Raw genomic sequence first — 144,179 nt, 5'->3', positions numbered from 1 at the left:
AATTTGTGCACCCGCTACACATTCTGCCCACAAAAAGTGGCCGACAAAATGCTCTTCCTCTTTGGTGCGACTTGTAAGTTTTGCAGCCATCTTCACCATAGGGTGATAACTCTTATACTAAACTGCAAGGGCAGCCGGCTTGCCAGACAGAACTAGTCATGTGACACTCTCAGACACAACCAATTACTACTCCTCCCGCCTTCACCATTTCCAACGAAAATATAAAAGTGTGGAAACTTTATGAACGTCCCTCGTATCTATTTATGTACTTGTGTGTATATATATATATATATATATATATATATATATATATATATATATATATATATATATATATATATATATATATATATATGGAAGAGAAGGTCTGTGATACGGTTTGCATATTTGCAGCTGGAGATCCACAAAGGGAGAAAAATGAATCATGTATCATAAAGTTGTTTTTATTCCTGAGCTTTCAACCCCTACCAGGGGTCTTCATCAGAGGATAATGCTTAGACTTACAAGAATCAAAGGCAATATATAGCAACACATTAAGTGGTGGGTGGGGGGGGGGGGGGGTGACTAAGTCGGTATGATCAAGAGGGGGGTTTGTATAGTTTATTTATTATGTACATGTTCTTAAGTTAGCATATGCTGGATTTATGTCCAAGTGTCTGTTGATGGTGTTTTCCTTTGATAGCCAAGACTCGGCCAACTCTCTAGCACTTTTAGTACTGGCCTTAAATTTTACTTTTACATTGTCCCAGTTGAATGTATGTCCTGTCGATTTAGTATGTGCATAGATCAAAGATAGTGAGTCCTTTCTTCTGACGGCGTTGCGATGTTCTTGTACACGTGTTGAGATTCTTTTTGACGTTTGTCCTATGCATACCGCTGAGCAAGAATTGCATGGGATACTATAAACTGCGTTTCGTGTTTCTGCTGTCGATTTCTTGTTTTTGGCATTAAAGAGGAGTGTGCGCCGATTGTTCGTGGGTTTGTGTGCTCTTCTTACACAGGAGACGCCACAAAACTCAGCAAACAATCGACTTAAATCAGAACCCCCACCCCACCTGGCACTCACTCCCTTATCACCACAAGGTGTCAGAAGGTACAGCGTGCATCCTGACCAAGTGGGGCGTCAGAATAGCACACAAACCCACGAACAATCTGCGCACCGTCCTGTTTAATGCCAAAAACAAGAAATCGACAGCAGAAACACGAAACACAGTTTATAGTATCCCATGCAATTCTTGCTCAGCGGTATACATAGGACAAACTTCAAAAAGAATCTCAACACATGTACAGGAACATCGCAACGCCGTCAGAAGAAAGGACGCACTCTCATTGATCTATGCACATGCTAAATCGACAGGACATACATTCAACTGGGACAATGTAAAAGTAAAATTTAAGGCCAGTACTAAAAGTGCCAGAGAGTTGGCCGAGTCTTGGCTATCAAATGAAAACACCATCAACAGACACTTGGACATAAATCCAGCATATGCTAACTTAAGAAGAACATGTACATAATAAATAAACTATACAAACCCCCCTCTTGATCATACCGACTTAGTCACCCCCCCCCCCCCCACCCACCACTTAATGTGTTGCTATATATTGCCTTTGATTCTTGTAAGTCTAAGCATTATCCTCTGATGAAGACCCCTGGTAGGGGTTGAAAGCTCAGGAATAAAAACTACTTTATGATACGTGATTCATTTTTCTCCCTTTGTGGATCTCCAGCTGCAAATATATGTATGTACAGTATATGCAGCAACTCCAAATCATACTCGGTAGTTTGTATGTGCTTGTATGCATGCCTGACAACATCTTGGGAATGCAGGCATTATCCTTATGAGACAATGTATGGTGTCCTGGGGGATCTCCTCCCAGATCTGGACCAGGGCATCACTGAGCTCCTAGACAGTTTGAGGTGCAACCTGGCAGCGTCGGATGGACCGAAACATAATGTCCCAGAGGTGTTCTATCGCTTGAGTGTGGCATATGCTGGAGACTAGTCCAGAAACTGGACATATTGGTTAGGTGAGGATAAACTTCAACAGGCATGTTGTTCACTAGTATTGAGAATTCAGGATAGTTGTATTTGTAGTTTTCAGCTTGTATGTTGACCTACACCATAAATCACAATGGCTAGAAACTTCTAAATTCATATTTTTTAGTAGAAGGGAATTCATTTTTGTACACTTACAAAGTCAACACCATAGAATACGCCTTTCAGGTCTGGCCTTTGGATGTCATAAATGGCTTTCTTAATCTCAACAACTTTACCAAACATCTGTGAACATCTAAGTAATGAACATGGGAAGGTAGGTGTGAGACTCTGGTCACGTGACAAACGTTGATTAATTTAATGTTTGGTTCTGATTTAGATACCTAGAACATTTAGTTTAAAAAACACTTTGCCCTACTTTAAAGCTGCTTGGAATTTCAGAAGGCCTACCTCTGGAGCTTTTTCCGCTACTTGCTAGCCCACAGGCTGCCTGGTTCTCTGCTGACCTTGTAACGTATCAAATAACACAGGCGCCCTTTGTCTTTCATGTGAGCAATCCTGTAACTGAGGTGGGGAAGTTGTGGAGACAGGAGAAGTGTGCTGACCTACTTTCAGTCTTGGAGAAGTTAATCAGTTTTTTTTTTATTTTCAGTGGGTGTACTTGCACTTTGTTGCATCACCCACCTCACCTTTCCTTGACAGTACAGACATTTCCACACTCTTAAGATTTAGTACAGGTGACACTGTGCCTGTGATGTTCTCGTTAATTTGTCCATCTATTTGCTAAATCAGTTAACCATCAGATCCTCCTTACCACCCACTCTGACTTTGGCAACACCGAGTCGTCTTTTAGATGATCTGAATCCTACCTCTCAGGCAGATCCGAGCGGATGTCCTGGAGAGAAGAGATGTTAAAGATGCATTAGAAAAGTACAGGTGTGTTCCAAAGATCAATGCTTGCTCTTTTCTGATTCTGCATGTACCCTATCTCAATAGACCCTCTTATCCAGACCCAAAAATTCTCATATTACTGCTATGGCTGTTGTTCCCTTCAGAGACCCATGTACTATCAGCTAGAATCTCACTGATATCTCAACCTGGATGAAGGAACACCATCTTCAGCTCAACCTAGCAAAGATGGATTTCCATTTTGTCTCAGACAGCCTGTCTATTCGACACCTTTTCTCTGTTCTGCTTGGCTCATTATTGCTAACACCCACCAAGTCAGTACGTGACCGTAGGGTGATGATCAATGACCAGCTATACTTCACTGACAACATTGCAGCCATCTCTCGTTCACACAGATTCACTCTCTTTAACATCCACAGGATCAGACCATATCTGACAGAATAAGTACTACAACCTTTGGTGCAAGCGGTGGTCTTCTCACGTCTGGATTACTGCAACTCTCCTGGTATGGGTACCTGAATGTGCTACCAAGCAACTGCAGGTGATTCAAAATGCATTGGCATGTCTTGTGTTTTGTGAATTTCTGACTAACTGATTATGGCTTTGTTTGGGTTTTGTAACCTTGGAATTGTAACTCACTTGTATTCTGGGCTGAGCTCTTCACGTGTGACGCTCAATTTTGTCACCTTCTCCTGTAACACTTGTTCCCAAACAGTCTCCAGATTGATGCTTACTCCCTTATGTTGACCTCTTATGCAAGTCGCTTTGGAAAAACGTCCGCTAAGAAAATAAATGGGAATGTAAATAAAGCTCATTCTCTGACCATTAGCACCCCCCAGTTGGCCATAAAATGTATAACACTCTGTGAAAGTGGCTATAGCATAAGAGCATAGAAAAGTTCGAAAATAAGAGAAGACCACTCTTGACAGCCCCCCAGCCTTGACTCTCTAAGAAGACAAGGAAAAACTCCCAAAAAAAACCTTGGGAAAGGCAGTTCAAAGAGAGACCCCTTTCCAGGTAGGCTGGGCGTGCAGTGGGTGTCAAAAGAAGGGGGTCAATACAATACAATGCAGTACACAGAACAGAACAATTTCTCAATATAGTAAGAAATAAAAAATATAAATTTTAGAAGTACAGAGCAGAATTTAACAGTAGATGATATATCCCATAATAAGATTTGGATTTGTGTAGAGTCCTGGAGACCTCATCCTTCAAGCTGCCTCCCCCATTTGGCCATTCCATGGCTGAAACAGTGCTGGGCCAGCCAATCCGATGAAAGGACCCCTCTTTCCCACGATTCCTGCAATCCTCCATCAGAGATGACTTTTCCTTAGGCAGGCAAAACAACTTGGCAGGTGGGCCATGGCACCAAGTGCCACATTTGAGTACCGAGAAGAAAAACAGAATAAGTGAGGGTTAGTATCCAATTCTAACTATCATGTTACTTATGTTTAAGTGCTAATGACTAACAACAGAGATGCAGTCTGTACAGTTAATCAGCAGCTCTAGTCAGGATATGCTAAACTGAAGTAGTGAGTCTTCAGCCGGGATTTAAAAGCTGAGACCGAAGGGGCATCTCTTATAGTAGCAGGCAGACCATTCCACAGTTTAGGGGCCCTGTAACTAAAAGCTCGACCTCCCATTGTTATTTTATTAATCCTTGGAATCATAAGCAGACCGGCATCTTGAGATCTTAATGTGCGCTCTGGTTTGTAAGTCATGATAAGTTCAGACAAGTAAGCCGGACCTCGACCATTTAATGCTTTATATGTTAAAAGAAAGATTTTGAAATCTGCCCTAAACTTAACCGGGAGCCAGTGTAAGGATTTAAGAACTGGAGTTATGTGTTCGTATTTTCTTGTTCTTGTAATAATTCTTGCAGCCGCATTTTGGATTAACTGGAGGCTGTATAGAGAACAGTTTGAACATCCAGTGAACACCGCATTGCAGTAGTCAATCCTACTAGAGATAAATGCATGAATTAGTTTCTCAGAATCCTGTTTATTTAAAAAGCGCCTTAATTTCCTAACATTTTTAAGATGGAAGAAACATGTCTTGGACAACTTTGTAATATGCGCTTTAAATGACATGCTAGAGTCAAAGATAACTCCTAGATTGCGGGCTGATTCAGTAAAATTGACTGGGATTCCCACTGAGTTAAATGATGACAAAATATCGTTGTGATCAGCATCATTCCCTCCAACAATCAACATCTCTGTTTTATCTGTATTTAAAGACAAGTAGTTCTTATTCATCCACTCCTTTAATTCACTAACACAACTAATTAAAGACAACATTGGAGAAACTTCATTTGATTTAAATGAAAGGTATAACTGGGTGTCATCTGCATACGAGTGAAAATTAACATTATGTTTCCTAATGAGAGATCCCAGTGGAAGCATGTACAGTGAAAACAGTAAAGGTCCCAATACTGAGCCCTGCGGGACACCATATTGAATTTCTGTGTATAATGATGGGAGTACTGTCAGCACATTTCTGTACATATTGGAATCGATTTGATAAGTAAGAACTAAACCAAGCGAGAACGGTGCCTGTAAGCCCAACATCATTTTCTAGCCTGTGCAGTAAAATAGAATGATCGAAGGTGTCAAATGCTGCACTTAAGTCCAACAACATAATTACAGTGGAGTTTCCTTCATCAGAGGATATCAGAATGTCATTTACAACCCGTGTTAGTGCCGTTTCTTTACTATGACCAGTGCGAAAACCAGACTGGAATTTCTCAAATAAATTGTAATGCGTAAGGTGTGTCTGAAGCTGACTGGCGACTACTTTTTCTAGTATTTTAGAGAGAAACGGTAAATTTGAAATAGGCCTATAATTATTTAGTATATGTGGGTCAAGGTCTGACTTTTTAAGTAATGGTTTAATGACGGACACTTTTAGTGCATCAGGTACTGTGCCATGCAATAATGAACTATTGATAATGTTTAGAATAGGCGCTGCAAGAACATCCATTGCACTTTTTACTAGTTTTGTTGGCACTGGATCTAGGGAACAAGTAGTGGGCTTCATTTTAGAAATTAAAGTTAAGACTTCCTGCTCAGTTACAGGATTAAAATTACTAAAGTGCTGAATGCAATGTGAGACAGGGTCTGCTAAGCTAGTATTTGGTTTGTACTGTGATGCAGAGATCTGGGATCTTATATTTTTAAATTTCTCATTGAAGAAGTTCATAAAGTCTGTACTGCTAATGTCTGTTGGTATTTTGCACTGTTGATCTGAATTTCCATTTGTTAATTTAGCCACTGTTCTAAACAGTACCCGAGGATTTTTATTATTGCTATCTATTAATGTAGAATAATATTCTGACCGAGCTTTAAAGAGGGCTTTTTTATATTTATTAACACTCTCTGTCCATGCAATTTGAAAGACATGTAGCTTTGTTGTTCTCCATCTGCGCTCCAGTTTTCGACACTCTAATTTAAGAGCTCGAGTGTTTTCATTAAACCAGGGAGAGTTTCTATGTGCTTTGATCACTTTTGTTTTAAGGGGAGCCAGTGTGTCCAGAGCATCTCTCAAGGTCACATTATAATGTGATGTTAGCTCATCTAAATTGTTTTCCGTGTTTACATTTGATGTTAACTGATCTAAATGGTTTTCCACAATTACACTCGACTTACTCAAAGTATCTATAAATTTTGAAGGAGAATTACAATCTAGATGTTGCACTGTCCATGTTTTAATCTGGGAGTGTGTTGGCAAGGGCAGGACTAAATCAAATGTAATTAAGTAGTGATCAGAAATAACTTCATTTAATGGAGTAATAATTAAATTTTGAATTTCAACTTTGTAAGTTATAATTAAATCTAATGTGTGGTTATGATTATGAGTTGGACCTTTGACATTCTGACAAAATCCTACTGAATTTAACAAATAAGTAAAACATTTGCTAAAAGTGTCAGTTTCCACATCAATGTGTACATTAAAATCTCCCATCAGTACTACGTGATCATAATTTATAGCCAAGTCAGATAAAAGGTTGCTAAATTTAGACATGAACAATGAATACGACCCTGGTGGTCTGTAGACTAGCACTATAATTGTGTTGGAATCTGTTTTAATATTTAAAATGAATGCTTCAAAGGATGTAAAGTTGCCTAAATTTTTAGAAGTGATTTGCATTTTGTTACAATGAATTATTCCAAGGCCCCCTCCTCGACCAGAATCTCTAGACTTATGAAGGAACGAGTAGCCATCTGGTGACGCCTCAGCTAGGGGGACAGTGTCACATTTACTAAGCCAGGTTTCGGTGAGAAGACACAGATCAGATTTTGTACTTAATATAATATCATTTACCAAAACAGCTTTAGTGCCAAGAGAGCGAATGTTCAATAAGCAGCATTTAAAACTGCATGGTTCTTTCTGAACTGGTGATATACTTTTTGTTTTAATTTGAAGTAAATTTCTATTACAGATGCCCCTGGTGGAGGGTCTGGCTTTATCCCTTGGTCTAATTATACACCTTATTTTTTGGTTATCAATTAATTTAAGGTTTGTATCAAGACTAAATTTACTGGATGCCCCATGACAAGGGTTATGGGTAACAGCTTCAGGAAAGTAACAGGTGGGATAAACAACAGCCTGTGATTTAAGATCACATGACTGCGGCCTGGATGGTGCTCTAATCAGTCAACCAGGCAGTTTTGCTGCCATATTTTGGGATAATACATAAGATCCCCTCCAGTTAGGATGAAGACCATCTCTTCTGAAAAATCCAGGCCTTTCCCAAAAATCATCCCAATTGTTCACAAACGCTATGCTTTTGTTTGCACACCAGGTTTCTAGCCAGCAGTGAAGGGAATGCAATCTGCTATCCTCACAGGTGGCGCAATGGTAGTGCTTCTGCTTTGCAATAAGGTGACTGTGGAAGATTGTGGGTTCGCTTCCCGGTTCCTCCCTGTGTGGATAGCGCTTTGAGTACTAAGAAAAGCGCTATATAAATGTAATGAATTATTATTATTATTATTATTATTATAAATCACATCCCCTCTATATAATCTTGGTAAGGGGCCAGATACAACTAAATTCTGACATCATGCCTGCGACAATACACTGGTATAATGTCTCACTGTGACAAAGCTTCTTAAACCTCTTACTTGGCTGAAGCTACCTCTTTGAAGTAATTCTTGTGTGGATTTGAGGGGGATTGTTCTTGTTTATTATAATATTTCTAGATTATTGAGCTTTTGGAGGAGCTAAATTTCCTCTTCTGACAGACGAAGTACACATTGTAAAATTTAATGCAATATCATTTCTGTATAAAATATGACTAGTAGTTTCATGTCGTCCTTTATAGCATATGGAATAGGACAAAATTTGGAAGCAGTCAGACAGGTTCTGTTGCTTCAGTGATGTTTGGAGCTTCATATGTTATCACTCACATGGTGGTAATGGGCATTTGTTACAAACTTTGACGCAGTGTGCTACATGAAAGTGCCACAGGCTTTGATACCTCAGTGTCAAACGTCTCATCTCTAGCAAGGACTGCGCAGGGCTTAGAATTTCTACTGTGACTGAAGAAGCTGCCTAATTGTACCACAGACATCAAGGACTGAGATGAATGCAGCTGGTGCCTTGCTTTAGAGCTGCTAAAGACCATGTCACATTATCACGTGACATGACTTTTCCTGTAATTTTCAGTCGTAGCCTTCATTTACATAATCTTAGCTGGTCGGTGGCACATTCAAGGGCAGTCGTCTAGTTGGACATATCCAGCGGCTCACTCCAGCTAGTCCATGACTTAACCTGACAACATTAATCAGCTTTGACTTTGCCTTTAGTTGTAGCGTACCGTGTGTGCATAAGGGCCAACAACCAAAGAATGAGCACCAGAAAGTACAACGCACAGAATGCAGCAACAAGGAATAAGGTAGGGCAGAATGAAAAAAGTGGAGGTCTTCAGGTAGACCCTTCTCTGGTTACCATTGTTTTCTTCTCATTATTTTACTGGATTTCACATGAAATTTCTCAGTTTGTCCCAGAACATGTAAATAGTGTTGTGCTCTTTTAGAGTTGGGGCAGGTTGACATTTTTTAAGAAAACGTCCGATTTAATTTAGTGCAGCATGAGCTTGCAAGTACAGAAGATGGAAGATAAACCACAACATGTTTATTGTAGTTTGTCCAGATGACAGTATGTATCACACCCTTGACATTTCTATTCATTAGAAGCAGGACAAAGCTGGAAGAGGTGGCTGTCATGTGATGTATTAATCCATGCCAAGAAAATACACAAAAAACAAAGAACTTTTAGTGAGCAAAAAAACAGCACCATGGTGAAGTCTTTCATTCCCTCCTCCCCGGCGAGTAAGTCTGTATACATCCTTCACCGAACATTTACATATGTGTATTTCTCCTGAGTTCGTTCCTTCTTGTAATGAAGGAACATCTGGAATTAGGCCATTTGCCACTTTGTTTTTCCTAGTTTAGTGAAAATTAAATATTTGTGTATAAAAACTTCAGTTTTGAGAGACAGTGCAAAGTTCTATATTTAAAAAAATATTACATCTTAATTCTTGGCTATCTTTCCCAGAGACAAAGCAGCACATTGTACGCTGTGATAGTATAATTATCATTTGATGATATTTGGTTATTGACCTCATTTCTGCATCCGCTTAATCCACTTTTAAGGTTGTGAGAGAAAGGAGCCTGTACCAGCAGCACTGACCCAAGGCAGGAATCACCTCACAACGGCAACATGGGAGTGTTCATCATCCTGGTTTGTGGGTACAATCTAATACCTATTGGTGTTTGTTCATGTATTTAAAGGAATCTCTTGTTTTTAACCATTTTCTGCCCTTTCGCTTCGCTCACCAACCCCTGGTCGTGGGTAAGCCGAAATGCATTTGAAAGAGATTATTGTCATTCTTGGTAATTGTTACATATGTATCATGCGCCCTCCGTACTATCTCGGGTTTGAGTATGCGGTGTTTTGTGGACGTTTGGGGACCTCATACTCTCTATGGTTTGAGTGTGGGGCGGGATGCCGAAGCCTCTTGTTTGTTTTTTCTGTGAGTACATATGTATGTCTGTGAGTACTTATTGTATTACTGGAATGTGATTCACATATGCTGTGGAGTCCGGGTCTGTGGGGCTTCTGCACCATCTCGGGTTTTTGCCTGCGGTGTGTTAGACGCACGTTGTAGGCGCCTGCACCTTCCGTACTATGTCGGGTTTGATTATGCTGTGTAGTGTGTCGTTGTAGGTGCATGCGCCCTCCGTACTATGTCGGGTGTGACTATGCTGTGTGTTTTGGACGTTTGGGGACTCCGTACTCTCTCCGGTTTGAATGTGGGGCAGGATGCCGATGCCTCCTGTGTTTGTTGTTTCTGTGAGTACGTATAATGTATTACTGTAATGTGATTCACATATGCTGTGGAGTCCGGGTCTGTGGGGCTTCTGCACCATCTCGGGGTGTTACCTGCGGTGTTTTAGACGCGCGTTGTAGGCGCCTGCAGCTTCTGTACTATGTCGGGTTTGACTCTGCTGTGTGTTGTGGACGTCTAGGGTTCCGTATTCTCTGGGCTTGTTGCTTTATTTCTTATTTCTGTTAGTTGAGCTCTTTCGTTGTAGGCGGTGTATAGCGCGTTGTAGGCAGCTGCGCTTTTCGTACTATCTCGGGTTTGATTATGCTGTGTGTCGTGGACTTTCGTGGACTCTGTAGTCTGTCCTGTTTCACTCTGTACGTTAGGTGAGCTCTTTCGTTTTTGAGCTGTGTCTCCTTCGTTCTCGGAGGATCGCGCTGTAGCCGCCTGCGCACCATGTCTCCTGCGTGCATGGGTATCTTGGGTTTGACTATGCTGTGTTTTGTGGACATGTGGGGCCTCCGTACTCTCTCCGGTTTGACTGTGGAGCGAGATGCGGACGCTTGTTGTGTTTGTTGTTTCTGTGAGTACTTATAATATTGTATTACTGTAATGTGATTCACATATGCTGTGGAGTCCGGGTCTGTGGGGCTTCTGCACCATCTCGGGGTTTTGCCTGCGGTGTTTTAGACGCGCGATGTAGGCGCCTGCACCTTCCGTACTATGTTGGGTTTGCCTCTGCTGTGTGGTGTGGACGTTTAGGGTTCCGTATTCTCTGGGCTTGTTGCTTTATTTCTTATTTCTCTTAGTTGAGCTCTTTCGTTGTTGGCGGTGTATAGCACGTTGTAGGCGCCTGTGCTTTCCGTACTATCTCGGGTTTGATTATGCAGTGTGTTGTGGACTTTTATGGACTCTGTAGTCTGTCCCATTTTACTCTGGGGCAGGGGGGCTGTATCCTCTTTTTTGTGTGGCTGTGTCGTTACCGCTTTACGTACTCTCTCGGGTTTGATTTGTGAACCTTTGTGGACTCCGTAGTCTGTCCCGTTTCACTCTGGGGCGGGGGGCTGATTCCTCGTTTTTTGTGTGGCGCCTGCGCATGATGTCTCCTGCGTCCGTGGGCATGTACCTGCGTCCATATCTGGTTAACCATTCTCGGTTAGTAATATGGATCTGCTGATTTGGCTTTGGCTCTATTCACTATTTTTGGTTTCTCACATCTAACTGTGGTTCTCTATTTATTACAATTTTTGTCTCACGGGTTGGGCTGTGCTACTAAATATTGTTTTTGAGCTTGACTAGTTTTGTTATGTTTTTTTTTTCTTTCATGATCCATCTCCTGATTCCATCCATACTCAAAATGACTGCTGCTCTGTGCCATCAGTACACCCATAATCCCCAACACTGCACACACTAATCCCTAATAGCTGCATGTCATATCCATCGAGCGCTGATGCCCTGCAATGGACTAATGCCTCATTCAGGGTTGATTCCTGCCTTGGGTCAGTTCTGCTGGTACAGGCTCCGGCATCTCACAATCCTAGAACTGGATTAAGCAGGAGCAGAAATAGGGTAAATAACCACATACAGTCAAATGATAACAATGTCATCACAGTGTACAATGTGCTGCTTTGTCTTTGAGAAGGATGGCCCAGATATAAGAGGTGATAATTCTTTAAGACTGGAACTTCACAGCGGGTCTCAGAACTGAAATATTTATTTTCATTAACACTAGGAAACAAAAAGAGGTAAATGGGCTAATTGCAGATGTTCTTCATTATTAGAAGGAACAAACTCAGAAGAAATCCATGTACATAAATCAAACATTCGTAAAGGAAATACAGTATGCGAATTTACTCAGGAAGGAAGGAATGAAAGACATTACCTCAGTGCGGTTTTTTTTTTTTTTTTGTTCATTGTAAGCTTTTCTTTGTTTTTTTCTTGGCATGGATTTATATAGCATGTCATCCATCTCTTCCAGCTTTGACTTGCTTCTGATGAATGGAAGCGTTAAAGTTGTGATAAATACTGTCATCAGGACAAACCACAATAAAACAAGAGACAAGAGAGCAACAATATTTACATGTTCTGAGGGAGACTGAGAAATTTCACAGGACTGTGACTTTAAAATGGTAACTTCCAGTGGAACAAGTTGGAGAAAACACAGAAGGGTCTATCTGAAGACCTCCGGAGAAAATGGCAGTAACCAGAGGAGGGTCTAACTACCTACTAAATAGATGAGCACACCCCATCTACCCCTCTCCCATCATCCCTTGTAGTCAGGCATCCTCCGGATAAAACAAACTTAGGGGCTGGAGTGGAGATGAGATTGGCACCCTCACTACTGCATATGAAATAGAAGAGTGGATGCCCTTTTGATTGCATATGAAATGACGAATGCCCAAACCCCCACCCCACAACCGAGGATCAGTGTAAATCGACATGTTGACAAAGCTACCTCATGATTATATATGTAATCATTGAGTCCTGGGGGGATCTGTGCAAACTTCAGAACTGTGGCGTGGGTGGGGGTTGGTTGTTTTGGGTTTAAGGAGAGTTTTGCCATCTAGGCTTGGGGGATTTGAGAGTCTCATTGGGCAGATGACCTATAAAACATAATGGCAGTTTTTTTTTTTTAATTAACATTGCACACTCTTAAAAATAAAAATGGCAGAGCAGTTCTTCAGAGTGATGCCATAGGGGAACCATTGCTGCTTTCAAAAATACCCATCCACATGAAGGACTTTTTCTCTCTGTAATCAGCTTTTTATTGATTACTAGGGGGCTTCACTCACCATCTACTTTGTCATCTACTCTTTGTCTTTTATTTCTGACCCCGGACTTGGTTAAATCTCTTGGTACAAGGTCTCACGTGAGACAAGGTATCTCTCTGAAATGGTCACGTCTCATCCCAGGCTAAAAAGTCTCATCTCGTCCCAGGATTTTTTTGTTATAATAGAGAATATCTAATTTTTGGGCTATTGTGGAAGATGAATGTTCTCTTCGTTCCCTTGTACTAATCCTTGTCTAAGGAGTTAAGCAGAAGTAAGCTTAAAAAACATGCTTTGCTGAGCAAACAGAAAATATTTGTTCAAAGGACTCAAGGTCTAAGCATTCCACACTGAGACTGCCTTATCACGTTTTCCCTTAGTTTACATCTGAACGCCATAACAAAGGGGCCAAGAAATCAAGTTGCACAAGGGGCATTGAAGGGGCTCAAGGATTGTGTATAATAAAGTGTTGACTGTTGCATTTTCATAATGAATATTAAATCACGCATGCTAGGGGTATAAAAACTTTGCTCCACCCAACAGACAGGGTTCAGAAGAGCCCTGACGCTGTCATGTAATATTGATTGCCTGCTTTTCTGAAACCTGCTCACTGTGACGATGGAAAATAAAGCTGCTATATGACCATACCTGCTGTCTTGTCTAAGTGATCGTCCACAATATATAAGATCAAAACTAAAACACCCTCTCACCACCACCCTCCTGAGACAGCTAAATAAACCCAAGAGTCTTTCATTAGATTCATAACAGGCTCCATACAGTAAATAAACAGTGAAATCCCAATGGCTCATGATTTTCAAAGGACTCTCGCTGCATACAGTGACAAAGGTTAAGTTCAGGTTTTCTTAATCTGTTAATGCCCTGCTGCCAACCATACAGTAAAGATTTCAGTTTTTGCACATATTAGGAATTTTTTCAAAGTAAATAAGAACCAATGTCATATAAAAAGAACTTATCCTAGAATGAAACAGTGCTTGTCAAGCAACAGTTCAATGAGGAACCGCACAACCCATAAAGAACCATAATAAGACATTTAATTTATATAGCGCCTTTCCTATGCTCAACATGTTTCACAGAATCTCAGCAAAAACAGCAGGGTATGTGTAGCACTGGATAGAAATATTTTCTGAATATTATACTAAAACAGATAAATAGAGGATATAGCATTAAAATAAAATAAGACATTAAAGCATTAAATAGAATAAAAGACAATAAACCAGAGTAAAAAGAACACATTCAATACTAGAAAAGCCTGAACAAATACCAATTTGTGATACAACAAAGACACAAATTATCCTGAGCATCTGGACATACATAGGTGAACAGAAAGAAGGGGCAGAATGTTAGGTCAACTTAAATGCCTTCCGGAACAGATGAGTTTGAAGTTATTTTTTCAAAGAATGAATGGAGTCAGCTGATCTCATTGACTTTGGGAGGTCATTACAAAGTCTGAGTGCTATATAGCCATAGGTTCTGTCACCCATGAAGTGCAACTTAGTGGGAGGCACAACAAAATGGCCAGAATCAGAGGACCTTAGTGGGCGAACAGGAGTAGAGTGAAGGAGGAGGTCTCTGATGTTGTCCGGTGCAAGGACGTTTAGAGCTTTACAGGCTATTAATAGAATTTTATATTCAATCCTGTAAGACACAGGGAGCCAATGAAGGCGAAGCAGAATGGGTGTGATGTGCTCACTGTTGCTGGTTTGAGTAAGGACTCTTGTAGCAGAGTTTTAAATCAACTGGAGCTGTGATATGAGATTAGAAGGGGCACCTGCCAGTAGGGAGTTAAAATAATCGATGTGGGATGTGTTAAAAGCAGGGTCAAGTTTCTCAGCAACAGAAAAGGAGGAGAATGCCATTAAATAACTTATTTTTAAGAATGTACTGCTACATTTTTACATTATATCCCAAGTAACATATCATAAATTGTTTGTAATAAAAAGTTACAATATATCCTAATTCTCCCAATAACACATTTAAAACTTTGAAATTATTAAAAGAAGTGCACAAGTTCCATTAATGAAATTGACATTTTTTGTTTATTATACTTATGGTGAAATAACAAGTTTCCTATTTTTAAACAATAGTCTCGTCCGTTGTGAGAGATGGACGTCTGAAGCGGAGCTCCGTTAGCAGCGGTGTTATTTTTTTTATATTATTTCCTTATTATCCTGAGGTATCCTGTATTTATCCAACCCGAGGGTTCTACTATAGCATATATAAACATGGTCGGCAAGAAAGGGGCTCAGAAAGAAATGGAAAAGAAAACTAAAGCTACACCCCAGCCCAGACCGACAAGCCCAAATTCAAGCTCAAGGTACAGCCTTTCAGAGACTGACCTGAAACAGATGAGCGAAAGCCCAAACTCTTCGGGACCACGGTCTGCAGCATCGTCTCCAGTTGAGAGCGAAATGGGGAGCGAATGTGTGAGTGACGCGGGTCACGATAGCTCACCAACTGGAGAAGATCATTTGAAACTCTACCCAACTTTCAGTTTTATTACTGGGCAGCAAACATTCAAGCTATAAAAACCTGGACACAAAAAGATGAACATACACAGGCCTGGTCCACAATAGAAATAAAATCCTGCAGTACTTCTTTATATTCCCTGCTTTGTGCCCCAATAAATGCAAGTTATCGCCAATATACTAATAACCCAATTGTGCTTCACTCACTCAGAATATGGAACCAATGTAGAAAGCATTTTAAGATGGAGAAGCTTTTATCTGTGGCAACTCTGCAAGAGAACCACCTCTTTCAACCCTCGCAAACATATGCAGTTTTTAATATCTGGAAAAAAATTTGGATTAAATTGCTCAGAGATCTTTATATAGACAACGTCTTTGCATCCTACAAACAATTACATTCTAAATTTAACTTTCCAGCTACACATTTCTTTCACTATCTTCAAATTAGGAACATTGTTAAACAGAACCTGCCCAATTTCCCTCATCTTGCATCCTCGTCCATGCTGGAAAAAATATTGCTCAACTTCAAGGACTTAGATACCATTTCTGCAATATATAAAATCTTTTGAGTGTCCCTCCCTTTCAAAAATGCGAGAGGACAATAGGAAAAAGATCTCTTAATTAATATAACAGAAAGGGAGTGGTAAGTAGCAATGCAGAGAATTCACTCGAGCTCCATATGTGCAAAGCATGCAATTATTTAACTCAAAATTATACATCGAGCACATCTGTCTCGTCTAAAACTGTCCAAAATGTTTCCAGGGCAAGATCCAATCTGCGAACGCTGCAATCAAGTACCAGCCTCACTGGGTCACATGTTCTGGGCCTGCACCAAATTAACATCATTTTGGACCAAACTTTTTAAGTGCCTTTCAGACAGCCTTGGTGTCACAGTCCCTCCTAACCCACTAACAGCTGTGTTTGGTGTTCTTCCAGATGGGCTTAAAGTGGAGAAGGACAAACAAACTGTGATTGCATTCACTACACTTTTGGCACGCAGACTGATTTTGCTAAACTGGAAGAATCCTAACTCTCCTCTTTTAGGTCAGTGGGTAACCGATGTTTTATACTATTTGAAATTGGAAAAAATCAAATATTCAGTTAGAGGATCTGTACAGAATTTTTTTTTTTTTTTAAAACCTGGCAGGATATAATCAATAAAATTTTAGAATAAGCTCTTAAAGCACCGAGGAAGTAATTATCTCCGCATTTCTTTTTCCTCTCCATTCATCTCTACTGGCCTATTAAACTCATCAATTTAAGTTTTACCCCGTTGGCCATGCTCTCTCTCTCAGGGGTGGGGGTCGACTTGTTTTTCAATCTTATTTTTTGTAAAAATTGATCTATTTGAATGAATGATTGCAATAAAATTAATAAAATAAAAAAAAAAAAACCAAGTTATGAAATCCATGCATGGCATCATATTCAGTGTTCTAAGCTTTTGAGACACATACAGGTATGGTGGGTCGGTGATGCTAAATTGGCCCCTTGTGCACACATGTTCGCTCTACGATGGACTGGCATCCTGCTGAGTCAGGTGCCAGTTTCCCAACATTCCTTGCCCTTTGGGTTGCCAGACATCCTGATATGAGTGGGACTGGCCCGAGTTCAACAGACAAATCCTGACAGAACATATAATTGTATGTAGAAAAAAAAAAAATCTTAATTCAATTTTTATATTGCATGTCTAGTTAAAGAAATTTGCTAAATTTTTGTAGACAGCCTGGCCTACCACCTCTCATGAATAAAATTTGTAACTGTCAGCTGAATCCAAGTGTTTGAATCGTGTGTGTCGTGTACTCATGTCATCGTACGTTTCTCAACAACAACAACATTTATTTATATAGCACATTTTCATACAAAAAGTAGCTCAAAGTGCTTTACATAATGAAGAAAAATAAAACACAAAATAAGAAATTAAAATAAGACAACATTAGTTAACATTAGAAAAGGAGTAAGGTCCGATGGTTTCTTGTGTTCATCATGGCAGCCTGTGCTTGTGTGCAATTTGTCTTGAAAGTGATGATTATTCTGTGACTATTTTACGTATGTTCTCTTCTGTATATATACTTATTTGCATATACTTGTATGTTTAGAGTATACATATTTATATATATATCTATAATTATAATTCAATCAAAATGATCTATATTTTGTCTTCCTTAATTTTTTTTTTTTTGATCACTCGAAATGGTGGCTGTCCTGATCTGTGACTGGAAATCTGGCAACCCTGCTTGCACTGGATAAGTGGGTTTAGAAAATGGATAGATTGATGGAAAGTTGGGGTTTTTTAATTTTTTATTTACTTCATCAAAGTGGTGCATGTGACGCGTGGTTGAGGTTTGCTCAAACCACTGCACAGCTGCTCATCAAGACAGCACATACAAGTTTAATACGCAGACACATATGAACAACTTGGCGATCATTTAAATGGCGGCTGTCTACACATAAAAGAGGAAAATACTGTGCAGCATCTACAAGCTAGAGAGACTTCCCTCAGGCTAAATTTGAAACAGTAAACTAATCCATAATTCATGTCATATGAAACATTTCTCCTTTTTAAAGGCATGTGACGTACAAGAAGGAGATGCTTACATAAGAAAAATAACATTTCTGTATTTGCTGATTATTAACGTCGTTAGAGGCAATCTTAGAAAGCTAATGTTTAATGTTAAATTCATATAGTGTTTGCTTACTTTCTGTAGAATGTCAGATTCTCATAGTTACTAGGGTATGGTGTAGCCTTTACCCCCTGCAGGTAACGTGAAATAGAAGCTTCTTGGCTCTACCTGTAATACAGAGTGTTAATTAAGCCAGTTATGAAATAGTCTTAGTGTCAGCATGGAATATTAGATAGGTTTGCAAATCAGAGATGGCATACAGTTTTCTGAACGTACTTACATGATTAACTTGCTTAACGTGCCTCAAGTACAACTGTATGACCAAACTTAGAAATCTTATTTCATTTCTCTAAATCTTAAACAGAACTTTTATTTTCTTTGATATATCAATTTTTAATTGTTTTGCTTTGAAATTTTCCTAAACTTTTTAAAAGAAAGATACTTGTCTGTGGAATTATTTGATCACGTGTCACACTGGTGCTTGACTTTATTAAAATGCAAACTAAAAGCTGCAGAACTTTGGTAACTTTGGATAAAACACAGCTACACACGTGTTTACATTATCTGGGGGTCTTTAAAAAAACTTTTAAAGGAAAGAAAAAAAGACCTTATTGGAGATTTGTTTTTGTAAGATGCGGACCTGTTGGGGGAGACCAGCCCATCAAACTCCACCTTTGCCCCTAGACCCCAATGCCTACAGCCAGCCCTGGTTGTTCCTTAAGCACTGATGGAAAAAATCTTAATCTTTCACATTGCCTCACAGCAAAAAAAAAACCTCTCATTAAACAGTTGTCACATAATTATAAATCAGTGGTGAATTATAATTTATTTAAAAAAGTTATGGTGTCATAACAACACATACCATCTTTAGGCCAACATATTTAAACATCATTTTATTGTAGAAGTTAGTGTACATTTATTGCAGAATGCTAGTGACAACAGAGTTATAATTAAAATCAAAACAAGCACACAGCACATTCACAAGCTTTTAGTGCAACTGCCTGATTGAAGCAGCGCAGTCAACACGGGTCTCCCCTAAATTAAGTTGATGGCTGCTATCGTTTCTATATACCACCAGATGTCGCTGTTCTCTTAGCTCCGACCCTTTATGGCAAAAATCACTAAGCCGCCTCCAAATCTTTACCGGACTTAGTCTGCCCATCACTAATTCTCAGTGGAGTCCTAGGCGGGGTTGATGGATGTCCTCCTTCTGAGTTCGGAGCGTGCGTGCCCATTCAATAGCACAAACAGTGCCCTTTTGTGCATATACACGCTTTTTTTTAAATTTTATTGCAAGCATTCCATACAAATAGATAAATTTTTACCAAAAAAAAATAGGATTGAAAACAAATCCACTCTTAAAAATAAAGGTGCCGCAGTGGTTCTTCAGAGTGATGCCATAGTGGAACAATTTTTGGTTCCCAAAAGTCCTATCCAAATAACGGTTCTAGAGAGAGAGTCTTTACTTATTTAAATCCATAACAGGCCCCATACAGTTTAAAAACAACAACAAAAGCACACATGAATAGATGGTAACAGATCTGTGAAACACCAGTGGGTCCTGACTTTAAAAGGACTCTCGCTGCATACAGTAATACAGACTAAGTCCAGGTTTTCTTAATCTGGTAGTGTCCTACTAGGTAGCTGACCATACATTAAAGATTTAAGTTTTGAATTTTTTTTTTTTTGCCTCTACATATTTGAAAGTTTTTCAAAGCACAAAGAACCAACTTCATATGCAAAGAACCCAGAATAAAATGGTGCTTTGTCAAGCAGTGGTTCAACGAGGAACCACACAACCAAGTAAAGAACCACGGTTTTTAAGACTGTGTTTTGGACTTTAAGGGGCATGCACACTTTTACTTTAATAAATGGAACCCAGCAGGTAAAGATTCCCATTCCGTATCATCAAAGGTCAATGGGATCCCACCTCGGTGTGCAGAATGCCCCCTACTTTGTATACATATTGTGAATATTATCATCATATTCCATTTGATATGGTTGAATGGGACTATCCACCACATTGCACAAATCTGGGTTCGGCACAAACATATGTGCATGGATCAAACTACTTCATACTAGTCCAGAAGCCTCAGTTCATATTATTATTTCAGATACCTTCATACTAGAATGTGGTACTCAACATGGATGTCCCTGATAACCTTTGCTGCTTGCACTAGTCATTGAACTGTTGGCTGTATACTTTCAAAACGCATCAGAGATAATAGGAGATTTTCAGAAAATATCACTATATGCAGATGATATGGTACTGTATATATCGGACCCACAAAATTCTGTGTCAGCAGTCCTAAAAGCATTAGCAGATTTTCAAAAGATATCTGGATTTAAAATCAATTTCAATAAGTGTGCACCATTTCCAGTGAATTCTCTATTATGCAATATCGGACTGGACACCTTCCCATTTATCTTTGTATTTTTATTACTGGGCAAATATACAAGCTATAAAGACCTTGACACATACTGATGAATATCCACAAGCCTGGTCTGCAACAGAAACAAAATCTTGCAGTATTTCTTTATATTTCCTGCTCTGTGTCCCAGTTAATACAAACTACCATCATTACACTAAAAACTCCAATTACCCTTCATTCTCTCAGAATATGGAACAAATGAAGGAAGCAATCTCTACATAAGAACCACCTTTTTCCACTCTTTCTTTTTTTTTTTTATATTTTTATTTTATTAATTTTCATTGTAATCATTCCATACAAACAGATCCATTTATAACCCAACAAATTTGAAAACAAATCAAACCCCATCCCTGAGAAGGAGAGCTTAGCTAAAGGAAAATTTCTTTAAGCTTTTTAATAAGGCAACATTAGGCAAAAGAAGGGGAGAAGTAAATATCTATATAAATAAGAGATGGAGAAGGGAGTTAAATGCAATAATAGTTAATTCTCTTATTCTAAAATAATATTGATTAAATCCTGCCAAGTTTTGAAAAAGTTTTGTACAGATCCTCTAACTGAAAATTTGATTTTTTCCAATTTCAAATAATATAAAACATCAGTTTCCCACTGACTTATAAGAGGAGAATTAGGATTCTTCCAATTTAACAAAATAAGTCTGCGTGCCAAGAGTGTAGTGAATGCAATCACCGTTTGTTTGTCCTTCTCCAATTCAAGTCCATCTGGAAGGACACCAAACACAGCTGTTAGTGGGTTAGGAGGGATTTTTCCACTCTTTCAAATATATACACTATTCAATGTCTGGAAAATAGCTGAGATTAAAACATTTAGAAACTTATACATAGATGATGTCTTTGCATCCTACGAAAAATTATTCTTCAAATACAACTTCTCATCAACACAATTCCTCCACTACTTTCAAGCTAGAGACTTTGCTAAACAGAATCTGCCCAATTTTATTCACTTTCCACCTTGCTCTGTTCCAGAAGAATTATTGCTCAGTTAAAAACAAATAAATTAAAGTATCTTCCTTTCACAGACTCCACAGTACATTGGGGAAAGGATCTATCCTCTTTAATAAAATCCCTTTGTGCGTCCAGGTGTCCGTGTGTGTGTGTCTTCTGGTGAAGTGCGCATGCGCAGGGCACGGTGCGATGCGCGATATTACTGTCAGAGAAAGTTAGAGGCGTTTTACGGAAATACAAACCAGTAGCCTATTACTGCGAGAGGAAATTAAAGGTACACAATACAGTGACGCATATTACAGCCACATACAAGCCAGTATTACTGTCAGAGGAGATTAAAGGCATATTACCGTCGTGCACGCCTGTATTACCGTCTGAGAAAATTAAAGGTATATTACGGACGTACAAGCCAGCGGATGTACAAGACAGTATTACTGTCACAGAAAATTAAAGACATGCAATACACGGTGGCGGCCCACGAAGAATGGTCAGCTCAGCAAGTAAACATCAACAAAGAAAGGCTGAAAGAAAGAAAAATACGACCAACAAACAGAATGAGGTCAAGGTCCCTTGCCATTTAATATAGACTGTTCCTATTAATGTTTATGCAGTACTGTTCTAGCGCCCGTTATTGTAACGGGCTAAATGACTAGTAACTCAATATTTCAGAAAAGGAGTGGGAGGCAGCCATGCATAGAATACACTCGAAAGAGAGTGAAAGAATACGTGCAAAGAATTTGGTCATTAAACTTAAAATCTTTAATCAAGCATGTTTATTTCGTACAAATTTTTCCAAAATGTTTCCAGGGCAAGATTCAAGCTGTGAATGTTGCAATCTAGCTCCTGACTCACTGGGCCACATGTTCTAGGTGTGCACCAAATTAACATCATATTGGACAAAAATCTTTGTATGCCTATCAGACAGCCTTGGGGTCCCAATCCCTCCTAATCCGTTACCAGCCCTGTTTGGTGTAACTCCAGATGGGCTTAAAGTGGAGAAGAACAAACAAACTGCAATTGCCTTTACTACACTAGTAGCACGTAGACTTATCTTGCTTAAATAGAAGAATCCAACCCCACCACTCTTAAGTCAATGGGTAAACGATGTTCTATACTGCTTGAAATTGCAGAAAATCTAATTCTCACTTAGAGGATCTGTTCAAAACTTTTTAAAAATATGGCAGGATCTAATCAGTAACATTTAAGAATAAGCTTCCATTTCGGTGCTGGCTCCTCTCTCATTTTCTTGGTTGGGGTTCGAATTTTGCTTAGATTTGTTAATTTTGTCATGACTGTATAGAATGTTATCTGTTTCTAATTTAAAAAAAGGAAGACACAGCAGGAAAAAGTGATTGCAGAACAGTTTACTCGCAACAGTCTCAGAAGAATACATGAATGTAAAACAACACAAACTAAATTGAACTAGAAATATTTACAACTAGCCAACCCGCTGCGTAGCATACACCGCATAATTATTTATTGATGGGTGAACACTTCCTGAAAGACACAGTTGTCCAAATGGGGTTTGAGGATACGACTGTGAGTGAACGAAAAGATGGAACTCTGGAGAGAGCAAAGTACAATTGTCCATGACTGAAAACTGGCTCTGTCTTGTGTCTTGCCTGCCATGGTCGGCCGCCTTAGTGAATTATATATATAGATAATCTATGGACCCATCGTTGTTAATGGTCCTGAGAGATTAAAAAACTTATTTTTAATAAATGTGCAAAAACCTCAACTAAACTTTTTTCATGTTGTCATTATGGGGTGTTGTGTGTAGAATTCTGAGGAAAAAAATGAATTTAATCCATTTTGGAATAAGGCTGTAACATAACAAAATGTGGAAAAAGTGATGCGTTGTGAATACTTTCCGGATGCACTGTATATATAATATGTATATGTACAGTATACATATGTATGTATATATGTATATTCATATGAAAAAGTTTGGGAACCCCTTTTAATTCTTTGTATTTTTGTTTATCATTGGCTGAGCTTTCAAAGTAGCAACTTATTTTTAATATATGACATGCCTTATGGAAACAATAGTATTTCAGTAGTGACATTAAGTTTATTAGATTAACAGAAAATATGCAATATGCATCATAACAAAATTAGACAGGTGCATAAATTTGGGCTCCCCAACAGAGATATGACATCAATACTTAGTTGAGCCTCCTTTTATAAATATAACAGCCTCTAGACGCTGTCCTCCTATAGCCTTTGATGAGTGTCTGGATTCTGGGTGGAGGTATTTTTGGCCATTCTTCCATACAAAATCTCTCCAGTTCAGTTAAATTTGATGGCTGCCGAGCTTGGACAGCCTGCTTCAAATCATCCCATAGATTTTCGGTGATATTCAAGTCAGGGGACTGTGACGGCCATTCCAGAACATTGTACTTCTCCCTCTGCATGAATGCCTTTGTAGATTTCCAACTGTGTTCTGGGTCATTGTCTTGTTGGAATATCCAACCCCTGCGTAACTTCAACTTTGTGACTGATGCTGGAACATTATCCTGAAGAATTTGTTGATATTGGGCTGAATTCATCTGATCCTCAACTTTAACAAGGGCTCCAGTCCCTGAACTAGCCACACAGCATGATGGAACCTCCACCAAATTTGACAGTAGGTAGCAGGTGTTTTTCTTGGAATGTGGTGTTCTTCTTCCGCCATGCAAAGAGCTTTTTGTTATGACCAAATAACTCAATTTTAGTCTCATCAGTCCAAAGCACTTTGTTCCAAAATGAACCTGGCTTGTCTAAATGAGCATTTTCATACAACAAGCGACTCTGTTTGTGGTGTGAGTGCAGAAAGGGCTTCTTTCTCATCACCCTGCCATACAGATGTTCTTTGTGCAAATTGCACTGAATTGTAGAACGATGTACAGATACACCATCTGCAGCAAGATGTTCTTGTAGGTCTTTGGAGGTGATCTGTGGGTTATCTGTAACCATTCTCACAATCCTGCGCATATGCCGCTCCTGTATTTTTCTTGGCCTGCCAGACCTGCTGGGTTTAACAGCAACTGTGCCTGTGGCCTTCCATTTCCTGATTACATTCCTTACAGTTGAAACTGACAGTTTAAACCTCTGAGATAGCTGTTTGTAGCCTTCCCCTAAACCAGGAGACTGAACAATCTTTGTTTTCAGATCTTTTAAGAGTTGCCTTGAGGATCCCATGCTGTCACTCTTCAGAGGAGAGTCAAAGGGAAGCACAACTTGCAATTGACCACCTTAAATACCTTTATATCTCATGATTGGACACACCTATCTATGAAGTTCAAGGCTTAATGAGCTAATCCAACCAATTAGGTGTTGCAAGTAATCAGTACTGAGCAGTGACAGGCATTCAAATCAGCAAAATTACAAGGGGACCCACATTTTTGCACAGCCTGTTTTTCACATTTGATTTAATTTCATACAACTAAATACTGCTTCACTAAAAATCTTTGTTTTGAAAACACCCCAGTACTCAGATGTTCCTAGGAAATGAAAGACACACCCCTGTTATCTTTTTGGTTGAAAGTAGAGTTGAGTTGACTTGAATAGAGTTGAATTATTATGCAGGCTAAGAGGGGATCCCAAACTTTTTCATGTGTTTCTTTTGTTTTTTTTTTTTAATATTTTTATTTTATTAATTTTCATTGTAATCATTCCATACAAACAGATCAATTTATAACCCAACAAATTTGCAGACAAATCAAACCCCACCCCTGAGAAGGAGAGCTTAGCTAAAGGAAAATTTCTTTAAGCTTTTTAATAAGGCAACATTAGACAAAAGAAGGGGAGAAGTAAATATCTATATAAATAAGAGATGGAGAAGGGAGTTAAATGCAATAATAGTTAATTCTCTTATTCTAAAATAATATTGATTAAATCCTGCCATGTTTTGAAAAAATTTTGTACAGATCCTCTAACTGAAAATTTGATTTTTTCCAATTTCAAATAATATAAAACATCGGTTTCCCACTGACTTATAAGAGGAGAATTAGGATTCTTCCAAATTAACAAAATAAGTCTGCGTGCCAAGAGTGTAGTGAATGCAATCACCGTTTGCTTGTCCTTCTCCAATTCAAGTCCATCTGGAAGGACACCAAACACAGCTGTTAGTGGGTTAGGAGGGATTGTGATACTAAGGCTGTCTGAGAGGCACTTAAAAATTTTTGTCCAAAATGATGTTAGTTTGGTGCAGGCCCAGAACATGTAACCCAGTGAGGCAGGAGCTTGGTTGCAGCGCTCGCAGGTTGGATCCTGGCCTGGAAACATTTTGGACAGTTTTAAGCGAGACAGATGAGCTCGATATATAATTTTTAGTTGAATAATTCTATGCTTTGCGCATATAGAACTCGAGTGAATTCTCTGCTTTGCTACCTTCCACTCCTTTTCTGATATATTGATTAAGAGATCTTCTTCCCAATGTCCTCTTGGATCTTTGAAAGGTAGGGACTCTAATAAGATTTTATATATTGCGGAAATAGTGTTTGTTTCCTCAAAATTGAGCAGTATTTTTTCCAGCATTGTGGAGGGTGCAAGGTGGGGGAAATCGGGCAATTTCTGTTTAACAAAATTTCTAATTTGAAGATAGTAAAAGAAATGTGTAGCTGGGAGGTTAAATTTTGAACGTAATTGTTCAAAAGATGTAAATATGTTGTCTATATAAAGATCTCTGAGCATTTTAATCCCAAAACTTTTCCAGGTATTAAAAACTGGATATACTTGCGAAGGTTGAAAGAGGTGGTTCCCTTGCAGAGGTGCCACTGATAAAAGATTTTCCATCTTAAAATGCTTCCTAATTTGGTTCCATATTCTGAGTGAGTAAAGCACAATTGGGTTATTAGTATATTTGCGATAACTTTCATTTATTGTAGAGCAGAGCAGGGAATATAAAGAAGTACTACAGGATTTTACTTCTATTGCAGACCAAGCCTGTGTATGTGCATTTATTTGTGTCCAGGTTTTTATGGCTTGTATGTTTGCTGCCCAGTAATAAAACTGAAAATTAGGTAAAGCCATGCCACCTTCTGCCTGAGGTCTTTGTAGGGTCGCTCTTCGGATACGTGGGTGTTTTGAGTTCCAAATGAATGAGGTTATTATTGAATCTAACTGTTTAAAAAACGATTTATTGATATATATTGAAATATTTTGAAATAAAAAGAGAAGTTTAGGAAGGATATTCATCTTAACAATGTTAATTCTTCCGGCTAGAGTGAGATGAAGGGTTGACCATCTATGCAAGTCTTGCTTAATTTTTTCCATACAGACGCCAAAATTTTGTTGATAAAGAGCTTTATGTTTACTTGTGATATTTACCCCTAGGTATTTAAACTGATCTGCTATGGTAAAAGGTAGGGTGTCTAATTTAATATTATATGCTTGTGAGTTCACTGGAAAGAGTATACTTTTATTCAGATTAATTCTAAGACCAGATATCTTTTGAAATTCTGTTAGTGCTGTTAAAACAGCAGGGACAGTGTTTTCTGGGTCCGATATATATAAGACCATATCATCTGCATATAGAGAAATTTTCTGTTCCAGTCCTTCTCTGACAATCCCCTTTATCTGATAAGAATTTCGGCAGTGAACCGCCAGTGGTTCAATAGCGATTGCAAACAACAGTGGCGACAAGGGACATCCTTGTCTGGTACCACGTTCTAGTTTAAAGTAGTCTGAGCAAATTTTATTAATACAAACTGAAGCTTCTGGACTGGTATACAGTAGTTTAATCCAAGCACAAATATTCGCACCAAACCCAAATTTCTCCAATGCAGTGAAAAGGTAATTCCATTCGATCATGTCAAATGCCTTTTCTGCGTCTAATGATAGTAATATCTCTGGGGTGTTTGATTTTGCTGGTGAATATATAACATTAAACAAGCGTCGGAGATTTGAAGATAGATGTCGGCCTTTAATAAATCCAGTTTGATCTTGTGATATTACCGAGGGCAGCACTTTCTCCATCCTTCTAGCTAGGATTTTTGAGAGTATCTTAACATCATTATTCAGGAGTGAAATTGGTCTATATGATGCACATTGTAACAAGTCCTTATTTTGTTTAGGAAAGACGGTGATTAATGCTTGTCGAAATGTTTGAGGTAGTATTTGGTGGTCTTTAGCTTCTGTAAATGTTACCAATAAGAGTGGAGCTAGCTGAGTGGAGAATTTCTTATAAAACTCTACGGGGTAACCATCAGGGCCTGATGATTTCCCGCTTTGTAGTGACTTTATAGCGTCTAGTAATTCTGTTAGCGTTAGAGGTTTATCTAGTTCCTCAGCACTTAAAGCATCTATTTGTGGTATTTGTGAATTATCCAGAAATGCATTAGATTGCGTGTTGTCTTCTTTGGGCTCAGTGGAATATAAAGACTTATAGTAATCTCTAAATGTGTGCATTATTTTATTATGGTCGATGATTTCTTCTCCATTCTTGTTGGTGATTACTGGTATTGCATTGTGAACTTCTTGTTTATGAATTTGTTGAGCTAAAAGCTTATTAGCTTTTTCTCCGTGTTCATAGTAATGCTGTCTAGACTTATAAATAAGTTGTTCAGTTTCTTTAGTTGTTAAGATGTTAAGTTCTGTATGCAGGGCCTGCCTTTTCCTGTGAAGAGCTTCACTTGGACGCCTGGCTTGTTCTTCATCTATTCTAGTAATTTTATTTCTTAGCTCTGACACTTTCTTGGTTTCTAATTTATTTCTATGGGAAAGATATGAAATAATCTGGCCTCTTAAGAAGGCCTTTAGAGTTTCCCAGAGTGTTCCTGCAGAAACCTCTGTAGACGTGTTTGTCTCTAGGAAGAAGCTGATTTGTTTGGATATAAATTCTGTGCAGTTCTCGTCTGCCAATAAATGATGGTTAAGACGCCATCTGCGAGGTGAGTACGAGGGGCTTATTGATTTTAGCTCCAAGACTAGAGGGGCATGGTCAGAGATAACAATTGTGTCATATTTGCATGATTTAATTGTAGGCAGGAAATTATTATCTATAAAAAAATAATCAATTCTTGAGTAGCTATAATGCACTGGTGAGTAGAACGAATATGTTCTTGAGTTTGGGTTAAGAAACCTCCAGGGGTCTGATAAGTTGTGATCATTTAAAAACTGTGTAATTATCTTTGCAGTATTAGATGTCGTCCCCCCTGTCACAGGAGTCCTATCTAAGAGTGGATTTAAAACACAATTAAAGTCCCCAGCCATTATAATTTTATGAGTGTTCACATTGGGAATGGATGCAAATAGATTTTGCATGAATTCCTTATCATCAACATTGGGTGCATAAACATTTATCAAAATCATTTTACTGTTATATAAGTTGCCCATGACCATCACATATCTCCCTTCAGGGTCCGACACTACCTCTGATGCTACAAATGGAACTGTTCTATGTATGAGAATTCCCACCCCTCTAGTTTTCTTTATAAAGCTAGAATGGAACATTTGGCCAGTCCAGTCTTTTTGTAATCTGAACTGATCCTTGGTTAGTAAGTGGGTCTCCTGTAGAAATACTATTTTAGCGTTTAAGCCTGTTAGGTGAGAGCATACTGTATGCTCTTTTTCATGTGTTTCAAGTGTTTCCTGGACACCTGTGTGTGCAGACAATAAAAGAGGTGTTTCATGCCATTGCAGGTAGGCAACACACAGCCAAAAACACCCACAGTTCCATGAAGAATCTCACAATCAGCCTAACATTCTCATTACCCAGGATTTCCAAATGTGATTGGGGCACTGGATTGTACGCAGATCCAAATAATCCGACACAGTGTCTTCATCAAATATTTGACCTTCGTCAATATCTCGTTGGTCAGACACAGGTTCTAGGGATATGACATTCCCTGCAACTGACCCAACACAAAAAGAGGTCTATATGGAACATGTATATCGCACACATTGAGGACAAATATATGCAATGACCATCCTTTACCTGAAATGAAGTGACCACTGCATCCTGCCACTGGTTCTGAGGAGGAGCTTCCCCCTGGAATGCCCTCAGAAACAGGGCGATGGGCATTTTGCTGGAGAGCCAACTCTTCTGCAGTGGTTAACTTTGGAGCGCGTGGCCCTCCACCTGTTTTTTGCTTGTCTGCCTTCTTATTAGCTTTAGAATTAATGTTCTTTATATTATATATGATTCTTTATGTCAATTCTTTAAATAGTTATATACCAATATTTACCAGTTTGAAGTATATTCTTGTACTTCACTTTAACCTGTTCCCATGTACTCCTTGTGCTCACGTTTGATCTGGAATTATGACATATTAAATAATAATTAATCTGACACATAGGAAATGAAACGCTGCATTCAGTAAGTACAATGCACACTGCTTATGTGTTGAATTTGTTGGCCACTTTTTGCCAGCTGTCTTTTCTGGTTTGGGCTGCTTTTGCAGTGTTACCCGTTGTGCATATTAAATCTTGACATTCTTCATATCCTTCGAATAAAAGGTCTTGCTCCGCTTGTGTGAAAGAATGTGCCCGTTCTTTCGTCATTTTGCTGCAGCCTATCAAAGACTTGCTGATCATGTTTTCTAGACTCAATATATATGGGCTTTTCAATCAGCACGGGCGCGCGGCATTCATCTCGGATGATTAGATCCAGCTCGACTAATCTACTACACGGCTGCGTTTGAAAAACTGACTTATCTGGATGAGTTTCACCGGCATTAACTCATCCAAGATGAGGCATCTGATCTCGGATAATTTAAGCGACGTACGGAAAATACCCCCCCTGTGTGACTCTGCAGGGCTGTGCTTTGTCTCCTATCCTGTTTATGATTTTCATGGACAGGATATCAAGGCGCAGCTGGGGAGGGCATCTGGTTTTGTTGCCTTAGAATAGTGTCAACTGCTGTTTACAGATGAAATGGTCCTGTTGGCTTCATCAGGCCATGAACTCCAGCACGCACCAGGATGGTTTGTGACCGAGTGTGAAATGGCAGGGATGAGGATCAGCACCTCCAAATCTGAGGCCATGGTCCTCAGTAGGAAAAAAGGGGGACTATCCTGTCTGCATGGGAGGTAAGTTACTGCCTGGAGTGGAGGAGTTTATGTACCTTGGGGTCTTGTCAGGGCCGGATTAAGAGCTTTGGGGGCCCGTAGCACATTTCAAATTTGGGGGCCCTTTTGGTCTGCATCATCTGAAGTTAAGATTCTGAAAAGTTCAAACCGGACTAAATAATTATTTTACTCTCGATTATAATAAGAATCTTATAATATTTATGTGAATTTTATGTGTTGGGCCTCTAAAGTTTTGTTGTGTAAGAAATTTACAGTTTAAAAACATAAAGATAATATTTTTAAAGACCAGTTTTTCAATGTTACACTTTTTCATTAAATATTGGGTCCACCATTTGGGGGCCCCCGAAATTGCGGGGCCCATAGCATATGCTACATGTGTCTATTGGTTAATCCGGCACTGGGTCTTGTTCAAGAGTGAGGGGAAAAGTGATAGTGAGATTGACAGACGGATTGGGGGAATGGAACCAGAGAGGCTAGCCTTCCGTCCCCATGATCATCAGCGAACCTTGGGTGCTCATGACCCTGTTGCCAGTTCACTGGTTGTCCTTCCTTGGGTTAATTTTGGAAACTACTCACCACTGCATACCAGGGACACTACACAAGACCTGCTGTTTTCAAGATGCTCCGACCCAGTCGCGTAGCCATCACAATCTGGCCCTTGTTAAGGTTGCTCAGATCTTTATGCTTGCCCATTTTTTTCCTTCTTTCACCACATCACCTTCAAGAACTGGCTGCTCACTTGGTACCTAATACATCCCACCCCTTAACAGGTGCCACTGTAACAAGATAATCAATGGTATTCTTCACTTCACGTCAGTGGCTGATCAGTGTATATCTTTCATTCACAAGTATATACGGAAGTCAGCACCTGAGGCAAAGCTGAGGTTTGATTCCCCGCAAGGGGAAACAAAGGTGCATACACACCCGATGAGCCCCAATGAGGGCAAAACACATGTCATGTACTCTTTGTATTACTTGACAGGTACTCTATAACATGCCTATGATCTGCTTCTGGCAACCAAGAGAGTGTGGTGGATGTTTTTCAACTGGCGGTCCAACCATAAGTGTTACCTCGTCTGTGACCACTCAAATAATCAGATTGTAATTGAGAGCGAGGGATATAATACTCCAATCTACATCCTATCAAGTAAATGAACCAGAAGCTGTGGCACAATTTTGACACGTCCAAATCGATTCCCACACAGGGAAGCAAAAAGGTGTTCACCTGATGAGCCCCAATTAGGTCAAAACATGTGTCACGTACTCTACTATCTGACAGGTACTGTATTACATACTGTATATGCCCTGTATTTTGATTATTTACAACGTATAACACAGCAGATGAACACACAATATCCGACAATGTGTATAGAATTCTGTAAATATCTGAGAGATGAATGATGGTTAGCAGATGACACAGGCCAAGAGCACTGTTACAAATTCACTGAACTTCTCACCAGTCAGTACCGTGGTCAGCTTTAGGGTGTCATTCCAGGCTTATTGCCGCTTTTGGATCTGGTCGAGATGTGGGATTTTCTGCTAAAGAAAACAGTTTTACTTAAAGCATTTAGATGCCAATGAGTGGCACAACAGTTATTTTTTTTTCATTCACAGAATAAAATATTTAAAACTTTTAAAACCTGCAACTGGAAGACTGGTGATGTTGTTGCTGTATGTAGACTTAGAGGCTTAATCAGGTACATGGACAACATGTAAGAACAGTCACATCTGACCTTTTCTGTAACCCCTCTACAGACACCTGTACGGAACCTCTCTATATTTTCTCATCAGATAACATGAATGTCCATCACAGAGCCCACTCATGCACCTAAATTGGCCAGTTTGCTCTTTTAAGATTGTGGGAGGGAAACTGACACACTTGGAAAACGACCCACGAAGACACAACAGTAAACATACAAACTCCACATGGATAATACAAGTCTGACAATCAAACAATTTCTTTAAGCATAAATGACTACATTTTCTTCTTATATGTAAGTGGGCAAATGCATTTAAATTGTTGTGATGGTTGACCCAGGAATCTCCCATGTTCATGCAATAACGCTCAACACAAATGGAAATAAGATACAAGTATATAAATAAATCCCCAAATGCACCCCCAACCACCATTTGAAAGTCGTCATACTCTACCATTACTGTAGATGTTAACCATTCATTTGTTGAACTCTTTCACTGATCACCTTACCAGGTCAAAGGCCTTCTCCAGCGGTACACGCGGGCAATGAACCGTCTTTACTTGACTTCAACTCTAAAAGGTGATGGCATCCACTGTGCAAAAAAAAATGCTTATCATTTATTAAATAATCTAACTGTTTGTCTGGCACCTTCAAGCTCCACCATTACTTACTTGCTTGGCATGGTTTGCCATTTAGTTCTCACAACAGGATGATGGCACAATTCATTCTGAAAACAATTAAATCTTTACATCACAGACATTTTATAAAATGCTAAATAATTCAATTATCAATCCTTGTGAATAAAAATAAAACAACAAATGTAGTCTGAAAGACAAACCAACAGAAGATAAAGCCTGGTGTATTTTCATCACACCATTCAGAACTCTTTTTTTTTTTTTTTTTTATCCCAGGACAACCAGACTGCCAGCAGAAGCCGCACCTTTATCTTTTTAAAATCTTAGCACTTTATAGCAAACATACACACAGTATATTCAAGAACAGGAATAGCACAGTTGGCATTACAGTAATCCCTCGCTATATCGCGCTTCGCCTTTCGCGGCTTCACTCCATCGCGGATTTTATATGTAAGCATATTTAAATATATATCGTGGAATTTTTGCTGGTTCGCGGATTTCTGCGGACAATGGGTCTTTTAATTTCTGGTACATGCTTCCTCAGTTGGTTTGCCCAGTTGATTTCATACAAGGGACGCTATTGGCAGATGGCTGAGAAGCTATCCAACGTACTTTTCTCTCTCTCTTGCGCTGACTTTCTCTGATCCTGACGTAGGGGGTGTGAGCAGGGGGGCTGTTCGCACACCTAGACGATACGGACGCTCATCTAAAAATGCTGAAAGATTATCTTCACGTTGCTACCTTCTGTGCAGCTGCTTCCTGAAGCGACATGCTGCACGGTGCTTCGCATACTTAAAAGCTCGAAGGGCACGTATTGATTTTCGATTGTTTGTTTTTCTCTGTCTGTCTCTCTCTCTCTCTGCTCCTGACGGAGGGGGTGTGAGCTGCCGCCTTCAACAGCTTTGTGCCGAGGTGCTTCGCATACTTAAAAAGCCAAACAGCCCTATTGATTTGTTTGCTTTTCTCTATCTATGTGACATTCTGTGCTCCTGACACGCACTCCTTTGAAGAGGAAGATATGTTTGCATTCTTTTAATTGTGAGACTGAACTGTCATCTCTGTCTTGTCATGGAGCACAGTTTAAACTTTTGAAAAAGAGACAAATGTTTGTTTGCAGTGTTTGAATAACGTTCCTGTCTCTCTACAACCTCCTGTGTTTCTGTGCAAATCTGTGACCCAAGCATGACAATATAAAAATAACCATATAAACATATGGTTTCTACTTCGCGGATTTTCTTATTTCGCGGGTGGCTCTGGAATGCAACCCCCGCGATGGAGGAGGGATTACTGTAATATTCATCTAAATTAAACGGAATAAAAGCAAAGTAATTTACAAAAAGCTGTTTATTAAAATAATCAACCACATTTAAGGGGAAGCAATTATCTTAAATTAGTAAAGAGACAATTATATACATCTTCAAAACAAAAATATACATTATATATTCAAGAGCACTTTAAAATGTTTCTTCCATGTCTTCGCATAAGAAATACATTTGGTGAAAGCATGGCTTACGATACCCAAACATCAGCCCTTTTCACAAAGGACACGTAAATCTATTTATTGTTACTTAACCAGTAATGGCTCACGTTTATCTCACATCTCAACTTTTATATCCAATAATCTGTTTTTGCAATGTTCAGCCTTACTGAAACGCACTACACAACAAAAGCATCAAAACTGAACAAAAGCTGACATTTTTGTAACTACTTAAGGTAAAAATGTGTTATCTTTCTTCTGCTGGTATGGTAACAATTTCAGCTAACCCACTTTTTTTTTTTATATTCAATGTTCACTTACTCCATTTCGAAACATGTCAGTATATCATAACAGAATAAACAATGTGAATTAGTTGTAATCTTGTAATAACCTTAATTGTTGTGTATTTATTTAGCTACCATTCATCTCTGCATCATTTTCAAAATTTTGTTTTACGTGTTTTGTTGTATGTGCGTTACCAAGTTCCTGACCCGAAATGCTCCAACTTACAGTATTTAAACTTATGGATCATATTGTAAATCAGAAAAAAAGATATATTTAATTGCATTGCAGTTACTGAAGATGTAGACAAGGTGTGACAATTTAATTCCTGAAATTAATCCACAGAAAAAAAATGTGTGCAATATCTCTGTACAATAGCAAGTGCTGTCACCTCCAAAGCAATCTCCTTCCACAGCAATGCATTTAGTTAGATGACGCTGCCATTGCTGTAAACATATCTGGAATTCTGTTGAGTTCCTTTGTCAGGTCACTCTGGATGTTCCAAATGTCTGAAAATCTTCATTCTTTCAAGGCAGTTCCTATTTTTGAGAAGAGTCAGGAATCACAAGGGGCTAACTCAGGTGAATACAGTGGGAGATCCAATTTGAGGATTAATTTCTTAGCATGGTAATTATGAACATCAAGTCCAATATGGCTCAGGGCTTTGTCATGATGGATGATCCACCTCTGACATTGTTGTTCACACCTTTTCACCCCTTCTTGAACCACTTATGTCACTCAAAGACACTTAAATGTTTCATAGCATCCTCCCCTATACGCCACTTTCAACAGCTCCAATGTTTCAGTAACACTCTGTAGCAGGGGACACACAACACTGTCGTTCCAGGATTTAAATTGTCACAGCTCATATACTGACCAGGAGCAGGTACCTTCACATAGTTGTGGTCCACTGAAAAGGGACCTGTGATGCTGTTTTTCATCAGCTTAACTCTAAGATAAGCAGTTGGCCTTTCAAAGTGGACTCTCGTGTCATTAAAACAGCTAAGTTGTCCCCTTTAAAAAAAAAAAGGCACAATGTCAATCTTATGGCAGCACGAAAACTTTTTGCACTAATCAGATTTAAAATGCCAGCTTCAAACATATGTGCTGCCATGGTATATTAAAAAAAAAATCTAACTGCTTGGATCCATTTCCTTTACTGTATTTCATCAGTGGGAAAACTGCTGAAACTCCAGAAAGAAATGTATTGGTTTAGAATTTGGACCCAGAGTGACATGACCTAAGTAAGCCCTTCTTATGTGACTGTATCAATATACAGGATAATATGAAGAGAGTTTACCCTGAGGAAAAATACAAGTGTGAAAAAGGCTAATCATACAAGAAGCTACTCTTCAGTACTATGTAAAACTTAACATTTTTATCCATTTTTATTATTTTTGTACATTTTTCCACTTTAAGCATAAAGTGATTAAGGTGTCATTATTTTTCAAATAATGTCACAGGTATTTCAAAGCCATGTGTTGAATAATGCAGCTCATATTTAGAGTCACAATCTGTCATTTTTAAAATGTACAGTTTGATCATAACGGTTATTTGAAAGTGCAAACATTCAAAATATTCCAGTCTCATAAATGTTTGGTGCAATCTTTTGTTTGGGAGAAAGGAAAAAAGGCAACATTGCAATAATAGACAGGCAGACAAAATTAATGTATATAATAGACCCGAGTCAGAATATACATGGATCTGGATTATTATTACTATTTTTTGAAAATATAAGTGTAATAGTGCCAGTCATGTAAAGAGAATGACATGAAGACACTTAACAGACTGGCAAAGAGTGAACAACAAACAGACGCCTAATACTTAAAAAACCTTCTTGACAGTTTAAATGTGAAAAGAGACACAAGTCCTTCTACTAAGGAAAGCAGGGTACTGAGCGGCTTCGAGAATCGCTGTGCACTGGAACTGGTTTTGGTATCACACAGGAGTTCAATGATGTTCTGGGATTGGGTTATGTGTTGATGGGGTTTATGGGGGATTTCGTGTAGTATGAAGGATTTTGTGTATTGTGATACGTGTTGTTTGGAGTTATTACTGGTGTCAGCCTAATATTTAAAATAAGTCTTCCTGACAAGTTTAACTGTGAAAACAGACACCGGACCTACTATTAAGAAAAACAGAGTATTGCACAGCTTTCAAGAATCCTTGTCTTGGTTTAAATTTTAAATCTACAGTTTACTACACTCTGCTCCAAAGTAATGCTATTCTCAAGTTAAGAATGAAATTTGTGGTTGTCAAAGTTAATTTGTAAGTGCAGTCACCCAAAATTGATAATGGAACTGCTGACACTCTTCATGATCTATATTAATGTGGCCTTTATGCCACTAAAGACTTTCTTTTGAAGAAAATGACAAGTGATTATACTTCTTATCTGAAATGTAAGTTAGGTAGAATGCCCAAAGGGGACTGGGCGGTCTCGTGGCCTGGAACCCCTACAGATTTTATTTTTTTCTCCAGCCTTCTGGAGTTTTTTTTTTGTTTTTTCTGTCCACCCTGGCCATCGGACCTTACTCCTTTCTATGTTAACTAATGTCGTCTTATTTTAATTTCTTATTTTGTCTTTTATTTTTCTTCTCTTCATTATGTAAAGCACTTTGAGCTACTTTTTGTATGAAAATGTGCTATATAAATGTTGTTGTTGTTAAAATAACGTAACCTGATTAGACATTAGATTTTACTTTAATTTTCAAGCTAGTCTACTGAAGAATACAAAAGCCTGAAACAAAACTAAGTGTTTATCATTATGTAAATAAAATAACTCAACTTATGTAAACAAATGTGCTTAAATGTGTTCTTTTTTTTTTTTTTTTTTTTTTTTAACAACTTAATGTTATTAAAAGAAGCTTTCATCCTGATAAACAAAAAGTTTACTTTAAAAAATGACCGGACTTCAATCACACTGCTCCCAAGTCACTAAGTAGGATATACTAAAGTGTCACCTACTGTCCACTACAGGGCTTAACTGCCATAGAACACAATGCACTGTAAAGCATGTACTCCATGTCTAAAAAACATCTTCAATGGCACAAACAGAAGTCCAGAAAAGGTCGATAAACTTCATTTTACAACTAACTGTATACAATGAGCAGTGTTTATGAAGCTCTATGTCTCATCAGTATTCAATATATATTAATAATGTAAAATAACCTCAAATTGTGTGATGATACTGAAGTGTCAGACTTGAGAGGTGGGGTTTCTCTGTACGATATACAATTGACAGAAATGATGTTGTTACTTCATTATTTTATTTTCAACATTTTCTTGTAAAGTGCCTAAAGGATTCGGAAACAGCCCTTTCCAGATTGCAATTTGTGCTGGTGGTGCTCCGACACCAATCTAACTCAGTCAATTTTCACTCCAAGCGACTTGATTGGTAATTAATAAATTGGCTGATCTCAAAAAGTTTTTTTCTTTTTATTAGAATCTACCTTACTAAGGTTTATGGCAACCTAGTCGTAGTACTCCTTTATGGGAAGCATTACAGTACTTTAGGAATCACACATGTTGTTTTGCTGATGGAAATTCCTATAAACGGATATCTGTGAGTGAAGACAGGAAAATTTGCTTTTCCATTAAAGTGCTGTACAGTGTTAGCCATTATGAATGTAGTGAAAAGTCAAGCAAAATGACACCTTACATACATCTTGCCTGAAGAAGGGGTCTGAGTTGCCTCGAAAGCTTGCACATTGTAATCTTTTTAGTTTGCCAATAAAAGGTGTCATTTTGCTTGACTTTTCACTACTCTTCCATTAAAGAATGTGAAGTAATAAACGGAGGTAAAGGGAATCTTAGGAGTCACAGCAGATGGATGTTATCCACCTGTACTTGGATTGGAAGAAAACAGTGACATGTCTTGTTTGATGAGCTCAGACCTTTCCGTTTTGCCCTTCAATTAAAATGAAGGACTCCTTCTCTGAGTGTGAACTGTGAGTTGGCTTGTGTTTAGTACAGCGACTTACATTGTTTATAATGAAAAGAACCAATAAAAAAGAACTTGTACTCACTGCTTAGTAAACAATAAGCCTCTTAGCTTAAAAGACAAAGTTGTGTATTTCACATGTAAATGTGTTAATAGCGTGTTAGCCTTGTGTATTGATAATCATCTTAGGAACATTTTAGTTGAATCATGGCTTGTAATTTATGTTCTTCTATTCCTCATGCACTATTGATGATCCGTATCAGCTCTGATCAGAGCATACCTATTTTGTAGGTTTTTTTTTTTTTTTTCAACTAAAATACAAGTACTTTCAACAACTACATATACACAAGTATAACATTTCTGTAAATGAAAAGCTACCAAGATACCTAGCTGTTCTGGTTTCTGACTTTGAGTTAGATTAAAACAATCTGAAGCAGTTGTAACCTACTCCTTACCAATTATGTCTACAATTAAATACATTATGTACAAAGATCTGTCTAATTCAAAACATGAAACTGATGGCAAAATTTACAGTAAGTGACCAAATTGCCTCTCTCAAGAAGGCCCTTTAAAATGAATAAACTTTATCAATAATAAACCTGTATAACAATAAATTAATGCTAAATCAATTCACACGGTAGCTTAGTAGTTTTAACTGGGAAGAACTCATTCAGATTATGGTATTTCCAAAAAGGAATTGAAGACTCAGGCACAATTTCTGTTCACAGACTAATAAGAAGAGCATCTGAACAACTTCACCTTTGTAGCATTAAGTGCTAAATATTTCCTTTTCTCCCTTCTGATACACCCACAAATGGATAGTCTCTTGCCCTGCGGGATAAGCCTTAACAGTATCTTACTCGAGCTGTGTATGTTTGTAACCCTCCACTATATCATCAAAATTCATCTCTACAAGCACTTGGGGCCTGTCATATCCAAATGATACAATGGGATTTGACTGAATGCTATCTGTTGAAGATCCACTTTCCAGCATTGTTGAAACTGTTCTGATATCTTCATCAGGGTTTGTGAACTCATCACCAGTGTCAACAAACACAACATTGGGATTGTTTTCTGGTTTAACGATTTCCAAAAATGATATTTGTTCTGTTTCTGTTTCAACATTACTGCATCCAATTTTCATTCTGGAGTTTTCCATCGATGCTACACCTTTATCAAACATCTCATCTACTCCCACTTCTTCGTGTAATAGTGTTTGGTTACTTGTTGGCGATTCCGCTGTTCGGACAGAAGAACAAGTCGTTTCTTCTTTCTGTATATAGTTGAAAGGTTTTATTCCTTTCAGGAAGAAAAGCTGAAATAGAGAAAAGTTAACATAAATGTTTGTATTTTACTGTCAATATCAACATTTTGATATATACACAAATCATTATTAAGCACTTGAAATGACAGAATATAAACAGAATGAACGTAGCAATTCTACCCCCAGAGGTTACAAATTATAATCTGTTAACAGTTATATGACAAACCTTTAAACTTTTAAGGCATTCTGACAAGATAAAAATTTATTCATTAATATATGGATGTCTTGTAATCCACCATAGTACAAAAAGAAAAAAGCATCCCAATTTAGCAACACCAATTTACCTAACCTGCATGTCTTTGGACTGTAAGAGGAAGCCCACAAAAACACTGGGAGAGCATGTAATCTCCACACAGGGAAAAAAAGGACGTGAACCCCGATGTCCTTACTGCAGAGTAGGAAAGTTACAACTGCACCACCATACCACCCATTTGTAATGGATCATTTATTTAAATAAACACAATCACAAAACGTTTTTCCTTAAAACAGTTCAAGTCTTAAAATATTTTAGTCAATAGATGAAGCTCTGCTTTGAGTCAATGGCTAGGACTTAGCCTTCATCAAAATTAATCCACCTTAACAACAAGATAAGTGGCACTCTGTGTGCCATTAGTTGTTACATCTGTCATTCCAAAATATGGTACATCACAAACATTTTTAGTAATAAAACTCATTGCACTTGTCATTCCAGTATATGGTACATCTCAAACATTAACACTGCTTTTACGAATCCCATACCAAATTTCATATAACGAGGGACATACACATTGCATTGAGCACTGCAAACATTAAGGCTGTGGTCTATGTTGATTACTTATATTTCAACCCGGCTTAGACGGGTAGCACAGTTAGTAACTTATAAAAATAATATATGGTAAACTTTAGTCATACAGAAAAAAGGCTTACTTACCAAGGATGATGGTAAAATAGTAGTTCTACTCTTCAGTAACTTGTAGACCAATAAAGAAGTTAAAACTGTAACTGCAATAAGAATCAGGATTATTCCTGAAAGAATTATTGCCAGGCTTTTATCTGTTAACAGATGAGAACAAAAGGGAAAAAATACAGATATGTAAAGTGTGTCTTTTTTAAATGTTACCTTTAAAAGCTAAATACAACATATAATTGGGTGTACTGTAATAATGTTTACTAATACAGCTTGTGGCTCAAAATGTTTACTTAATAAAGTATAGCAATAGGAACAAGTAATCTCTTGTATAGTTTAGATGCTGCTCAAAAAAAGAATAAAGTAAATGTTCCTACTAAAGAAATCCCTTAAATGTGAATGTTGTCTAGCAAGTAGACATGTTAGCCAAGTCTTAAAAAACAACAACAACAAAAAAAAGATTATCTATCTATCTGTCTGTCTGTCTATATCTATATCTCACACATGCTTGAAGAAATTTAGTTACTAGCAAAATCTTAAATGGAATAAACTGCTTTTCAGAGGGATGTGAGTGTGACAGATGAAGACAGACCAGCATTTACTACCACATATGATTACGCAACCCCCACCAGGGTCCTTACATATTTTCCTATTTTTATATTTCTCAATACAGCACTAAATAAAAGAATTTAATTTCTTTACTAATTTGTACATTATCAGAGTTTAGTTGCCTTATTGGCATTCTGCCATTGTAATAGACATTCCAGTTTCAATATTTTTCTTTGATTAAACCTTTAAATAAAATAGAACGTGTACATTCAATGAAGAAACAATGTTTTCAAGTAATTTCAAAATAAAAAAAATACTATTATGCTACATAGTTTAAAAAGTACCTTCTTTTGCAGGGTCAGTCAAACAAACATCTTTTGAGGTATTAATTGGCATCTCAAATATTTTCCCTTCAAATGAAAAGCAGTATTCAGCATCTTCTTTTGGTACAAGCACTTTAGCTTTACATCTCTGTTGATTACGAGGACACTAGTTTAAAAAATACAAGAAAAAAAAAGAATTTAACTATCCTGAACATTATATATTTACACACACACCCAACACACAGACATGACAGCATCATAAATTATTAATTATTATTATTAATTATTATAGCAGGAGACAGAGCTGGAGGTAGCAGAGTTAAAGATGTTAAGATTTGCACTGGGTGTGATGAGGATGGATAGGATTAGAAATGAGTACATTAGAGGGTCATCTCAAGCTGGACGGTTCGGAGACAAAGTCAGAGGCGAGATTGTGTTGGTTTGGACATGTGCAGAGGAGAGGTGCTGAGTATATTGGGAGAAGGATGTTAAGGATAGAGCTGTCAGGGAAAAGGAAAAGAGGAAGGTCTAAGTGAAGGTTTATGGATGTGGTGAGAGAGGACATGAAGGTGATGGGTGTGACAGAGCAAGATGCAGAGGACAGGAAGATATGGAAGAAGATGATCCGCTGTGGCAACCCCTAATGGGAGCAGCCGAAAGAAGATTATTAATTAATTATTAACTGATTATTTCCAGACTTTATGTCAAACCACATTGTCATACAAGACCAGAAGGGATGCCTGGACTGGTCAGTGGAGATTTAAGAGTGTTTTGAATTTCATTAACAGGTTTTCCATTTACCTAAGAGGGAGCAAGCAGAGACAATCCTAACAGGGTCCCTACCATTGCATTAAGATAAAGATTTTCTAAATCTAGTGCCAATTCAATTTAAAAGAAAAGACCTGAAGCAGAAAGTAAGAATTGGGATGTTTTCACAAAATGACATTTTAGCCAGTACAAATTCTAAAATAAATGGTTCAGATTTTAAACACAACACGCTCTTCAAACAGCATTTCATTACACATGGGTGAGTTTCAAAAAACATTCCATCTGAACATGAGGTCTACTGAGGTCTGTTACTCATGGGCTCATTAGGAGAACTTGGCAGAGCCAGCACTGGAGGTCACCATAGTAAAAATGAAGCCTGTGGTACATTAGATCAAGCTGTGTCACTTCTTTTGTACATTTTAATACATTATGATTTGGTTTCTACCAGCGCATCTTGTCATCCTGTCAGAGCAACAGAAATTGCTCTATAATCATTTAATAGCTTAATGATTTTTCTGGTAATGAGTATTTTACTCAATGTATAATGCTACTTAAATGAATCCGTATGTTGCCCAGAAGGTAAGGGTGGTAGATTTTTCAGAAAGGGAAAACTATTATTATAATTATGGCAACTGCCAAAAACCCTAAGACTTTATGTAGTTTAGTATTCTTTAGAGATTGGTCTTTAGTTAGGGTGAATACATTTTTGGCCATTCCAAAAGCAGTTAGAATATATACAATTATGCCATAAAGTAGAAATGGAAAAGAAATGTGTTTACATAATGTACCCTGTGTTCAAAAACTTTAGATACAGTTAAGTCATACCACTCAAATACAGTACATACTTATGTTTCATTAAATGTATAAATGTATATGGAAGAAGCTTGCTTTCTCATAAAACAGAAAAGTAAATTCAAAAACAAGTGCACTTACTGTAAAGTGAAGTAAAGTAGATGGTGTTGAAACCTAAAAAAATAAAAAAGAAAGAATAAAAAAAACAGGGTTAACAGTTTCTATTAAATAGCTTCAGGCAAGGTTAATGATCTATATCTATATTCTGTTGTGGTGCAATGCAAGCGATTTAAAACATATTATGAGGATGTGTCAAATACAGTGATTGAATCTCCCTTCATTAACTTTTTTTTTATCTTATGAGCAACTGTAGTCTTTTTTTCAAGGCTACTCAAAGCTTGTACATAAACAAAACAAGTTACTTTGCATAATATGGCACAAAAATAAGGTAACCTTTTATTCCTTATTGTCTCTTGTCCACCTTATTAAGAGGATGCGTCTGTCTCTGTGTGTCTAGCCAGTTGCTATGTCTCTGCTATTCCACAAGATGGCACATCACAAATATTTTTTTTTAAATAAAAATAAATTCTTTGCATTTATATAGCGCTTTTTAGTAATACACTTCATTGCACTTGCCATTCCAACAGGTGGTGCGTCACAAACATTAACACTGCTTTCACAAATCCCTATCAACTGGCATATAATAAAGACAAAAGCACTGCATGGTGCACTGCAAATGTTAACGCTGAGGTCTACTTAGCTTTCAACCTGTCTTAGATGGGCAACACAGTTAGTAATATAATAAAACAAAATCAGAGGCATACCCAGTGTAGATGCGTAATAAATCTTTCAAGCCTGTTGTACACTTGTAGCTAGAAAAATAAAACAATGCCAACACAGAGAATGTGAAAGCTTTTTATCCAAGGACTACAGTAAGGAAATAAATTAGGAACAGGAACTGCATTATCTGCTCCTGTCCATCATTAACTAAGGACTCCCCCGTAACTACATTATACCAACTTATGCTATAAAAGTAGCCCATAACAGCATATTAGGTTTTAGTTTGTTATAGTTTTGCTTTTTTAATTGTACAAGGCACTACAAACCTGAGTTATAAAATGTTTGCAATGTCACAGCAAATTGTTTAGGTCAGTAACATTGTCATCAAACCTGTACGGCTGTATGCTTTAAATATCAAAGCTCTGTAGTGCAGTGACATCTAGTGGCTCTTTAAGGTCCTGCATCTCACTCGGTAAGAAAAGGGGCATGCTGTGTAATTTATATTAAACCCCTGATCTCCCTGATACAAAATTCTTACACAAATGGAAAAAAATTATCCATTTCATATGGATCACGGATTGGATCAGTTTTGATTATTTTAACAGATGTCGAGTTTCTCAGCCATTACCTTTCTACACAGTCAAATCTGTAACCATTAAGATACTTTGGCTTTTTATTTGTGAACATTTAAAACCATCTTATGAGTGACACTATATAGAAAAATGAATGAGCCCTAATGGGAAGGCTCAGATATCACCGAATATTATATGGGTGCATGGCGACAGAAAAGAGCCATTGTGAAGATTTTTCAAATAAACTACTTAAAGATGACTGATTTAACTATCACAGAACTCAAACTGGACTAATGCTTTTTAAACAAAATATATTAAACCATTTAGATAAGTATTTAAACAAGATCTTGTGTTGAAAACTTTAAACTTTGCATCTTTTAAAAAGTAGTATTGCAGGCTGCTAGGCAATAATTTAAACTCTGAATCTGTATTGATTTGAATTGTGTTATCTTTTACAGCATTCTTTTAGAGAGGTCTTCAAAACAGACGGCAAGATATATTTTCTGAAATGTGAAAAATAATAAAACAACCAAGCCTGAAGTAATTATGTTTAGAATGTCAGACTGGGAAAAATTTTGCAATGTAAACATGATAGTGGTTTTAGGTTTATCAATCATTTATGCAATCTCTGTTAACACCATATTAAATCTGGGATGCAGGCTGCACAGAAAAAAACAAGACGACAAAGTAGACTTGCACCCAGGCTTGGAGGTTTTCTACCTCTTAGCTCCTGGAGGCTAGCTTTGACTTTGGGGGGATTGGAGAGAGGGCTTTAAACTGCCTGTGTGGAGTTACCACCTTGTATATTACAGTTTGTGGTTTTTTTTTTTTTTTTTCCCCCCCCAAATACTCTTGTTATAGATAGATAGATAGATAGATAGATAGATAGATAGATAGATAGATAGATAGATAGATAGATAGATAGATAGATAGATAGATAGATAGATAGATAGATAGATAGATAGATAGATAGATACTTTATTAATCCCCAAGGGAAAATTCACATACTCCAGCAGCAGCATACTGATAAAGAAACAATATTAAATTAAAGAGTAATAAAAATGCAGGTAAAAACAGACAATAACTTTGAATAATGTTAACGTTTAACAAATCCACATAAAAGAAAGAAAGAAAGTGATAGGAGTGATCAATTTAGAAACTTTTGCTATGACACAGGTTTATCCCATTCTATTCATCATCATTGAGATGTTTCATCATTGAAATTCACATTCTTCAGCAGCAGCATACTGATACAATAAATAATATTAAATTAAAGAATGATAATAATACAGGTGAAAAAAACAGACAATAACTATGTATAATGTTAAATATTAACGTTTACCCCCCCTGGTGGAATTAAAGAGTCGCATAGTTTGGGGGAGGAACGATCTCCTCAATCTGTCTGTGGAGCAGGACAGTGACAGCAATCTGTCGCTGAAGCTGCTCTTCTGTCTGGAGATGATACTATTAAGTGGATGCAGTGGATTCTCCATAATTGATAGGAGCCTTCTGAGCGCCCTTCGCTCTGCCACAGATGTCAAACTGTCCAGCTCCATGCCAACAATAGAGCCTGCCTTCCTCACCAGTTTGTCCAGGCGTGAGGCGTCTTTCCTCTTAATGCTGCCTCCCCAGCACACCACTGCGTAGAAGAGGGCGCTCGCCACAACTGTTTGATAGAACATCTGCAGCATCTTATTGCAGATGTTGAAGGAAGCCAGCCTTCTAAGGAAGTATAACCGGCTTTGTCCTTTCTTGCACAGCGCATCAGTATTGGCAGTCCAGTCTAATTTATCATCCAGCTGCACTCCCAGATATTTATAGGTCTGCACCATCTGCACACAGTCACCTTTGATGATCACTGGGTCTATGAGGGGTCTGGGCCTCCTAAAATCCACCACCAGCTCCTTGGTTTTGCTGGTGTTCAGGTGTAGGTGGTTTGAGTCGGACCATTTAACAAAGTCATTGATTAGGTCCCTATACTCCTCCTCCAGCCCATTCCTGATACAGCCCACGATAGCAGTGTCATCAGCGAACTTTTGCACATGGCAGGACTCCGAGTTGTATTGGAAGTCCGATGTATATAGGCTGAACAGGACCGGAGAAAGTACAGTCCCTTGTGGCGCTCCTGTGTTGCTGACCACAATGTCAGACGTGCAGTTCCCAAGACGCACATACTGAGGTCTGTCTTTAAGATAGTCCACGATCCATGCCACTAGGTATGAATCTAATCCCATCTCTGTCAGCTTGTCCCTAAGGAGCAGAGGTTGGATTGTGTTGAAGGCGCTAGAGAAGTCTAGAAACATAATTCTTACAGCACCACTGCCTCTGTCCAAGTGAGAGAGGGATCGGTGTAGCATATAGATGATGGCATCTTCTGCTCCCACCTTCTCCTGATATGCAAACTGCAGAGGGTCAAGGGCGTGTTGAACCTGTGGCCTAAGGTGGTGAAGCAGCAGCCTCTCCATGGTCTTCATCACATGTGATGTCAGAGCAACAGGCCGAAAGTCATTCAGCTCACTAGGACGTGATACCTTTGGGACTGGGGTGATACAAGATGTTTTCCAAAGCCTCGGGACTCTCCCCTGTTCCAGGCTCAGGTTGAAGATGCGCTGTAGAGGACCCCCCAGCTCCGATGCACAGACCTTCAGAAGTCGTGGCGATACTCCATCTGGACCTGCTGCTTTGCTGGCACGAAGTCTCCTCAGCTCTCTGCTCACTTGCGCTGTTGTTATTATGGGTGGGGATGTTTTTCCTATGCTGGTATCAGCAGAAGGATGTGTGGAGGGTGCAGTACTCCGAGGTGAGAGTGAGAGTGGGTTAGGGTGGTCAAACCTGTTAAAAAAGTTGTTCATTTGGTTTGCTCTCTTCACGTCTCTCTCAATGGTGGTACCCCGCTTCGAGCTGCAGCCAGTGATGATCTTCATCCCATCCCACACTTCCTTCATGCTGTTATTCTGCAACTTCTGCTCCAGCTTTCTCCTGTGCTGCTCCTTCGCCGCCCTGAGTTGGACTCGGAGTTCCTTCTGCACGCGCTTGAGCTCATGCTGATCACCGTCTTTAAAAGCCCTTTTCTTCTGATTCAAAAGGCCCTTGATGTTACTTGTAATCCATGGCTTGTTGTTAGCATAGCAGCGTACTGTTCTTACAGGAACTACAATGTCCATACAGAAGTTGATGTAGTCAGTAGTTCAGTCAACAACTTCCTCAATGTTCTCATTATGAGATCCCTGCAGGATATCCCAGTCTGTAGTTCCAAAAAAGTTCTCTCAGAGTATTCTCAGCCTCCGGGGTCCACTTCCTGAATGATCGTTTGGTTACAGGTAGGACTCTAACTTTTGGTTTATAGTGAGGCTGAAGCTGAACCAGGTTATGATCTCCTTTCCCAAGCGCAGGCAGCGGGGTGGCGCTGTATGCGTCTTTAACGTTTGCATACAGTAAATCAATAGTCTTATTTCCCCGGGTGTTACAGTCCACATACTGGGAGAATGCAGGTAATGTTTTGTCCAGCGTCACATGGTTAAAGTCTCCAGCGATTAGCACAAGCGCCTCAGGGTGCTGCGTTTGTAACTTAGCAACAGCGGAATGGATGATGTCACTCGCTGACTCCACGTCTGCCCGAGGAGGAATGTATACAATAACAACAATGACATGTCCAAACTCTCTGGGCAAATAGTAGGGACGTAAACTTACGGCCAACAGTTCGATATCCCTGCAGCAAGTGGAGATTTTGACGTTAACATGTCCAGAGTGACACCACCGTGTATTAACATAGAGAGCGAGTCCTCCTCCTTTGTGCTTACCACAGGTACTTGCATCTCTGTCCGCTCTAACTGTGCTAAACCCGGGTAGCTCCACGTTGGCATCTGGGATGGTGTTATTTAGCCACGTTTCGCAAAAACACAACAAACTGCATTCTCTGTAGGTCCTTACATTTTTCACCAGCGCAGCCAGTTCGTCGATCTTATTTGAGATTGAGTTTACATTCCCCAGAATCACAGAAGGCACCGAAGGCTTGAAACGCCACTTTCTCGCAAGCCGCTTCTTTTTTAGCTTAGTGCCGGCTCTGCTGCCACGATACCGCCTTCTTACCTCGTCGGGTAAATATGGAACCACACCGGCACTGGCATTTGTTCTCAGCGCCCGAAGTTGAGTACTTGAATAGGCGAGTCTCGGCGTGTTAAAATCCATGCCCACGTTGTAAAAGTAAGTGTGTCCAGGGAAGGAATCCACATAAAATAAAGTAATAGGAGTGATCAATAAATAAAAATAGAAAAATAAAAGTAGAAAAGTACACATACACATATAGTCCTACACGGAGCTGCTGAAAAGGCTGCCACTCACGGCGGCGCCGGATGCACAATCCCAAAGATATGCATTTAAAATTATATTTTGGAGGCCTCTAAAATGGTCTAGTGTGAGTGGTTGTGTGTGTGTGTGTACATGTATCCTGTGTCTTGATGCAGAATTGGTTCCTAAGTTATTCCCATTATCTGAAACAACGTAAAATTTCATTTGGTCTGAATATCCCTACTATATAAATAACTAGGGGTCTCCACCCCCTGCTCACTTCGCTCACCAACCCCCAGTTTTAGTTAACCCGAAATACATTTTAAAGAGATTTTTTTTTTCTTGGTAATTGTTATATATGCATTATGTTCACTTTTACTTTAAAACTTAAGTAAAACAATATTTGGAATTAACTTTTCTTCAAGATCGTATTGAATTTTTATTCCTTGTTTGGTCTTACATCGTGATAATGCAACATATAACTGTTGTGAGTGGATATCGTTTCTTTCTCTCTTATAAATAAACCGACTTTTCCAAATGTTTGTCCTTGTGATTTGTTAATTACCATTGCAAAAGCTATTCTCACAGGAAACTGTAAATGTTTTAATATGAATGGCATATCAAGATCTCCTTTTGTGTCTAATGTTATTTGTGGAAGATGTACTATATCAACTTTCTTGTCCAGGTTTTCTATTCCACTTGTTCCGGGCTGATTATCACTTTCTTTATTTTCTGAATTTGCACATAATTCTTATTGTTCTTTTTCTGGATTCTTTTCTCTCCCAACGCTTTTGTTTCTCTTCGCCGCGCAGCTCTTTCTTCTTTGCGTAGTCGTTTATGAAGTTGTACTTTGTCTTTTATTTGTAACCCTGTTTGCTCTCTCTTCTCCGCTTATTCGTTTTTGTAGTTCTACTTTGTCTTATTTCTGACCCAGACTCTTTCTTCTTCGCTTAGTAGTTTATGAAGTTCAACTTTCTCTTTTAATAATTGTTTTTTATTTGTGACCCCATTTGGACCTACTCGTTTTTCAAATTTACTTGGTCCGGACTGATTATTACTTCCTTATTTTCCGAATTTGCACATAGATTATTATTTTTCTTTATTGCCTTTTATTGTGCATTTTTTTTCTCTCCATCGCTTTTAGGTGTCTTTTTAACGTGCAGATCTTTCTTCTTCACTAAGTCTTTGCTTTTTTCAGAATTTGCATTCTTTTCTCTCCATCACTTTTGTGTTTCTTCTCGTCGCACCGGTCTTTCTGCTTCGCTTAGTCATGGATGTGTCATCTTTAACTTATTTTTTTTTAAGCTGCTCTTTGTTCTACGCTTATTCATATCATGGGACGTGAAAGTGTCTCTCTTCAAATCTGTCTGACGTGGATGTCAGTATGACGTGACTTGACTGTGTTGTGGAACGTGGAAGTGTCCCTCTCTGAAGATCACGTCTCATCGCCCGAAAGTCTCGTCCCAAGTTTTTTTCATTTTATAATAGAGAGATGTAAACATTTAACACATTTCAAATGCTTCCTTTTTCCCATGAACACATTTCAATCAGAAATAGTCTCAACCAGTGAGAGTATTCCTGTGCTTCCCTTTGCTATGAAAAACAAATATTTAACTAGTGCAATAGCTGAAATGAAAATGAAAATTACAACATTTTCATGCTAAATGAATGTGTCAGCAATGAACTTCAAACATACTTCCTTTTTTTTTCTCCACAGCTACAAAAATAAAGAAATGAGAGTGCAACAGCAAACATGAAGAATTGCATTATGAATTGCTGACAGATCACAAATAATCACAACAAGCAATGAAAATAACTACAAGCAACACAGTGCAACATATATGCCTTTAAATAAAGTGCACAGTCAAGACCCTGAATTTCATTTGTGGCAGTGGTGCTCAGGATGGTGGGATTCTTATCAAAGTAGCAACTAATGGGGGTTATTTCAGTGTAGGATTTATAAAGAATGATATAATCATTACGGACTATCTTGTTTATTTTTCCATTTGCAAATAATTTATTCACAGTTATTTTCTGTTCAGCACATTAAAAAAAAATAGTTTGAATATTAAAAAATAAAAACTTAAACATTATTATATCAGTGCATTAGTGAGTACCAAGAATATTCAGGATATTTTCATATACAGAAACTCTTTAAAGGAAACACTCCACCCAAGAACAATAATTTTGTTTATGTTATTTACTCCATGTATTTTGTTGCAATGGATGAGAAAGTGTTTTAAATATAAAGTTTTCAGTCAGAAAACAATAAAGTTTATGATAGAATGAGTGTCTATGAAGACCAACATGGGACAACAGCAAAAACATTTTGACTTGAAGAATGAAGAACAATGAATAAAGGGCCGAGGTGGATCTTCAGTTCAGAATGCGTCTATCTGTGCTGATTTAACACTATTTTAGCAAACAAATGCATATTGTGAGCATACAAATAGATAACTGACATAAGGATTATGAAACACAATTAGTGTGAAACTGTTTCATGGTAATTTTTCAGATATTATGTGCTATTGCCCAGTGTTGGTCTCCATAAATGCCCTCTGTTCTCAATGAAAACATGAGATTTCAATTTTTTTTTTGTCACTACAAATAAATACAATTTTAGCTTTTGTATGGGGTTCATCTTTAAAGATGTTTTTGTAACAACACATTTTTTAAAATTAGCTTTGCAAAATAATCACTTTGTCAGGTTTGTGGAATATGTGGCAGTACGATTTATGTCTGTACCAGTATGTGAAGGTAACATTAACTGGTTATTAACAATGATAGAAGAATAATAATTACAAGACAAGTAAAATGAATTCAAACTTCAAATGTCACAAGCACTTGATATTTTCATTTACCAAATCTCGGTCTGTTTTTACATTTATTACAAGTTACCTTAATGAACTCAGACTTGTTAATTGAAGATTAATCCTTTATTTCAGAGCTCCTGTATTTGTGTTGTGTTCAAGGTGCCTTGTGTAAGTGATCAGCCTTTGCTAAGACCTATGCATATGTGCAAATACAGAATTAGACACAAAACTGGACTAACAGCAAGAAAAGTAGATACTCCTAACCAGAAACAGCATCCTATTCGCACATGTACCATTGAAATGTGTGTTGTTTGTGCTTTCATTATGTTTGTCACATTTCATTTGTTGTACTAATATACAATACTTAGTCTTCAAAAAATCCAAGAAAATTGTTTTTAATAATGAAGGCTGTTGCTTTAGAGGACTATCTAACTGCAAGTCTCTCTGATTACATTCTTCCATTAATTAACATGCCGTTTTAGAGAATTTTAATTGATGTATGAAAGCATTATCAGCTGGGCCATAGGCATGTATGACAAAAACTATAGTTTTAAAACACTAAACTCAGTACATTTTATTTTAGAATGAATTTATGGTGCGGCCTGGTTTATTATTGCTACACACTAGTCACTGGTACAGATAAGCCACTTAGAAACACTCATTATCTTTAACACTAGAATTACCAGAGCCAACAAAAAAAACTCGTAAATCCGGCCCACCTTAAATCCCTTCGCTCCCCTCTGTCAGCGTCTTTTGTCTTCTAAATGTATCGATAAGCAGCAAGCAGCCTGCTATACCATCCCCCCTACTGCCTCAGAACGGGCAAGAAGTTCTCCCAGTACCTGCCTTGATTGATTATCTGGGAGTGAGCTACCCAGAATTGTAAGGGGAAATAATTTGATGTGTGTTTTGTGTCTACAACAATCTATGTGAACGTTGTTAAAACAGAAATATTTTTCATGGTTTATTAATAAATAACAAAATGTAAACATGAACTGCATAATGTGTGAAGGCTGATGGCCAAATAACAAATAAACACTTTCACAAAAGGTGCAAGTACAATATGACAGCTTCCGTGGCGCTGTGGTTAGAACTGCTGACTTATAATCCAGAGGTCGTAAGTTTGAAACCAGCTCCCCTGCAAATTTACCATTTTGAGTAGTGTGCTGCTCTTATTGTTAATATTATACAATAAAAACATACATTTGATTTGTGTCTGTAACAGCCGCTGTAAATTTATAGTACTTGTAAAAGTTAGCATTTTTTTTCCACTTTTATTCTCTCAGTCACGATCACGATACATTATACACCCCAAAAGGGATCGGACGCTGTTAGTTTTTATTTGAAACTGGGAATAACTGTAGATGTGAGTAGTGTTTTGAGACAATGAAACTGGAATTTCTCTGATCTGAAGGGATAAAGGCCGACACACAAACGCTGGTGAATCTGCCTTCTTCGTATGTCACCGTCACTTGAATTTTTTTATTCAGTTTTATTGAGTGTTCCTGCTCATGCTGAATTAGTATGCGCCTTATGGTCCATGATGTCAAAGCCACACTGACAAAAAACAGAGACATAGGTATATATATTTGGAATAACTAATTTTATGACCTGTATAGTACGTTTCAGAAAACATTGTGGCACTGATGCAACATTATTCATATTCATTCGCACGCCTTCTTGCGCTTGTAATCAGTGACCACATTTTTTTTTTTTTTTTTTTTTCGATCTTGCCAGTGTCCACTTTTGGGTGCATGGGGTGTTTCTTTTGTACTCCAGGACATGCAGAGGAAAGAATAGTACAGAGTGTTCAGTTCTGCGCTATATACAATCATCAGATTCAAATGTTAACAGCTCCCACACACACTGACGGAGAGGAGCGAAGGGATTTAAGGTTTTTTGTAGGCTCTGGTAATTTTAGTGTTAAAGGATGAATGCAAGGCCTCCATTCTTTAATCAGATCTACGTTAAGCCACTTCATCAAAAAATGATTTATGATCTTTTTTAATCTAATTTAAATGCAGCTATTACAACCTACAGCTGATTGTCACATCATTGTGCTCTTAAAGTAAGCAAAAATCATGTACTTTTATTTCTCAACTAATACCACAATTGGATAAAAGTGACAAGGATGAAAGCCTTTTTGCCTTGAAACAGAAGAAGGATTTTCTGATTTTAGTTACTTAAACCATGTGGGATTTTTTTTAAAATAACAGGCGCAAAACTGCAGTCCCTTGCTAAAATTAAAGCCATGGCAGTTAATTATTTTGCTCTTTCTCTTTTGAAATATAAGTAAAATCCTGCAGTTTACTAAACCACTCATTTTCAAAGCATTGTCTCTTTTGTGAGAAGACTAAGATAAGAATGCTGCCATTTCCTCAGGTCCTCTAAAACAGTGGTCCCCAACCTTTTTGACAGCAAGGACCACTTCACTAGAAGCAAATTTTTCCAGGGACCGGTGGGGTGCGTATGGGGTTTGGATGGGGGTGTTGAGGATTTGGGGTGAGTTCATAGGGCAGTTACTATTAAGTTATTAAGCAGTTTGCATACGTTTGCAACCCGAGATTTTTCTTCTTTTTTTGCATATAACAAAGACATATGCATTGCATTTTTCATTCCAACAGATTGCACATCACAAACATTAACACTGTTATTGTTTTTTTGTGTCTGCCGTTTCTATAGGAGGGTGACAATGAGTTAAATTCCAATGGATGTTTATCAAATGTTGACAAGCAATAAGCAAAAGATATCACTGAAAAACACAGAAAACAAAAACAGCAAAAAAAAAAAAACAGTACGAGGAAAGTTCGAAGAAAATTTTTTTTACAATGTTTCTATTTGGGTAACTGCTCTGTGGATGATTCATTCAAGCATTTCAAGGTCACTTCGTTGTAATAAAAGTATCTGCTGAATGTACTTCGTAGTAACGAGATTTCTATAGACTCGTGTCGTATGGGGAAACTGTCGGGACAATAACAATACTTTGTTGTAATACTCTCTCACCTCGGTCTCTCCTCTCTCTGCACCGCTGCAAAGCCCCGCCCACCAAGCGTTCTGAAAAGTCTGAGTGGGTCTCCGTTGCCGCCAGTTCTCTCGCGGCCTGGTAGAGGGCGGCGGACCGGGGATTGGGGACCCCTGCTCTAAAAGCTTTTCGCGCAAGTCCATTAGTCGTCGTCATGTTATTGCAGACGATGACATGTCACTCACAATGTAGCAATACATATTGTTTGGTTGCATACAAAGTCTGGCATTGACAGAGAGCTAGGCCATGTTTATGTAATCTGGAAAGGGCTTTGTTCTTCACCCAAATTTTCATCCAACCGAACACACCATTCATTTTTAACACTTTGTCCTATTGCACCTGCATCTTTTCCAGCCTTAATCAACTTCAATTCCATCTCTATCAGAGACTTTGAATCAATGCTCAAAATATGCTCACAGTATCTGACCGAAAGAAGATTGCATATTCTAACATGCTCATGTACTGCTGACAATTACAATACCGTTACACAATTGGTTAAAAAGTATACACAACAAAAAAACAAGCTTTTTTTTTTTTTTTTTTTTTAAACTGTGGTTGATGCAGCTTTAATATGCATAAAAAATCCATTGTAATGTTAAAATAATTGTAGGAATTAATGAATAGCACCTTATTGTGTAGAATTAGTGAACACGTTAATGACACATTGAAGATTAAAACTATCCAAAGAATGTTTAAATTTAGATGAAAGAAAACTATAGAATAAAACGGGCATTTTGATTGCCTACAAGAAGACTAGGTACACTTATTACAGTAACACAAACATTTATAATATTGTGATTATATGAACATGTTGAATAAAAACTAGGAATTCAGGCTAAAAATTGTAAACATTGAGGGAATACCAGGGGGGTATTTTTCGTACGTGGATTACTCGCTTAGCCGGATGTCATTGTTGACGATTTGGCCTGATCCTGGATCTGTCGGTTTTTTGAAACTCTTGCTGGAAGTGTTGTCATAGCAACACATCCAAATCCGCAAACCTGCTCGGAGCAGGTTTGTTCTGCGTAAACAAGGAATAGTTTACACACGTAATCAGTGACGGTGTGGAAGTCATCCAGTCAGGGCTTCGCCGTTCATGAATGAGCGACCAATTGATATTGGTGTGCAAATTATAGGAAGAGAATTTCATATAAAGAGGGTTTTGCGCGATCGGCAAGATCCTTTATTGCCCCCGGAGGAAATTCTGTACGAAAGATACCGCTTTAGCCGAGGGGGAATATTGTACCTCAAAGATTTATTAGCTCCGTATATTCGAAGTCAAACTCGGCGAAGTCGGGCTCTCACAACCACACAGACAGTAGGCATTGCTTTGAGGTTTCTTGCAAGCGGCACTTTTTTATATACTGTAGGCGATGCGGAACATCTATCGAAAAGTGCAGTTTGCCAGGCAATTCGTAAAGTCTGTTTGGCTCTGAAACATTTCCTTCAGGTTTTCATTGTGTTTCCTGGACACCTGCGTGTGCAGACAATAAAAGAGGCATTTCATGCCATTGCAGGTAGGTAATACACAGGCAAAAACACCCACAGTTCCATAAAGAATCTCACAATCAGCCTAACATGCTCATTACCAGGATTTCCAAATGTGATTGGGACACATGGAACTGATTAGAGTGGAGTTTGATCAAACATTATTTGGAAAGTGTACCTCTCCTCCTGATGAATAATCAGACACAGTGTCTTCATCAAATATTTGACCTTTGTCAATATCTCGTTGGTCAGACACAGGTTCAAGGGATATGACATTCCTTGCAACTGACCCAACAAAAAAGAGGGCTATATGGAACATACCTATAGCACACATGGAGGACAAATATATGCAATGACCATCCTTTACCTGAAATGAAGTGACCACTACTTCCTGCCACTGGTTCTGAGGAGGAGCTTCCCCCTGGAATGCCCTCAGAAACAGGGCAATGGGCATTTTGCTGGAGAGCCAACTCTTCTGCAGGGGTTAGGTCTGGACCGCGTGGACCTCCACCTGTTTTTTGCTTGTCTGCCTCCTTATTAGCTTTAAAATTAATGTTTTTTATATTATATATGATTCTTCATGTCAACAATTCTTTAAATAGTTCTATACCAATATTTACCAGTTTGAAGTATATTCTTGTACTTCACTTTAACCTGTTCCCATGTTCTCCTTGTGCTCACGTTTGATCTGGAATTATGACATATTAAATAATAATTAATCTGACACATAGGAAATGAAACGCTGCATTCACTAAGTACAATGTACACTACTTAGCGTTTAATTTTTTCGGCCACTTTTTGCCAGCCGTCTTTTCTGGTCTGGGCTGCTTTTGCAGTGTTACCCCAAGTGTATATTAAATCTTGAAATTCTTCGTGTCCTTCGAATAAAAGGTCTTGCGCCGCGTGTGAAAAAAAAATGCGCCCGTTCTTTCGTCATTTTGTTACAGCCTATCAAAGACTTGCTGATCATGTTTTCTAGACTCAATATATATGGGCTTTTCACTCAGCGCGGGCGCGCGCATTCATCTCGTATGATTAGATCCAGCTCGACTAATCTGATACACGGCTGCGTTTGAAAAACCGACTTATCTGGATGAGTTTCACTGGCATTAACTCATTCAAGATGAGGCACCTGATCTCGGATGGTTTAAGCGACGTACGAAAAATACCCCCCAGTTCTGAATGTTTTTCAAAAAAATGCATCAAAATACTTAGAGGGGAAAAAAAACTGCACAAGAAAAGCAATGACAGAAAGAGGAAATAATATTTATGGTGTGGAATTTTAGGAAGGTTGCACAAAAGTCATAGTTCCAATTTTGCTGGTATGGTTTCTACACACACAGAATATTTTATATATATATATATATATATATATATATATATATATATAATTATTATTTTTAATATGCTCAATCTACTGTAGCTATTTTCAAAACTGACCCAAAGGACATGTAACACTTTAAAATGGGTAGCAGCTGTACAAAAATATGACATTTGGAAAATGTTCTGCTTTTTGTAAACAGATGTAAACATTGGTTATATAATTTTAAGGCACATACAATGACAGCATATAGTAGCGCCTCACTAAGATGAAGAGTGATTTAATGAGATGACCACTGATTAACTCTGTTACACTTGAATGTTCACTTACAATTATCCATCCATCCATTTTCTAAACCCTCTTATCCAGAGCTTGCCTATGAAACCTTTAGTCCGCCTGTTGCTTTATCCTGAGCACCTTCTGTAATATGCTTGATGCTCAGCAAATATCAGCAGTCTTTTTGTCTCCCATCTTCTTATTATGGAGTTCTTCGTTACATTCGATGATCAATAAACACAATATGTAGACTTGATTATAAACTTTGAACAGAAATGTACTGCATTCTGGGGGAAATTATCAATAGATGGGTATGTGGGCACCATGCTATTATTACAATAAATTAATCTGCCCACCAGAAAAATGGCCACCAGGATGCAGCATCCTCAAATATTCAGAATTTTCAGAGCATATCAGACTATATTCAAGATTACTTCCTATTTGTCTATGTGCGTCATTGTCTTGTCTGTTTATTCTTTCTTGGTCTTTGTCACTTAATTGCCTCCTGCACATGCATTTCTGTGTCTTTGTCATTCTTGCATTCTGCATCCCACACTTGATGCTCAGCAGATGGGGTGGCTCTTCTTCCTCCTATGGTGTTCTTTGTCACATCATCGGCCTCTGCAATTTGCTTGATTCTCGGCAGATGCCACTGGTGTTCTTTTTTTTCTGCCATGTCACTTCATTTGCCAATCACTTTGCCATAAGAAAGCCACGAGCATAGGTCAGTTTGCTGAGGTTGCAGCAACTTCTAACTTTTTGAATTTCCAGAACATATCAAGACAACAAAAAGCTAGACATAAACAACAGTAAGCTCTCTGCTAGCCGTTTAGCATGCAACAACTGTCATGTCCTTCTGGATTCTGAACATATAATTTGACCATCACGTGCAATTCTACATCTTTGTCACTCCAGCATTCTGTATCCCGCACTTGATGTTCAGCAGACCACACTGTCCCTTTTCTTCTTCTCCCTATTATGGTATCTGTCATCACTTCATTGGCCTCTGCAATTTCATGATACTCAGTTGCTAGTGTTTTTTTGTTTCTGCCATGTCACTTCATTTACCAATCACTTTGCTGAAATAAACCCACAAGCAGAGGTTGGCACCTCACATTTTCTGAAGTAACAGTACCTATCAGTTCATAAGCTTTCGAGCAATACCAAGTTCAAGGTTCTAACCTCTGTAGTTCATGAGAAACTGAGTAACAGACAGAGATTTTCAGCATTTCAGACATAGATTTAAAGAGTAATAAATAAGCCCAGGGAGTAATGTGTAGCAGCAAATATGCACTACTGGACAATGTCAGCTTTGCTGCAGGGTTTACTGGAAGGAAGAAATGTAGTGAGGTGCTACGTTTAAAAAATGAACTGTAAGACACCGAAAAGGATCATGATCATCAAAGTTCATTTGCTTTAATGCTTCAACCTCAGTCTGATTGCAAAAACCACCTTGGATTAAACTTTTTCTGGATTTATATTCTTGTCCTTTACTTGCTTGTTCGTGTGATTTTCTCTTGGTTGGATATGTTCTCTCCTGGGGAGTGCTCCCAATCACTTTAAATCTTCAGTAACAGCTGGTACTCGGTAGGACAATACTTTGCATAACATTCAGGAGGCTGTTCACTTGATCATCATCATTTACACCAAGTGGTTTGTTAATTGTTTTTTGCTCTCTTTGTTTGTTTAATATAGTCTTTATTATCAATTCTTTCCTGCCGCTGTGTTACATGTCTCTGGTGGTGCGAGTTGGATCCAGGATGGGTGCATTCCAGGGATTCCCAAAATAACCTAAACAAATTACCATTTTAGGACAGGGTGTACACCGGCACATTCTGTGACTGATACAAGCAACCAGCCTTTTCTGTTATCAAAAATATCTGTAGTGACAAATTCTGTATTTTTATATGTTCACACCAAAGTGTGTGTATATTTATTTTCTTACCTAATTATCTACCTATTTATGAATTTATTTTAAGTGCTTCTGTAAAAATCCAAATTTTCTCCTGGGGAAAAATAAAGTTCTATCTATCTATCTTGGTAATTACTGGTTATTTATCCCTGAAAAACACCCACTCATTGTATGTTATAATTGCAAAAATTTTAAATATCCTATTAATTGAGTATCATGATTTAAATAATGCAGGCAATATACTTGCAATCGAGGCAAATATGGTTTTGTTAAAACGTATCAAGTTCAAAAGCAAACACCTCTGTTAAGACTGCAGAAGTACAACAAGGTAAATGGTAGGAAGTCCTAACAAATGCTTGTGAAACACTGGGGGACCTTGGAGGAATAAAGGTTAAGAATCACTGTGTTGAAGTGTATACAGATGAAAGATATACTAACTGCAACACTTGCCAGGAAAAGGACAGCCACAGGGGGACTTCAGAGAAACATTTAGGTGTTACATATTTGATAAAACATTTATTATTTCATTACACACTTCAGATTATGCTGATATTTAACAACGTTTATAGCATATGGGGGTGGGTGGTCTTTTGGTCTTTGAATCTGGTGGCTTAACTGGAATATTTACTAATAATACTTTTCTTTCTTTTTACTAAAAATAAAAGATGCAAGAATGAATATTTTAGAAACATAGTAAAGGACCTTAAAAGAGAAATTATTCTAAACAATGTAGAAAAGCAGACATAAAACAGCAGGTGATGGGTCAGAGATGACACATGTACCATCTCCTTCAGAGTACATGCCTCCAGTGCTGTAGCAGCACAGCTGCAAACCTCCTGATCAGAACCATCGCTGCTCAGGGGTGAACAACCTCCTATGAACTAATAAACTAATACATTTACTTGCTCCTTGCAGCATGAGCTTATTTTTCCTCCATGCAAGACCGTAGAGAGCAAAAAGATTGATAAGTTCAGGTTTTAAGTTACTCGATGACAAAAGAAAGAGAATGTCAAGGGATAAACTTGAAATGCTTATTTTTGTCATACTCCACCACTAATGCAAGTTCAATTAACATCACTCAGTTTTATTCTGTTGTTAGATATAATGAATCTATTGAAAAATAAAAACAACACTGTACTGTCTTAAAAATATTTAAGTTTCTGGTTATTTGTTAACAGTCTTTAAGGAATTGCTACTTTGTTGTAATTTTAGGACGTAAGTTGGAAAACGTTTTTTTGTTGTGTTTGGGGATGGCTTAGTGAAGCCAACTCTGGTCGTTTAGACTTACGTAAGCAGTTTATTTTCATTTGCTGGTGCATAGTATTGTATGAAAACAAGACTATAAAACAGATTGCAAGATGGAATCATATTCAGTGAATATTAAGTAAATGAAGGATGTATTCTGTAGAAAGTTGCCATAAGTTGCATGAACAAGCAACCTTCAAATCTGCTTGATTCATTTTTAAGGATCTACAGTAAACACAAAATGAAAATTGTTGGTACTCTGTATACCAGAGATCAAGGGCTGACGTTTATTTTGTCTTTTTTCTCCCCCTCATGTTACATGATAACACCCTCAGATTGGAATGCTGTAAAGTAGCAGGTAAAACAAAAAACTAAATAGAATTTAGGTCAGTTAATAAAGGATGTAATTATTCTTTAATGGCATGGTTTCATTTATAAGCTGATAATAACTGCATAACATTTTAATTACTCCAAACGCAGGCTGTTAACAACAGCAAGCATATAATTTTAGTTACAGCAACTAAAACCTAATGCCTGGTTGACAAGCTAGGCAACCACTTTTTAAAAGTTAGTGCTGAGCCTTGATCAGGTGCAAGTCTGGAGTAATCCCTGGACAAGATGCCTGCCCACGTCTAGCTGAACACATATCGGGGGCCAATTTAGCATTGCCAACCACCTAACCTGTATGTCTCTGAACTGTGGAAGGAAACCAGAGCACCCAAAGGAAACCCATACAGGCACGGAGAGCACATGCAAACTCTATGCACCTGGGAGGTGAACCCTAATCGTATCGTATTGCACCACCATATCATCCTCTCACATCCTCTCTCTAAAATGCAATAAAACTATGGCTTAAGGAAGTAGAATTTGAAAAAAAAACATACAAACATTGTCACTATTTGAAGAGAAGCATTAAATACATGACCAAAAAAAAACCCAACAACATTCTGACAAAAGGGAAATACCAGAGTTTCAATAACAAAGCATTTGAGTTTAATTCTCTGTAATGTTCTATTTAAACAGGTCATTTTAGACTGAAAATAAATCTGCTGTGCATTCTAGATACTATACTTGTATGTGGGGAGCTTTATAAAGAGGTGTTATCTTGTTTCAGATTTAAAGCTCATACAGAAAGCAATATGGGATTACGCAACAAAACAAAAAAGGTGTAAATTATTAACTCAACCAACAGTACTATTTAGAGCTGGAACAGGCAGGAAAGAAAAACTTCAGTATCAGAGGAGACACACCCTCTAGACTGTGCACTATGGTATCTTAACTCTATTACTGCCAACTCCTCATGCCAGGCTCCATCAGTCAAATATCAGGACTAAGTCTCCATTTCTTCTTGATTGCTAATCATCTCATTTTAGAGATGAAGCCCACATCTACAATTCCTCTTTGAGTACATCATCTGCTATATAACTGAATATGCATTCAACCATCAAGATTAGTTTTTCCACTCTTACCAATATTTTGTTGGTATAAACAAATAAAATTAAAGAAAAAAAAAACCCAATGTCCTTATCGCGTCTGTCCACAACAAGCAGCTCCCCAAGGACCTATTTAGTTGAAATTTGGTAAACCTCAAGGAAATTTCAATAACTTCCACTTACTGTATAAAGCACCACAGAATTAACAAAATTGTGTACCTGAAATTTACACAAATACTGATGAACTTACTGTTTAAATTTACCTCAAGCGAGACTATTTCATATATATATATATATATATATATATATATATATATATATATATATATATATATATATATATATATATATATATATATATATCTATACTTAGCACATTTTCCCCTTTTTTACATCCAAGGGCTACTCCTGATGACAAAACAGATCCTCAGTACAAGTTACTTAAGTTCCAACAATGCTAGACATGTGGGTGACACTCCTTTGTTACATAAGCTGTTTTTGTGGGTAACTTCCATATCAGCAGCTTGAAGCTGTACCAGGTAAGTCAAACGACCTTACTAACCATAAAGATAATAAATGCCAGAAAGAAAACAAGCAAGTCACCTAACTTATCTAGAAATGATGTGAAGATGAAAAGATCTCCCAAAGAATAACTCTGTAAGCTGCTATGCACACTGTGAATGAGCACATACTCTGTATTTAGGTTACACTAAAAACAACCTCATGGCTGCATTATCTACAGACTATGATGATACCATATACCTCTTTCTAATTCCCTGTATATTGTCAGCTAAGGTTACACAATGCCCATTTACCCATCATGGTCTATTACAACCAGCTTTCGACTTCAACATAGATTTTACCTCTCCATCTGGTACTTCTTTCAAAGATTTATTGTTTAGGAAATAGGAACTACAATTGAGCTTTAACCCTTGAGCAGAGAAAATGCAGTTTTTACATTACTTCAGTTGGATGTCCAATGAAGCTATTTCAGCCACCACAAGCCTATTGTGGGGACATTTTTAACTAAATGATGTTGTAAAATGCTATTAAATAAACATGTTTTTATGTAGTCTACCAAAACATGTAATTACCTGTACATTCTATTATCACTGTTATTTTTGGAAATGACACATTGTTCTGCAAATAATTTATGCACAAAAATGTGATATCTGTCTTTGATGAAATAAACAGAAATGTTCCAGCTTTTAAAACAACTAAATCCCTGAACATAACAGAATGTTAACTTACAATTAATTGCATTTGTTGTACCTTATATTGATCATACTGCATTTCAAATTAGTTTTAGCATCATTTTGTAAAAGATGCCAACTAATTTTCAAAATAGCATTATACAAGAATATCTGAATTTGATAAGCTATGCAGTTTTATTTATAACTGCAATTGTTTCAAGAAACTAGAATTCATAGAGCCAACTAATATTCTTACAAAGATTACTTTTGAAGACAAATTTTAGGAAATCTTTTATTTACTTACTAAATTTTCTGCCGCCTTCTCCCAATATTTAATCATATATACAAATTCATTTTGTTTTCTCAGGAAAGAATGCTTTTTTTTATACATTATATCAGGTCGCTGAAATTCAGCTGTAACTTTTCTTCCATCAGCAGTCATGTTTACTGGAGGAAAATCCAATACACCTATAAAAAAAATAAAACTATATAAAATATGCAGTATTTAAAACACCTATAAGCAACATTTACCACTAGACCTTTTCACACTGTGTTAGTTAAAAAGATTCTGTATAACTAAATGGATATTTGCCTCCATCCAGTCCTTATGAATCACCCCATTGAACAGTGAACTTTAAAAAATATGTGCCATGGGTTTATATTGCACTCATTAACACTCTTAAGCACTGTAGGAGAAGTGCCATCCAGTATCAGTGATTGTTTGATTTCAGCCATTATAGTCGAAGCAACACTTCTCTCTCTGGAACTTCAAAAATCATTAAGTACCTCCTTGGAAGTTCTTGTTACTCTTGTTACTTTGCGGGGTCATCCACTTCTTCATACATATACATTTCAGAAAAATGCTAGCTTAGATAATGTATTATTTCACTGTCTGTACATTTTAATTCATCCTTAGTGTCCCTAATACAATTCACTTCCTCCTTGACCATTCTTTTACTCACAAAATACTGAAAGGTTCTCTTTTAGTCATATTTTACATTTCTGCAAGATTTTTCTTTCATTGTCCTTTGCCTTTATCAATCTTATACACCTTGTAAGAGCCATTTTCCTTGTTCTATAAGATTCATGAATATTTCTTAGATGACAATGCATAAATAACGGGAAGTTCCTATAACCCCCGTAAATAGATTCGCAGTGGTATATTCTTACCATTTCTAACAGCTTGGAGTAAACATTATTCTTCAGTCAGCTAGTGATAGCCTTGCCTTGTATAAGGTGTAGAGGCATACGGTTTTTAACCGTGATCGCACGTGACCGTGCCTGGGCACTTGCCAATGTGCCAACCGGCTTACGAGCCTTTTGAATGTGAGAAACAACAAGTAAAGAAAACTTGTTTACTTAGGTACCGCACCGTATGCTAAGGCGTACAGAAGAAGAAATTAAGAACTTTTAAGTATAGAAATTACTAAAGCTTTTCAAGAAAAGCTAAATTTAAAGAAGATACATTTTTCCTTTTTTTGCCTTTTATTCTACGTGTGTAACTATTTTTTCTTTTATTCTTGTGTAGATTATTTGCTTTTACCTTTCACTAAATACCTTTAAAACGAACCCTTGGACTCTGAGAATTCTTTTGACACGCGTCTTACCCATGCCTGATGACACCGTATATATTTCAGCAGTTACACACCTTATAGAGAGTATTTTTTTTTCTCCATGGAAGCTTCTTTTAAACCTCTTTGGCATTCACACTGAGTGTGACTTGGGCTTGTAATTCTATGTAAATACCGTTATCCCCAAGTCAGATCTGAGGGGACATATAATAATCCACTTTAGTGTGTTAAGCCCAAATAACTCTCTGAACAGTATTGATCTATCATCACTCTGTAAAAAATCATCAATATTTCTAAATACTTTGCCACTCTATGGTAACTCATCAATATTCATTACTGGAGTGGAGCCTTCAACCAAAACACACAATGGCATGTAAAGAAGAAGCTACAAAACCAATTTTAGAACAAGCTGAAACTGAACTATTAGTTGAATCAAGCAATAGTGATTACAATGTTAACTGCTCAACAGACAATGACAAGGAAACTGAAAATAATGCACATGGCCAAGTACAACTGAAGCACTGTGATATGTCCTATGAATTTGGTCACCTGAAAATTCACCTCAGAGCAAGAAGGAGCAATGCAAAAAAGTAACATGATTGAAAGTGTAAGGATTGTTCACAATGCAGCAACTGTTATTCATGTCAGGGGAAACTTGGAAGTCACTAAGCCTTGTATTGTGGTAGCCTACAATAACATAAGGGGCACAACAATCGTGTGGATCAGGAACTGACTTCTACCCTCTCATGTGCAATCAAAAGATAAAATATAAGAAAAGTGCACAAAGAAACATGCTTCTACTGTTCTGATTGTAATATTATGCTGTGCTTTGGCGATTGTCTTAAAATATCACAAGAAGGACATGTACTAGATCTGCGATCTGCAGCAGTGGACACTAGACAAACCTTTGCTACCGTATTTATGTTGACATTGTGGCATTTACATGTTTCTGTTACACATAGTAACATTTTTTCTTGTTGAAGAAAATTCAACAATTTTGGCTAATTTTTCTGGGGGTAAACATAATGTAAAGGAGGCTAATCTCATTATTTACTGACTGCTGAGTTTTCTCTATCTGTTATAACTGACTGTGGACCCACTCTGGGGTTTATTTACTCCAGCAATGCTGATGACTGCAATTTTTGTTTAACATTGCCGCATTATCAACTGGCCATATAACAGTAATTGATTAAAGAATACAGGATGCCCTTCGATCCATCAAGCTCATTTGGAAGGGGTATTCCTGAATATCCAGGGATACTTCTGTTTTACTGTGTATTTATGTATATGTTGCGTGGTTTAATATAATTTACTAATAATGCATTATACTTGTAAAATGTGTCTGAGTGCTCTAAACATTATTCAAGAAAGAGTGCAACAGCATAGTAAATTGAAAAGAATTAGATTTTTTAATATACTTGCTAACAAAATCAGTTTAAACAAAATTTCTTCAAGTTTTGGCATGTGATCTGTATAGGATACTACTTGAAGCCTGACTGAAATATTTTGGCTTACCTTGCTCTGGTAGTGACATCTTAATGAAACTATCACAAGATCTGTTTGTGCCAACAGCAGCAGATACAAATAAAATGTAATAGTCTTCAACATTATTGATCAAAGAAGAAACATCACATTCCATTGAAGTAATATTTATACAGTGTTGGGCATATTTAGAACTTCCAGTTCTGTAAAACACAAAATAAAAATACTACTGAATTAAGAAATCAATTCAGACTATCTTGAATAATTCCTGCCTGCTAAACACACAATGATATTATGCTTTTCAAAATAATATTTATTAAATTATATAATTTTGAAAAATAAGGATATTGTAATTGTAAAGAGACCTTTCCTAAAATGACAATGAAAATTCAAACCAGTGAAATACAATATGAATGTCAATAATGTAAAAAAGTAGAATTTCATGCAAGTGTAGTTGAAAATGTTTTTAGAAAAAATTAAATTACTATTACAAAGAAAAAATAACACCAAATAAATGTCTTCAAACATACACAGTAGAAAAATAAACATGTAACAGAAATGAAGGAGTCCCTAAGCACTGCTTAAATATCTATCAGCTAAATGCAGCTTTCAAGTCTCTAATGGTTATATGGGTAAAAGAGAGCCCAATTCTACAATTAGGCCATGGATGAGAGGTACAACAACAGAAAGGTATAGCAATAACAAAAGATGAATTGACAGATGCATTTTTGTAGCTCTACTTGTACAGTCTCTTTGTGGGTAACCAAATTACACTTACAAACATTTCCAGCTTTAGTGATTGAGTAGATAATGCTTTTTATAAGCCTGTCTGATCTGTTATCAACGGTATGTAAATTGTATCTGCCTTTTCTGTCTATAACCTTAATATTCCCAGTAATGGACCCAATATGCATGGTCATATCACCTCAGCTTAAAATACAATTTATTTAGAAAATTAGATAATAAATTTTAAACCACTGACATGATATAAGAAACCTGTGTGCACTGCATCTAGTGTGAATTTTCAAAGCTTGTTATTTTATATTGAAAACTAGATTAATTAGTGAAGTGCTGGGAGCACTTATTTATAAAGGTTATATTATACACACATATATATATATTTATATATATATAAATTTATATAAAGGTTACTATTGCAAAGCAACTTCAAGTAGACCAAGCTTCATCTACTAACAGTGAACACTACTAATACTACTACAATGCTATCTCAGAAGCTTACCCTGCTATTTCATGGACCCTCTTTTGCAACTTAAATTTAAATCATGCTATGATATTTCTTGCCCTTTCTTACAGATAGTAATGTTAAAAGAATGGTATCTGCCATTCCACTGAGTAGCACCCATAATCACCTTGTTAGTTACACTTTTATCAAGATCAGTTCTAAAATTTATAAAGAACAACAGCCCTTAAATGCACCACTTTTAACATTACCATTTCCAGAAAAGTTTCTTCTCAACATAACCATTTAATTTCTGTATTTGAGACAATATTTCACTATCTACATAGTAAGTTTTGCTGCGTTCACATGCTGTCAGTGTTCTCAGAGCTACAAGTTGTGACATCTTTACCTTCCCACTAGAGTGTGTTCAAATGAATCTCAAGTTGAACTTTCGGAGAAACGTGAGGTAATTGTTGACTTGATTGCTGCTTTTTTTTTTGGAACATATGTGTTTCCTATTTGGTCCGCATCTGATCACCCTCCCTAATGGCAGCCTTTTCCTCTTCGGATACAGCCATCCATTTTCTCTGGTTCCTCTGGGTGTAGCTTGTCAAACCAACCACTCTTACAGTCCCATGGTTTTGCTGAGTAAATGCAACAGTGTTCACTACCACACTGGCCTGCTTTAGAGACTCCAGCTTAGCCTATTTGTGTCGGGGCTTTGTTTCTCGACATGCATGTTGATTTAATATTCAGAAATCGCAGAATTTATGTTTATGAGCTAAATGTACAGTGCTAAACTCGGCAACATGTCCAAGAGCAGTAGAGTAGCATGTTAAACGTAACACGCATTACGTACTCCGATTACTTTTTACAGTAATGAATAACCTCACATAAAGCTTATCTAACTGTAGTAAAAATATCTGGGTTGTAATTATTCCAACAGAACTTGGGGTTAAAGGCAACATGCATACGTACCGGGTCCCTTTCAGAGCTCAATAGAACATTCTCTTGAATGTTCACATTGTGAGGCAACAAACAATGTGCTTAACAATGTATAGGAAAATTTTCAGGTAAATTAAGTTTGTAATAATTTCATCCTTGTATTTGTACAATAAGATGAGCTTTTCTTTATTTATTTAATGTATGTATGTATATGCATGTCTAAGTGCTTTAAATGTAAAGGAAGCAATAAAAATTGTAACAGGATTTCTAGGAGTCATGTTGATTGTGCACTTTAAGAAAGTCTTCAGCAAGAGGGAAGATGTGCATTAATTTCTACACCGTGGTTTTGTCTCACATAAACTTCTTAGGTTACATACATTTTCTTTTCTTAAACAAATGATACAGTTTAAGTACAAGTTTAAGTTTAAGTTTAGGTACAGTTATCCTTGCTCATCCCATATTGGAAAGTGCCCCTGACCGCTACAATTAATTTTAAGCCATATGGTATCACCCCATGGGTGTATTACAAATAGGGCTGGCACGCAAGTATTAAAATGGAGATGATAATAATAATAATAATAATAATAATAAAAACACTAGAATGCCTTAACTTACAACATAACAACACTATTGCCTAGACTGTGACTCAGATTTCATTTTAGAATTTTCACAAGTTCGCATATTGACAAACCCATCAGTGATATTCCTTCACATAATTTAGAATGATAAAAATTGAAAAGGGGTAAAAGAACAGACTTTTCAGGCTTCCTGACTTTGAATAACAATATCAAATATATTAAATAAGTAATGTGGTGCTTAACTGGTGTTGTGAAACATGAATACAGACGGTAAACAGAACAAAGAAAAAGGTTTTACCTCTTAGAATGTCTAATACAAAGAAAAGTGGAACATAGCAATTTTTGGTGACAACACGCAATAACTGGCTAAGTCTAGGAATTGAAACCTGACACTTCTGAGATTTATCATCCAAAATGACACATTTTGTGTGTTTAATATAAAACTTATTAGTTGTAAACTTTAAGCTAACAATTATTCCCTCAAGCTTGTAATTGTTAACCATTATTAAACATTGTTTTTTTGTGTGTTTTTTTTTAAATAAGGGATTTATTCAGATGCAAAAATGAATGGATTCGTTTAAGAGAACATAAAGAATACAATTTTGTTGTATTAACTCATACAATAGTAAATTAAAACACTTACCGGTAATACCTCATCCTCACGCTAAATAATGGCTTTGGAGACAAAGTGTCATATTTCCATGAGAACACAGTGGTAAAGTTACGGCTCCTTACTGTCAAATTCCTGGGTGAAGGAAAACCTTCATTACCTGTTTTTACTGTCAAATTTTTGGGTGAATGAAAATCTTCATTACCTGTGAAAATAAACAATCAGCATAATTAATTACATTTTTACAAAGATAAAAACAATACAGTAATAAAACATTCACTAGTGCAGCATGATACAGATGTATTTTGGATGGGCATTGGTTTTGGTGGTGTTATCAGTCACTATTTTGCACTGGGTTTTCAGCAGGGATATGTACAGTATATGCTGAATCCTTCCACAAACTCTTCCCTATTTTTCAGTGTGGTTTAAGTTATTATGCTTCCCTGAATTAAAGACTAGTGTTAAATTTTGTATCATTCCCACACAGTGTAATCCACTAAAGCAAGACTGCTCAGTGTACATTTTTTGCCATAAACTGGTTTTGGATGTGAAGGGTTAGGCTGAACTTAATCGTTACAAAGCTTATGAGCATTCAGCAAAGGACTGGAAATGAACTGCAGGAATACATACACTTTATGTACACTTTTTTGTCTCTAGTTTAATTGGTACTTGCCTATTACAAGCACGTATTCCAAAATGCGTTAACTGCATATAGGCTTTACCACATACACAGGTTTTTAAGTAGGTGGTATGTGATTCTCCATTTGTCATATTACACAACGTTTAGTCATTGGGTATGTCAGATTTGCTAACTGATGCCATCAGACCTTGTCACATTTATCAAAGGTGTCCCGACTTTCTAGAACAATCGTGCTTGCCCACTTTTGAGACAGCCGACAGCATGCTGCGTGATGGAGCCAGTGCTGTACAAAGGGTTGACAGGTACAGAAAGTTCAGCCCCAATCACTGGCCATTTTTTTCATCTTTCCATTCTGTTGTGGTACATAAAACACAAGAAATCGGACAAACAAGCCTCTATGCCGATTCTGATGTTCAAAACATCCGTATTCCATATTCTTCATCTGTGTATTATATGCATTGTACTTTGGGAACTTGGTTGTCTGCTCTCATGCACACATAGCCCACCTATAGGACTCAAAGTGAGTCAAGTGGGCATGTCACATTACATGACTTGTTTCACAGGAGTGCACAACTGACTGTCTCTGACTAGTTAAGATTATGTAAATGAAAGCTATGACTGGACATTGCTTGCAGTGAAATGTAAATGAGACGTGGCCTTTATGTCTCTGAATACTGTAGGTGTACATTAAAATAAGATGCCTTGCCTGACCTGCATTTTTTAACATCTTCCCACTCACAATTAAGCAGTAATAAAAGAAAATGTTAAAAACACTAGTACAGGTGTTTTCAGAGTTTTGAAGCTGTTTAATGTAGAAACATGCAATGTGCTGCATGCAGGTAAACAAAATTTCAATTTTAAAAATATAATATGAATGCTCAACCCTAAAAAAAGCAACCCCTCAAAAGGACTTAGTTGTTAACACAGATGTTACATTAATCAGAGTAAAGCAATGCACAGATACGAATGTTAGGATTTAGATTCTCCACTGTACATTTCCTAATAGGTCAGAGTCACTAAAGCATTTGTAAAAGGTAATGTAAGATAAGCAAAACATACACAGCCCAAACAGTAAAACAGTTTTAATATTCATCTTTTGAATGCTAATGGCCAGTAGTTACCGGTAAGCAGTCTTCATATCTGTGGCTGGTACTGCAATGCCAATGAAAAGAACTGCTCTGTATCTGATTCTTTTATAGCTAACTTTACCAATTGTGGGCTTAGAGCACTTACATACAGTATTTACAACTATAATACAATAACAGTAAACTACTAAATCATAAATTTACAGAAATATACACATCAAGTTAAATCCATCCATCCATCCATTTTCCAACCCGCTGAATCCGAACACAGGGTCACGGGGGTCTGCTGGAGCCAATCCCAGCCAACACAGGGCACAAGGCAGGAACTAATCCTGGGCAGGGTGCCAACCCATCGCAGATCAAGTTAAATCAATAGCAAAAAAAAATATTAGTGATTACTTTAAACAGTCTTATAGAAACACAAGGTCTGTTTAACATGACAATTCAGATATGGTCAGATTACAACTAACATATATTAAAGAAAAACTTCAGTTGAATGGCTGAAAGCCAACTCACTGCCCTCCCCATCCTTGGTAATGCACAATATCATTCAAATTGTTCAACTGACAGATTTACAGTCATGATGATTCACAAAGGACTAATTTAACCCGGGTTAATTTTTACTGACTTTCTATACATTCAAGAGAAAAGTCACCATAATTTTTACTGAGATGTGAATTCATTCCATTAAAAGTTACTAATAATTGCAGTTTGGATGGGACTAAAATTACACAAGCCCTCCAGTAACAATTACATTACACCACCTCCTAGTGTAAAACTAATCCCATCCAAATAACCTGAAAGTCAACTATATTTTGTTACATTGAAGGCTAAAACCAGGCTGAAGTATATTTTGCACACCAGTAATACAGAAATTTAGGAAACTGATTTTTTTTTTTTGTTTGTTTGTTTTTTTTACTGAATTCGCATTCAGGTTTGTTCTTTTTTTTATATGACAAACCAAAATCTGACAATTCATGTCTGTGTTGAGAAATTTTAAAGAAACACAAAGTTATCACTTCTTTAAAAAGGGGACTTTTTAAACTGAATCTGAAAAGAAAAATCAGTGACACAAACAGATTACAATAGTTACCGTCATTCTCAAACCTGCTTACTCCAAAAAAAAAAAAAAAAGACAAGGAAGCACAAGGAGAACATGCAAACTCTGTACAAACAAACAGGTACTGAATATGAACCTAGTATGATAGATCAGTAATGTGGAAGTGCTAGTCATTCCGCACTACTATGCCACCTAAGCAAACAATGTGTTTATAATATCTCTCTATTATAAAAGAAAATCTTGAGACGAGACAAGACTACTGCCAAAAGATTTTTTCAAGTCCCGTCCTCCTCTCAATTAAAGTTAAAATAGACAAATATAAGTATTTACATGACAGGCTGATAACTTTACCTAATCAGCTTTACCTACTATTTTATAAACTACTGTAAACATACAAATAATAAATTGTGACATTAAAAATGGCTGAATATGTTAAAATCAAAGTTGTTTTAAACTGTAGGATTTTGAACCTCCAACCCAACTTTCACATTCCCAGGAGTCTAAAATCCCCCTGTGTGTTAAATTGAAAAGGGGACTCCTCCCCCCTGATTTTAAAAATGAATTTCAAGCCCTAACTAGAATAGTTTCCAATCCAGGCGAGTTACTTTTACTTTAGTAAATGTTTGTCTAAGAAACAACACTACTACTTGAGTGGGGGTTTTTTTGTACTTTTTCCACCTCTGTTGAAATTCCATTTCTTTGTGGATACCTACTGGATTTAATGCAATATCATGCCAAGATGTCAGATTTTTAACTAAATGGGAATTACTGTTTTTCTTGATGAGCGAGTCAGTCAGTCAACTTTGCATTTCATATATGCATGATAACCTCTCAGCCATCGACATGTGAAGTGAATAATACCATTGATTATCTCATTATATGGCACCTGTGAAGGGATAGGATATACTAGGTAGCAAGTGAACAGTCAGTTCTTGAAGGTGATGTGTCGGAAGCAGGAAAAAACGGTCAAGTGTAAAGATCTGTGTGACTTTGACAAGGACCAGATTGTGATGGCTTCACAACTGAGTGACAGTACGTCCGAGATAGCAGGTCTTGTGTGACCCATGGAGACCCCACTTTACAACTTACAGAACTGAAAGGATCTGCTGCTGATTCTTTGGTGCCAAATACCACATGACAACTTCAGAAGTTGTGATGTCCATGCCTTGAAGGATCAGAACTGTTTTGGCAGCACAAGGGGGACTTACAGAATATTAGACAAGTGGTTTTAATGTTGTAGCTGATCAGTATATAATATTTATGGAAATGCAATAGTACGGTGGCCGAGAAGGGCAAAACAAATTTATAACCATGAAGACAACCTTACAAAGGAATTCAAATTAACATTTCAGAAAACAAATTTACATTAGTGAGAACAATTTACAAATCCCTACACAAATTTACAAGCGGTTAAACAAATTAACAGTTCAGAAAACAACTTTACAAGTGGCCCGAAACAAATTTACAAGCGGCAAATCAAACGGAAAGGGTAGGTACAACACACAGGAAGTGCTTGTTGCTGACCTTTTGTGTCATTCAAACTGTTTTGCGAGGGAACATTGAACGGAGTTTGTGACGGTAAATCAAGCGACAATGTTTTGTCCATTTTGTGGAAACCATTTTAGCCAGTTAGCCCGCTTTTGTTATTCTTGTGGGAAATGTTTAGACTTTTTAAAAGAGGCTCCCCGCACGGAAGACCCAGATGCACAGCCGACGTCTAAACCACCTGGAAATGTTAATCAAAGTACCGGTAAGTGGACACTTAACGCTATCTAGAGCCAGCTATCCTAGGCTTTTATTATTATTATTGTTAAACTTATTATTGCTCAGTTGACGTAGTATGAGTCATTCAAAATTCCGTTCAAATAAACAACTTCTGTGCACGTTGGTATATACAGTATATATGTGTGTTGTACTTAATGCAGTCATTTAAGTTTTTTTAATTACTACCGCAACATACACTGGGACTGTTAACTTTCGTAGTGGTTGTAACCTAATAAAATAAAACATGTTTTGCTCTTGTATTATTTTCAACATTCAGCAATTGCCAACACATTTCAAAGTACAGATATAGCTGCGTCTTTTCGGTTCCAAAGGATGAGCATCAGTTGGCAAGGTAGGATCCAGCATGAGTCAAACACGTACAAAAGCAAATTTCTCAGTCCAATAAAGTTCATTTCAAAAATGTTTAATGAAAATTTGAAAAAGAAAAAATCACAACATTTTAGAAAAGTTATTACACACGCAGAGTAAAAGGCACAAACAGAAAAAATGTGTCTTCTCGGTCTAATTACAGTCTTAGCTTTCTCTGGTTAAAAATTACTTTCTATACTTGTTACGTTTCTATTGCAAACTTGCATAGACTTCACTTTAATATGTCAGTACGGTTTGAATCTGTTTGCCCTCCATGCCTTACCTACTGCAAGGCAGATCATAAAATGAAATAGTGTGTAGTCAGAATGACAAGAAATAAGTAGAATATTCCATTTACAATTTAGCTTGTAGGGCTTATAATAGAAACTCCCATTGACTATGCACTAATATATACACAAACATTTTAACATAACTATCCATCCCTCCATTTTGTAACCCGCTGAATCCGAACACAGAGTCACCTTTTTAGGGGGGGAAATCTGCTGGAGATCCCAGCCAACACAGGGCGCAAGGCAGGAACCAATCCCGGGCAGGGCGCCAACCCACCGCAGGACACACACACACATATAGCCACACACCAAGCACACACTAGGGCCAATTTAGAATCGGCAATGCACCTAACCTTAATGTCTTTAGACTGTGGGAGGAAACCCACACAGAATGGGGAGAACATGCAAACTCCACGCAGGGAGGACCCGGGAAGCGAACCCAGGTCCCCTTACTGTGAGGCAGCAGCGCTACCACTGCACCACCGTGCCACCCCTTAACATAACTAACAAAATACTAATATCAACTTATTATAATCTAACTAACAAATGGCTTTTACAACAGGTAATGGAATGTATTTTCCTAGTGTACTGTATATTTATGCAATTTAGGAGTATTGTGAAGAAAATGTAAAGAAATTCATGATGTATGTGTTTTTTTTTTTTTTTTTGTTAAAAAAAACTTATAGAAGCACACCTTTGTATCTCATCTTTTAACAAGCAGTGTTACCTGCAGTGGTCATAAACTAAAGGTCACATATTACGAGTAATTATACTAAGCAATATTGTGGAAGTAGTTGAACTAAATACACATCAATACATTTTATGGTTCATAAATGATTACAATTATTCTGTCCATAGTGTGTTGATATTCAATTCTGTTCATTCCAGAAGAACAACCGTGCCCATCATATAAACAGTTCATGGACTACAGAAACTTCAAATCAAAAGAAAGACAGTCCTTTAGCTGTGGGTCAAAGAGACGACTAAAACAAGAACAGAGACAAGTTCAGGTTAGATGGCTTAACTGTTTGTGTCATGTATACAAGACAATGGTTACAGGGACGGTTATTGTTTAATGAGTGGACCCATTTGGTGTTTAACTTTCTGTGCAACAAACTTATAAATATATAATTTACACAAAACTCATTCTGTTTATTTTTATTTATCTAGATAAACATAGGATTGATGGTGCCAAATGGAAGTGATTTAAAACCTGTAAGAGGGAAAACACTCCCATTATTTACAGACCCTCTGGTAGCAGCGCCTGATCTGCTGAAACTAGCTGTCCAGAAAATGAGAACATTTAACAAGGACATGGATGAAGGGCCATATATACTTTTGTATCCAGATTGCTCAGAGGTGGTCAATGTGCCTGGGACAGAGAGGCCATTCGTATTGGCAGAATATAAAAAGGAAATAGGAAAGGCATATTGCAGGATCTCATTTTTTATATACCTTGAAAAAGACTTTAGAAGAGGTTAGTGGATCTGATTTAGCACTTTTATATATTTCACAGTGCTATGACATACTGTACATAATAACGTGTTGATTTTGTTTCCTTTAACTGCAGTGGATGTTAGCTCAGAATCAGACTCAGATTCTGAAATTTTTGTTACAAGTAGGAGCACAATTGAATTCAATCAGGCTGACACTGTGGTGAGTTTATTTAGAAAAGAAATATACTGAATGGTTGTATTAATTATCTTAACCAGAGCTGTTCTGTGCATAATGCTTGCCAATATTTTGGTTCAACAGAGGCTAGCTACTTAGTAACATCTGTAATTGAGTTTGAAAATACATTCCTGCATTGTACTTGGACAAACAGTAGGATTTACATTTTAAATGGCATTTGGTGTAACACATGTGAATCATTTTGATTATTGTTCAGCAGGTTTATCTGTCAGAAATACTAACTTGCCATGTTTCAGCAGGCAATATTTCATTGATAAGTATTTATGTAGTAAGAGATGACTAATATAGGCTGTATAAAATTGTTCAGAATTTTATGCTTTTTCCCTCAGGTTTTTGAAGACTGCAACCAAAGTACACCCAAACACAAACTAGAAGATGTAGTGTAAGTACCAATTTGCAAATGTAAGTAATCTGTAAGCTGGTAATGTGATCAAATCACATGTTTGAGACAGACCCTTGAGTTTATGTTGAGACCACAGTTTTTACTCTAAATATATGAAGTTGTAAATAATGTAAGAATATTTTGAAATTTAGCAAAATTATCTAGATTATTATAATTTACCATAATTTTAAATTTCCTTTTTAACTCCATGATACTTTGTTGTACTGAAGTAGTAATTTTAACATGTTTCAGAGATGCATCCAAACAGTCATCAACGATTCAAGCTGGACAGGTAAGTATTGAACCAAATGTTACCTCATAATATTTTTTTCTTTCAGTTTTGTTTTGTGTTGGACATTTAAGTTCCCCATGTCACTTTATTTTTCAGATAGTAATATCTGATACTGAGGATACTCTACCTGAATACAATGTGACTAAGTCCACCTACTACAGGTAAGCAAAAAAAATTGACAAAATGTGACTATTCCCTTGGTAGACATTTTTAGATTAGATAAAAAAATAAACTTGCAAGTTGTTTCTAAAATATCTGTATAATGGTTAACTTACAAAAAATACTTCAGGGATTTACTTAGGTTGGAAATTACTTAAGAAGAATGTTTTAGTGTAAAATGGTGTTTTAGTTTGGGAAAATGGTTCAAAGGTTTTAACAGAAAATAAGCAGGCAAGAATCAGAGAGGAAAGGTCCAATACTTCAATTGTTTACTTGTTCAAATATAATATCAGTTACATACAATATAATAGCAATATACATGCAGATATAGGAATTGTACTATTGACTTACAGTAATATAAAGATATGATTTATACTATTGACTTACAGTAATACAGATATGTGAATTATACTATTGACTTACAGTAATACAGATATGTGAATTATACTATACTTACAGTAATATCAAAAGACCCAGAGCCATCATCCTAGACCAGTAGACTGAGGGAGCCCGCGTGTCAGTCTCGTCAGAGGATCAACTCGTGAGCCTGGTCCAATACCGGGCGGTGTGCACGTTCCCCACGGTTGAGCTTCCAAAGAAACTGAGGGCGGAACCTTCCCTTATATACTAATTGAGTGTCCTTGCCCAAAATGGCTTACGTGTAAGCAGTGTATACAGAAGTGATCAGTTTCTGCACACCTTCTTCCCACGGGACATCTTATTGTTTTTCTTCTACTTGGCCCTCACTGAGATGGTGCCTAGTATCAGAAGACACACAATAACAAGCGTTGCTTGCAATGAAGCCCCTCGACGTGAAAAACAAGTACATGGCCTTGACTGTATTCCCATAACATTCTGAAACTCTTTATGAGAAGCAAGTTTTTGCACATTCTTTCGCTATCATCCCAAACATTCCAATCTTTGTAGCTGGTTTTGCACTGAAGCGACCAATCCCCCCCCCTCTTACTCCTTTATTTCATCCCTTCTCCTGTTACAGAGAAAACCTTTTTATTACAAATGGGTGGAGTTGTCTTTTAACATAGGAATGGTAATTTCTTTACAGTAAATATACACACCTTTATGCACCATGTGTTGAAGAAGAGGATGAAGAGCCAGTTCCTGTAAATTTGGGGAATTTATCAGACACAACCATGTAAGCTGGCAGTTATTGACAATAGCAATAGGTATTCTCTGTGCACTTAATGGTAAAAGATTGAATTACTTCTGTGATATGTGAAAGAAGCCCTTTACTGCACATCAGTGTTGTGCAAAAAATAGAAAACTGTGTACTGTCTGGCATTTCACAAATGTAACTCAGTCTTGTGTAATTCTAGAGAAGAGGTAAACATTACACTACCTGATGTCATTGCAAAGCTGTCACATCATATTGATCATGGAAGAGTTAGCCGGTTCAACATTGCAAGGTCAAATGTCTGGGATGGAGCAGTCCGAGGTTTCAAGCGTGCAACATATTCAGAAACCTGTGATATGCTGGTCAGATTTACTGATGATGCTGGTGTTTTTGAGGATGGAATTGATACAGGTGGTCCAAGACGAGAGTTTCTAACTCTACTGATGAACCATCTTAAAGACCGACCAATTTTTGATGGACCAACAGGACGTTACTTAGTCTACAATGCAAATGGTATGTCTACATAGTGTTAAGATGTGTGACTTGTAATTATATATCACATCACTTATACACTTTGTTACTTGAACTGTTCCAGAGATATTTAACAACAACATGCTTACGGTTGTCTTGATTTTAATGCATCATGAAACATATTTGTATGTTTCCAAAAGTAGTTGCTAAATATGTGTGGAACAGTAGAAATAACATTAAAAGCAATCTGAAATTGTGGTTCGAATTGTAAATCACCCAAAATTCTAAAATATGAATGATTTTCATTCATAGTTCTCCGGGAGGATGAGTACTTCTTGGCAGGAAAGATGATTGCGGTATCAGTTGGACATGGAGGCCCAGGTCCGCATTTCCTCTCGGAAGATCTTGTACTGTATCTTGCAGGCCAGCCTTCATTCAATGCAACAGTGAATGATGTAACTGAAGAAGAAATAAAGAAAGCTTTGCAAGAGGTAGGAAAAGCATAATGCTATAGTAGGGCAAGGTTTATTTATTAGGTTCTTCAATGCTTTGAGAAAATCATTACTTCATTGATAACATATAGAGTAATGCATTTATTGTTCCGTGATTGTACAAGATATAGGGTTAAACTAGATAAGTAACAGAACAGAAATTTATGAGATAACTGTGTATACTGTATATGCCCCTCTTTTTGTGTTTTAGATTGACTGTGCTGCTTCTGTCGAAGCTTTGCGAGAATGTACTTTAAAACATAGCACAATGTTACAGACAGCTGGTTGTCTGAGATATGTGGCTACTCTTGAAGAAAAGAGAACAATTGTGTCAGACTACCTCCGATGGTATATTATCGACCGTAACTCATGTGTAATTGACAGGTACCATCATATCCTAGTCTTACAATTTTTGTAAGTTACATTGCCATGTTAAAAGCAAACATGATGTCAGTCTGCAATTCAGTTGTTAACAAGCAACTTACAACTACTGCATTATTAGTGAAGGACAGTTCCAATAATTTTCAACATATATTATTTCAAAAAGGGTTTCTGGTGATGAGTCAGGGTCACAAATGTTTTAGTCGATAGTGATTTTAGGGAAATGTCCTGGTCCTTTTGCAGTTTCCCATCTCATTTCAACAGTAGTACATAGGGGCAGGCATGCTGTTCAAGCCTTCAAACCATCTAAAATAAGTGATCTAAAACCAGAAACTCAGAAAGGCTTTAAGAACATACCCCATTGACTCATCTTTAAAGGGAAAATGCAAAAGCAACACGAAGTTTCTCTAATATGACCCGATACACTAAAACACATTTTTGACTCTGTCAGCAGCAGAAAAATCTTAAAACCTTAGACGCTGAAAATTATTGGAGTAATCATGTTTTTAATATACTGTCCATACACATACACTATGTGATTAGCACTTTATAGCAGTGTGACAATGTATTTTGTACTTTTTAGATTTAAAAATGGTCTTTCAGCTCTTCAGTTTTTGACTGCACTGCAGCAGCATCCTACTTTGATGATCCCTGTGCTGTGCCACTCAGAAAAGAAGGTCACTGCTCTTGAACTTGAGGGACTTTTCAAACCTGACCTCAGTCCATCAGGGAGCAACAGGAGACTCAAAGAAGGACAAACATTAGGCTACTGGGCTGACTATCTCCTTGATTGTGAAGGTTTGCAAAATAGATTGCATAATTATTTATTTTACAAGTAGTTAAAAATAATACTTAACAATATGCCAAGATGTGCATGAACAATTCTGTTTCCTTACAGAAGGTCAGGCTGCTGTTTGCGTGGAAGATGTTTTCATGTTTGCAACTGGACTAACTTCACTTCCCCCGTCTGGATTGGAACCACTGCCAAGGATTGAGTTCCTGGATGATTCACCGTTCCCAATGGCAAACACGTGTTCAAACACAATGAAATTACCACTGCTGGATTCATACAAGGTGTTTAAATCACATATGGATTTTGGAATTCAGAATTCTCCAGGATTTGGCTGTTTTTAAATCAGGGTCCACTAGATATGGATAAGTGTGTGCCTTAAATCACTGCAGGTAGAGAACCTGCATCCATCTGCACTGGTGGACGCACTTTTTTGCACTATTATTTAATTTTGTAATAAAACTTTGCTGCATTTGTATATTTGAGATTTTGAAGAAACCACATGTTTGATTACTGTTTATTTAAGCAACAACTGAAGATGTTTTAATGTGTTCTTGTTTACAGTATGTTACATTTGGACAGTTTCATCATATCCTGAGATCTGAAAGAGAGATTTCCTGGTAATAAAGCCAAACCAAGACTACTTGAAATTAAATATTTATTTTTGATACTTAAATAATAGTGTAATAAATATTTTATACTTTTGCCTTACTTTTACTCCAGTTTATTTCATTTCATTTCACTTTATTTACAATAATTTAGGACAGATTTGGAAGTTTTTCCAGTAAAATTTAAAATTCACGGACAGCACAAGTTACTCTTCACACGCTTGAGACACTATTCCATTAATGTGTGCATTATTAGATCTGTAGTACACAGAACAAATTATAACTGAGCGATTTCTTTAAGATGTATATACAGTTCTGATGCAGACTCCCAGTTCTCTGGCTTCTGTAGGTGACTGTGCTCCATAACAAAGTCCAAGTACTCCTGCATGTTCATGTCACCACATGAATGCGTTGGCTGATTTGATTCGGGGAAAGTATCCAGTTCTGTACATTCAATCCTAAATCCACAGTCTCTGGAGCCAAATCTGGATTGAGAAATGGATCTGAGTAATAGCATTTATTTACATTTCAGCTACAAAGAAAACAAAAATTTACTGGGAAATGATAATCCATTACCTGTGTGGTAAATAGTACAGTTCATTAGGCACTCCTCCAGGACATGATGCGGTTGTAGAAGGGCGAATCCGGTGACTATTCCACAGAGTCCTGCATTCTATCTATCTATCTATCTATCTATCTATCTTCATCCAGGTCCTTCTGTATGACATCACTGAAGCAAAATCTTAGCAAGCACTGATGTTCACGACTTCCATTAAAGTGTCCTGCATCTCTGAGGTCTGCAAATAACTCCATCCAGAATTGAGACCTATATAGATAACTGGGTTAAACTTCATATTAATTCTGCTATTTGCTTAAACATACCAATTTATTTACACTTGTGGATCATGAGATAATATCAAGATAAAGAAAAAAAATGTTTACAAGTGTTTGGGGAATGTTACTTTTAAAATTAACGTAGTCACATTCCTCATAACTTACAAAAAAAGTACTCATATATGTTATATAGTTTAATGCATTACAAGCTCTGCTTTTCTTTGCACTTTTTTCCTTAAAAAGTAAGAGATACAAAAACCATACTTATAATAAAAATTAATTATTTTTATGAACTCCTTTATTCCTGATCAAGATGTTAACAAACAAAATTCCATTTATTTATAATGCAGCTTTTAGAACTCCTTATTTTTAGTCATAGTCTTTTTATTTCTTAGGATGTCAGTTCTAGCATTGGGTATAGTAGAACATAAACTCCACAAACGCTTATTTTAAATTTAATTGTAGTGGTCAACTACATTTAAATTAAGAAAATATATTGTAATATGTGTTGTGAAGAAAATAACATCCATCCCCTTTTTATATCCCCGACCTGAGCCCCCCAAGATGCATTTGCTTCCTGTCTTTCACCCAGTACTGCTGCAACAATCACTGGCTCCCTGTGACCCTCAACTGGGCCGATTAAATTTACCCTTCAGCACATGCAGGATGTCACCAAACGACCTGAAGAACTGCGGGCACTATGTGACAGCCTCAGAAGGCAACGACTTAGAGAAAAGGGCAGTACTTATAGGAAATAAAGCCGTACTAATCCTAATAATAAAAATAGTAATTATTATTATCATTTTTGAGCAGCTTAAGTAACATTTATATTTTCTCCAACAAAATAAGTCTTACATTAAATTACTCGCTACTTTAAAAATTAGTTTGACAATGTAACGTAACTTTGAACGTTGCCCCAACACTACAGAGCACAGTAATTGGCCAGGGATCCTAAATAACGCATTTAGGGGTGGCGTTTGAAAAGTTAATCCCATAAATTTTTAACGCGTTTATGGCGATTAATCATCAGCCTTAACGTAACTTAATACATTGTTTTTCCTCAACATGCATCACAGCTGTAAAATGTGTAGGCTAAGAGTAATGATAAAGAGCGATAGTTCATTTAGGTCACTTACCTTCCCTTTCTGAATATGGACCACCACGACTCAATACGTTGATTGTTCGTGGATGAGCCATACATGTGGCTAGACACTCCCGAGTAGTAGTCGGCATGCTGGTGACGTAGGGTACATTGAATTGCAGCCATAATGCCATTCTCCGTGCCGCAATCGGTCCTCAGCCTCATGGGCACAACACCAAGGTGTCGCACACAAGTTAGGAAATTGTGAGCGATCACTGATGGATTGTTATTTGTTGGTCCACTTACAAGCCACAGTACTTTACGTGAAAATCCATCAATGCATCCAGAAATAGCAAATCCGAATGGCTTTAGTTTGTCGTAACCATCAGCATGCCACATATAATTCGGCCCCATCGAGTGATAAGTTCTTCTTATAAACCTTCTGCGTGCTCTCTTCTCGCATCCTCGGGGATTTAGCTCCCGGAGTAAAGCCATAACATCATCTCTCTTTACTCGCAAATTGTACTTTTGCCTGAGTACTTGCCACATCGTTCGGTAGCCAAAAAGTTGACCAGGTCCACGAAGCTCCAACGTGATGGCATTCCTGGCAGCGTTTGTGGAGGAATACTCCTTTCTACGATATAGTCCGGCTTCTGTAAGTTTAGTTTTAAGACACCGCAAGCTAATGTTTACACCATGTAAAAAGGACATCATGTCAACGATTACATTGTAGGAGTGGCCTTCATTGAAATAGCCAATACAACAACGTATCACATCTTCCATCTGGGGAGCCTCTTTTAGAAAGTCTAAACATTTCCCACAAGAATAACAAAAGCAAGCTAACTGGCTAAAATGGTTACCACAAAATGGACAAAACATCTTCGCCCGGCAGTGCTAATCGCTACAAACTCTATTCATTTTCGACCTCGCAAAACAGTTTGAATGACACAAAAGGTCAGCAACAAGCACTTCCTGTGTGTTGTACCTACCCTTTCCATTTGATTTGCCGCTTGTAAATTTGTTTCGGGCCACTTGTAAAGTTGTTTTCTGAACTGTTAATTTGTTTAACCGCTTGTAAATTGTTCTCACTAATGTAAATTTGTTTTCTGAAATGTTAATTTGAATTCCTTTGTAAGGTTGTCTTAATGGTTATAAAGTTGTTTTGTGAAATGTAAATTTGTTTTGCCCTTCTCAGCCACCGTACAATAGCACTCAACCATAGTAACTCAGCTCTATTATACAGCAGAAGCTCTTAATATTTATTAAGTACAACTGGTTACTTCTACACAAAAGAACTTAAAATAAAACTAATATATGAAAAACCATAAACCACACAGTCATAATACTACAGTGGTTAAAAGTGCGAAAAGTGACTACAAAGTGCTAGACTGTCATCTGCTGCTAAACAACTTGGTAAAGGTGTTACTTGAATTATATGACTTGTGTGTGTGCCTTGCCCAGGAACAGGGGAAATATTATTAAGGTATGAAAGCCACAAAACATGTGCAACAACTATTAAAACACTTTGGTGTTAGGCCGTGAAAAATGTTTTAAAATCATGCGAAAACAAAAACTTCCACAATAATTCCTTAAAATGCTTTCAGAATGGATTGTATTAGCCATTTCTACTGCACTTGTTATTGTCCATGTTCATTTTCTTTACAACATTTTGGCTTATAGTATTGCAAGGAGAAGCAATTTTCAACTAAGCTGAAGTGTTCTCTTTCAAAATCACAAATGCAATGGAGCAAGCCTACAATGTAACAAAAGCTCCAGTATAAGCACCTCTTTCTAAACAGTGCCTACCCAAGCAGATATCATGTCCACAAACAGACACCTTTTTATTTAAATATTTAAACTTCCGTAATTGTCAGGCTATATTTTGGGAGCTATAAGTCACTGCACAGGAAGGCCATTAAAACTGCTTGGAGAACAAGTGTCAGCTAAAGAAGGCTAGATACGAATAAACTAACAGAGTCATTCAAAAAGGCTTTTCAAAACTAAAATAATTTTAATCCATTGTATTGTTTTCTGTATCCTGCCAAGGAGTCATCCTACCTTTGAATGGTGGTATCTCCATAATTTGACATTTTGGATAATACCAACAGATGTTAGTTCAATACTAAACACATCTGTGTGTGTATGTGCATATATAGTGCTTTTCTAACCAATTCAAAGTACTTTACATAGATTGTGGGGAACCACTTCAAATCAAATACCACCAATGTGTAGCATCCATCTGGATGAAACGACAGTAGCCATTTTTATGCCAGTAAGCTCAGGAGCCAAAATGACAGGCCATGGTAGGCTAGTAATTACCCAAAACATTGAGGTACATCCTACTTTTTTGGAAGGATGTCCAGGGATCTTTTACAACTACAGAAAGTTAGGACCTCATGTATATGTCTCTTCTGAAGGCTGGCACCGTTTATTCAGCACAGTGTCCCAGTCACTGCACGGGAATATTGGGATCCACACACAGACACAGGGTAGGCACCCCCAATGAACTCAACAACACCTGTTCCAGCGGAAACCCAAGCTTCTCATGGATGGTCTCCTACCAAAGTACTGGCCATACCCAATCATGCTTATTTTGAAATGTAAAAATTGAGAGGCAAAGATGTGCGTTTTAAGAATAAGCAAGCAAATAACCTTTTATATTTTCAGTCTATCCAGTAAATTTGATTTCCCCATGTTATTTTCCTTTTATTAAAGGTCAATGTGATAACAAAGGTAAAATAAAAGGCACATCTACAAAACACTTGTTCTGTTTATTTTCATTATAGCAAAAAAAAAAAAAAAACTAACAAATTGAATGCATTAGACAGTTAGGTGAGAGTGTTACCCCTAACCAAGCCATGGCCAGAAAAACTAGTATAAGAAAGCTGATGGATGCATAGACACCAATAATGATAACATGTACCTTCATTATTATAATGAATTTCATTGGAAACAAACTAGTAACAATTTTTGTTTGCTTAATTTAATTGTTAAGAAAGAATACTTATCTATGGTCATTTCAATTCTGTTCTAGCCAAGCACATTCTGAATTATTTTTAATTAAAAAAAAATTAAAACATTATTCATGCTATTTGTTTTAGCGTGAATCTACCCAAACATGCTAAACACATCAGGCTGGGGAAAAACAATCAACTTAATTTGCATAGACTCATTGGCCATTGGAAAAGCTGCATTGCTTTGACCTATTTAGTGTGCCCTACATATGAGACGCAAATGACTAAAAGAAAATTTAAAATTACAGTTATGAGTAAAGCATCTTTGGAAACTTCTAGTTAAATTAATTTTACACATGGATGAATGTAGGTGATCAGTAATAGTTATAGCCTTAGGCAATCAAAATTTAGAATTTACAATGTCAGAATCATTTCGGATGATTCCAAGGAAAAAAAAAATGTTTACATCTCTCCCTGCATGGCATTATACTGTACAGATATTTTAACAAAACTAGTCAAAAACAAATGGCTAGAAAAAAAATGAATGATGTGTGCCACAAATGTATTTAAGAAAAATAAACAAGGAAGGCATGATCAAAGGGAGAACACAAAGTATCAGCTCAAAATAAACACAAAACCTACCCAAGATGGAGAGTTGGCTCTAGGCCATTTAAGAGCATGCTCAATCCCACACCCACACTCACTGATGGAGGCCAATTCAGAGTGATTTATGAAACTAACATGAATATTTTTGGGATGTGAGAGTAAAAACTCCATACAGCACTGGGAGAAGGGTGCAAACACTACTCATACTGAAAACAGACTGAAAGAATCTTTTCCCAGCTGCAGAGAAGCTTTAATGCTTGAAATGGTGGCTTCCGCTGGCCAGTTCTACTGAGAGATTTCAACACTCACAAAAGGCAGTGTTTCTCAAAGTGGGGTCTGTGATACAAGGCAAGGAATTCCACAAAATAACTGGTAAAATTTGATAAGCAATTCTTAAATATCACATGTATACTTGGTGTGTTAATGACCTACATATTCTCTTCTCCATTTCACTTTTTTAAACATTCAAAATAAGGCCCTTTGCTAAACAAACGAAAACAAAAATCAAACAACGTACAAATATTCCAGACAAGAGTGGTTGCATGTGCACAAGGCAGCATTAGCAAAGCCCACAAATACTGTTTTACAATAGCCAAATCAATAACGGACTACCTGTTACCCTGCGCCACTCTGCTTTGCTTGGTACCTCTGAAAGGGGAATACAATAATCTTACAGATTAACTCTTTTCAAGACATGCCGAGTGAGACCCTTGCACCAAGCATGAGCATATGCGTGTAAGCTTACTTTTGTGTCATTCTCTCGAAGCCAATAAAAATGATTGTGAAGCTTCATGTCACTCATTTTGTACAGTATATACTGCTGTCAATCACAAGTTCATCAATCACTCATTACTCTGCTTTGCTCAGTTGCATTGTAAACTAGTCAGCCAGACAGAGAAAAAAAAAATGTAAGTAACAGATCTCTGGGTGAAGCTTCTACATCGTCAAATGAAAATAAAGCAACATCTTTTAAAAATGGACAAATATGATAAGAATTATATAGAGTTTGACTTTTTTATATAGAGTTTTGGCTGTGGATAAAATATAGGGCACACCTGCATGTGGAGAATGATCTCAGAGTCTACCTATCATCCATCACTCCCAGTAATTGAGACAAGTTAGAGACAAGTGCTCCCCTCTCACTAATGTACAAGGTACCCGATCATTAAAAGTAAATGTAAAAGTGTGGTGGTGTGCAATTCTAAATCTAAACAATGTGAAAAAGTGTTTTACTTTCAAGAGTTCTATGCATTTTGTGATAAATTATTTGTTTGGTGTTTCCCTATAGAGGGAGTCTGTCATTTTGCCCACGAACCTTCTAAAGGTTCTATGGTCTAAAAAGTCTGAGAACCCCTGAAATAAGGAATGATAGACACACCTGGAGGAAAGGCCATGCTAATCTAAATCCAAACAACAAACTAATAATGGATTTCTGTGCTGGTTTCCAATTGCTTCTAACAAGACCATACTTGTTTGCTCATGCATGTACCTGTCACCAGAGCACTCTTAGCCAAAGAACAAAGACTAACTTTGCAGTCATATCATCTGATCTGAGTTTGTATGTCCTGGAAACCCTGGCAACCAATCAAGGCTATGGTTTGAGATGACGCAAATGTCCAAATCTTTAACACTACAGAACCAGAAGATGCACATATACTGCAAGTGTCTTTTGGGAACTCCTTTCATATACAGACATGATTAAGGTGCCATACTTCAACTGCCAAACTAAAAAAAAAAATATTGCTTTCTAATAACTGAGTCAATCAATGTGATCAGGTGACTAGTAGGTCTTAACATGCCCATCTTCTTCCCCTCGTATTATCCTGTAGCTGTGCTAGGTGTTGCCACTGCTTTGATTACCTTCTCTGTTAATATGAGACCAAGCAGTGACTGAGAAAACTTTGTAAGCATCATTAGTGAATGACCCGACACTGGACATTCATTGTTTTTTACCAAAAAGTAAGGGACACTGACCTAATATAGTTATTACTCTGAACCACTATCCTCAATTGATGCCACTCACTTTAAATTCTAAATACAAAGAAAAAAAACTCAATGCACTCATTGTCTTTTATAATGTTTTAACAGTTGTCAAAAAGAAATTAAGCTGCATTTATGCTTCATGCAAAGATAAACTTTTGTTGCTATAAATACACAAAATGATACCATCAAGGTACATGAAGGTTTATTTTGCAGTGTCATGCACATGGACTACGTGAACTTAGTGCTGAAGCAACACTGGTACTTGACTGGTCAAAAATTAGCAGAAAGAAGAATACCCTAGCCCCCGAAAAAAACTCAAAAAAAACAAAATACCTGCAAACACCACCACATAAACTTGGAACACTTTGACATAGCACTTGCCTTTGCCTAGACCTGTATATTCTGCTTTCAGGTAATGCAGAAATATGACCTCAATGGCTTCTGAAAGCAAAGTCTGCTTTATTTATATAGAACATTTAATAAAACTACAAGCTTTGCCATAAAAATCCCATATCCAGTTTAAAAAACAAAAAAAAAAAAAACAGCTCACTGAAGCTAAAAGCTAATAAATATATACAGTATACAAATAACTGAAAAGCTATACACAATATTAATACATTTAATTCTTAAATTTTAAGCATAAGCCCTTTACAATGTGCCAAACACCAGTCTATAAAAAATGTTTTTGTGATTTAAAACTAATAATCGAAGCAGCAGCTCTTATATCTTAAGGTAGAGCTTTCCAAAGCTTCGGAGTCACAGCTGCAAAAGCATGGTCACCCATAATGACCGCTTCATACTTCACGCTCAGAACGCATACGCACACATCATGGCTGCCAAGCATTCCCAGCGTTCATTTGACACATCCTCTGAGCACATACTCAGAAACTAACACGCCACATGCATGAGTTGCAGTACTGCCAAAAAATATGGGTGTGCAGTGTGTTAAAGTTGGAAAGTAACGTCAGAATCTCTGCTTACTATCAACATGTGACATCTGCGTGCTTCGATGTCTGATGAATGGTTTGATGTGGTGAAGCAAAATGCCGACACACAAATGTATATGTGGTGTTTTTATATTCAAGCATCGCATATTCCCCATCATAATGACGCAATACAGTTTAAAGGTCTCACATACCATCTTCTGTGCCGTCAGCTTTAATCTCGAAATTTCTACTTTAATCTCATATTTTATCATTAAAGTAGACCGTCGTAAACGTCATCTTAAAACCAACCCGGTTGTTAATTGCTATGTGTTTCTGGGGCTTCCTCCTGAGTTGACAGCAGTGGCAGGCAGCGATTGCCACACAGAACAAATTAGATTTGAGATATTCCAGCACTCTGCACATTTAGAATCCTTAGATTTATATTTGACATCACTTTCATGATGAAATGCATTAAAGTATGTATGTTACATTTTACAGATGAATCATTAACTTTACTTAAATAATGAATACTGTTAATTATACATGTGGAGGCGGCACGGTGGCGTAGCAATAGCATTGCTGCTCGCAGGGAGTCACGTCCCTATTGTTCCCTGCCTGGAGTCTGCATGTTTTCTTGGTGGGTTTCCACAGTGTGCTCTGGTTTCCTTTCAAGGACATGCAGGTTTGGGAATTTGGTGATGCTAAAATGACACCATTAGTGTATGCGTGTGTGCTTGCATTCACCTTGTGATGAACTGATGCCTCATTAAGGGGTTGTTTCTGCCACGTGCCCGATGCTTGCTGGAATGGATGCTTCCCAGGACTGATGGATGTAATCATTAAACATCCATCCTTTTCAGAGATATCGTGGCAAGGTGTTCTGAATTTCAGGCAATTCACAACACAGCAAAGCCAAACATTGTTTTCTCACCATGATGATACCTCACACTGCCACCAGGTGGAATCCTTCAGATTAATGTAAGCACACAAGTATAAAGAGTAAACCTCTTGTGTAGAACCAGTGTCACATGAAGTATAAACCTGGTCTAAGGTTTCAACGTGTCTGTGGAATACATAATAATTCAGCCTCACTACAAACCAAGAGTGAGGGAGCTACCTACAACCACACACTCATTCAGGAAATGGTCCCCTGAGGCAGAGCAGGTTCTGAGAGACTGCTTCTGTATGGACAATGTAGTTCCAGTAAGAACAGTATGCTGCTATGCTAACAATAAGCCATGGATTACAAGTGACATCAAGGGTCTTTTGAACCAGAAGAAAAGGGCTTTTAAAGGTGGTGATCAGCATGAGCTCAAGCGCATGCAGAAGGAACTCCGAGTCCAGCTCAGGAGCAGTACAGGAGAAAACTGGAGCTGAAGTTGCAGAATAACAGCATGAAGGAAGCGTGGGATGGGATGTAGATCATCACTGGCTGCGGCTCGCAGCGGGGTGCCTCCATCAAGAGAGACAGGGAGAAAGCAAACCTGATGAACAACTTTTTTAGCAGGTTTGACCACCCTAACCCACTCTCACTCTCACCTCAGAGTACTGCATTCTCCACCAATTCTTCTGCTGATACCAGCATAGGAGAGAGTTTTACCCCACCCACAATTACAGCAGCCCACGTAAGCACAGAGCTGAGGAGACTTCGTGCCAGCAAAGCAGTGGGTGCAGATGGAGTATCGCCACAACTGTTGAAGGCCTGTGCGTTGGAGCTAGGGAGTCCTCTACAGCGCATTTTCAACCTGAGCCTGGAACAGGGGAGATTCCCGAGGTTTTGGAAAACATCTTGCATCACCAAAGTCCCAAAGGTATCACGTCCTAGTGAGCTGAATGACTTCAGGCCTGTCGCCCTGACATCACATGTAATGAAGACCATGGAACGGCTGTTGCTTCACCACATGAGGCCACAGGTCCGCCACACCCTCGACCCTCTGCAGTTCACATACCAGGAGAACGTGGGAGCGGAGGATGCCATCATCTGCTACACCGATCCCTCTCCCACTTGGACAGAGGAGGTGGTGCTGCAAGACTTATGTTTCTGGACTTCTCTAGCACCTTCAACACCATCCAACCTCTGCTCCTTAGGGACAAGCTGACAGAGATAGGAGTAGATTCATACCTGGTGGCATGGATTGTAAACTATCTTACAGACAGATCTCAGTATGTGCGTCTTGGGAACTGCAGGTCTGACATTGTGGTCAGCAGCATAGGAGTGCCGCAGGAGACTGTATTGCTCCACTGACAGACTGAGGAGATCGTTCCTCCCCCACACTATGCGACACTTCAATTCCACCTGGGGGGGTTGGTGTTTAACGGTAACATTATGCTTGTTTGTAGGTGACCAAATACTTATTTACCACCATAATTTGCAAATAAATTCTTTTTTTTTTTCTCATTTTGTCTCTCATAGTTGAGGTATACCTATGATGAAAATTACAGGCCTCTCTCATCTTTTTAAGTGGGAGAACTTGCACAATTGGTGGCTGACTAAATACTTTTTTGCCCCACTGTATGTAAAATGAGCAGTGTAAACATTGTGAAAGGTTTACTGTAACATTTATATTCCTCCAAGGTTCAAATTAAACCACAAATAATCCCAAACTATTGTCTTTCTTAAGAAAATACAGTATAACTTTCACATTAAGTAAGGGACACTCATTCCACATGTTTCTAATAAATGTTATTGGTGGTAGAAATAAAACTGCAAAACTTGAAAACATGTAGTAAACATGAAAATATCCACATAACTATGGTTCTTTAAAACTAATGGTAAGACCATAAATCAAAGCAACCAAAAAGGTACAGCAAGTAAGCCTTATTACCAATTACAATAGTTAATGGGATGAAAGCAAAGTGCACGAAAAGGACAATTTACAGTAAAACAGGAAACTGACCCACATTCAATTTCAAATCACTTACAAGTCAGTTTATTAATCCTCTTCTCTGAGACCATATTTGGTGCACTTGCCCCAATGTACCAATAACAGTAAAATACATACTGTAACTACAAAATATTTAATATGTAAACAAATATGTACTTGAATTTTATTTTCATCCAGGACTCTGACTTCTGAATACCTCTTCATTGTTTATTTAAGTAAAGGTAGCAGAACTTCCAGTAATCCCAAAAACAAACAAACTACAACAACAAAAGATTGCTCATGCTCATTCATGCACTATGTTTTCAACCCCACCTTCACTTGCATTCTAAAGAGTTCTTCCTATTCCAACCTCATTAAGCACAAAACCAACTTCACTCTTACAAAGCAAACTATTAAAGTCACATTCTGCAAGTTCAACCAGACTCCACTTCCTCAGGAACAAATAAATGCATTCGTGTGCCAATAAAGTGAGTAGTGCATAAATTCAATAAAGCCATTTTGAATGAATGACAGTATCTTCTCTGTCGACGGGTTTTTGTACAACGTCATCTCTATTCCGGGATCCAGCAAATGCCTGTTCCTATCAGTGGGTTATTTCTTCCCCCTTTTAAATTTAAACGCACACAATTCCCACTCAGACTCGCCTTCTCAATGACTATCAACAAGTCCCAAAGAAAAAAATTTGCAAAGATTTGCGTTAATCTACAGCAACTAGTCTTCAGCCACGGTCAGTTGTACGTGGCTTTTTCTAGGGTTAGATCTTTTGACTCATTATCTGTCGTCTCCACCAAAACACCTATTCATAACTGCGTCTTTCAAGAAGTATTTATTCTTCTTGATTTCTGAATTCCTTTCTCACCGTTTTCCGTTCCTATTCTTACGTCGGCCAGTTTCTAAATAAACTAAGACTTGGTGGGTCCATGATTGGCTGGCACATTCAGATAATGTAGGCCAACTGGCCACTATTCCAGTTCAGGCATTCTAAAACATAAAACATAACATGTTAAATATAAACATATTAAAAACAACAAAAAATAAAGTAGGTTTCATATATCGGATTCATTTTGCCATTAAGTGCTTTGAGTAAGTTAGAAAAGCAGCACATACATGTAACTGGTTAATATTATTATTATTTAAAAAGAAAACTAGCTCTTATTTGCAAGCAGCAATGGATGTTGCTCAAGTTTACAACTTTGTAAAGTATAATTGTCTGGTGCAATATCAGTAATGGTTCAGTTCCAAAGTTCCCAGTCATCCTGTAGTTACATTCCAGAGCTAGAAGTAGTCGTCTTCTTCTTTCGCCTGCTCCCGTTATGGGTCGCCAAAGCGGATAATCTTTTTCCATATCTTCCTGTCCTCTGCATCTTGCTCTTTTACACCCACCACCTTCATGTCCTCTCTCATCACATCCATAAACCTTCTCTTAGGCCTTCCTCTTTTCCTCTTACATGGCAGCTCCATCCTTAGCATCCTTTCTCCAATATATCCAGCATCTCTCCTTTGCACATGTCAAAACCAACGCAATCTTGCCTACTTTACTGAAACTGGAAAACACCTTAAAAAACGTAAAATTACTTTTTTGAGTGTGATGCACTCTAAACACCTTCCAAGGGGAAAAAAGGAAAATGTATTTATTATTGTTATCTGACATCCTAAAATGGGCTAAGCCTGATAACGACCCTATAAATCTGGCTTCATTGCAGCTCAGCTCCTGTTTAATAGCACAAGCTATTCTATACTAGGATTCATAATCTGAATTGACAAGTATTTGGTTGTAAAGAGCAACCGTTATCATTTGCTCTCAAATCTGGGCCTGGGCTTTACTCTTGTTCACCAAGCTAAAAACTATCTACAGGACTGCAGCCATCTTAAAGAAACTATCCTATGATTTTGGTTGTACAAGTTTTTGGTATAGGTGTATGGTAGTGGTCTGCACCGTACCAACTTTTTGGTTCCACTCCAAACCTTTCACGCCATAGTTTTTATCCCACTCCTAAATCACATGTATGCAAGTAAATCTGTTTGACCATTTTTTTTTTTTGTTTGTTTTTTTCCTATTTCACAATATAATCAGGGTTGATTTATTGATATTGTTCTTCAAAAAACAGACAGACAAACAGATAAAGGGTGACCAAATGTATTCTTTCCCAATGATCCCCTTTTTTGAGATCTAAAATAGCAGTCTGGCTGATAGTTATAAAAATCCTCAAAATAGTCTGGGATTTTGTCATGGTCATTACTCAGACTGTGCAAACAAATTGCAGATATTTTGTTCAATTCATGTGGAAAAAGCATATGTTTTGAATCAACTACAAGTTTAAATCATAGGCGGCATACGGTTTGTTCAAAGAAAAGCACACGTCAGTTTCATTCAGTTGATAGCTAGGATGACTGGGCATACCCATGTCACTATTGAACACCAGCTTGTAAGTACAAAAGGTGCCCAAAAAATGAAAGGGTACCTGGAATAAAATAAATAAATAATCCCATGTTCGCCAAGGAGATAAGTAGGAAGCCAGAATGTATGATTGGTTGAGCTGGCATGTTTCACTTAAAGCTCATCATCACTCTGAAAAGCACAAAACTTCTGATAAGTGAGAGAGCTCCATCAGCAGAAATTGACAGACTATTTAATGAGGCAGGTTTCATTATTTTTCAAAATTTTCCAATACAACAAATAATTTTTAAGATTGATGAGGACTTCTCCAATGAACCATGTAGTGGTCTTCACTTTTATTTGTTAAGTCATCTGATGTCCTATCTTCTTCTTCTTTCGGCTGCTCCCGTTAGGGGTTGCCACAGCGGATCATCTTCTTCCATATCTTTCTGTCCTCTGTATCTTGCTCTGTCACACCCATTACCTGCTTGTCCTCTCTCACCACGTCCATAAACCTTCTCTTAGGCCTTCCTCTTTTCCTCTTGCCTGGCAACTCTATTCTTAACATCCTTCTCCCAATATACCCAGCATCTCTCCTATGCACATGTCCAAACCAACATAATGTCGCCTCTCTGACTTTGTCTCCCAACCATTCAATATGAGTTGACCTTCTAATGTACAGTACTATTTTCTAATCCTGTCCATCCTCGTCACGCCCAGTGCAAATCTTAGCTTCTTTAACTCTGCTACCTCCAGCTCTGTCTCCTGCTTTCTGGTCAGTGCCACCGCCTCCAGCCCATATATCATAGCTGGTCTCACTAGTGTCCTGTAGACCTTCCCTTTCACTATTGCTGATAACTGTCTGTCACAAATTACTCCTGACACTCTTCTCCACCCATTCCACCCTGCCTATACTCTCTTTTTCACTTCTCTTCCACAATCCTGATTACTCTGTATGGTTGATCCCAAGTATTTAAACTTATCCGCCTTCGTCCTTGCATCCTCACCATTCCTCTGACCTCCATCTCATTCACACACATGCATTCTGTCTTATCCCTATTGACCTACATTACGCTCCTTTCTAGAGCATATCTCCACCTCTCCAGGGTCTCCTCAACCTGCTCCCTACTCTCACTACAGATCACAATGTCATCAGCAAATATCATAGTCCATGGGAACTCCTGTCTACTCTCGTCTGTCAACCTGTCCATCACCACTGCAAATAAGAAAGGGCTCAGAGCCGATCCCTGATGCAATCCCACCTCCACTTTGAATGCATCCATCACTCCTACTGCAAACTTCACCACTGTCACACTTCCCTCGTATATATCCTGTACAACTCTTATGTACTTTTCTGCCACTCCCGACTTCCTCATACAATACCACAACTCCTCTCGGGGCACCCTATCATATGCTTTCTCCACGTCCACAAAGACGCAATGCAACTCCTTCTGGCCTTCACAATACTTCTCCATCAACACCCTCAGAGCAAACATTGCATCTGTGGTGCTCTTTCCCGCCATGAAATCATACTGCTGCTCAATCATCACCTCTCTTTTTAACCTTGCTTCCACTACTCTTTCACATAACTTCATGCTGTGGCTCATCAATTTTATCTCCCTATAGTTACTACAGCTCTGCCCATCCCTCTTATTCTTAAAAATTGGTACCAGTACACTTCTTCTCCACTCATTAGGCATCGTCTATCTTTCCAAGATTCCATTAAACAATCTGGTTAAAAACTCCTAAAACACCTCCATGCTTCCACAGGTATGTCATCTGGACCAACAGCCTTCTTACATATATTCTTCATAGCTGTCTTTACTTCATCCTTGCTAATCCGTTGCACTTCCTGATCCACTATCTCCACATCATCCAGTCTTCTCTCTCTCATTCTCTTCATTCATCAGCCTCTCAAAGTACTGTTTCCATCTGCTCAAGACACCTTCCTCGCTTGCGAGTACGTCTCCATCTTTACCCTTTATCACCCTAACCTGCTGCACATCTTTCCCAGTTCATTCCCTGTCTTGCCAATCGGTACAGGTTCTTTTCTACCTCCTTAAGTGTCCAGCCTCTCATAGAACTCATCATACGCCTTTTCTTTAGCCTTCATCACGTCTCTCTTCACCTTTCGCCTTATCTCCTTGTACTTTTGTCTACTTTCTGCATCTCTCTGACTATCCCATCTAATGTTCTATAAAAAACATTAATATCAAAATAGTATATTTTTGTGCTCACTGTTATGCAAGTGAACTAGCAACCCCTGCCACACCTTAAAAAGTCTACTTTTCAATATACCAAGAAATTTAAATTGATTGAATTGTTTGATCAGAAAAATTAATAAAAAACCATTATATATAAAGGCATGCACCAATTTACATTATATCCCCTCTCTCTGAGCGTATTCTTTAAAAAAAAAATCTGGTGGTCAGCCTAAGAGATTTCAAGTTAAGCATTTAAAATACACGCCATTCAAGGACACACCAGGCAAGACATGAGACAGCTGCAGCTCATCCAAATATTCCACTGACACTGTCCTCCCAAAGGCAAGTCAATACATATATGAAAGAAGGGCGGGATGGGGGGAGTAACCATATTGCACACCTGTGTTACAAGCTACTATGCAAATACACCACAATGTCTCCAATGATTAATTTCAAAAGTCTTTAAAAAAAAAAAAAAAAAAAAAAGACACAACCACATCTCAGGCACATGCTAGCTAGCTTTTCATTTTTTTCTTCTAACTCTATACGCTATTGCAGTGAAACTGTATTAATAACAACACTGATGATAAATTATAACAGTAAAATAACTTCTCATGTTTTTCAAGATTTTTTTCAGAGGTTCATCAATGCTCTGACCACCCACTCACAACCACAGGAATAAAGTGTACACTCACTACTCTGAATTTTATTCCTGCACTGCAAAGAAAATTGAGCTGGGTACCTCAGGAATGTAAAACTCTGCCTTGTGGCTCAACAACTTTACAAATTCCAAAAATCAATGAAAAAGCAAATAACTTTCTTGTCTCAATTTTCCCTTATAAATAACTCTACATTAAGACAAAACTGCTGCACACAATTTCTGTCTCTCCCTCCCACATACATACAATACATATACAGACACACTGTTTCAGAAAAGGTAGTGCATCACAAGTTTGCATACATGTTGTTAGATGTGTTCTGCTGTAATGGCCAACAGAACAGCAAACTCTGCCATTGCTAACATTCTTCCTAAACTGCAATATAAATGTTAAGGGCTACATATTATATATATATTATGTATGTGGGGAAATGGATGTCAAAATGAGGGTTTATGAACTGTAAATTTGTGAAATTATCTATTATTTTGCACAATTAATCATTAGTACATTTATAAGTTGCTAAATAAAAACATTTTGACTGTAAAAAAAATGTAACTACAAATACAAACATATGTTAACTCAGGTAAACCTTTGTTTAATTGACAAAAGTACAAAAAAATACTTTCAAAAGTTTTACTGGACAAATTAATTGTATTTTGTAAATATAAACAAGTTTACAATTTGATGGCTGCAACACATTCAACAAAACCTGGGACAGAGTTAAAATAAGATTGAAAAGTGCACAGTATATTTAAAGCAATACTGGTTTGGAAGACTCCACTTTAGGCAGGCTAAGTGGAAGCAGGTGAGGTATCATGATTGGGTATAAAAGTAGCATCCAGTAAAGGCTCAGTGCAAGCAAGAATGGGTTGTGGCTCACCCCTTTGTACCAAAATTTGTGACAGAATTGTTAGTTAGTTGGAAAAAAAAAACATTTCTCAACACAAGATTGCAGAGAATGTAGTCCATTCAACATCTACAGTACGTAACATTGTTAAAAGATTTATAGATTTCAGAGACATCTCAGCATGCAAAAGGCAAGGTTGGAAACCACTGTTGAATGTGTGCGATCTTTGAGCCCTGAGGAGACACTGCCTAAGAAACCGTTATGCTGCTGTGACAAATATAGTAACTTGGGCTTGGGAGTACTTTGGAAAACCATTGTCACTTAACGCATTCCATCGCTGGAACCAGAAATGCAACTTGAAGCTGTATTATGCAAGAGTAAGCCAAGAGTAAGCAACTCTATGTAAAAGCGCCGGCAAGTTCTCTAGGCCCAAGCTCATTTCACAAGGACCAATAGACTGTGGAACCATGTGATGTGGTCAGATGAGTCCACATTTCAGCTTGTTTTCAGAAAAAATGGACATCAAGTTCCCCATGCCAAAGATGAAAATAACCAACCAGACTGTTATCAGCAAAAGCCAGCATCTGTGATGGTATGGGAGTGTATCAGTACCCGCTGCATGTATGTGAAAGTACCATTGACTCTGAGGCATATATTAGGAATTTAGACAGACATATGTTGCCATCAAGGAGACACCTCTTGCTGGGAAGTCAATGCTTATTTTAGCAGGGCAATGACAGACCACATTATGCAAGGGCTCCAACAGCATGGCGTCATAGACACAGAGTGTGTGTGCATGACTGGCCTGCTGCCAATCCAGATCTTCTATTGTAAATGTATGGTGCACCATGATGAGGAGACTCAGACAATGGTGACCACGGACTGCTGAGCAACTGAAGTCTAATATCAAGCAAGAATGGACAAAATTTCCGATTGCAAAACTGCTACAATTAGCATCCTCAATTCCAAAATAATTAAAAAGTGTTATTAAAAGGAAAGTTGATGCACCAAAATGGTAAACATGCCTCTGTCCCAACTTTTGTTGAGTGTTTTGCAGCCATCAAATTCTAAATTTGTGTATATTTATAAAATACAATTAAATTGGTCTGTAAAAGTATTGAAAATCTTTTATTTGTACTTTTGTCAATTAAATAAAGGTTCATGTGAATTAATATATCACAGATTTTTGTTTTTATTGCATTTTGGAAAATATTCCAACCTTTCTGGAAATGGATTTTGTACATTCAGCAAGTGAAATTAAGCTGCAAGATCAAGCATACTTATTTTAACAATCATAAAGTGGGGAGTATAACACCCTTGATTTTAGCCCACTTCTCAATTTCTTGTATTTGTTAGTGCCACAGGAATTGCCTACAAAACAGCAAATACAGCCAGGAATAATATGAGGCTACCTTAAGTATATTTCTATTTAAGGACCTGCATCTTATAAAAACTGGTAGCCAACACTCTCCATCTCTTATCAATATGTCCATCTCTTTTGCTCTCTTTTTCCTATGCACTGCTAATACTCTGATCTAGACACAGGTTATTCACAAACAAGTCATCTCTTTGTGTCACCTCTTTCACATGAACACTGCATGTCTTGTGTGTCTGAATAGCCTTTTTTAATAAACCTAAAACACACAGATGTTTATAACTTTATCCTATGTGTGTAGGTGTTTTGAGTGAAAATGTCAGATTGCTCAAACGATACCTAAAGATTTTAAAATACATATACAGGGGTTCCTCGGGTTACAACGTCTCGACATACGATGTTTCGAGTTTATAACGCTCACTCCCATAAATACTTAAAAATAATTGAGACGTGAGAAGGAATAAAGGTAAGGATTTTTTTACACTCGTTTTTTCTGTTACTACTGTACGAGGATCCCCTGTATATTGAACTAAGAAACGATTTTGAATTGAATCATGAACCCAAGAATCAAAATCGAATTGAATCGAATTGCAAGACTCCTACACCTAACTATTAAATTGCTCAAGCAAAAATCTTGGGACAATTGATTTATTAATGCCTTTAAATATTCTATGTGCTTCCTCTTCACCACTGTAGGATTTTTCTGCGTACTTTAGAGTCCTATATCAAAACATCAGTACATCTTTTGGCACCTTCTGAAGATAAAGTAATTTATAAAATTGGTTCAATAAGGAAGACTCTGTACAAGACAATACAGCTCTAATAATAGCCTTCTGATTGACAACTAAATCAGCATCTGTGTGGAGTGTACATATTTTTCCTGTAGCAACCCATTCATGTAAAAGACCGGTGTGTGCCAGTATAAATGGCAATGCTGACTTGTCATGGTATTGGAATGCCAGCAATTATACTCTGCAATGGGCAGGTTCACTCTTTCGTGAGTTGGTTGCTTCCTTATGCCCAGTTCTGCGAAGACAGGACTATGTGATCCTCAAACTGGTCTATGCTTTTCTTAAGTAAAATTCTAGAGAAGGCAGTCATTATGCAGTTAAATGACCACCTCAATAAACATGCTATTCTTGATAAATTTCAGTCAGGTTTTAGAACAAATCACAGTACAGAAACTGCACTCATTAAAGTAGTAAATGACTTGCGGGTAAATGCAGACAGAGGCCATTTATCTGTTATCCTCCTAGATCTGAGTGTCGCATTTGACACCACTGATCACAATATTCTTAGAAATCGCCTTAGTCAATGGGTGGGCCTCTCTGGCAGTGTCTTAAATTGGTTTGAATCCTACCTGGTAGGGAGAAAATTCTTTGTTAGTTGTGGTAATTACAACTCAAAGACACATGATATTCTATATGGTGTTCCACAAGGCTCTCTTCTGGGTCCGCTGCTTTTCTCAATCTACATGCTTCCATTAGGTCAGATTATCTCAGGACACAATGTGAGCTACCACAGCTATGCTGATGACACACAGCTGTATTTATCAATAGCACCTGATGTCCCAGATTCTCTTGATTCACTAACACAATGTCTTACTTGTATTTCTGAATGGATGAATAGTAATTTTCTAAAGCTAAATAAAGAGAAAACTGAAATCTTAGTGATTGGCAATAATGGATACAATGAGGCTATTAGAAACAAACTGGATGCATTAGGATTAAAAGTCAAGACGGAGGCAAAAAACTTAGGGGTAACTGTTGACTGTAATCTGAATTTTAACTTGCGTATTCATCAGACCACTAGGACAGCATTTTTTCACTTAACATAGCAAAAGTTAGATCTCTTACATCATTGAAATATGCTGAGAAATGAGTTCACGCATTTGTTTTCAGTCGACTAGATTACTGTAACGCACTCCTCTCAGGACTACCCAAAAAAAGACATACAGTAATCCCTCCTCCATCGCGGGGGTTGCGTTCCAGAGCCACCCGTGAAATAAGAAAATCCGCGAAGTAGAAACCATATGTTTATATGGTTATTTTTATATATTTTAAGCCATTATAAACTCTCCCACACTATTATAAACATTTCACTCATAATTATACAGCATAAACCTTTTGTATTCTCTTAGATATTAGATAAGATTCATTGAAATTATGTATGTAAACACAGTTTACATACAGTAAAACCTAAATATTATTTTAAAGATATCGAGCGTCTCCGATATCACATATGTTACAGCCATTACCATAGACAGGCCACCAGCAATAAATACGTACAATGCAAGAAAAATTGTATACAGTAAAATGTGTGTACAGTGACACTAAACTATGTACATGTAATAAGTACTGTACGTAAATAATTAATTATGGTTACTCACCAACAATGACACAACGACTTGTTCGATAACGATGAGTTTAATTTTACTGCACAACAAAGGATAGCGTTACAGCTCTTCTAAAGGAGCCTCTTCAGGCGACTGTTTAGCACCGCCGTTGTTCTTCTTCCAGCACTCTTCAATCCAAATCCCTAAAGCAGATTCCATCCAGACTACTGCCTTATCACGTCCACTTGCAACTCGTTTTGCGCCCTGGTTAAAGGACACTGCGGACCGTAGATCTTATATGCTTTTCCTCCTTTTTAAATAAAAAGAATCATGGACTCATTGATGCTGTAATGGTGTCCTGCAGCGGTGTAGCTGTTTCCTTCCTTCAAAATATCCAAAACTTTTACCTTTTCTGCAATCATTTGCATCTTCTGTTGGTGCTTGGACACGGCTCCTGAAGCAGTAGCAGGGGCACGTTAATGCTGAATGAGTGAGATTAGACTTCCTGGTTAATGCAGCACTCCGTCGCTAAGCCAATCAGCAGCACACAGGAACTTAACTGCATGCTCTGATTGGGTAGCTTCTCAGCCATCCGCCAATAGCATCTCTTGTATGAAATCAACAGGGCAAACCAACTGAGGAAGCAGGTACCAGAAGTAAAAAGACCCATTGTCCGCAGAAACCCGCGAAGCAGCGAAAAATCTGCGTTATATATTTAGATATACTTACATATAAAGTCCGCGATAGAGTGAAGCCGCGAAAGACGAAGCGCGATATAGCGACGGGTTAACGGTAAATCGTTTGCAAGTAGTGCAGAATGCAGCTGCTAGAATCCTAACTAGGAAAAGAAAATCCTAGCATGTCTCTCCAGTTTTGATGTCACTACACTGGTTACCTGTGTCATTCAGGATTGACTTTAAAATTCTGCTTATGGTTTATAATGCCTTAAATAATCTTGCCCTATCTTATATATCGGAATGTCTGACATTTTATATTCCAAATCATAACCTTAGATCCTCAAATGAGTGTCTCCTTAGAATTCCAAGAGCAAAACTTAAAAGAAGTGGTGAGGCGGCCTTCTGCTGTTTTGCACCTAAAATCTGGAATAGCCTGCCAGTAGGAATTCGCCAGGCTAATACAGTGGAGCATTTTAAAAAAACTGCTAAAAACACATTTTAACATGGCTTTCTCAAAACTTCACTTTAATCCTGATACTCTGTATATCCAATTCATTATAATAACTATTCATGGTGGCTCTAAAATCCGTACTAACCCCTGCTCTCTCTTCTGTTTCCGGTTTCTTTGTGGTGGTGGCGCATACTCAAAGCACTGGGATGTTCCAACATTGATGGATTAAAAGCCAGAAGTCTGCATGACCATCATCATCAAGTCCTTCCGTGAGAACCTTAAATACAAAGAGGACTATTTCATTTATGTTAGGTAGAATGCCCAGAGGGGACTGGGCGGTCTCGTGGCCTGGAACCCCTGCAGATTTTATTTTCTTCTCCAGCCATCTGGAGTTTTTTTTTTTTGTTTTTTCTGTCCTCCCTGGCCATCGGACCTTACTCTTATTCTGTGTTAACTAATGTTGTCTTATTTTAATTTCTTACTTTGTCTTTTATTTTTGTTTTCTTCATTATGTAAAGCACTTTAAGCTACTTTTTTGTATGAAAATGTGCTATATAAATAAATGTTGTTGTTGTTATGCTTACGCAGCAAATTCATGGATGGTTTAATCATACAAAAATGGACCTCAACCATTTGATACACAACCAATTCCAGTTCAGTTCGGACAGATTATCCATTTCAGAATAAAGGAAGGTATAAAACAACCAAATAATAGGCCCCCTTGCAAAACCACTAAATCCTATATGAAGTAACCTGAAGGCAACTGAAAGATGGTTCTGTAAGGCAATTTGTAGCAAATCCAATAAGACAGGTTCAACTTTACATTTTCCTGTGTGTGTAGGTAGGTAGAAAGATATTGGATGGATGGATATAGATAGATCACTTGTTCAGAAAGCAGACGCCAAAAGCAATCGGGTGCCTGACCTTAAATTTTAAAAGGCGCCTAATCTTAAAATTCTCCTTTCTGTTGTTTTAGACTGGCCTACCTCTACTACAAACCCTGAACTTAAGGTTCATGGGGGTAAGGCCAGGTATACCAGGGTCTCTAATCAATAAAAGTAAAGTAAACAACAGATGTCCACCAAAACATTGTGGTCTCCGCTTTCTGAACAAGACCCAAAAAATCTATTAGTAATGACATTGTTGAACTTTTCAATTACACCACCTTTAAATTTCATCCACAATGCATGAATGCTTATGATTATTGACAGAGTGACAAATCAGGTTGTATTTCTCTCTCACACCATTCAAATCTATGCTTAATATACCCTTTACAAATTCTACAGATGTTTTCTCCTTTTGTGTAAATTTCATCCAGCGGTACAAAAACATGCCATTTTGATTCAACCCAATTTAAACAATGGGCCAGCACTATGTCCAATACTTTTTTGATTCTTATCTGATTATGCTCAAAATAGGTTTCAAACAAAACAAACAACATTCATTTTCACTGAACCCTTCAATGTAAATCACCATGATTTACAAATGCAAAGTAACAGCACAACTACTTGCATTTATATTAAGCCAGTGTGCAAACAAGGTTAACTTGACACCTGAAATGTTGTTATACATGTTGACTACCTCTACAACTAGGCCTCAATGACTGTGTTTAAATGCGCCCTAATAACCCAGTTATTCACAGAAACCTGGTTTCTAAAATGCCATGTAAACCATTGTTCGAATTGGTAAGAGACACTGGGTTAGTGCTGGGCGGTATGACCAAAATTCTATATCACGGTATTTTTCAAAATTGTACTGGTTTCACGGTATTGGATGGTATTTTTTCCCCATACATGAGTTAACCACATTTTCCACTGCAATTACTCCTAAGTAATAACTAAGAATAACCTATTGCACTGTCATGAGAATTGTACATTGTACATAAAAACATTTTAATGTGCACACAGGTATTAATAAAGGTTTGCATGGCCCCATAAAGTGATAGTTTTCAAGGAGGGGGGCACTAAAGAAGAGAAGGAATCACATTGCATGACAGTTGCAGGTAAATATAGAACCATTTTATTGAACAAATTTTGCAAACAACTTAAACTAAAAATTTGACAACATTTTCAACCATCCAAAGCGGCATTTAGACTTAGTAAAATATCCAGAGGTGCTTGTCAAAAGTTGTTTTGCACTGAACATGTCTTAGAAAAGGAATAAATAGTAAATATTTTTTGAAAATCAACTAGACTTTCTGTTAATGTTAACAATCTCTGTCCACGGACACGTTAAAGTGACTTTTAAAACATCTTTGCCATCATTAAACTGCATAATATTTAAACTAATAAATAATAACAATAAAATAAATAATAGTGCAACTTCCTGTAATAATACTATTACTTCAGAACTTCAAGCCCAGGTACAATACACAGTATTCACCAAAATAAAATAAAATAAAACCAGTCCAACTTGGTGATGACATTTTTACCAACTAAACCGTCATTAAGGCAAATTGCTTTAATATGGACTTTGCTTCAAGCTAAGCTATATGCATAAATAATAAAACTGCAACTTGCATTTATAATACTATTTTGGTATAGTGGGTCCAGTCAGTTTATAAATCCAGTTTGCCGTGTCCGTCTCCGTGGGCGCAATTGCACGACCGCGGGGAGTTGATGAGGTGATTGGGGCGAGTCGCATCAGATCGTTCTCAATTGCTTGATCGGCTTACTGCGGCTTGTGACTAAGGCACTGCACCCACGGAGACATATATTTATGGGCCAGCAGGTTAAGGGGAAGGAAAAAAGAAAAGATAGAACACAAGGTGTTACACAACTAAATTTAAAAAAAGGCAATCGAGCCCCAGCTTCACTGAGAAACAAGTTTTGGGCGTGAAACCAAGTTAAACATCATTCTGGACAAAAATCTTTAAATGCCTATCAGACCGCCTTGGTGTCACAATCACTCCTAACCCATTAACAGCCATGTTTGGCGTACTCCCAGATGGGCTTAAAGTGGAGAATAACAAACAAACTGTAATTGCCTTTACCTCACTACTAGCACACAGACTTATCTTGCTCAGCTGGAAGAAGCCTAACCCACCTCTTTTAAGTCAGTGGGGTAACTGACGTTATATACTATTTGAAATTGGAAAACATCAAATTCTCACTTTCAGGATCTGTTCAAAACTTTTTTTTTTTTTTAAAACCTGGCAGGACATAATCAATAACATTTTAAAATAAACATTTACAGTTGGGGAAAAGACTCCTTCCTCTCTTTACTACTCTAACAGTTTTGCTCTGGTTGGTGGCCTTCCTCTCTTTCTCATGGGTGAGGGTTGATTTGATTTTAGTTTTGTTAAGTTTGACTTGATTTTATGGAGTGTTGTTTGCAAATAAAATGTTAGGTTATATTGTATAAACTGTTTAATATTAATCTCAAGGAAGGTTATGCTTGGGCTATATAATGCACTAGCAAGATCGCAACTGGAGTACTGGGTGCACTTCTGGTCACCACTCTACGAAAAAAGATATAGCAGCACCTGAAACAGTACAAAAGAGAGCAACCACATGCATCCCAGAACTTAAGCTGATGTCCTACTATGACAGATACAGAGTTAAATCTGTTTTGTCTCTAGCAGAGGAGACTGCATGTGACCTAATCTAGCACTTCAAAATTCTCAAAGGCATTGATAAAGTACATCCAACAGAGTTATTTAATGTAAAGGTGAATCATATACTCGAGGGCACCAGTGGAAATTAAGGGGAAAGGCATTTAGCATTGAAGCCAGGGAGCACTTCTTCATGCAAAGAGTTATGTTAATCTAGAACAAACTACCAAAACATGTAGTTGAAGTAGAAACCTTGACAGCCATTACAGCTAATAAGCTTGATAAACTGGGTGGTCTCCTCTTGTTTGTTAGATTTCTTAGGTTTTATAAAACAATATCAGAAAGATAAACTGAGGATACCTTAAGGGGGAACAATCGTTTGAAAACTCTCTAAACAAGAAATGGTTGGTGGGTTTAAAGCAATCCTACTCTTTGCTAATTGATATGCTAAACAAATCTCAATCTACCTTTGCTCAAATGTAAACGACTGAACTCTACACATATTTCAGAAATCATCCCAATAAAGTTGTCAGCCACTTACCCAATAATAATGCTAATTACATAGGCACCTATGAATTGTGGATCTTGTAAGGAAAGAGTTGCATTGTGATCTGAGAGACTGAGGAGTTCAAAAAAAAAGTTCTGTGATATTGAGTTTTGACATATGCAAGAAACTCGGGAAAAAAAAAAAAAATCTGCTGTATTAATTTTGTGGTGACTTTTACCCACCATGTTAATCCATGTAACCACTGTACTGTGTAAAGAAATTAACACTATTGGCAATAAAATGGTGACCCATTGGGTTTTCCTGAAGTTGGTAAGGTTTTCAAGTTCAAGTTCAAGCACTTTATTGTCATTGTGTAACACAACGAAATTACTTTTTGTGACAACCCCGAGGTGCATTTAAAGAAAAGTCAAATAATTCCAAATATGTCATATACAGTGTTAAGTGATCAAGTAACCAGAGTTACTTTACAGTTTTGAACTGTAAACCGCAACGAAACTAACTTCATTCTTCTGTCGCTGTCTTAGTCGACAGACTCTGTAAACATGTGGCGTAGTGGTTACGGATTGTGGACTGAAATCGCGTTTTTCACCTGCCTGTGCTCCAATTTGATGAACGAAAGAAACGTAACCCGATTGTAAACACAAATGTGTTATACGTCGCCTTGGAAAAATTATATCTATAACAATAACCTGCGATTGCTCGCGCTATGTAAATACAAGTACCTACTTATAACTGGTGAACACTACTGGAAGAAACAGCGATTTCACCTTGTAATCAAATTGCCTGCACTATTCACTGTACATAAAGAAACGATCGGGCTCAATATACCAATTTTTCAACTGACGCTCCATTAAATGGATGCGGGCGCTTGTTTAACTCGGCTAAAACGGAGTATTTTAACTGCCGCATAGGAATATTACGAACTAACACGTTTAACAATCAGACCTTAAAACGTATAGATAGATAGATAGATAGATAGATAGATAGATAGATAGATAGATAGATACTTTATTAATCCCATATACACCACATTGTTACAAATTACTAAATGTTCGAGTACTGTACACTTGGTGAAGAGCAAAAAACGTCTGTGATTGAGCCGCACGGTGTCACGTTTCCTGCCACCCCGTCAGGTTGGGTCACCGAACTCGGTTGGGGATGTTTTCTTCAGCATTGCGACTGTTCGAGCATCTCTTTAGTACTTTATAAGAGACTCTCCTAAGCCAGGCCGCTTTCTGTTGTCTTCTCCAATTTCGACAACCTTTTTCACCACGTTGAAACGAGTCGCTCCAAAAGCCCCAAATGCTAACCGCGATGTTTGATGGGCCTCCCAACAAATCTAAAACACTTCTATCCCTCCAAAAAAAAAAAAAAACAAAGACGGGAAGCTCTACCAGTCGTACTCACAAGGGTCAGTTGTCACCAGTTGTACAATTAAAATGAACAGCAGTCCTGTCCTCGCCGAAACCCACGCGGTCTGCATTGTCACCTCGCTCGGCCTTTCACGACTATTGTAACTCCAGTAGTGAAACGCGTTTGGATGATAAAAAAGACAGCATCTGAACCGAGTCTCACGGTATCCGGTAAGACAGACGGTCACTTCTTCGTTGAATAACAAACAGAGCTCCTGTACTTCCTCGATACAGTCGCGAAGAGCAAAGCAGAGGATAATCCCCACCCAGTCAGAGCTCAGACGAACCGCGGCCACAGGAGTGCGCGTCATGCACGTACTACACTCTGACTCTGACGCCCGCGCAGAACGGGGGATTTCGGGAAAAACAGCGTGCGAAAATTTCAGAGCAGGATTATTCTTTCTTAATTCTGTTGGCCTTCCCGTAATAGAACAGCATTTATATATATTTAGAGAGAGAGAGAGAGAGATAATACGATACCCTATATAAATAGGTGCTTATAGATATGCGCTTCACAATTACAAATACTAAAGCGATATCTTAAAATGTTAATGACGTCAGCGTCTCTGCTCAGTTGTAATAGCAGCCATAAACTTGTGTCACACGAGTAAGTTACGTGATCACCTGTGGAAGGCACCATATAAAACTGAACAGTTTATAACTTATTGAAAACAGCATACCAAATATCTTAAACAATGGGTCACGGGTTGCCGCTAGTGGATCGCGAGTCACTGTTGAATTTAATATTAATGGATCACGTATGGTCTGTGAAGTGAGTCGCCGAGGGTTGATTACGCAATTGACATTGCTCAACACATCCTCCTGGATCCACACCATACCCTTGCTCTGACAATCGGCTGCTATTCTCCATGGGAGCCGCCACCCCCTGCTCAAAGGATCGGTAGCGATTCTTCAACTGCACCGTGACGATCGTCGAATCTCCCAGGGAGACCTTATGCTGACGATCGTCCAGGTATGACACTAGGAAAGGCAAGATATGTTTTTTTACTGGGTTGTTATGTGGTACCTCATTGAACAATTGCTTAACCAAGCACCATTTCATTCAGGGAAGATTTATTTGCATATGAAGTCGGGTTTTTTTTGTGCTTTGCGTTATGTCAATTTCTAACCAGCTTAGTCCTGAATATGGTTTTGGGTGTTGAGAGGTGCTGGAGTCTATCCAGGCTTGTACAGTGTTCAAGGCAGGAACAATCCCTGGACTGGGTGACAGGGTGGACACACACACACCAACCACACACTAGGGCCAATTTACTGTAGCCAATCCAGTTGACCAGCATGTCTTAGGGCTGTGGGAGGAAACCTGAGAAACCCAGGCATACAGGAGAGAATGTGCAAACTCCACACAGGGAGGAACCTGGAATTGAACCCTGGTCTCCTTACTGCAAGGCAGCAGTGCTACCTCTGTTAATACATTTTAATAAAAAAAAATTAAGCAGTTTTATGTGAATAATGTATTTTTGTTTTACTTTTTATTCATGTTTATCCTGATTTCCATTCTGTCTTTCCATTATTGACTGATCAGTGAGTCTGACACTGAAGCAGTGTCCATCATTCCATCATTTAGTGTTGTTCACTCAGGTGTCTGCTTTACTTGTTTTTAATTGTCACTATTAGGATACAATGAAGGGAGCAGACTACACAGAATAAGAGAAAAATAGTAGGAAAAGAACAAAAGAGTTAAGCATTTAAAGTTATAGCAAAAATTAAGTATTCCTAAATGTCTTCTAATGTAAAAATCATACTGCTGTGCTTTTCTGAATGCAGAATCAGAGAAAAGAAAAAAAGACCAGGTAAGTAGAGGAGAGAGAGGGGTTGGGATCATGCACTGATTTTACAGCACGTTGCTGCATCCACCGTGTAGCCGTGCAACGGGTGACACCTAAGTACCATACTGGAACAGTGTAAGGTTTTTTTACGGTGGCTGGAGTGCCAGTCCTGCCACCAACCCCCAGGTATTCCATGCCAGTTGGAGGACCTTTTTGCAGGGCAGAATGCCGATTAACATCATACCCAGGATGAAGCAATTGAAGGTTAGATGAGGTCAGTTATTACCAATAATCATCACTTATTGTGAGTCTGGTTTTGAACAAAAACCTGCAGCCACAAAGAATCCCCAGATTGAGCCTGGGGACCACTGTCCTATAAACCACTTTGTCACCTGTCATGCAGGCGTGTCAGAGGGTCACCCTCCAAATTTGTCTCAGGTATGTGCTACCACCCCGAGTCACCCCTGTCTTGTTCTTCCTCCACAATGCAGAGAAACTGCCCAGTTAGGGCAACTGACTTTGCCTCTTCCAGACCCTGGGTAATAAAAGCAAGATCACCCACTGACTGGAAAGAGGCGTCACTTCTTGTCCAAGTGACCTAAGAATAAGAGCTTATAGTCAATCTAATCATTCTGACCAAGCTAGTCAGAGTGTTATAATGGCAGCATTTGTGTTTCTTTTTAAATGCCATTGTGCATTATTTTAGTAAAATTCTTCAGGTAAATGAGGACAGCTGGGTTGGCATCTCAAAAATTTGTTGCAGTATCAGCATGTCATTCCCTCGGACAACCACACAACTTTATTTCAAAGAGTGTAATATGCAGTGGATTCCAAAAGTATTGAGACCCCTTCACTTTTTCACATTTTGTTATAGTGCAGCCTTATGCTAAAATCATTTAAATTGATATTTCTGTCACACCAAGCAATACTCAATATCCCAGAATGACAAAGCATAAACATGATTTTAGAAATGTTTGCAAATTTATTTTAAAAAAAGTATCATATTGACATAAGTATTCAGAGCCTTTGCTATAATGACACTTAAAATTTAGCACAAGGGTGACCCATTCTATCATATGTATTATTATAATCTTGTTAGGAGTGACCTTCCTGCTAGATGCAAGGTGTAAAATTTTATATCATTACAAGAAACCCTAAAACAACATACTGTATACACATTTTCATGCTTCTCTGCAAAATGGTTTGTGGAAGAGCTGCATAGCAGAAATGACTGTTGTGTACTAGTAAGATGAGACATCAAATAATAATCAATACCCCAGAACGAGAAGTCAAGAACAGTATTTTAGATATTGTTGCAAATTTATTAAAACTGAAGTTTGACATTGACACAAATATCCAGATCCTTTGTTTTGGTAACACTTGAACTTTGGCTCAGGTGTATCCCATTCTTTTGATCATCACTGAGATGTTTCTATACATTATTTGGAGTTCAGCTGTGGTCAGTTCAATGAATTGGACTAATTAGGGAAGGGACATACCTGTCTATAGAAGGTACCACAGTTCAGTAAAAACCAAGCCATTAGGGACACGGCCCATGGTCTGTATACAAAGTTATTTAAAATGGACAAGCATATTTCAGGGAAATACAGATGGTGTCAGCTCCCAGGGACAGTTTTACATGTATTTTTGGAATGTAAAGCTTATGAAAAGGAGAGAGAGCAGACAGTAGGAAATAAACATGTCACACTAGATACTTTGGTAGTATATGGTCAAGGCTTCCAAAGGAATCATAAAAGGATACTGAAGTATTTGAAGATTATTGGGTTGTATAAGGCAATTTCATTTAGAACAGGTGGATCGTAGTTTAATTATGTAGGTTGTGCATGGCAGGTATTGGGTTCACTATCTTGTCTTTTCTTCACATTCCATTGTAGTTGGTGGCAGTTATGCACCTTTACAGTTGTTTTTTTCAGCTTCCAATAAAAACAAGATGAAAAGAACCAAGCCATGAGGTCAGACAAATTGCCTGTAGAGCTTAGAGACAGCATTTTGTCAAGGCACAGATCTAGAGAAGGCTACAAAAAATTCCAGCAGCATCAAACATTCCCAATATCACTGTGGGCCTAATAATTTTAAATAGAAGTATGGAAGATGAACAATTCTTCCACAAGGTGGCCACATGGCCAACCTGAGCAATCAATGGAGAAGGGCTATGGCAAGAGAGGTGACCAAAAACCTAATTATTACTCTGGCTGAACTCCAGATAACTTGTGTGGAGATGGGAGAAAGTTCCTGAAGTACAACCATCACTACAATACTCTACCAGTCTGAGTTTTATGACAGAGAGGCAAAACAGAAGCATTTCTTAGTAAATGAGACATGACGTTTTCAAAAAAAGTACCCAAAGGATTCTCAAACTTCGAGAAGCATGCTTCCTTGGTCTGATAAAACTAAGAATTGTCATCATATCAAGCGGAAACCAGGTACCTCTCATCAACTACATTGAAGCACGGTGGTGGCAGCACTATGCTGTGGGGTTGTTTTTTTTCATCTTCAGAAACTGGGAAACTAGTAGGGTTGAGGGAAACTGAACAGAGAACAATACAGAAATATCCTTAATGAAATCCTGCTCCAGAGTGCTCTGGACCTAAGACTGGGCCGGATGTTCATGTTTCAATAGGACAATGACCCCAAACACAAAGCAACAACAACACAGAAGTGATTTAGTGTCAACTTTGTGAATGTCCTTGAGTGGCACAGCCAAGGCCTGGAGTTGAACCCAACTGAGCATCTCTGGAGAGACCTGAAAATAGCTGACTACTAATTGTGTCCATCCCACCTGACAGAGGGATTCAAAAGGTCTACAGAGACAAATGGTCTAATTCAGGTGTATGAAGCTTGCTGCATCAAATTGCTGAGTGTATGTGTGAGCAAATTAAGCAAAAAGAACAAACCACTCACTCACCATCATCTTGCAGCTATTTAATCATTTAGGGACAACTATGGGAATGTCTTTTAGTTGCCCAGGTTGAGCCTGAAGTTGAATCCAATCAAACATCTCTGGAGAGACCTGACAGTAGCAGTCCACCAATGATCTAATCCAACCTGACAGAGCTTGAGACGATCTGCAGAAATAAGTGCTTGTGGTTTGTCACATCCGACCCAAGAAGACTCCAGGCTGTAATGGCTGCCAAAGGTGCATAAACGAATTACAGACTAAAGGGTCTGAATATGTATGTCAATGTGAGATTTCAACTTTTTGTGTTTTTGAAATTTAGAAAACTTTCTAAAATCCTGTTTTCACTTTGTCATGGGCTATTGAGTGTCTCTTGATGAGGTAAAAATGAATTTATTGTGATTTTAGCACATGCTGCAGCATAACGAAATGTGCGAAAGAGTGAAGGGTTCTGAATACTTTATGAATCCACTGTACATATCGCATTAAACACACATGAAAGCAGAATGATTATAGTACTGACAATATGAAGCACAATAATATATTCTATGTGCTTATTAATATATTCTGGTAAGGAGTGAGCATCTTACTAAAATGTCTGTAGATGCAAGGTGTAAAATTTTACATTAAGCAAGAAGAAACCCTAAAACAATATATGCAGATCTGCATTGTTTTCTGCAAAATGGGGATTTGTGGAAGAGTTACCAGGCACATATGGCTATTACGTAATAATAAGATGAGTGCTCACCTGAAATTTACAATAGTACTGTGATTCTGAACAGTAGTGGAACAAGACAAATAACTTAAAACTATAAACTGGCTGTAATCCAGCATTTAATTACAGACAGGTATTGTTGGTTTCCATGTATGTTAATCAGCTTCCACTTTGTATCGTGTGTTTAAACAAATCTGTGTCTTTACGAGTGCTAATTCTGTATTAAGTAATTTGTAAAATCTATAGTTTGTGTCTTATCTGAAAGCTTGTCATAGCAAACAGTGAAGAGCACTATGCAGAACTGAACTGAAACATTTTTGTCTTTTTAAGTCTCTGGAAATGCTGCATTTATGAAAACAACCCCATACCAGCAGTTAAGTATAATGGCTTTAGTTCTAGGTTTTGGAGATTCTTTGCTGAATCAGAATCTGGATGACTTAATTTAATAGAAGGAACCACTCTTTCACTGCTGTACTACAGGATTGTGTAGGACAGTGTTAGAGCATCCCTCTATAGCATCTACAGTATCTGGTTGATTGTGTGCATTTCTTTTCACCACGGTACAAGAAAGACATCACAGCACTTGAAGATGTGTCGATACCCTAGTCTCCCCTCTTATTACCTCTGAAAAGGAGTCAGGGGTATATATTGACATATTTTCATCATCTAAGTAATGTGCAGAAGTTATTAAAAAGACAAGTAAAATGTTAGGGTATATCGTAAAAACTTTTGAATATAAATCAAAAAACATTATGCTTGGACTATATAATGCAGTAGTGAAACCATATCTGGAGTTTTGTGTACAGTTCTTTTTACCACACTACAAAAAAGACATAACAGCACTCAAAGCTGAGAAAAGGAGAGCGACCAGGGGTATTCCAAGACTTTAGTACTTGTCCTACTCAGACAGGCTCAGAGAATTAAACCTGTGCAGATGTGTCATAGCGTGGCGGAGCGGATAACGGGATGTTGATGAGGTGGTCAGAGGATCATGCATTCACATGCAGATGCAAACAGTCTAGCCAAATGCCTTGTTAGCATTCCATGGTGTGTAATTGCGCACTTGTGACTACTGAGAGTTTAAAAATTAGAGTCTGAGTGGTACAAGGGTGAAAAGAATGGTTGGAGTTCAGCTGGGGATTGCAATGCTAAGGCAAGATTCGGCCGTGCAAGTCAACACAGAGGTGAAGAGGAGGCAGTGTGGTCAGGCCCCTTGGGCAAGATGCTTCATCATGGGAAAGCATTCACACACATTACTACAGTACATGCTACCAATTTGTTTTAGCTTGGGCATTGACCCCTTTATGCATCATTCCCACGGGACTCTCTGGATTAAACCTCAGGTCCACAGTACACCCCACATGGACTACTACTTAGTCGTTTAAACCAAAGGAGAACTTTGTCAGCACAAATGACTAATCAAAGTTCTGATCACAAGGAGCCTCTTATTTGTAGCACACTTTTTCCATTTGATGCCCACAACATCCACACAAACTCAATGGAGTAAATAAGAATCAGTAATAAACCTAAATACATTTTGATGAAAAGCACACATTGAGGAAAGCCAACTCCATAAGTACACAAGTGACACTATCCTTGATTGTAGTAAAAGGTCATAAGTGTTGTAAGATATCGATATCAATGCTACATGGTTGCCTGTGGCACAAAATGAATTTCAGTTTCTTTGGAACTTAAAACACATTGTGCTTATGAGTAGCATGGTGGTATTATCGTTAGCATTACTGCCTTAAAGCCTTTCATTTGGTTCCCAGTCTGATCACCATAAGTGTGGGACTTGAATGCACTCCCTATGTGTCATGTTTGTGTGGGCCTTATATTTTTTCATTTTTCTCTCACATCACAAAATTGTGCCTGTAAGGTTTTTTTTTATAATGTTCATATGTTTTGTTTAGGTGAATTTGGGTTTGAGTGTAAATCAACTCATTGGCTGTTCTTCTTGGGTTAGTTTCCATCTATTATCTGATGTTTCCATGACAGGGTCCTATGCCTGTGACCTGGCAATGGAAAAAACTGGTTCAAAAGACAGAGCAATACATCTATTTGCTTCATGATACAGTATGGTGAGTACTGCAACAACAGCATTTCTTTAGGAAAGAGGCATTCAATGTAGTTCATTATCATGCTAACACATCTGTGTTATGATTCACAGTCATCAGTAGAACAGGTTTGTCCAGTACCTACTGTAATTTCCCTATCTCTCTTCTGTCCTAACACTTGCATTTCATAAACAAGACTGCAAAAGTGCAGTTCATAACTTCATTCATATGTCACCATGAATCAGGAAAAATCTAGACTTATAAGCATGCTAACATGAAAATTTCAAGACAAGATAAACAGACATAGCTCCTATTTTGATTTTCTGTGAAACGAATCCTGTGATTGGAATAGTTGACAAAAACAAAGAATATGACATAATTTATTTAGACTCTCAAAAAGACTTTGATGCAATCCCACACTGAATAATAATTTTGAAGCTAAAAGCTGTAGGCATCAGAGGTAACCTACAAAACTAGATCTCTTGTTGGTTAACCATCAGGAAACAAAGAGTACAGTTAGGAGGAGAAGGCTCTATGTGGAGTGAAGTCGTCAGTGGAATCCTTTAGGCAGCTGTGCTGAGTCCAATATTGCCAGGACCACGGCTTCTCTCTCAATTGGGCTATCTTTAATCGTCATCCACAGGAGAAAGTGGGCTTTTACATGTTGTGATTTTTTAGGCTACTTTTTAAAAAATAGCTGTGCATTTTTACCATATTTTTCATCCCTCTGTCACCCATTTCACTGCTATTTTCACTTGTATATGTTCTTTACTGCGGTAAAATTCCTGGGGGGACCCAACCAACCCCATTTGTGTGATGGTATATACCCATTCTATCACTCTGAAATATCTCTGACTGGATCCCCCCCAGCCTGGGCTATGATGGTATGTACCTAGTCCTCTTGCTCTAACACCACCCCCTCTTTCCAGTGTGTCATTTTGGGTACCTCAGGTATTGGGCTATTTTTTTTTTTTTTGCCAAATTCACTATTTTTAAGGTTTCCTAGGGCTATAACTTTTAAGGATCTGGCAACCCTGGCTGAGTATGTTACTTTTTCTAATTTTTTATTAATGTCATTGATTCTGGTGTAGTTAGTAAACTTGTAAAATTCGCAAATAACACTAAAACTGGAGGAATGGCAGACACTAAGGAGGCAGCAAAAAGAATTCAGAAAGACCTGGGCAAGCTTCAGAACTGGGCAAATACTTGGAAAATGATGTTTAATGTTGAAAAGTGTAAAGTGTTACATGTGGGCAAACCGAACATTAGACATACTGTACATAAACGAAAGACCTGTGTGTGTATGGAGCAGTCGGCTCTGCTCATGCTCAACCACAGCCAGTAGATGGAGCATGCATGCCAGTGGAATAGCTAGGGGCGGCTCATTTTTGAGGGTGACATTATTGACCAAAAGGCTGAGTACAATTCGTGTGTAAATAGCAGGGTTTGGAAAAATATCACTCATGAATGAAAAAAGTCAAATTCTCTGATTTTTATTCACAAATGCTTCAAAAATAATTTTCAGACTGTCCTTCTGTGACGGCATCAGACACAGCCCTTGAAATTTATGAGGCAATAACAAAAATAAACATAAACATTACACCGATAATAATTTCTAGGAAGATAAACAACTAATTTACAATTTATAATTTCATTTCGTTATCAATCCGATTGCGTTCTTACTCAGAAAACATTCCCCCCCTATCACTTGTACACGACACTGGTTCTGGTTTTCACAGCGTAATTATATTAAACTAATAATTAGAACACGGCTTATCAGTGCGTCTATACTATATTCTTGTCTAGTTGATGCTTACAAATAATTATATGTAAAAAATTATTGCTATTTCTCTATATATGAATAAATCTATGCAAAATGTATCTTAATTTTTCTCAATACATCATTTCAGTTTTCTATTTAAATAGCTTAACATATTCAGATATGTTAGAGAGCGGCAAATTGAAGCACCGCCCTGCCCTGAGCGGCACGAACTCTAGCTACGCCACTGATGCATGCACTTTTACATTTTTTTCGGTGCTTGCATGCACCTCATTTCTCACTACGAAAGACGTGTGCAGCAAATGCCGCCGCGCAACAATGACGTCATGCTAATGACACAGATGAAGAAACACAACATCGAAATGAAGCAATCGCTGCGGCTCAACAACATGCAAGTGAAACACCTCAGCAACGGATGTTCACTAAAACATCATCTTTCTGGAGGTAATAGATGAATAGGACTCCTATGGCAGCGATACGGCTTGAGATATGCAAAGAGTTATGAGAATCTGGAACAAAGTACTAATGACATGGAGTTGAAGCAAAAACCTTGAGAACCTTTAGGAAGAATCTGGATGAGATACTAAGACAACTTATTGTTAGATATTGGGAAAGCTTAGCTATTATCTAAACAGATGAGTTTGATAGACTGAAGGGCCTCCTCCTTTGTTAAATCTCCTGTTTTATGTTCTTAGTTCTTTTGTTGGTGTGTGTAGTAATCAGACAGGAAGTCTTCAAGTGTTACAGTGTTATTTCCTCTAGTAAACCTAGTCTGGTTAAAGGAATAATTAGTGGCTACTGTACAAATATATTGTGGCACTTATCAAGAAGTTGTCGGCACCCTGGCTCTTCAAGTGCTTCATTCCACAATTGAAAAAAAAATGCCTGTAAACCTCTGGAAAAAAAGAATGTGGTGTCTGGGCAGAGATATTAAGTCATTTTTAAGACTAAATGGTTCCACTAAACTAAAGTCAGAGAACACTTGATCAATTCAATTTGTTTTTGTATAGGCCACATTGCTTAGTGCAGGCTCAAACCCCTGGCATGTCCTTAAAGTTGTAATTTATTAACAGTTAATGACAAACCATAAAGCATTTATGCATGGTACTAGCTGTGCTACCCATCTAAGATGGGTAGATATCTAAGTAATTAATGTAGACCTCAGCATTAACGTTTGCAATTTAATTATTCTTAATGTATACTTCTGTTGAACATTAAAACTTCTGTATAACTAAGTCATTATTCATCTGTTTTTGTAATTTGGCTTTCAGACTGAGATTTGTGAGTGTCCAACTATAAATGTAGATGTTTGTCTTTTGCTTTATTTAGAACCCATGATGTAAGCTCTAACCACACCTAAAACAGTGATTCACCTTTTTGCCATCTTCTCAAGCTTTTCCAGTGTAGAAGCATTACTGGTAAACTAGTTTCAACATATGTGATGGCCCAGGTCGGCTCCATGTTCCCTGTTTCATTTGGAAGTCTGCTGAACCCCAACCATCGATAGTCATAAACCGAGTTGAGCTGGGCATGTAGCAAAGGATATGTGCAAAAAGTGTGCAGTGCTTTTATTAAAATGACTCAAAAACTAAACAAGCAGTGTTCCAAATAAATAATGCAGTACATCAAATCTTCTTCAATCACTAAATAAATAATCCAATAAAACCAATGTCTGTGCAGAGGTTAAAATAATCTATAAATAAATGCCCTTTATTATCGAGGTTACAATTCCAAAGCAGAAAACCATTTTAAAATTTCAGTTACCTGGGGCCTCCTTTCTAAAACTGATGTCTCATCTGATTACCTGGTAAAGGATCCTGCAGGCAGAGGAAACGACCTGCTGGCAGGCACAGCCAACCTTTTCTCATAGGCTCGTGTCCTTGCTGTCCCATGGGCTCCCAGCACCAAGCCTTGTACCTCCTGCTGTCGCTGCCACTACTCGGGCTTACACGAGAGCTGGCATCGGGCTACCCTAAAAAAAAAAAAAAAAAATGGCCATCTTCAGCCCCATAGCATCAGCCCTAAGCTCGTCTGAAGGGCTCTCCTCCTGGCTGCCTGCCTCCTGCCTGCCACCACAGTGGCTCCCGATCCTGCCTTCGGACATTCTCTCTTTAACCTCTGTATCTTTTCTTTCTTTTTGTTCCCCATCTTCTTTCTTTCTGTTCTCCCCTCTTGTGCAGTACAGGCTCCTTTTATATGGCCTGATTCGCGTGAGTGTGAGGAGTTGTGAATGAGGCATCTGACTGACGCTCACTTTTGCATGTGTATGTGTGATCAATTAAGCTCCCCAATCCACCCCGGACTGAAGCCAGCTCACACACACAAACATACCCAATTGGAGCCCGCAATTCCCAGGATGTGATTACTTATTTAAAACCTACCCAACGCCACAGACCACTTACCACACCAATAATCTTAAAAGGTTTCCTTTTCACAAAGGATTTTTTTTTCATTCTCATTTTCATTGAGTCAGAAAAATTTGATAGCATTTCAGCTCAGATGTGTGGTCTCTCCTGCTGAGTGGAAATAAGTGATACATGACCTAAAAAAGCATTTGTGATTCCTGCATGTCCTGTGACAGAGTGCTTGTAGGCAGAGAAGCTCTTCCTGCCCTGTCTTTCATTGGAAGAGGGTTCAGTGAATCACGCTGAGCTAAATCATTACTTGACAATCCTTGAGTAATAGTTAGGTAACATTTTTTTTATTTTCTGTCGCTCTAATTACCACAGAAAACATATTAATCACTACACTACTGTAAGAAAATGACTACAAGAAAAAATAATAAAAAAATTAAATTTGTATTTTAATTTACAACAGACATAATTAGAAGAAAAAAATTAAAGAGGTACTTTTTGGAAGTTACAGCTGAAAAAAAATGTATATGAAGTAGAGAGGAGGGGATAAAATAGTATAGGAAAGAGAGATGATGCATGTTTTTAGAAATGACCTTAGATATCTGTAATAGAAAAAAAGTAGAAGACATTAACACAGAATGACAAAAACCATAATTCCCCCAGAAAGATCACCTAGTGTATAAATACCCCGAGCAGGCCAGCACAGAAATTAAAAGAGATGCCACCCTAATATTAAGAGCATTATTATGAAAGGTAGGTGTTAGTGAGCACCAGTTCTGAGCAAAACACCTTTGTGCTTTGACTTTCTTAAACACTTGTGGCTTGGCCTATAAAGCTCTGTACACTAGTCCTTCATAGGGTCCTGATTCAAAATTTATTGATTCCTTGCCTTGCATATTTTAGATGCACTCTTTTAAAACGTAATGTACACTAGTTCCTTATACGGTCTTGACTCAAGAATTATCAATTCTTGGCCTAGCACGTTTATTATTGTACCTTCACATAATAACCCTAAACCTAGATTTCTCCAAGGGATTAATAAACTTGATCTAATTTAATCTAATCTAATCCAATGATGGAAGCCCCTGTGGCTATGGAGAGGGGAGCAGTGCTTAGATTTGTGTCTCAGATGTTTCCTCTTATCTTGTCTCCTTTTCTTCCTCTTCTACTTTTGAGATTCACCCTTTTTCTAGGTTTTTTTTTTTTTTTCAGAATTTGTTCCTCTTGTCAGTTCCTGTGTGTGTTTCTGTGTAAGCATCTTTCTTGTATTACAAAACCTTTTCTTGAATTATTGGCTAATGCTTTCAGAATCTTTTCTTTTGGCTTGTTTGGGCTGTTTGTTGGTAACTAATTTAATTTTGGTAATTACTCATTTTTTTGATCTTTTATTTACTATTCTTTATAAGTAAATAATCTTTCAGTTGACTTTTAAAATATCAGTTTTAGAATTTTTAGAACAAAATCATATTTATTATTGAAGTTTTCTTTAGAAATAAATAGATAGATGAAAAGGCACTATGTAATAGATTTTTATGATTCCTTTGGGATCCTTGACCATATCCAACCAAAGTATCCAGTGTGACATGTATATTTCCTATTGTTTGCTTTCTCTCCTGTTCCTAAGCTTTACATTCTAATAATGCATGTAAAGCTGTCTCTGGGAGCTGACACCATCGCCATTTCCTTAAAACATGCTTGCCCATTTTAAATAACTTTTCATTCAGACCATGAACCACGTCCCTAATGGCTTGTTTTTTGTGGGACCTTCTACAGATAGTGTGTGCCTTTCTTAATCAGTCAAATCAATTGAATTGACCACATCTGGACTCCAAACAAGGTATAGAAACATCTCAGTGATGATCAAAAGAATGGGATACACCTGAGCCAAAGTTCAAGAGCTACCATAGCAAAGGATCTGAATAGATAGATAGATAGATAGATAGATAGATAGATAGATAGATAGATAGATAGATAGATAGATAGATAGATAGATAGATAGATAGATAGATAGATAGATAGATAGATAGATAGATAGATAGATAGATATGAAGGGCACTATATAATAAATAGATAGGTAACAACAATTTATTTTTTATAGCCCAAAATCACAAAAGGAGTGCTGCAATGGGCTTTAACAAACAGCCCCCCAGCTCCCTTAGAAGACAAGAACCCCCACCCCAAAAAAAAAACGTCTAGGGATAAAAAAAATGGAAGAAATCCTGCAAAAGTCGATTCAGAAAGAGATGTGATTGTGCATGTAGCAAAGGATATGTGCAAAAAGTGTGCAGTGCTTTTATTAAAATGACTCAAAAACTAAACAAGCAGTGTTCCAAATAAATAATGCAGTACATCAAATCTTCTTCAATCACTAAATAAATAATCCAATAAACTTATTTTACTCTTAGAGCATAAGCTGAAGATGGAGCATCCTTCACAACAGTGTGTTACAAAATAATCAGAATGGTCATGAAAGTAAGGGCAAAGGACCATTTTATAAACAATTGAATTTATATAATAGTGTCAATCAATGTATACATTTACTCTGATTGGTTTGGTGGTTTACCCTCAAATGACTTATTGGATTGAGTGTTGTACTACACTCTTATTCTTCTTTTATCTGTATTGTTCAGCTGTTACCCTTTGAATATGATGGCTGTCCAGTTTTGTTGTTCACAGGACATCTGCTGATCTCTTAATCATACACTTGGTTCATTGCATCAACCTGCTCCTGGTACATTCCTGTCTTTGTTGTTCACTTGACCTTTATCTGGTTTCCTGAACAGGTTTCTGACATTTATTAACCCTTTTATACTTCTAAGATACAGTAGATCCTATATTTTAATAGATAGATAGATAGATAGATAGATAGATAGATAGATAGATAGATAGATAGATAGATAGATAGATAGATAGATAGATAGATAGATAGATAGATAGATAGATAGATACTTTATTAATCCCAATGGGAAATTCACAATATGGAAAACATACCAAAATACTTAACTATTGTTACCTCCAAATTATTCTCTCACAGTCTCCCTAGCCTATGATGCCTGCTTGGACACCCCAGGGCAAGCTGGGAATTGTAGTCCTGTGAAAGAGCCCTGTTGGGTTCCATTGGTGCCACCAGAGGGAGCACTGTAGGGTCTGTACTTTAAGGAACTTCTGTCTGAGTCAGAAGTGCTTCGAATGTGTAATACTGTAACACTGGGGGTACTCCCAGGTCTGGCATGAAAGGGCTCCGACACCTCACTTCAGGGAGTCAGAGTCGGAGGACGAACCTCACCTGGAGGAATCGAAGGAGAGGAAAGACATAGAGAAAGAAAAAGAATATTGTATGCAATTGTTCTTCTAAAAACCTGTGAAAGGTATTTATTAATAATAGAACCTTTATTTAGAACTTGGGACTTGTATTGGTGTGTTTGGGGCTTGGGGTCTCAGTGGTGCCGTCTATAGGTCACAACAGATATTGTTGGTTTCCATTTATGTTTAATCAGTTTCCACCTTGTTTTCCGTGTGTCCTAACAAATCTGTATTTATTTATGTACCAGTTCTGTATTTTGTGATTGGTATAATCTATACTATTAACTGAGAACTGTTCAGACCGCTCTGCATTTGTATTCAGTGAAGAGCGCTATACAAAAATAGGCTGTAAGTTCATTTAACTTTTAAAAAAATGTGGAAAGTGCAAATCTGATAGCAATTATACAGCATACATCTGTGTAAGAAGTTTTAGAAAATAATGTTGACTTTAAATATTATCAATAACTGTCACATAAAATTTGTGATGTTAACATAGGCCTATCAGCCAGTACCTTACTGAAGTTACTAGTTGGGTGGGTCTTGTTGGGGGGAACATGAACAATGTCTTGACAAACAGCCATTTTAGAAAAAAAATAGAAGTGCAAAATATAACAGAGTCTGATGTCGGCTCTGAATTTTGGTGATGCCTCAATGGCTAGTGAAAACCTCGCTGCTGGCTGTGCTCACTTTACCAACTGGTGTGCGATTAATGCCACTACTTCTCTGCTGGAAAATTTACAACCACTCAGCTGGCAAATGTCAACCAATCAGCCAGGTCTCAAGTTTGTCAGATTTTCATGAGCCACAAACTCAATCTGGATTAAAGTTTCCAACTTCTGTTATGGCTGGTAAAGTACACAGCTTTGCAAATTCATTGATACGACAGATAACAGTGCATGGCTGAAATTAAGCATTTTGAAATATGCGATTTAGACATTTTTGTAATAATCTAATTGAGGACATACTCACTTGTGTTTTCAGAGAGAATGGAAATGCACACATCAGACATGCATACACAATTTATGACTAATGGTAAGGCAGTAATCCAAGTTTTTGTTTTTAAATAATACATACATAGCTATACGCATACACACAGACCCTAACCACAACAGTGCCCCATGAATGACACACACACAATGATTAACCTTTAGCACTTTAAACCACACAAGTGCTTTAGGAATAACACAGCCTGTCACTCAGCACTTCAAGAGACTTACTTATTATCGGCATGAACAACATACAATATTTTTATGATATCTCAGACCTAAATATTACTTTTGGGCAACAAGAATACATTTAAACATACAAAGACTCAGCACTCTTGACTATAGGCCATTTATCAGCCAAGAATACCTTCTTTACGTACTGTTCCCTACTATTGAGTGGAGCTTTCACTCACAGCCTTAATAAACCTCGCAGCACAGAGGTAATGGCAAATCTCCGGCTACACTAGGTGCTCAAAGAAATCTACCTTATTATTTCAACCACTCTATAGACATTAAGACAAAGCATAGAAAGTTAAAAGCAGCATGGTATTTATTACAAGAATAATAATAATACCACTGGAACAAAGAATAATAGAAAATAGGTACTGATAGGAAAGTCTGGATATATATAGTCTTTAGAAAAAGCTTACGAAAAAGTTACAGATGACAAGGATGAATGTCCCAGGGCGGCATTTGATTTAGCAATCGATGTTCATGAAAATGCTGTTAACTGACAACCGAATGAAAACCGGTCGTATGTGTCTTTGTTTTCTTCTCTGATGTCGCTCTTTCGTCGTCACTGTTTCTCTTCTTCTTCTGATGTTGCTCTCAAATGGGGCATATTTATTATAAAGTTTCATGCCGTGGTTTCACAACACATGAATGTTCCATGCACCTGATTGGCTGGCTGTCAATATAATGGATGAATTTTGCTCAGACTCTTTAATCTATCTTTTCCCAGACTGTAAACCAAATTGTTGTCCCAGATGTCCATCCATAAAGAAATCAATATCCTGAGGCATCGGCTCAGTCTTCCTTTCCCAAGCTGTAAAACCATTTTAGCACTATGCTGTGAACAACTGTTATAAAAGTGAGGTGTAAGGGAAGAGGATATGCCTTTTTATTATAATGCCTCCTACATCTGAATTTATCTTGTTGGGATTGAGCAAAATATAAAAATAAAAATATAGAGAATAATTTGTAGATTTTATACACCATAACACTATGTCATAGGTATCGTCAAAAGGTAAGCAGTCAGTTTATCTTCAACATTTGTAAGTGGATTTAAATTCATGTTAATAACTAGATGTGTAAATAAAGAAAAAACAAAAGCGATGACATTATTTATGCCTGGCTGTCACTTGGGTTGGAAAAAAGTGAATCAGTTTCCATTTATTATTTAGCAATTAATTTATTATTCAAATATTGTTCAAAAGTCAAACTGCAATTGTTAATGAAAAACAGTTTATAGTTGCTACAAATCATGTAGAGTGTCTTATGATACACAACATTTTTTGTTTCACCATTAGGACCAAGAAGGTATAAATTCTTTCCTGATCCTACTCTGGAACATGGCGACATATAGCTGGCCGTGTGAATTATTCGAGGTTAAACTCCAGTGTCTAGAAGTGAATGTCCTTGCATTTTATTTATGGACATCACAAATGTAAGATGTACTGGAAACTGAAGTTGTTTGAATTCGAAAGGGAGTTCATTGGAAATCATCAGTATTCGTGGAATGAAAACATCCTCTCCCTTAGAATAGTAGCCTCGATTATGTGTGGATGACGATTACCACATTTCCACATTGCCACATTTCTCACAACCTTGATATATATTTTTTTCTGAATTAAATTAGAGTTTAAGGATGAATCACTTTCAGGACACTTGAGGACACCATTTGAAATTAAGGGGAAGTTCATTAATGGCTGAAGTCAGGATCAGGAAGCACTTCTTTATGCAAAGAGTTGTGGGAATCTGGATCAAACTACCAAGACAATTAGTTGAAGTAGAAACCTTTAACAATCTTTAAGAAATATCTGGGTGAGATATTGGAACAGTTTAAGTAAACAAACAAGCTTGATGGACTTGATGATTTCCTCTTGTTTGTCCAATTTTTTATGTTCTTACTATGCTGTTGGAAGTAAGAGTCACTTCACTTACTATACTTCGCTCACGAGGAGCTCTCTTTGCTATGCAACAGATTCTGTGAAACAAGTTCAACCTTGGAGTCGTCTTCTTCATTTTATAACACTCTTCTTCTGCCTTTGTTTCTCTGACATGGGTCATTTTGCTTGTTAATGTCCTAAGTCATCTGTGACATTAATAGAAAATCTTTCAGGTAACTTACTTGGGTCATGGATGGTCCTGAAAGGGTTTTTCATAATTAGATCATTATAGAGAGTGCTATCACGGCATTAAGACTTCTGGACAGTGGTTGTCTCCCTCTGGCATCCCACTCAAACATTTACCCATAAGAAAACCAAGTTGTGCATGGATTGCGTGGTGTTCTGCATTTTATTTTACATTTATTTGAAATATTTTTCTCTGAATCTGCCTGATGGGGATAGTGGGATATAAGGAATGAAATTAGTTTAAAACATTTTGGGCAGCAGGGTGGCACAGTGATATAGCTGCTACCTCACAATAAAGAGACTGAGCTTCAGGTCCTGAGTACTGACTGTGTGGACTTTGCATGTTCTCCCCATGTCTGTGTGGGTTTCCTCTGAGTGCTCCAGTTTGCTCCTACAGTCCAAACACATGCAGATTAGGTGAATGTGTGTTGTTATATTGTGTGAATGCCATAATTGAGGGACTGGCATCCTGATGGACATGGATGGTGATTCCTTGCCATGGAAAGGATTCCATAATAGACAGATGTGGAATGGACATGGGTCCCAGCTGGGTTGGTTGTTGGTACCTTTCCCACTCACGGGGTCTTAATGAAGAACAGAAAGAGACCACTTCCCAGGGCCATATGTTCCACCTATATGCAGGGTGGCAGCATCCCTCTTGATGGAACTCCCATTTGAACACCCACAGGACATATTGGGAGCTGTAGTCCTGATGTCCAGCCCTGTTGGAGTACTTGAGTTCCAGCAGGGAGAGCTGCAGGGGAACACTACTGTTACTTTGGGGGGCTTTCTCTTGGCCCAGAAGTGCTTCCAGACGTGCACCCAATGATTGCTGGAGTAGGCTCCAGCTTTCCTGCCTTACATAAAACAAGTTAAGATAATAGGTGGATTAATGAACACATTTTTACTTTAGGTCAGCATTTCATAATGGTGCAGTTTGACAGGAAATTCTGGTAAAAGAACATAAAAGAACTGGGTGTGAATTTGACATATAGCTGCAGTTTAACAATAGTGAAACCATACACGCGTGATAACCTTGTATATTTGTGTTTAACTTGCAAATATTCCAAATTGTTTTAGAAGACTGGTGAAAGGTGTCTTAGACACTTGAATCTCAGCCAAAATCAACTACAGTATGGAATGCAATCTTCTGTTTAACAAAACAAAGATGTATTGCAGCGTGACATTTTGCAGATTCTACAGGTGTGTTCCAGTCTTACTTTGGTTATGTGTTTTGATTTGAACTTTAGTTTTGGTTCCTGATTCAATTCTCTTGTCATTTCAAATAAAAAAGAAAAGAATCAAGAGTCCAATATACTGCTGAAGACTTCAAACTGAAAAATTATACTTTCGAGGAAGCTGGATGAAAGCACATGTTTTCAAAGAGGCCTACAGTGCCTTCAAAAAATATTCAGTTCCTTTCACTTTTTTTCACATTTTGTTATGTCGCAGTCTTCTTTCATTTTTTTTTCCCTCATCCAACACCACTTAGTACCACAGAATAACAACATGAAAGCTGGATTTTAGGACATTTTGCAAATTTATTAAAAATAAAAATTTGAAATATCACACTGACAACAAGTATTCAGATCCTTTGCTATGACACTTGAAATTTGTCTCAGGTGTACCCCATTCTATTGATCATCATTGAGATGTTTCTACACCTTATTTGGTGGAGTCCACCTGTGATCAATTCAGTTGATTGGACATGATTAGAAAAGGCACACACATGTCTATAGAAGGTTCATCCATCCATCCATCCATTTCCCAACCCGCTGAATCCGAACACAGGGTCACGGGGGTCTGCTGGAGCCAATCCCAGCCAACACAGGACACAAGGCAGGGAACCAATCCTGGGCAGGGTGCCAACCCACCGCAGTAGAAGGTTCACAATTGAGAATGTCTATAAGAGCAAGAACTGAGCCATGAAGTTGAAGTAACTGCCTGATAAAGCTTAGAAACAAATCTGGGGAAATCTACAAAAACATGTGCAACATTGAAGGTTCCCAGAAACACAGTGGCCTCCAGAATACCTTTGGAGCAACCATGACTCTATCCAAAGTGAGCAATTGGTGGCAAAGGATCCCTCAGAGCTCCAGATAACTTGTCTGGAGATGTGAAAAAAACATTCCGAAGGACAACCACCACTAGAACACTCTAGTTTGGGCTTTATGGGCCAGAACACACAAAGGTGTACTTGGAGTTTGCAAAACGGCACATAAAGGACCACAGACAATTAGAAACAGGATTCACTGGTCTGATGAAACCAAAATTGAACTGTTAGGCCTCAGTTCTAAGCATCACGTAAATCAGACACTGCTCGTCCCTTGTTCAATGCCATTCCAACTGTGAAGACATGGTGGTGGCAAGCTGTGGGGTTGTTTTTCAGCAGCAGGGACTGAGAGACTAGACAGGATTGAGGGAAAGCTGAATGGAGCAAAGTACAGAGATATTCTTAATGAAAAACCTGCTCCAAAGTGATCTACTTCAGACTGTGCCAAAGGCTCATCATCCAACAGGACAATGACCCTAAGTACAAACAGGATTGGCTTTGGGACAACGCCAAGAACTCCTATTGTATTGTTATATCATACCTCTCTTTATCTGTGTGTGTATTATATTGTGTATTTTGCATCTATCTATCAGTCTGCCTATCTTGGGGCACCAACCTGGTGAATCCTGTTTAATAGACATACCTATTAAATAATAGGAAAGAAAACTAGATGAACATCTTGTCATCTTCTCACAAAAGGCGACTGATGAAGAGATTATCCTCTCACAGTTGTTGGTTCCTAACTGAATACCGACTTACAGGTGCTGCTGGTCGTCATCTGCTCTGAAAGCAAATGGGAAGAAGGTCTGACCCCTGGTCTGGGGATTAATTACACTTCATTTCAGGGCCTTGAAGATGCCCTCTACCATGCACATGTCTGACACTATCTATCTATCTATCTATCTATCTATCTATCTATCTATCTATCTATCTATCTATCTATCTATCTATCTATCTATCTATCTATCTATCTATCTATCTATCTATCTATCTATCTATCTATCTATCTATCTACCTATACAATGATCTGCCAGAAAATTAAAATCGCCTGCATATTATTGATCAGCCAGAACATTAAAACCACCTGCCTATTATTGTGTATGTCACCCTTGTACCATCAAAACAACTCCAACCAGTCAAAGCATGGACTCCACAAGACCTCTGAAGGTGTCCTGTATTATCCAAGACATTAGCAGCAGAACCTTTACGTTCTGTAAGTTGTGAGGTGAGGCCTCCACCTCCATGTTTATTCCAGCACGTCCCACAGATGCTCGATTGAGAAATGTTCTTCAAACTTGAATAATTTTTGCAGTGTGGTAGGACACATTATCCTGCTGAAGGAGGCAACTGCCTTCAGGTAATGCCATAGCCATGAATGGGTTGCGTGGTCTGCAACAATCTGTAGGTAAGTGGTACGTGTCAAAGTAAAATCCACATGAATGCCAGGACCTAATGTTTCCCAGCAAAGAGCTTTGTCCAGAGGCTCCACCGGCTTGCTTTCTTCCCATAGTGCATCCTGCTGCCATCTTTTCCTCTGGTAAACAACACACACACCTGGCTGTCCACATAATCTAAAAGAAAATGTGATTTATCAGGCCATTTCTGCTTTCTTCTATTGCTCCATGGTCCAGTTCTGACATTCATGTACCCATTGTAGGCACTTTCAGTTTTGGACAGGTGTCAGAATGGGCACTCTGACCGGTCTGTAACTACGCAGCCCCACATGCAGCATGCTGTAATGCATTGAGTGTTCAGTAATTTGTGTTACAGTAGCTCTTCTGTGGAATATAGAACAGAATTGGACCAGACAGGCTAGCCTTCACTCTCTGTGGGCATCAATGAGCCCTGTGTTCTAATGACACTGTTGCCATTTCACTGGTTGTCCTTTCTTGGACCGATTGTTATAGGTACTAACCACTGCATACTGGAAACACCCCACAAGATCTGCCCTGCTGTAGATGCTTTGACCCAGTCATCTAATGATCACAAATTGGTCCTTGTCAAAGTCACTCAGATCCTTATGCTTGCTCATTTTTTCTGCTACAGGGGTGGGCACAAGTAGGTTTACAGTTTTGAATATGTCAAATGCAGAGTTTTTTCTTTTATTGTTTATGTATTAATTATTTTATCAATTATTTGTATTATTTGTCTTCTTATTTGTATTATTATAGTTATTATTTTGTATCTTTACTTAGCAAATAGACTACAAGAATCTGTAAATAACGAAGGACGACAATTTGAGCACTTACAAGATTGTACCTAAGTGCACTGTACGATTGTGACATTCTTTTGAGTTAATAAAGTTATTGTAATAATCATAACCTGCATGTCATTTTCCATATGAACAACTGTAACCCTACTTTTGCCCACCTCTGAATTTCCCACCCTTATTTATTTCATACGTCAGTGGTTTTAGTGTTGTGGCTGATTGCTCTGTACATACTGTGTATAGTAAGCAACACAATTAGGCTTCAGGCGACAGTGCAGGCACACGCCATGCTTCACTTGAAAAGTTCAGTGTCACCATTTGCAGACAGGGAGCAAGCAGTTGGGAAAGTGACCCCCAGAGTAATGTGGGGCTGCCCGTTCAAAGGGGTGGATCATGCTCCAATAAACATGGTGGCTCCTAGGGATCCCAAAGATGCCAAGAGAAAGTTTGACGAGATGTCCCACTGATTGCCTAGTTTGATGATGGGGTCCTAAGCCTGTGTAAAGATTGACTGTGCCTGTTGGTGGATGTCTGATCTGGCTTAGGAGACCCCTAAAGGGTAGGTAGAGCAGATGTCAGTTTTAAGAGAGGAAGTACTGTGGCTCAGGTTTGTTTTTTAAAGGATGGATTTCTGTTATAGTGGATTTTAGCCTCGGTTTTGTCATGATTTGGTATAATTTGGGGTCCTCAAAGGCCTCCAGTGTTTATTTCCATCATTAGGTCCGCTTTCAGCATACATCTGACGTTGGGACCCATGAGTAATTAACATGATGGGATAAAAAGATGGCTATGAGTGTAAATCCTTCTCTGATTTGTGGATACCAAATCTCTGAAGTCTTCAAAGTTTATGCTCTTTTCTTGCATGTACTTTTGGTGTCCCTCGACTATTGTCTCTCGTAATGGGCTTTGGTTCTGTTCCGCTTTATACCTTTGTTTTTGTTCTGCTTTGTTTTGTTTTTTACACGTATCTCCTGGTTTTTGATCAAAATGTTTATCTCCCAGTTCATGACAGAAGAGGTTTGTATGGAATTTATGAATGTATGGATCTATTTATTCATTAACTCTTTAACCTCCACTAAAGATACTGCATTTATCCCTGATTAATTGATTTACAGTTGTGCCTTGTACTTCAAATGATTCAAACTTCTAATGTTCCAGATATGAGACAAATTTGATCCAGAGTTCAAATGATGCTGCTACATTTAGGCTGTGTGCACAGTGAAAAAAATGCAGCAACAGATGATGTTTAAACAGCGAGCGTAAATGCCATCTGTTGTGCACCCAAGTCATCTCTTGCTCTCACTCTCGTGAATTTTCACAAATTTTTTTGCTTTATTTTTTTTGGGTTTGGTTTTATATATATATACTAGGGGGCATTGCCCCCTGCTTGCTTTGCTCATCAACCCCCGGGCTGGCACTGCTCGCTAGCCACTTTGCGGTTCAGCTGCTTGAGTATGGGGATGCGGATGTAAATTTAAACAGATTGTTATTTTCATAAGAAATGTTACACATTCATAATAGAGCTAACTATTTTACATTACAGCGAGTAATTAACCATATTAAAAAATCATGCAAATATGACACAATTGTTATCTCTGACCATGCCCCTCTAGTCTTGGAGCTAAAATCATTAAGCCCCTCACACTCACCTCGTAGATGGCGTCTTAACCCTCTTTTATTGGCAGACAAGAACTGCACAGAATTTATATCCAAACAAATCAGCTTCTTCCTAGAGACAAACACGTCCACAGAGGTTTCTGCAGGAACACTCTGGGAAACTCTAAAGGCCTTCTTAAGAGGACAGATTATTTCATATCTTTCCCACAGAAATAAATTAGAAACCAAGAAAGTGTCAGAGCTAAGAAATGAAATTACTAGAATAGATGAAGAACAAGCCAGGCGTCCAAGTGAAGCTTTTCACAGGAAAAGGCAGGCCCTGCATACAGAACTTAACATCTTAACAACTAAAGAAACTGAACAACTTATTTATAAGTCTAGACAGCATTACTATGAACACGGAGAAAAAGCTAATAAGCTTTTAGCTCAACAAATTCATAAACAAGAAGTTCACAATGCAATACCAGTAATCACCAACAAGAATGGAGAAGAAATCATCGACCATAATAAAGTAATGCACACATTTAGAGATTACTATAAGTCTTTATATTCCACTGAGCCCAAAGAAGACAACACACAATCTAATGCATTTCTGGATAATTCACAAATACCACAAATAGATGCTTTAATGGCTGAGGAACTGGATAAACCTCTAACGCTAACAGAATTACTAGACGCTATAAAGTCACTACAAAGCGGGAAATCATCAGGCCCTGATGGTTACCCCGTAGAGTTTTATAAGAAATTCTCCACTCAGCTAGCTCCACTCTTATTGGCAACATTTAAAGAAGCTAGAGACAACCAAATACTACCTCAAACATTTCGACAAGCATTAATCACCGTCTTTCCTAAACAAAATAAGGACTTGTTACAATGTGCATCATATAGACCAATTTCACTCCTGAATAATGATGTTAAGATACTCTCAAAAATCCTAGCTAGAAGGATGGAGAAAGTGCTGCCCTCGGTAATATCACAAGATCAAACTGGATTTATTAAAGGCCGACACCTATCTTCAAATCTCCGACGCTTGTTTAATGTTATATATTCACCAGCAAAATCAAACACCCCAGAGATATTACTATCATTAGACGCAGAAAAGGCATTTGACATGATCGAATGGAATTACCTTTTCACTGCATTGGAGAAATTTGGGTTTGGCCCGAATATTTGTGCTTGGATCAAACTACTGTATACCAATCCAGAAGCTTCAGTTTGTATTAATAACATTTGCTCAGACTACTTTAAACTAGAACGTGGTACCAGACAAGGATGTCCCTTGTCGCCACTGTTGTTTGCAATTGCTATTGAACCACTGGCGGTTCACTGCCGAAATTCTTATCAGATAAAGGGGATTGTCAGAGAAGGACTGGAACAGAAAATTTCTCTATATGCAGATGATATGGTCTTATATTTATCAGACCCAGAAAAAACTGTCCCCGCTGTTTTAACAGCACTAACAGAATTTCAAAAGATATCTGGTCTTAGAATTAATCTGAATAAAAGTATACTCTTTCCAGTGAATTCACAAGCATATAATATTAGATTAGACACCCTACCTTTTACCATAGCAGATCAGTTTAAATACCTAGGGGTAAATATCACAAGTAAACATAAAGCTCTTTATCAACAAAATTTTGGCGTCTGTATGGAAAAAATTAAGCAAGACTTGCATAGATGGTCAACCCTTCATCTCACTCTAGCCGGAAGAATTAACATTGTTAAGATGAATATCCTTCCTAAACTTCTCTTTTTATTTCAAAACATTTCAATATATATCAATAAATTGTTTTTTAAACAGTTAGATTCAATAATAACCTCATTCATTTGGAACTCAAAACACCCACGTATCCGAAGAGCGACCCTACAAAGACCTCAGGCAGAAGGTGGCATGGCTTTACCTAATTTTCAGTTTTATTACTGGGCAGCAAACATACAAGCCATAAAAACCTGGACACAAATAAATGAACATACACAGGCTTGGTCCGCAATAGAAGTAAAATCCTGTAGTACTTCTTTATATTCCCTGCTCTGCTCTCCAATAAATGAAAGTTATCACAAATATACTAATAACCCAATTGTGCTTTACTCACTCAGAATATGGAACCAAATTAGGAAGCATTTTAAGATGGAAAATCTTTTATCAGTGGCACCTCTGCAAGAGAACCACCTCTTTCAACCTTCGCAAGTATATCCAGTTTTTAATACCTGGAAAAGTTTTGGGATTAAAATGCTCAGAGATCTTTATATAGACAACATATTTACATCTTTTGAACAATTACGTTCAAAATTTAACCTCCCAGCTACACATTTCTTTTACTATCTTCAAATTAGAAATTTTGTTAAACAAAAATTGCCCGATTTCCCCCACCTTGCACCCTCCACAATGCTGGAAAAAATACTGCTCAATTTTGAGGAAACAAACACTATTTCCGCAATATATAAAATCTTATTAGAGTCCCTACCTTTCAAAGATCCAAGAGGACATTGGGAAGAAGATCTCTTAATCAATATATCAGAAAAGGAGTGGAAGGTAGCAAAGCAGAGAATTCACTCGAGTTCTATATGCGCAAAGTATAGAATTATTCAACGAAAAATTATATATCGAGCTCATCTGTCTCGCTTAAAACTGTCCAAAATGGTTTCCAGGGCAGGATCCAACCTGCGAGCGCTGCAACCAAGCTCCTGCCTCACTGGGTCACATGTTTTGGGCCTGCACCAAACTAACATCATTTTGGACAAAAATTTTTAAGTGCCTTTCAGACAGCCTTGGTATCACAATCCCTCCTAACCCACTAACAGCTGTGTTCGGTGTTCTTCCAGATGGACTTGAATTGGAGAAGGACAAGCAAACGGTGATTGCATTCACTACACTTTTGGAACGCAGACTTATTTTGTTAAATTGGAAGAATCCTAATTCTCCTCTTATAAGTCAGTGGGAAACCGATGTTTTATATTATTTGAAATTGGAAAAAATCAAATTTTCAGTTAGAGGATCTGTACAACATTTTTTCAAAACATGGCAGGATTTAATCAATATTATTTTAGAATACGAGAAATAACTATTATTGCATTTAACTCCCTTCTCCATCTCTTATTTACATAGATATTTACTTCTCCCCTTCTTTTGTTTAATGTTGCCTTATTAGAAAGCCTAAAGCAATTTTCCTTTAGCTAAGCTCTCCTTCTCAGGGGTGGGGTTTAATTAGTCTTCAAATTTGTTGGGTTATAAATTGATCTGTTTGTATGGAATGATTACAATGAAAATTAATAAAATAAAAATATTAAAAAAAAAAAAAAAATAGTAAAATGTAATAATTTGAAAGTAAATTATGTTTCATGTTGCGTTAGAGTTTTTCTTGGCATTATACAATTTAATTCTGTTTGGATTTGAAATTAACACGCAAATACTTTTTTAACTTACACTTTTACTGTAAAACTTCAGTAAAAACAATTTTATGACTTAGATTTTTGTCAATATCACACTGAATTTTGATTCTGTGTTTGGACTTACATTGTGACAATGCAACGTGAGTGAATTTCGTTTCTTTCTCTCTAATAAATAAAACGACGTTTTCGAATGTTTGTCTCTGTGCTTTGTTAATTGTCTTTGCAAAAGCTATTGTAATGGGAAACTGTTAACGTTTTAATACGAATGGCATATCAAGATCTCCTTTGGTGTCTAATGTTATCCGCGGGAGGTCTACTACATTGCCTTTCTTGGATACATCCTGCTTTCAACAGTAATTTGGACGGTGGAAGATTGTACGGTGTTAATGGTTGTAGATATTCTTCGTTGTATTGTAAGTTGATGTTTTCAACTTCCACATGATCACCACCAACTGTTTCAGCATAGTCTATTGGTACGCATTTAACCAATTTACCGTGTAACCGATCAACAATTTACGCGTTAATTCGTTTGACTTCATCATTCCTCTGTGCTACGATTGCCCGTGTACTCATTTCTTCTGTTCGGGATTAAATTCTTCAATAAGATTTGGACATAACAAGTCTTCTTTTATTGGGAGCTTAAAGTGAGGAAAACGTAAAAATTTACAAGATCTGAGATAGCAGGAACTGTGTCTGTCAAAAGCATTCACACGAATGAGAGGTGAGAGGACCATGTGCATGGTTAAATATGGTTGAGAGGAGGGCCAAAATCTTGTGTCGCGGGACTTAAAATTATCTCTTTGAAAAAGTCTTGTCTCAAGATTTCCTTTTATAATATATATATTATATACAGTATAATCCCTTTCTGTTAACCACAGCATCCAAGAAGAGTGTGGAAGTATCAAACTCTAAGAGGAAGGTTGCAGTGTCGATGATTGAGTTGGAAAAGGAACTTATTGTGAAGCATAAAGGTATAGTAAATACAATTTTCATTTCATTATACAGTACTTATGTATTTTATTTATTGTTTTCATCTATTAATTTATTATTTAGGGCATGTAATTGTATTATTTTTGCCTTAATTTATGTGTATTTGCTGTTTAACGAAATAGGTAATGTTTAGGGTCTGGGAACGGATTAATTCACTTTCCATTATTTCTAATGGAGAAAACTGATTCGGACCTCGAACAATTCAGAGTTCGAATGGCCTCCTGAAATGAATTAAATTTGAAGTATGAGGCACCACTGTAGTATAATGGATTGAGCACAACACTTTTTGAACACTTTGTTTTGTTTAAATAAAAGCACTAAGCACTTTATTGCATTTTACTCTTGCTTGTTATGTGTTGTCATTGCCCGGCTCATTCTTGGTTGTGACTATTGACAGTCCTGGGTGCAAGGAGTGAGGCTGCTGCAGCCAATCCTGACTATCACAGCCTGGCCTCTTGGGGACACACAAACAAAAAACAATGGACGTGGCAGAACAAATTTACCACAGAGATAAAACAAATCTGATTTAAAATATAAAAAATAATAAAAAACAATGATAACATAAACAATGATAATCAAAGAATTAATAATGGACAAAATAGACATTTCCAAAGGATTTTATGCATAAGCCAGAGTAACACATGAATTTTTAGGGAAGTGAGATGTAACCCACTCAGGCATTACGAGAAAAAGTGCAAAGTTCATGTAGAAAGCAACCAGGCATAGGACTGATGGTTTTGATAGTTCCACAAGACAAAAGCATTAATGACTGCACTAATCTTAAAGAGAATTAATACTATTCAAATATACGGATTAAAGTATTATTAACTAGCCACGGTCTCTGTCAAAGTCAGGTAATAGAATAATTAAAAAATATTTGCTATCTCATTCCTCGGTGTTCATGTATGTGTGAACGTTTCTTCACTGGCACTCCATCTCTTGAGTGCATTCCCATAAAGCCTGCTTCATAGACTCTGTCGTTATTTCCGAGGTGCTTTTCTCACCTCCTGTTCAGGTTTTGTGCTTTCCATTTTAGAAGGCGAATCTGTCAGCGTTGTGTGTCTTACGCCTTTACTACCATCTCTTCACTGGTGACCCTTCTTTTGAGCACATTCAAATAAAGCCCGTTTTTCAGATTCCCTTCTCACCTCCTGTCTGGTTTTATACTTGCTGTCTTTGAAGACGACTCTCTCAGTGTGCCTCGTGTGTCTCCCACTCACACTTCCTCTTTTGATCGCATCACCAAAGCCAAACTGACCAATCACACCAAAGCTAAACTAACCAATCGGATTGCACAGAGGCACTGGGCACAGAGAAATGAGTGTTTTATTATATAGTAGATAATGTTAGAATGCAAATATGTAATCATATCATTTCTAATTTGACTGGTCTCATGCATGTGCGTTGGAGGATCTCCTCACGGGCTCAATCGAAGTATGTGAGAATCCGCTGGGGTGACAGGGGGCGCTGTCAATAACATTCTCTTCTCCTTCTCACCCTGCAGCGCTGAGAAACTGCCCAGTGAGGACACCTAACCACACCCCTTCCGGTTTGTGTGATATAAGAAGCCCAGAAAGAGGAGTCTTTTGTACTCAGAGCGACCCGTTGGATAGATGGAGCTTCTTTTCTGTGGCAAAGAGTCGAATACTTTTCTTGTTTTGCCCAAGAGGCTGTTTGTAGAGATGCCAAGAGGCGCGTCTTTTTTGTTGGACTGCTTTAATTAAACGTGATGACCCAGTTGGTGTCCCAACCTTTCACTTTTTCCACAACCTGTTATTCTTGCATCCAGCCACACTGGTTAATTGTATGCTAATATAGTTATTGTTAACGTATATTATTTGTTAATTTCAGATTGACATTGAACAGGCATGCATTGATTCATATAAATGTGCATGCTCCCTGATGATCTGTTTTCTCCTTGCACTAACACCACTCCACGTCACCTGCCATCTGCATCTCCCCCTCCCTGTTTCTTTCCCTCACTCTCTGGATTGGCCACTATTTCTATTTTGTGGGCCTGTTAAGGTCATTTAAACTTTGTCACTCAGTGACTGTGCTGCTGCTAACACTCACAATGCTGTGTAAGCTAAGCCTGACACATTGTACATGCACTTTAAACTTTATGTCCCCATTTAGTTATACATCACCAGACGAAAATGATTTGTGAACTGTAAAGCTGTCAGTTTATTGTGATCTTTAATAGTTCAGGTGATAAACGGTGTGAAAAAAACATGCAAAGATCAGTTTCTGGTGGAAACCACACACTGAGCCTGTGAATTTCCCTTTCAGTTCTAACTTAGTCATCTGGCGTTTTTAAGTGGTTACAGTAAATGTCTCACCATTTAAGCTTTTTTGAGTCTATTTATCTGACTGGTTACAGTAAAAGCAAGTAAAACAAAAAAATCATTAAACTGTTAAGACATTTGTAGAAGTCTTTATCCTGCCATTTCCTTGGTGTTCATTTTTTTTTTTTAAACATAAGAATCGAGTGTGGTTAACACAGCTTTGTGTAGGTCTACTGAATATGAGAACTTATTGCACACTTGCCTGTCTGCTGTTCAAGAGTGTTCATCTCTCAATTACACTTCGGGATGCACATCGGCGTGTTGTCCCGTTTTTTGGTTCCAATAAAGTTCAGAAACCTCACACAATATAAACTCTGTACTTCAAATTGTTCAATATCCATCCATCCATCCATCCATCCATTTTCCAACCCGCTGAATCCGAACACAGGGTCATGGGGTTCTGCTGGAGCCAATCCCAGCCAACACAGGGCACAAGGCAGGAAACAATCCTGGGCAGGGTGCCAACCCACCGCAGTGTTCAATATCCATACTTCAAATTATTTATACTTCTACAATTGAAATCTTAAACCCACCTAAGATACAAATTCACTGCGTTGCTCACTCTGCGACAACATTAAAAAGTGGGAAACTATAGGGTAGTAATGACATTGGCCAGTGTCACCATCACTGAGCCAATGAAGAGCTTACTGAATTTGTGCTGCCAGTGATTAACCCATTTTGTCCCACTAGAGGAACTTCTGCCAAGGGATCCCTTGTAGCAGTCTCCACATTGGGCCAGTGTGGTATTTAATTGGGTATTCCCAAGCCCACACTGCCCGTGGTCTGCCCACTGGGGACGTGTTTGCTATGGCTTCTTGTAGTAGCCCCCACATTGGAGTAGTGCAGTATTTAATTGGGTATTCCCAAACCCACTCTACCCATGTTCTGCCCACAGGGGGCCACTGTGTACATATTTCATGGGGTCAATCTTATGGCAGCAGAAACTCCACAATGGCAAAGCCGCATTGGTGAATGAAGTCCATAGTGGTTAAAGGTGAATCTGATATTGTCCAATTGGTTATTAGTTAGTGGGGACAATACCTCTGTATTGGCAGAGCAAGGTTTTGGTCTTCCTTTTCATAAAGGGGGACAAGAGATATGCACCTTTGGCATCTGGCATTGTTTTGATGACTTGACCCATTACCCAGGAATTGCAGGGTGCAGCATCATCTACAATTAAAACAATGTCTCCTGGTTTAAAATTTCTTCTTGGTGTTAACCATTTTTGATGTTCTTGAAGTATTGGCAAATACTCTTTCGAGCATCTTTTCCAAAACAAATCAGCAATGTGTTGAACTTGCTTCCAGCATCTTCCAGGGTACTGGTCGTTTTTAGAAAAGAGTCCAGGAGGCATGCTGGGTTGTGTCTTCAGTAACAGCAAGCGATTGGGTGTGAGTGCCTCCAAATCATTTGGGTCGTTTGATGTATTTGTGAGGGGTCTGTTATTGATGACATGACTGTTTGGAGACTTTCATTGTTGAGTGTTTGTTGGTTAAGTATTGAGTTTAGATTCTTTCTTATGCTTCTGATTTGTCTCTGAAAATCCATTTGATTTCTTCCTTCATCATAGTGTTACTAATTTTTTTTGGTGAAGATTTTTAATTGCTTCACGTAGCTCTCTTTCAGCTCCAACAAAGTTTGTTCCATTATTTGTGTGCGTGATTTTAACTTGTCCTGTTCTGCAAATAAATCAGCATATGGCATTGATACAGGAGTCGGTGTCTAAACTGTGTACAATCTCTATGTGTGAAAATTACTCTGTACCTCTTGACCAGACTTTGTCCTCTTTTGACTTGAAAAGGACCAAAATAATCGACTCCAACATTGGAGAAAGGTGGTTGGTCAGGTATCAAACGAACTTCCAGCAAATCTGCCATTTTTTGTTCTGCTTTCACATTGTGTGTTATGCATGTTGCACACTTTGAAATGATTTTTCAGATAGTTGAATTTGTTTGAGGTATCCAATATTTCTGGAGTAAACTGTGCGAGCATATAATTGTACCCACAATGTTCCTTCTACCAAGGGCTGACCCTGGACTCCTCCTTTGGAAAGCTTCTACTGAGGTGCTAGAATAGAGATTCCAACAAACAGTTTAGGTGACAATCTCAGGAGATGTGACACAGATATTGTCCTGGCTCTGTGGCACTGGAGCAACTCACTGGTGTTGCATAGATATATATACAGTATAAGGGATCTTGAAAATTTGACATTTGTGTATTTGTGAGCTTTATTGACCTTATGGTGTTCTGTGACTTTATGGTGTTCTAAGAATTATAAGTTATGGTGTTCTAGGAATTTGGGGTTGTAAGGGCAGCCACTAGTCAACCTTCAGATTTGCATATGGGTTGTTTTGTTTGCATTCTTGGTGTTGAGTGAAAACTGTTTAATGTGGTTGCTGGGCTCTGCCAAGGGCATATCCTGTTTCCTCCTGCATTCATGATGTTAATGGGAAGTAAGTAGGAGGGGGTCAAACATGTACCTCAGTGCTGTTTGCAGATGATGTTGCCCTTTGACCTTATTGGATTGACACCTCCAGTATGCACTGGAGCAGTTCACAACTGGGTGGGCAGCAGTGTATTGTGAATCGCTATCTACAGATCTGAGGTTATGGTCCTCTTTAAGAAGAGAATAGTTTTATCCCAATACCGTTTCATGATACACTTCTGTTGAATGGTTTGTTGGCGTAAATTGCTCAAAGATAGTGTGTCCCTAAAGCCTACATGCAGTGGACTCCTCCTCTACACCAGTGTCACCAGCGTAATGTGATTTCCCAATAGCATGTCACAACTATTTGATATCTGAGTTGGCGTTCACCCAGGATCAGCTCTTTTGTCTTTGCTCTTCAATGTGTGCATGGAAACGGTCATGGCAGGCATCAAGACTCTCCACCAATGGATGCGGCTCTTCACAGATGATGTCATGCTTGCTAAGGAAGAATGCCAAGACCTGGAGTACCTTACACAGCAACGGAAGGAGCGGCTAGAGGAAAGCAGACTGTGACTCAACATCAAAAAGATGGAATGCAAATAAAAGTGTGGACAGCAGACAGTTGGCACCATCCAAATTTATGGACAAGACCTTAACAAAGCCAAGTTCAAGTATCTTGCCTTGCTTGTTAGCTCCAATGGTGACTTGCTCCCTGCCACCTGGGCACATGTCAACACCACATAACTAAAATGGAGACAGGTGACTGGAGTCCTCTGTGACCGAAGAATGCCCCTCAATCTAAAAGTGAACATTTACAAGACAGTCACCGTATACTGAATGAAATGCTAGCCAGCAGCAAAAAAGCATGAATCTGTCCTGCATGAAATGGAAAAGAGAATGCTTTGATGGGTGCTTTGCCAGACCCAAATGGATGGTGTAACGGATGATGACATCTACAAAATAAAGGGAGTGGCCCCAGTAATAGACAAGGTGCATGGACCCCACCTGTGGTGGTACAGCTATGTGAAGTGCAGCACCGATAATTCGGTATCCAAGATGGCCTTTAAGTCTCAGACCACCAGGAAAATGACCATGTGGCCATCCAAAAAAGAGCAGGATGAACAGCATAAAAGATAACATATGAACAGTTAATGCTAGCCCTTAGGATGCCTTTGATCATGCTAAATGGAGAACAGCAAGCAGAAGAGCAAACCCTGTGCCAAAGCCGGACAAATGCTACAAAGTCATGAAGAGGCTGTGCTGCGTTCTACAAAATGACCATTAGTTTTGTCTTTATTCTCTCCTTCACTGCTACTTCAGCGGGTCAAAAGTGTGTCTCATAACTAAGCCTGTCTTCTTTTTTTTTCTTTTATTAATTTTAATTAAAAGCAAATAACAACTCTCACAATCAAATCAATTCAATATCCACTCAAAAGAAGGGGAAGAGAGCCAGCCAACAAAGCAAATCTTTGAAAGCACGGCAAGAAAGGAAGAGTATCCTCAATTTAGAATCTTATTCTAAAATGTTAATGATTTGATTCTAATGTTCTAATGAAAATTTAATTTGTTTTTCCAATTTCAGATATGTAGTATAGGACATCAGTTACCCCACTGACTTAAAAGTGGTGGGTTGGGATTCTTCCAGTTGAGCAAGACAAGTCTCTGTTCTAGTAGTGAGGTAAAGGCAATTCTGATTTCCTTGTCCTTCTCAACTTTAAGCCCATCTG

At 37.9% G+C, this 144,179-nt stretch overlaps 2 protein-coding genes and 2 long non-coding RNA genes across 5 annotated transcripts; 2 read left to right on the top strand and 2 right to left on the bottom strand.

Annotated features, from left to right (window-relative positions):
- Positions 1 to 36,313: 36,313 nt before the first annotated feature.
- On the bottom strand, positions 36,314 to 109,491 carry LOC114666084 (interferon gamma receptor 1-like). The gene is made up of 8 exons (XM_028820820.2): positions 109,163 to 109,491; positions 69,928 to 70,099; positions 66,615 to 66,784; positions 63,833 to 63,996; positions 43,328 to 43,360; positions 41,648 to 41,792; positions 40,779 to 40,900; positions 36,314 to 39,859 (listed from the first exon to the last, which is right to left on the bottom strand). The coding sequence occupies exons 1-8, from the start codon at positions 109,476 to 109,478 to the stop codon at positions 39,401 to 39,403; spliced, it is 1,581 nt and encodes a 526-aa protein (XP_028676653.1). The 5' UTR covers positions 109,479 to 109,491; the 3' UTR covers positions 36,314 to 39,400.
- LOC127525957 (uncharacterized) lies at positions 76,671 to 77,628 on the top strand. Its single transcript, XR_007933567.1, has 3 exons — positions 76,671 to 76,758; positions 77,429 to 77,468; positions 77,565 to 77,628. It is a non-coding gene; the product is annotated as an uncharacterized LOC127525957 (long non-coding RNA).
- Positions 79,600 to 81,599, top strand: LOC114666086 (uncharacterized). 2 transcript variants are annotated; one of them, XR_007933565.1, is made up of 3 exons: positions 79,600 to 79,721; positions 80,686 to 80,900; positions 81,001 to 81,599. It is a non-coding gene; the product is annotated as an uncharacterized LOC114666086 (long non-coding RNA). The 2 variants fall into 2 exon arrangements; XR_007933564.1 differs by having other exon boundaries at positions 79,606 to 79,721; positions 79,933 to 80,900.
- On the bottom strand, positions 81,673 to 84,376 carry LOC114666085 (uncharacterized). Its single transcript, XM_028820821.2, has 3 exons — positions 83,471 to 84,376; positions 82,077 to 82,326; positions 81,673 to 81,985 (listed from the first exon to the last, which is right to left on the bottom strand). Exons 1-2 carry the CDS (start codon positions 84,292 to 84,294, stop codon positions 82,194 to 82,196), a joined length of 957 nt encoding a protein of 318 aa, XP_028676654.1. The 5' UTR covers positions 84,295 to 84,376; the 3' UTR covers positions 81,673 to 81,985; positions 82,077 to 82,193.
- Positions 109,492 to 144,179: the final 34,688 nt, after the last annotated feature.

Source organism: Erpetoichthys calabaricus, chromosome 15, assembly GCF_900747795.2.
Source record: "Erpetoichthys calabaricus chromosome 15, fErpCal1.3, whole genome shotgun sequence".
In the NCBI taxonomy this organism is placed as follows: domain Eukaryota; kingdom Metazoa; phylum Chordata; class Cladistia; order Polypteriformes; family Polypteridae; genus Erpetoichthys; species Erpetoichthys calabaricus.
The sequence above is the reverse complement of the archived record's forward strand: the minus strand, read 5'-3'. Positions and strand labels throughout refer to the sequence as shown.

What these genes read in the sequence shown, in the direction of transcription:
- LOC114666085 (XM_028820821.2), bottom strand. Translation starts at nt 84,294, where the DNA reads ATGTTTTGTCCATTTTGTGGTAACCATTTTAGCCAGTTAGCTTGCTTT. An exon ending in TCCATATTCAGAAAGGGAAG is followed by an intron (nt 82,327 to 83,470) that starts GTAAGTGACCTA and finishes TTATCTATATAG; the next exon opens with GTCTCAATTCTGGATGGAGT.
- LOC114666084 (XM_028820820.2), bottom strand. Translation starts at nt 109,478, where the DNA reads ATGACGCGCACTCCTGTGGCCGCGGTTCGTCTGAGCTCTGACTGGGTG. An exon ending in GTGAGGATGAGGTATTACCG is followed by an intron (nt 66,785 to 69,927) that starts GTAAGTGTTTTA and finishes TGTGTTTTACAG; the next exon opens with AACTGGAAGTTCTAAATATG. An exon ending in GACTGACCCTGCAAAAGAAG is followed by an intron (nt 40,901 to 41,647) that starts GTACTTTTTAAA and finishes ATCTGTTAACAG; the next exon opens with ATAAAAGCCTGGCAATAATT.